This window comes from Ambystoma mexicanum, chromosome 11 (genome assembly GCF_040938575.1).
Source record: "Ambystoma mexicanum isolate Mex_15411 chromosome 11, UKY_AmexF1_1, whole genome shotgun sequence".
In the NCBI taxonomy this organism is placed as follows: Eukaryota; Metazoa; Chordata; class Amphibia; order Caudata; family Ambystomatidae; genus Ambystoma; species Ambystoma mexicanum.
The window spans coordinates 873830500-873974678 of record NC_090934.1 but is presented as its reverse complement, the minus strand read 5'-3'; the positions used below and the strand labels follow the sequence as shown (position 1 = coordinate 873974678).

At 47.3% G+C, this 144179-nt stretch overlaps 1 protein-coding gene and 1 non-coding gene across 3 annotated transcripts; both read left to right on the top strand.

Moving 5' to 3' along the window:
• Positions 1–32033: 32033 nt before the first annotated feature.
• On the top strand, positions 32034–32184 carry LOC138505250 (5.8S ribosomal RNA). Its single transcript, XR_011280077.1, has one exon. It is a non-coding gene; the product is annotated as a 5.8S ribosomal RNA (ribosomal RNA).
• A 24328-nt stretch (positions 32185–56512) lies between these two features.
• On the top strand, positions 56513–125705 carry TSSC4 (tumor suppressing subtransferable candidate 4). Of its 2 annotated transcripts, none has more exons than XM_069623933.1 (3): positions 56513–56891; positions 83864–83926; positions 124178–125705. In XM_069623933.1, exon 3 carries the CDS (start codon positions 124255–124257, stop codon positions 125248–125250), a length of 996 nt encoding a protein of 331 aa, XP_069480034.1. In that variant the 5' UTR covers positions 56513–56891; positions 83864–83926; positions 124178–124254; the 3' UTR covers positions 125251–125705. The 2 variants fall into 2 exon arrangements, with proteins under 2 accessions (XP_069480034.1, XP_069480035.1); XM_069623934.1 differs by lacking the exon at positions 56513–56891 and adding an exon at positions 56896–57286.
• The last annotated feature ends 18474 nt before the right edge of the window (positions 125706–144179 follow it).

Sequence of the window (144179 nt, the reverse complement as noted above, 5' to 3'; positions counted from 1 at the left end):
ACAAAGATCAGAGGCAGAGGGGGTACGGGCCATCATTAGCCGAGTTTGGCGACTTGAAGGTAGGGCTGGAAGAGCACTGAGGTAACATGCTCTGGAGGGCCTCTTCGGGTTGCTCCAGCAAGGGTTCCGTTGTCATCATTTCCTTGCCGGGCCCTGAGGCTTCCTTGCCTTCCCCTCCAGTATGCGTCCCAGTGATATCAATTGCTGTTTGAGGCAGCGGTACGGCGTTCTGATTCGCCTGGCTCAGCCCTTCCCCCCTCCCTTCAGTCAATCCAACTTTAGGTTGCAGGATGTTTTCGGATGATGCCGTTTTATAAATAATGGCCACTTCAGGATAAAAGTCACGGACCGGCCTGTCCGATTATTTTTGTGGGACAGGGTTTACCTCCATTACAATTGTTCCGTTTGCGATTGAAAGGACTCGGAACCCATGAAGGTAAGGCCTCCCTGGCTGGTACTTGTCACAAAGGGTCTAATAGGTAAGAACTACCCTTAAAGCAGCGGGTCAAAGAATATCCAAATGCACATGTAATACGTGGAGGGCGATTAAACCTTGATAGTTTTGAAAGGTTACCTTCCGTCCTCCGTCCTCTGTGCCTTGTTACCTGGGACTGCCTGAGACTGCACTTTGCCGCACTTCGCGAAGCGACGCGAAGGATGCCGGTTTTTAGGCAGTCACGTCTCGATGGGGAGGAGGAGCACCCGCTTGACGCTGGCTCCCTTAAAGCAACAGGGTGCTTATTCACTGGTGCACAAAGTCCTCACACGCTTCTGCTTCCAAACAGTTTCCAAACAAAGTTTTTCGTAGCAAGAGGCAGACAAGCAGTATTCATCCAAGGGGGACTGCCCGAGACTGCACTTTGCCGTACTTCGCCTTAATTATTGCTCATTAGTATGCACTGCCACCAGCCGAACTTGACAATAGGGAGGCCGATCAATGGGGCATTTGATATTTTAATAAGGCAGCCTATGGCCGGAGGAAGGGGTGCCTTCCCCCTTTTGAGGTGCTTTGATGTACCCGTGGTTGTCACATTCCAGCCGACCATGACGCCTGTAAGCTGTGTCCTGCCGATGTGACACGTAGATCCACCTGTTCTGGAGGGGCTGTAGCCCTGATCTTCCCGCAGGGGATTCCTGCCTGTGTCATTCCTATGCAGACCTACTCCTCTTTCGAATGCCTTGTCAGCAGGCTCCCTCTCTCTCTCCTGGCCACTCCCTTACCGTGTCTACCTTACCGTGGCTACTATCTTTCAGCCACCTGGTCAGATCACCTCCTTCCTCTCTGAGTGGGCAGACCTCTCCTTCTCCCTCCTGGCCTCAACCACTCAACTCCTCCTTCTTGGGTACCTGAACATCCATCTGGATGCTCCCTGTTCCTCCTCTGGACTCTTTTGCGACCTCTGCGATTCTCTCTCTCTTTGTATTCTCCCCTCTGGCCCGACTCACTCTGCAAGGCCCACGCTTGATGTTTTGATCTCCTCTGACCTCCCCCCTCTCCATCCCTCTGACCACTCCTCCCTCCTGGAGTGATCACTCCAACCTTTCCTCCCATCTCTCCCTCTCTACCCCCCAGGGCAAGCCAAATCCAACACTGCCACCTATCTTCTCGGTCATTCGGCCCATGAAGCGTGTGTCAGTTGAGGCTTTTGCCGCCACTTTCTCTCCCCCTCCTCTTCCACTGGCTGACTCACATACCGATGCAGCCCTTTCCATGCTCTACTCTTCTATTCTGATACACTTGAGGTTCTTGCCCATGTCCTGAGGATCCGCTTGAAGCCCAAAGCCAAGTGCAACTCTTCGTACAACCCCAACCTAGCTACCCTCAAATGTGAGTGTAGGGTGGCTGAGATGAAATGGCGGGCTTCTTGTACATCCTCTGACCTGCCGCCTGCTCCAAAGGAAATACAGGCTCCTCTGAACTAAGAGAGCCCACATCCAAGCCTGTGTCTCTACGGCATCTAACTACTCAGCCGAACTCTTTAAAATCTGCAAGGAGCTGGCCAACCCTGCTGCAGTCTCTATCTTTCCTGTCGCCTCATAGGTATTTTGCACGGCCCTTTCCTCTCAATCTCAAAAACCGAGGACATCCTGTCCACCCTCTAGTCCTCTCCTCCTCTTCCCCCTTCTCCATCCATTACCTCTGGCCCTCCTGCAGCCGCCCCCCCCCTTCTCTTCCTTTCCTCTGTTCTCCCCTGACAGGATTTCCAGACAAGTCTGATCTATGAAAGTCTCGTCAAAACAGGTTCTTCCCTGTTCGTCCAAAACCATCAAGGACCACATTCACACCATTGCTCCTGCTCTGGTCGACTTCTGCAACCTCTCCTTCACCTCTGGAGCTTTCCCCTCCCCTCTGAAGCACTCTCTTGTGCACCCTCTTCTCAAAAAACCCACAGCTGACACCTCATGCCCAGCTAACTATCGCCCAATCTCCATCAGTCCTTTCCTGGGCAAACTCCCGGAAAAGCTGGCCATCTCCCAGCTGAATCTCCACACTGATTCTGTTGGTTGTCTCCATGACCATCAGTTTGGCTTCAGAGCTGCCAGAAGCACATAAACTGCTCCCCTTAACCTCTGTTAAGACCTGCTCTCCAACCTCGACTCTAACATCCTTCTGTCCTCATCCTACTTGACCTTTCTTCTGCCTTTGACACAGTCAACCATGCCACCCTGCTCAACCGTCTCCGTGATAACCTGGGTATCACTGATCAGGCCCTGGCCTGGCTGACCTCTTTCCTTTCGGATCGACCCTCCCAGGTCCAACTTGGGTCCTTCCTTTCCTCCATCTCATTCTCTTCCTGTGGTGTTCCCCAGGGGTCTAACCTCTCTCCCTGGCTTTTCAACCAATACCCACCGCATTGCCGCTCTCTGCTCCAACTTTCAGTGCTATGCGGATGACACTCAGCTCATTTTCAGGCTTCCCTCTGCCACCTATTCTCCTTCTGTCATCTCTGACTGTCTGTCTGCCATACAGGAGTGGTGCGTCACCTGTTATCTCTGCCTTACTGCCAGTAAAACAGAGATTCTCCTCATCGGCACACCTGCACCATCCTTTCCTGTCACTCTCTGACCGGCCTCCCTTGGCCCTCTTCTTGCTCCCACCTGTGAGGCTAAGAACCTCAGGGTCGACTCCACACTCTACTTTTCTCCTCACAGCTCTGACATCTCTAAGAAGTCAAACTACCAACTGCACCTCCTCAGAGTTATTCTTCGTTGCCTCTCCCTCCCCCAGAAGCTCCCTGTCTCTAGAGCTTTGGTTCTCTCTAGGCGGGACTACTGCAACAGCCTCTTTCTAAATCTGCCTGCTTCTACTCTACGCCCGCTGCAACTCACCCAGAACAGGACTGTGAGACTTGTCCTTGGCCTCAAGCCCTGGAATTGTATCTCTCCAGCCCTGAAATCTCTTCATTGGCTTACAGTGGCTGCAAGGATTACATTCAAGACCTTTCTCATTGTCCACAAGGTTTTCTGTGGCCTGGGTCCTCTATAACTTCAACTCTCCTTCCGTAAATACCTTCCTACTTGAGCTCTTCGCTCCTCCACCTCCAACGCCCTCAGGGTCAGTCGCTTCTCCAAGCAACAAGTTGGCGGTAGATCTCTTTGCTCGGCCAGGGCCTCCCTCTGGAACAGTCTCCCTGCTTCTCAGAAACTTGAGAACCATCTTCGGTTCCAGATGCACCTCAAGACCTTCCTCTTTGCTTCTGCCTTTGCTCTTAATCTCCCATGCTGATCTGTCTGCTTGGGCATCAGGCACCTGGTTACACTCTGATTTTCGTGCCCACGTGCCTCCTGGCAACCCTTGCACTTGGGTCTGTATCTGTAACCCTCCAGTCCCCTTACCTGCACTTACCAGACACCCCTTGTCTGCGCTTTAACTTTGCACTTGCCAGCTTGCTGGCTGCACTACAGTTGTTTTTTTTATCCCTTGCTCAGCACTTTCCACTCCTCTTCTCTCCCTTGCACTTTCCCCCCTTCCCTATCCCCTGCACGTTCTCATTGTCACTGGGCCTAGTAAGATCGTTGTTTTGTCCTCCCTTGTCTCATCGTGTTCTGAAACACTTGTGTATGAGCACAATACAAAAAAATATCATATGTGTTTCGAGCGGTGAGCAGGAAAAATGTGTGCAGAATGGCCTGGTCTCCCCTTTCGGTCCAATTCCTGGTCCAGAAAACAATTTAAATTGCCTCCCCATATAAACAAGCTAGACCTTTATTGCCCTACCAATCTTAATACTGAGGGAAAATGATCCTTGCCATCTGTGTTAGGGGCATATGAATTTGTTATACAAATGTCCCTTCCCTCCAAGGTACCCACCACTGCTATAGTTCTACCATCCGTATAATTTATTTTATCAACATCAAGGGGCACGCCAGGGGGCCACCCAAATCCAAATCAAGACCCCTCTAGCAAAGGAGGAATATGAAGCACCAAGCAGCCCCCCCCCATCTACCCTCCAGCCTCTTTAATTCCACTCCCATCAAATGTGTGTCTCCTGGGAGTAACATTACCTGCACTTCCGGACGCTTCAGAAACCTTCCCACATGAAACCATTTCACACCCTTACTGAAACCACGCACATTCCATGTTCCTATCTGCAGATATCCACATCCCATTGATCTCATCAAGTAATTCCCGTTTCAGCATCCGCATATTACCAAGATGCTCAGAGTGCACAAACCATCCACCCTCCCATTATCTGGACCAGACATAACAACATCGACGACTTCCAAACTTCCCAACCAATGCACCAATCCCATCCTACCCAACAATACATCCCACCCCACGCCACCCTGATCCTTTCCTCCTCCCCACCCTCCCATCCAATCCCCCAATGTAACTGACCAACTGAGTCCTCCATCCCTCCACCTCTGGATATCGGACCTATGTCCCTAGGGTAAGAGGCCTGTCATTGCTCCCGACCCACCCAACACCTTCAGCCATACTCCCCCCTCTCCTATACCCAGAATACCACCAATATCGAAATAAAAAAACACCAGAGCGTCTCAGCCTTCCACTCAAGACATCCCTCCAAAACCCACATGGCGCACATCTTCAGTCTCCGTCTTTCCGTGCCTCAGAGTGTGGTAGTCTCTTTTCCGCTCAATTCCACGCCTCTTGCGGAGACAGAGCAAAATATGATTTTCCATCAAGTACTTTTAACTTAGCTGGAAAGATCATCATGTACTTTAGATTTTCCTTGTGCAGGCTACAGTGAATGGAATCAAACAACCTCCTCTACTACTGGACCTCCCGCGTAAAGTCTGGGAAAATGAGAAACCTGCCATTACACATTTCAAATGATAATGTTTGTTATGTCCTTGTGTTATAGTTAAGATAGGATGAAGCGACGTGAGCACACAACCATGCGGCGGTGTGCCGCAGGACGCGTAACCAGGAGAATAAATAATGACGTCCAGTCAATTAGCCACTAGCACTGTGTTGTGTCGGTTCATGCGTGCAATACTCCCCAAGACCTTGCGCCCCCAACACCCTGGAACCTGACTCATTTTGTGATGTCTTTTTCAGGGATATCTCTTCATACGCAAATTAGGGTGCCTGCGAATCCTAGGACCTGTCCAGGTAGTCAATTGTAAACTTTGCTGCTTGAGAAAGTAAAGAAAAAAATAGGGGATAATAAGAGACCCCTTTCTTGACATAGAATGTGCAGCATGTATCTGCCTTCTTTTATGACTCGTGGGATCAGAAACAAAAAAGATTGTTACCCAAAAATGCAATTCATAGCGCGTAAAAATGATTGTTTCTAAAGTTTTCCACGACATGGCACCCAGTTCTGCAACATTCAGAAAAGGAAGGCTGCCTTCTAGTTCTCTTTTTTTGTACCAGAAAACGTAGATTTGAACGTAAACGTAAAATGCCTTGTGGAAATAGAAGGTTGATACTAGTTCCCATCTGAGAACCGGACCTTTGGTTGCTAGGACCATTTCTCAGATGGGAAATAGCTGCTTCTTTGTGAGTAGGCTAGTTCCCATTGGAGAATTGGCCCCTTTTGGCCCTAGTGGTCAAGTCCTGCATAATAATGGGTTTTAGATTACCCTCACTGAGAAGGTTAGTTCCCATTAGAGAAAGGGCCCCTTTTGCCCCTTGTGGTCAAGTCCTGCATAATAACGGGTTTTAGATTACTCTCACTGAGAAGGCTAGTTCCCATTAGAGAAAGTGCCCTTTTTGCTACCCTAGTGGTCAGGTCTTGCATAATAATGGGTTTTAGATCACTCTTACTCAGCACGCTAGTTCCCATTAGAGAAATGGCCCTTTTTGCCCCTGGTGGTCAAGTCCTGCATACTAATGATTTTCAGATTATTCTGACTGAGAAGGCTAGTTCCCATTAGACGAGAGGACATTTGTGTCTCCTTGGGTTAGGGGTCTGTTTCTCTAATGCGAAATAGATGCTTTAGTGCAAGTAGGCTAGTTCCCATTAGACGAGAGGACCTTTTTGCCTCTCCAGGTTGGAGGGCCGTTTCTCTAATGGGAAATAGATGCTGCATTGTGAGTAGGCTAGTTCCCATTAGACGAGAGGACCTTTCTGTTTCGCCAGGTTGGAGGGACGTTTCTCTAATGGGGAAATAGATGCTTCAGCGTGAGGAGGCTAGTTCCCATTAGACGAGAATACCTTTCTGCTTTTCCAGGTTGGAGGGCCGTTTCTCTAATGGGAAATAGATGCTTCAGCGGGAGTAGGCTAGTTTCCATTAGATGAGAGGACCTTTCTGCTTCTCCAGGTTGGAGGGCCGTTTCTCTAATGGGAAATAGATGCTTCATTGTGAGTAGGCAAGTTCCCATTAGACGAGAAGACCTTTCTGCTTTTCCAGGTTGGAGGGCCGTTTCTCTAATGGGAAATAGATGCTTCAGTGTGAGTAGGCTAGTTCCCATTAAACAAGAGGACCTTTCTGCTTCTCCAGGGTGGCGGGCCATTTCCCCAATAGGAAATAGATGCTTAATTGTGAAAAGGCTAGTTCCCATTAGACAAGGGGACCTCTTGTTCTCCTGTTGATCAACTTGTCCCGAATGTACTCTTTATGATAATGTTCAAAACAACATTTTATAGTCAACCCTCTCAGTGCTGTAACAAACTCCTCAATGGTCTCACAATATTTCTGTTGTCCGATGGCAAATTGATAACAAGCCAAAATGTTATTCCCCCTTCACCTCGTATATCAAACTGAGTTGGTTGCCCATCTCGGTGCATTCAGTTAGTTTTAAGAAATGGTGGTCCAGCCCCACCTGAAAAATGAAACAGTGCCTCTTTCTTTTTACTCAAATAATTAGGACCATATACTGCCAGCATATACTTCCGGAATCTTTCATTCCACTTAATAACCTAGGAAAAAGACAGTGCCTGGTATGTTTGCCACAATCTTTGAATTAATTTCTGTTGCTTGCCTATTTTCGTGCCCTTGGTATTTGTCACCTTGTTCGCAGGGACAAATGTCTGTAATCTCACTTTTAAGTTCCAATGAAAAGAATCCTCTCAGAGTAACAGCCAACAGTGCTACGGCATGCTCCCTTCTATATGTGTGCAAGTGTTTCTTTCAGTCGCTACACTACATGTGCAAAGGGCACAGCACGGAGCGCAGTGCCCACAGTGAAGGACTTCGGTTTGTTACATAGCTAAGCAACAGACATGTCAACTCCTTCTCATGTCTCAAATCGCCATGGTAACAGGCAAAACCGGACAATACATCCTTGGATCACGTGTTCTGTTGCATGCATGCATGGCTATGCTGCTAGGCGGCTACCTGTGTCCTCATAGGCTCACGCACAGCCCAGGTACTGCCCAATACAGGCCTCGAGAGTCTTAATGAACCACCATTCGACTGCGCAACTAAACCTGTACCTGCTCAGCCAGGGCAACCACAATCAATGGCAAGTGCAGGGTCTTTGTCATTGCCGCAACTCATCACCTGTTAAGGAAGTGAACGAGGACACAGCCAGTATGTGTGACTCCATTTCATTTTCGTTCATCTTTATCTGGTAACAACTCTCTCTGTCCTCACCCTCACACTAACCACTGTACTACTAGCCTTGCATTCTCTTCTGGTGTTCTCTGTTCGCATTCCACACCCATAAGATTCCCTCTGCTGACATTCCTAACACCGTGAGGAGGCCCCCTTTCTTCTAGAGGACTTTATTCCAGAGTCCACTTTCTGTATTCTAATATTACTCAACTAGAGTTGTATTGGCGAGTGTGAATGGTTCAGTTAGACCCCCTCTAGTGCTCTATATGAGCATGGGTTGACCCTCCTAGATTAATGACACATTGGCCCTACTAGGCATAAAGATTTGTTTGCTCTCCCGGCCAGAAAGACCATTTGTCTGTCCTGGGCTTGAAGACAAAGGTAGGCCCTTTCAAGGGCCAGAAAATGATGTGGTGCACCGGCAGGTCCAGAAACCGAAGAGAGGCACCACTCCCCTTGGTGTTGAGAGTTAAACCACGGTCAAGTTGGTTTACCCAGGGTACTCCTCCTTGCCTTTCCACTACCCCGCTCTACTTTTGATGGGATAGTTATTAGGTTAAGATGTACAACCAGGCGCCAGCTAGCATACTTCTTAACGGACGCAGGCCTTCTTCCACAGTATTTTCCTTATATTCAGGGTCCACCTTCTGCACTTCTTCCTCAGTACCTCTCCCAAAAGGTTCCTCCATCAGTGGCCCTCATCTTCCTATACTGCTTTCTCTTGTGTCTCACCTTCCATCTCTCCCCTTTTCCCCCTTGCTAGTTTTCCCCTCTTCACGCTGCTCTTGCCCTTTCCCTTCTTTTCACCCATCGTCACCTTCCACTCCCATCACCGCTCTACCATCTACCTCTCTTTAAGTCTTACTCTGCTTCCACTCCCTTCATCTTTTATTCCGCTCTTTACTGCAACGCTTGTTTCCAAACTCCCATATTAGGCCTTCGACCCAAGCCTTCCTGTATAGTCCTGCCCCTTTTGAAACTGAAAAAGGAAGGGTGTTAATGAATGTACCCAAGTCCTTGTGTGCACGTGACAAAGGGATTAGCTCTTCTGGGTAACTCATCTTCAGATCTAGTGGTTTGTATCAGTTACACATGGTCAGCTGTCAACTTGAAGGCAAACAGCACTGCCATGGTAGCTAGCTGACCCCACCATGGTGCCTCCTGCAGGCAGCTGCACAACAACTCTGCCAACCTTGAACCTCATCTGTCAACTTCATTGCATACCCTCATGCTCAAGTATGTCTTTTTCACAGTCCATCCTGCAGACAGTGTATTTAAATGTACTTTTAGTTGGATACCCACAGACCTTTTGGCCGTCTAATGCAGAGTTGTTACCTGGCAAAGGAGAAGGTGGATAGGGTAGATACCTTGGGAATACCTTATATAATGGCTATTATCTTTCTGAAGGTAGCCCCCCCACCCCAAAGGCTCATAGCTCCATTCCCATGTGTCCACCTAGAAACATTGTCACAGTTCTCTCCTTTTTTATGCTTTCACTCAGTTCATTGTTGTACTATGTAATTATGTAATTTTTTTCATTGACTGTTTCATGGATGAAAGTATTTATATTGTTAATGTAGGCCTTTTTTCATTTATTATATTATGGAGTTATCAGTTCATGGTTCAAACATATTTATCATATTCAAGATTATAACCATTTAATTGGACCAAAGTATAACATATCTTAGCCATTGGCACAATTATTGATCTATGTGTTCTAATTGAACCTGAAGTAGTTGCATTTTTTCCCAAATGTTTTGTACCTACTTTTGGTGGCATAGAAAATGTAATGAAATTGAGGGGGTGGGGGAGGGGATATCAACCAGTTGGTGCGGGGGTTTCAACCAAAATACATAAACCTATACTTATACTGTTAACTGGTGTTTTCTTCACCAATATTCTTAATAAAATCTACACAACTTTAAAAAAGAATAACAAACATTAGCTTAAAGAAGACAATTGGGTGATGGAAGTGTTTTTATTTTGACAAGTGCTTACACTGTAAAGCAACAAATAGTACATATACGTTTACCATCATCGCTCTGGTCCTGTCCAGAGTGCCAATAGCCTATACCTGGGTATGCCTGAATGACTTCTGAAAAAAACTACAACGCGTACAAAATGCAGCAGCCAGACTGCTTCTCAAACTACCCAGAAGAGAACACAACACACCCTTGCTAAAAACTGTACATTGGCCACCAATGCACCAATAAAGCAAAACATAAAATTAAAATCAATGTGCATCACGCACAGAGCAATACACAACCAAGGCGCAGAATTCCGGAGAGATACATTACGCCTACACCAGCCGACAAGACTGCTCAGATCAAGCAACTACATCCGCCTGGACCCGAAACCCTACAACAGAAGAAAACTCGGAGGATCCTCTTTCTCTCACCAGGCACTGAAAACTTGGAATGACCTACCAAAGAATATACGGAACACAAGAAACCACTTAGTGTTCATGAAACTGCTCAAATCCTGGCTCTTCGCTGCATAACTAGAAGAACACCCACAAGAACGGCCACACCACTAAAACAACGATGAATAAAGATACTGACCCCGATTCCCACCAAACAACCGTACACAAACAGAATCCAAGGAACGCACTCCACGACATACAAGAATACATAATAAGAGATAGCCACAAGAGGAGGACACTTAAGACTGAACACATAGACAGACCGAGATGGAAGCACTTAGGCGACTCACCCATAGCATCCTGGCATGTACCACAAGTTCCAGCAGACAATTCACATAGATAGTAGGGAAAGAGGACACCACAACTCCTGCTCCAACACCCAGGGAGGAGCACTCCAACCTCACTACACATAGTTCATCAGAATACAATGCTATACATAGCTCATTAGAATACAACAGGGAGTGCCCCACGTTAAAACCTCAATTGTTCTGTTAGGCATAGCCCTCTCTCCCACTATGCAGGACTCTCAAATCTAGCAGTGTTTTTAGGATTGTACTGAGTTATTCAATTGTTTCTCAAATCCAGCTGTGTATGATACTATAAGCAATTGTTCTGTTAAGCGTGGCCCTCTCGCTCCACTATACAGGACTCTCAAATCTAGCTATTGTCACAACACGCAGGATTCCCAAAATCTAGGCATTCAGCCAAAACATATAACCCACTAACAAAAAAGCTCAAACTTTCTTCATACTTAAATCGCTCAAAAAAACCTCACACAACTACCTCTCACACTGCAAGCCGCATGCAATTCACCACACCTCAACAACACATAAGCCGCACAAACCGCACACGAGGTCTGACATCACTTCGATACTCGCACCAAAGCTCAATGCACAGTGTACACAGAGATGAAGCTGCCAACAGAACACCACTCCACGCACTATCCTACTCCCTCTTCACCCTACTAACCCACTCCGCCTTCTCGTTTGCAGATCCGCCAGAGCGCCTGGGGACCAACTCCGTTGGCGACGGTGTGCGATACAAATACCTTTAACATATACATGTTTAGACTGTATACATACTATACATCACACAGTATATTTGGCTTGCCTTTTTTAAAACCAAAGATCGAATTGGTGGAGCCATATGGAGTGAACCTGCTTTACCTGGGCGGATTGGAAGAAAATGAAGCCTAATCTAGAAACATGTGTGGAAAAACTATTCTCATAACTGCACATGAAAAGCTGCAAGAATTTGATAACAGAAAAAGTTAACTTTATTATTGCAAATGATCACAATCTTTTGTCACAATATTTTCTGTAAGGGATCAACAGATATCACAACTTCACACCTTCAGCAGAGGCACGCTGATACACAGTGCCGGAGGTTTGTGACGCAATTATCGATCTATACATTATTTGCTTTGAATAATGGTGCTGTAGTGTGAGCATGTACAGGTAAACTATAGAAAACCAAAGATCTCAGAAAGAACATTTCCAAGTTAAGAATTTCACTCAAAATATGGATTAATGACAGTGAGTTCAAATAACATGAAAAGCAACTCACATTGCCTAAAATTTAAAATGTGATTAGAGTAGAAGGAACTCAGTAAACACTTGATCTATTATACTCTGCACTCAAGTCAGGCATTTCCAATATTTACGATTTGCCTTGATGAAGTAATATGGTTCTGCATTGGCTGACAACGCATTTTGCACTCGGCACTTTTATATGGATGTATAATGGATTTGTAAGTACAAGGCAGTATTTAACATTCATTTATGTGTTTTGATTTGTATTCTTGTTTTTTTGATGAGCTCTTTGTTTATTTTTGCATATTTTTAAAGCGCTCACAAAGCCCAGGGGCATCAAGGCGCCGTTACCGGAATATGTCTCAGTTCCGTATTTATAACGTGCTTAATACCCACAGGTTTCTAAGCGCAGACTCAGGGATCGAACCTGTGGTGCTCCGTGTCTTCCAAGGCGAGCACGTTGCTGCTGAGCAATCCTCTGTTAGGTATGCAGTTAGTGTTTTGCAGCAAGTCATTGTGACCTAGGCAAAATGATTGGTACGTTTTTCTACATTAACGTGCACATGTATGTATATTTTGCTGCCATTACATGTATTATATGCATTACGCTTTTATTTTTGTTCACAAACAATTAACTTATTTATGCTCCATACTGTGTCTCACGTATTGAGGAAAATTGATATTGTTTAGCAGCATTCATTGTCGATTTCAATAAAGCTAGTAATGTTTATTCAGTCAAATAGTGAGCCTTTATACAGTTATTTGTGTATTAAGATTTGTTGCTGCACAGCAGACATGAGATTTTTCAGAAATTGGTAGTGCCATTTCTTCTTTGATGTGGAAGGCAAAATCCACCTTAGGTTGTAAATTGTGGTGAGTTCTGAGAACCACCTTTTCCCTGTAGAAGATAAAGAAGGCTGTTCTGCACGAAGCACTTGAAGCTCACTTATCCGGCAGGCCTGGGTGACAGCAACCAAAAAGTCCACCTTTAACAACAATCATTGACAATTGGCTGTTCAAACAGTTTTCACATGAGCGCCTACAGAACCACATTGGAGGTCCCACTGGCTCGACAGTATTTTCATTGGTAGGTAATCTATGTAGACCATTAACATGGCTCCAAATTATTTGATTTACAAATGACAACATCCACAGTCAGCTTTTCTAATATGCCCCGATCGCTGCCAAATAGGTTATATAAGAGACCACAGACACACCACTTTCCACTAATTGTGTGATGAAGGAGGTATCATCCAGTCTTGGCTGCAGTGTTTTTTTTCCCACTCCCTAAACACCAGTGGCAACAACACCTAGACGCCCTTCAGCCTTAGTTTGCACTATATTGAATAACACCTCCATTTACTTGCGTACTGTGACCTGGTGGAATCCTTCATAGTGGCCCTAATGCTCCCCATGTTCTTTTGAGAGTGTCCCAGCTGACTGTAACCTAGGTCCTGTAACAATCCTTCAGATGGTGTCACTTCTCCCCAGGGGGCAGACTCTTTCTTGGAGTTTAGGAAGGTGAGGCCACTAACGGATAGTCCCCCTAGAGGTGGTAACATGAGAGAGGACCTCGTAGGGAGGAACTGCCTGTCTGGGAATAAGGATGAGAGTTTGGGATACGGTGCCTTTAACTCCAATCACAAGGGGTAAAACACCCAACTCTTCCTTACACATGATAAAATCAGAGACATCGTATTACTGTGATGTGTCAGAGAGTCTCCCCGTGATAAGGACTGGGATGAAGAAGAAACCAAGAACATCACAGTCAAGCATGAAGTATTCATTTAGCTGCTCTCAATCGGACTGATGTTACTCTAGGGCAGTCCCTTCTACTTGGAACAAACAGTAAAGAAGGACTAGGAAAACCACCTCCGAAGAGAGAGCTACCTCTGCGAGGCGAGTCTGGCAAGCAAGGACGCTGACAAAAAGCACACGTTCTGAGGTTGTAGCATGTTGGAGTTGAACCAATGGACACAAGGGAACATCTCATCCATCAGTGGAGAGACAGCAAACTTGAAGTCGAAGGTTTGTTTGGTGGTGTCGTTACCTGTAGCGGGTGGATCATATGAGCCAAGAACACCACACTGACAATTAGAACCAGCCTAAGTACGAGAAACTGTGGTGATTGCGAGACCTGTAATGGGTGGACTGTTTGTCCGAAAACTTACATCCTGATCACCAGTCATAATGGACCACAAAGTCAAGCGTGCCGAAGACGAGTAATACAAGAGAGCGACAGACCACAAAGTCAAGCGGACAGAGGAAGAGAGGGACAGGTCGCAAAGTTTAGCCAGCCAAAAGGAGAGTGGAAGAAGAAAGTAGACGATCGAACCCACGACAAAAACAGTGAAGAATTCTCTAAGAGAAGGTAAACAGAACAGTGATACGTCCAGGAGGGGGCCGGGGCAACTTATGAATGGGCAACAGAGAAAAAAGAAGAATTAAAAGTAAACCATTTTGTGAAGCCATTATCTAGTTAGTTCCATAGGTCTGTGTTACCGAGTAGTTGGAAAAGACTCCAGGAGCCTCTCCCTGTGAGAGTTCTCCCCTCCCCCTTCCAAGATGCATACAGAGTACACTTTTTTCTTCCGAGTCAGCATAGCCCCAAGCTCAGAAGATTGGCTGTAATGTTTTCACATGATGTTCCCATTCATGGGGGGGGACGTAGGACTTTCAACTCAGACCATCCGCCCATACATTCTCCTCTTTTGTCACGTGGGACGCTATTGGGAAAACATTGCAGGCACCAGCCCCACAACTGGAGTGCGAACAAGCAGAGAGTTGCAGACCTCATGCTGACATAAAACTGAGTTGTTGTGTTGTCAGTGTAGATCAACACGCTGTGGTGACCTGCCAGATGGTGCAGAACGCCTTAAATGTCAGATTGCTTGGAGTGCTAGTCAATTTATATGGTGTGCCTGTTCCTCCGAGCTATAAAAGGTCATGGACCTCCCATTGCCGCTTTAGGCTCCTCAACCTGAAAAAAGATTGGAGTCCATCACAGGGTTCTTGCTAAGGTATGGGTAAAAGGCATGCGCAAAGTCTGGTTGCTCTCTATTCGACCGTGCAATTCCTGATGACCTATTCCCCTCCGTCAGCCTGTGAACAGAGGCTCACAAGGTTTAATTGTATATCCATCATGTGTTAGGTTATGTTACCAATACATGTAAAGCAGCGTACACCGAAAGGCATCTTAGTGCTAGCTAGCGGCATGAGGATAGAAAGAGCTAGAAAAGATACCAGAGATAGTTCTCAGTGGCACGTAAAGCATGGGGGAAATAGATGGGCGGTGGTGACCGGAAAGGATCAGTTCCCAATATGAGTGGCCTTGAATCGGGGGACCAAAACAAGACAGGCATTTGCCAGGCAGAGTGTCTGAGCAGGTATGTACAGACAGAATTTGGCCTGTAGATATTCTGCCCCAGTTTCATAAAAGGCATGATGAATTAGACATTAGGCCTTGACCTGAACGCGCTTGGGCACGGGTAGCCAATGAAGATGGTGCACAAATGGAGTAATGTGAGCACAACTAGGTGTGGAAGTGGCTACTCTGGCTACAGAGTTCTGCAGGACTTGAAGGTAGAGGTAGAAAGGTTGTGCCAGAAATAGGGCTTTGCAGTGGCCCATGAAGGACATAACAAATGAGGACACGATAGGGGCACGTAACTGAGGAAGGAGAAAACAAAGAACTTTACTAAGGGTTTTCAATTGAAGATATCCCCTTTGGCATACTGCACTTATCTGAGATTCCGCAGACAGAAACGCTAATATGTTCTTTTACTGTCTCCTCGGGAGGCCGTACCTCTCCTACCCAGCCTCTGGAATACGGAGTACCCCAAGGCTCGGTGCTTGGCCCTTTCCTATTCTCACTCTACACCTCCCTTCTTGCCCCCGTTATCTCCTCATTTGGCATCTCTCACCATTTCTATGCTGACGATACGCAGCTCATTCTATCTTTCTCTTCCGACCTCCACCTTAAACTCTTTTCCTGTCTTACTGCCATTAAAAACTGGATGTCTTCTCGCTTTCTTTCTCTCAACACTGATACAACTGAAGTACTTTTCTTCCCCTCCAACCCCCCTCCCCCTTTCATTAATTTTCCTCCTTCCAATCTTCCTTTCTCCGCCCACGCTCGCAACTTAGGCATTCACTTTGACTCCTCACGTTTTCCCCATCATATCTCCCTCACCTCTCGTGCCTGTCGCTACCACCTCTTCAATATACGCAAAGTCCACCCCTCTCTTACTTTCCATGCTACTTAACTTTTAATCTCCTCCCTTATCTTCTCTCGCCTCTTTTACTGCTCCTCCTTACTCTTTGGTCTACCTACTTCTCATCTTGCCCCCCTCAAATCTATCTACCATTCTGCCATCGGCACCCTCTGTCTCCTCACTTCCCGTGACTCCATCTCTGCTTCCCTTTCCTCCATTGGCTGACTTCCCTTTCACTCCCAACTTAAATTTAATTTTCTATGCTTAGTCTTCAAATCTCTCCATGGTCTAGCTCCTCCTTATTTCTCTTCCCTTCACTCTTTCTACACTCCCCTCGCTCAGCTGACCACTTCCTTCTCACTGTTCCTCCATCTCCTTGTGCCTCCTCCCGTTTCCGCTCCTTCCAACTCCTAGCCCTCCTGCACTGGAACTCCTTACCTCTCTCTCAATCTGTTCTATTCCTACCTTTTCCTCATTCCGCACATCCCTTAAATCTCTCCTTCTCCATTCCCCTCCTTGAAACCCCCCCTTCTCACTCCCCTTCCCCACCATCCCCCTTTCCCCATGATCACCTCCCTCCACCTCCCCATTCTTACCCATTTATCCATTCTGTTTTCCTCCCCCTCCTCCTACCTATCCCTCCCTCTTCCTCCCAGTTCTACTGCACTACTCTCCCTCTTCCCTTCTGTCTAATTGCTCTACATACGGTTTTGTTGGTCTGATTCAAAATTGTAATTTGCTTCTACTGTTACTGTTAACTTGTTATTGTTATATTTATACTGTTGTTAAAATGTGCCGCACTTTGGAGTAAAGCGCTATATAAAGTTAATAACTACAAATACAAAAAATATCTTTACCCATAAATCCTTCACTAGCGGAACAGGAGAAGGAAAAGGGCCCAGGGAAGATGGCCAAAAAGAAGGGGTTCAAAAGGCAGTAGCTGAAGGAGGACCCACCACCAACACCTCATTTTTTTCCTGGATTCAACTTGAGCCAGCCATTACACATCCATGCACTTACAGCTTCGAGGCAGGCCCTAAATCTGGTCGCTGTCTTGACGAGAGAGAGATCTAAACGTACCAGAATCTGTGTCATCTGTTAAGAGTAACATTGGAAGCCGTGAGAGCAGATAAGCTTGGTAAGAGGTTGCATGTAAATGTTAAACAAAACCTGGAAGATGGAGGAACCCTGGGGGACTCCACATGTCATGGCAGGGGGCACAGATTGAAAAGGGGGAGGGAAATTGACTGTTAGGTCAAAAGAGAAATGAAGAAAATCAGGAAATCAGGCAAGAACGCGCCAGAAAGGCCAGCCCGGATGGGCAAGACGGCATGGTAAATGGTATCAAAGGCAGCAGAAAAATCAAGTAACAAAGCACTGACACCGCCCGAGTCGTGCAGCCGAGCCACATCATCAACCTTGGAGACCAGCACCCCCTCTGTGCCACGTTCTGGACGAAAACCGGATTACAAAGTGTGCAAGAAGAAAGATTACTCAAAAAAGGAACTCACGAGAGGGCAGACTAATGCTTCAAAAAGCTTCATAAAGAAATTGAAGAAGCAAAATAGGCTGAAAATTAGCCAGGAAAAGAGGGTCTAAAGAAGGCTTTTTCAAAAGTGGAACAACCAATTCGTGTTTGAGAGAAGCTGGGATCTGACCTGTTAGAAAGTATTAACAGCATGTGTGACCAGAGGACCAATCAGGTGACACAGTCCTTCAAAATAGACTGCCCCCAGCAGATAAGTCTCTGCTGTGTCATTGCGTGGGGCAACCGGCCGGCCCACAGGGGCGGTGGGGGGTACTATCGTCATGGAACCCGGGTTGGGCAGCGAGAACCGAGTGGAGAGAGGTCCCTCACACCCTGTCTATAGTAATCTGGAGGAAGGGGACTAAGCTTTCTTGTAATCTGTGTACCAAGAGTGACAGGGGGGACCTGTTGGCAAAAGCGTCCAGGCTCCTTATTGAGCCAACTGGAAAAAAATGTCTAAATGACGCCCATCCAGACTTCCAGAGCAGCCCAGCCGTCTGGCTCTTGCATTCATTCCTAGGGCCAGCTACCAGATGGCAGGGCTCACAGAGAGGGTGGCCAACTGTCCCGTTTTGGAGGACTGTGTCCCGTACTGGACAGATATAGCATTAACCTGACTGAAAAGAGGTGGGACTTTTGTTTGTGGGGCTGTGGGAGCTCGTCTCCCACGTGTGTCCACCGACCCCAAGCCTAGCTGTGGTCGCGGGGAGCCCCATCCCTCCACGGAGGGAAAAGCCCTAAAGGGGCCCCCCTCTAGAGCTGTGGGGTGGCCGGAGGCCCCAGCCGTGGGCACCTGTCTCCCGTGTGGTTGTCCGTCCCAGAGCCCAGCAGCAGTCCTAGGGAGCGCTGGCAGGGGCCCGGTCCCTGACCAGAGGGAAACACTAAGGTCGAGGGGAAGCGAAGTCGGCCCGGCCAGAGCTCAAGGGCAGCCGGGGGTGCTGCCCCGGCCTCCTGCCTGGCATTTAGGTCGTCCGTCCCCAAGCCTATCGGTGGTCCCGGGGAGCCCAAGAAGGGTCCCCGTCCCTGCCCAGAGGGAAAAGGTCTAAATTCCCCCCCTCCAGAGCTATGGGACGGCGGGGTGGGGTGACGCTGCCCCCTGCGAGTGGGGAGGGGGCAAAGGCCCTTCCCGTACGGGCCCATTGGAAAGCATTGCATGACCAGATGGCTCTCTGAGTAGGGTGGCCAACTTTCTGAAATCATTTTACAGGACACTTGCCCACAAGGCGGGTGAGATTTTCCCTCCATGGAGGTACGGGGACTGCGCTGGGGCACCTCGCGACCGCTGCTGTGCTTGGGGAATTGGTCACACATGGGACTAACTGATGAATGCCATGGAACTCAGGGTCGGCCACTCTTAGCGGTTCTAGTCCCACAGAGGAAAGGGGCCTGCTTGGAGCGCCCCATGACACCAGCATTGCGTTTCGGACTTGGTCACACACGGGTGATATTACCCCAAGGATGGGAAAGGCGCCCCAGCTGCCCCAGAGCTTCAGCCGGGCCGCGTTGCCAGCCTCTACCTATGCAGATGTACAGGACCCCGCAGGGTCGCTAATTCCATTACTTGCATTTACCCTTGCGCCACTGAAATTTTTGACGGAAACAGGGGCCAGAATTTCCATTTCCGACGTCCATCTGTGCGTTCGGTGGATGTTCTGCACTCGGAAACAGTGTTGCTGGAGCCGGGACTTCAGGCAATGCCTCCGTGCACTAAGCCGCCACTGGCAAAAGTTCCAGACTCTCTTACCTGCATTGGTCCAGGTGCAGAGCAGGAGTCTACCGCCTGCACCACCCTGCGCGGAGTCACTTCCACACAGACTATTAAGCCCCCCATGTAGTGGGGGCTTACAGAACCCAACCGGAGACAAATGTAGGAGTCAGCCGGGCCATACTCCACTGGGGCCAGCCTCCAATGGAGCCACCTGGTCCGACTGTCCCAGCTCCCAATCAGATGGCCCGGCAGCCACCAGGCCATGCCCGCCCCAATGCCACTGTCCAGGGGCTGGGGCTTAAGCTGCCACACCTCTTCCCCCACCTGTCTCCCAAGGGCTGGGTCGCGGCACTCTGCCTGCCGGCGGCTGGGCCGGGTCATCTGGTCTGCCAGGCTGACCTGGAAGGGAGGAGAGTTCCCGCCACCCAGCCCGCACACCCCCACGGGTCTGTACCCAGGATGGACGGGAGTTTCATGTGCGCCCTGCGGCACAGCAGGAGGAGGGAGGACCTTGCAGCACCACCCTGACGCCTTTTGACAAAAGCTTGGCTCAGAGGACGACTGCTACTTACGAAAGCATGACCCAGAATCAGGTAATCTACGAATGATTTAGCACCAGGTTCCCCACAAACATGCGGTGCACTAAGCACAAAAGAGGTGGCCCCCCCTTCTGTACACACTCGAGTCCTGAGGCGAACGGCTCTACGCACCGGCCCAGAGGCCTGCTATCCTAGGCCAACAGAGGATCCACAGCACTGCGATACCGGTTAGGGGGGATTCTGACTTAGAGGTGTTAAGTCATAATCCTGCAGATGGTAGCTTCGCCCCATTGGCTCCTAAGCCAAGCACATACACCAGTTGTCTGAACCTGCAGTTCCTCTCATACTGAGAAGGATTACTATTGCAACAGCACATCATCAGTAGGGTAAAACTAACTGTCTCACGAGGGTCTAAACCCTGCTCATGTTCCCCATTAGTGAGTGAACAATCCAACGCTTGGTGAATTCTGCTTCACAATGATTGTAAGAGCCGACATCGAAGGATCAAAAAAGCGGCATCGCTATGAACGCTTGGCCGCCACAAGCCAGTTATCTCTGTGGTAACTTTTCTGACATCACCTGCTTGAAACCCAAAAAGTCTGAAGGATCCTGAGGCCCCGCTTTCACGGTCTGTATTCATACTGAAAATTGAGATCAAGCAAGCTTTTGCCCTTCTGCCCAGTGGGAGGTTTCTGTCTTCCCTAAGCTTGCCTTAGAACACCTGCGTTATGGTTTGCCAGGTGTACCGCCCCAGTCAAATTCCCCACCTGCCACTGTGCCTGGAGCAGGTTGCACCAGGCGCTTGGAGCCAGAAGCGATTGTCCCACGGGGCTCGCCCCCGCCTCATCAGGTAAGTGAAAAAAAGATAAAAGTAGTGGTATTTCAACAGACGCCGGAGGGCCTCCTACGTATCTTACAACTCTCAGGTCTCTTCACAGTGCCAGACTAGAGTGAATCTCATGGAGGTCTCCTGCCCCTGCTGATTCTGCTATGACCATTCCCTTGGCTGTGGTTTCGCCGATAATAGCCAGGGACATTGGGAATCTTGTTAATCCATGTCACTAATTGGATGACGAGGCATTTGGCTACCTTAAGAGAGTCAGTTACTCTTGCGGTTTACCTGCACGTCATTGAATTTCTTCACTTTGACATTCAGAGCGCTGGGCAGAAATCACATCAACACAAACCGTGGGTCTTACCCAATGCATTGTTTTAATTTAACAGTCGGATTCCCCTTTCCCACACCAGTTCTAAGTCAGCTGCTAGGCGTCGGCCGAGGCAGAATTCCGGCCCTCGATGTCTCCATCCCACCCACACCAGGATGCCCCATCCCACTCTCCAGACCAACAATGGTCCATACCTGTTTAGACCGACACCAATGTGCCCCTATCCCTCCCCCAGACCAATGTGCCTGTCCCACCCACCAAACCAATGTGCCTGCATACCCTCCCTCCAGACCCACACTGATGTCCCCATCCAACCCAAACAAGGATGCCCCATCCTTCCCTGCAGACCCACACCAATGTGCCCCGTCCCCCCCAGACCCACACCAATGTGCCCCCATCCCCTCCTTCCAGACCCACACCGATGTCCCCATCCAACCCAAACAAGGATGCCCCATCCTTCCCTGTAGACCCACACCAATGTGCCCCCGGGCCTCCCATCCAACCAATGTGCCTCCATCCAGTCCCGCCAGAGTTTTTATGGGGAAACGGATATGCCCTAAAAGACAGTCAGTAATGGGAGACTTTGTTTCCTTTAGTCCTTTCCAATGTTGAAACATGTTATAAGTGCACAATGTACCTCCCAGTACAGTGCGCTTGGGTCTTCCTTTCGTTTCCAAAGGCCCTAGACTCCCTCAAAGGACTTTTCAGGAGTGCAGATGTGGCTTGGACAAGGCTGGTGGCAGCTTATCTTTTCCCATATTTTTAACTCTTTCTTGCCATGCAAGCCGTGTTTACCGTTGTTGGCACAGGAAGGTGGTCTGGCTCCAAAATGGCCATGCCATGAGGTTCTTAATCCTGTCCTTTTGTAACGCTCACCTGAATCCCTCGGAGGCGCAGGTCCGGGCTTGGAGATTTCAGTGTCTTCTAGGGTCACGCGCAGGCCTCTGGTAACACCCTGGATAGACCCTCTCCTCACCGTAATTTTGACCTGGAGGGTGAGGTGTCTGCAAGCAGGAGAACAAGGGGTTAATGTATGTCTGGTTGGCCAATCTGACCTTCCCCTTTTCTGGACTCCCCACGTTACTCGTAGGCTGAATATGCTCACCTTATATAGGTGAAAGCGGAGCTCTCCATCCTGCGTCTGTGCAGGGGTGCTGATGCCAGTTGCTTCACTGGTTAATTGCCCAGCCTCTTGATTGCAGAGGATGAAGTCAGGGAGCAAGGCCGTCGTTAGCTGCACGAACGGTGATTGCTTGAATATGGAGTTTTATTTATATGACCCCTTAAATGTCTCTCGCCATTGCAGGTCCAGTATGTAGATAAGGTAAGCGAGAAGAATGCCGGAGCTCGTGAAGGCACGTAAGTAAAAGAATGTTATTCGAAGTTAAATGCACTTCTTAATGTCTCTTTTCCCTTTCGAAGTTAAATGCACTTCTTAATGTCTCTTTTCCCTTTTTCAGGTAGCCGTAGCAATCGGCGTGGAGATGGACGCCGAGGTACGTGCCGGAGAATGGGCAAGCCGATGACAGCTAGAAGGCACGTGAGTAGTGATGGCGTACTGTGCCCCTAATGATGTCCTTCTTGTTTTAGCAGGTGCGGACAAACAGCGCCTGACGAAGATCGAGGCACAGGTGAGTAGAATAATCACGGAGGTTCACTAACCAATGTCCTTTGTTTCCGCAGGATTGCCGGAGTATGAAGAGTGCGGCACGCGGCCTCAGGATGCTCCGATGGACGAGGTAGGTGCTGCGCTGGTTTTGTCTTGTCCTAACCTGGTGTCCTTGTTCACTTTCAGACGCTGCTGAAGACTGAAGACTGATCTTCCGGAAGGTAAGACTGAAGATTTCTTATTCACAGATGCAGAAGCTGAAGATTCTCTGGAGCTGACACGGTGAGCGTCCTGCTGCTAGTGCAGAATAACGCGAAGCACGTTGCACTGATCGGGTGTGGTTTAAATAGGCCACTGGAGTGCTTGGGTGTCTCCTTCCACAGCCTCGCCCAGACAAGAAAGAAGTTCCAGCTTCCAGAACAGTTCCAGTATCCAGTCCCAGGGAGTGGTGCTGGCCACACCCAGAAGGTAAAGTAGTTCCAGCCAGGAATGGATGAGGATATCATCCTACAAGTAAGTGAGCAGCATGGTCTGCAGCAGGTAGGTCCACCCAAGCACCATTCCTCTCAATATGAGCCCGGCGCTTCCTGTGCCAGGACTGGGTTCCCTTATGAGCCTGGCGCCACTGGCGCCAGGACAAGGTCCAAAAGGCCCCTGTGGGGACCGGCTGGTGCCTGGAATGGAAGTTGTGACCCTGCTTCCAAGGATGTTGGGCTGGGTCTGACTCCTTGGAGACAGCGGTCATGACACCTTTGGCCAATTTGCCCCTTTTCCTTCCGCAGGTCGAGCCGACCCGGTCGGTCCTTTTGGGCATGCATGCTCCCGCAAAACTCCAAGCTTTTGCGGGCTTCTGCATGCCTTGTGTGCGTGTGCTTTCAGGATGTGGGCTGGACTGTTTAGTTCGGGCACCCAGGATGTGTATTGGAGTCTGGTGTGCTGGGAATGACTGGGACCACAATGGTCCGTGATTGGTCCACGCCTGTTGTTACCTGTATGTGAGCAAATCTCCCATTGGGTCCTCTTCATTTTAGCACGAAGGAGATTCTGGGTAAGAGAAGGCCCCGAACACCAACACCAGGTTGAGCTATTGAGTTCTCACTGAACCTAGGATAGGATCCAAGTATCCTGAAACCGAGAAGCTGAGTCGAGGAACTGCTGGAAGGTTTGCCTCTCTGCATGTGATCGAACTAGAAGGTCTGCGAAGATGCTTTGACCCATTGGAATAGTGGGACCAACTATTCTTGGCACCTTCATCAAACCCTGCAAGTAAGCCTTCTCGGAAGTGTCCCTGGGCCAAACAGTGGGCTGACCAGCTTGTGCAGCACCTTTGCTCTGACACTGCTGCCGTTTCGAAGAGATTCTTGAAACTTGGTACATCGCAAGCTCTGTGTTCACAGCACTCTCACACCGAATTTTGTACACTTGGCATTTCCAGGTCTGGAATAAAGAGAGAGCGCCCGAACCGGAGTACACACCGTTACTGTGTCGCCCAGCCGAGGTGACGAACTTTGCAGGTGCCTTGCTGCTGTGCCCCTCTGTGCCCTGACGCCTGCTACAGTGAAACAAGCCTGATCCATCCACCAGGAGTTGAGAAATAGCCTCTGTCCCGTTTGGGAATCATCGCTGTAACTTTGCTGCTGAAAGCCGCAGAGCCGCACAACTGCTGCATTTGAAGCTGCAACCAAAGTGGACTCGACTGGCGAAGTTTGGTCCGGAGTGAGCCAGGGATCAGCGAGTACTTGCAACCTTTACCAGCGGCCCCTAGCACATCCATCCATTTTTACGCATGAGTGGCTGCCACTAACCTTTCCACAGGTAATCTGTGCAACCTGCCATTCCCAACTCCTGGAACCTGTTCTGCCCTTTTGGGAATAGCAAGAACTCCTCCTTCATCGCCACACCCACCTTCCTGAGCTGCTACAGCGCCTGCAAGAGACCCCATTTTTCGGCCTTCTGCACCATCGTGTGCACCTGCATTTAACAGTACATTTGTGTACTTGGCTCCACTCTTCGTTGGGACTGGACTGCCACTCAGTTAGGGATTGGTTGGTAAAGAACTGCCTAAAGACTATTTGCACTGCTTGCTTCCTCCCCTTTTAGATTGTAGACCCATGCTGTGCTTTTTAACCCTTTAAGCCATTTGGTATTGTATATATGTATTGTAGAATTGTATTGGTTTAAAAGAGGTATTACTGTTGATAATTACTGTGTGTTGAAACTCAAAGGCCTTGAATAAATGTATTTGTATGTTTAATATCTATACACCTGACTGGGAGTGATTTGTGGTTCCTTTACTCTCTGTGCTGTTTGAGGTCTTTCAGTCACCCTCCCTCACCCCTCCTGAGACCTAGTCATGACTGCCGCCAATGCTACCTTGATTGGTCTGGCTTGTCCAGAAGGTTACCCTGTTCCAAGAAACTAGGCTGGCCTTCTGAACCTCTGTCCACCATGTCAGAGTTCAGAAATCCATCTTAACAGTTCCTCCATCCACTCCCTCCAGAGCCACACCAAGATGCCCCATCCCACCCTCCAGATGCACACAGATGTCGCCATCCCACCCACACCAGGATGCCCCATCTCACCCTCCCAACCCACACCTAGATGACTCATGCCACCATCCAGACCAACATATGCCCCAAACCTGTTCCAGACCAACGCCAATGTGACCCCATCCATTGCAGACCCTTCCATGATGCCCACATACTGACCTCCAGACCCAGTGTCCCAATCCCTCTGTCCAGATCCACACCTCTGTGCCCCATCCCTCCAGACCCACACCAGGGTGCCCATATCCAACCATTCAGACCACACCAAGATGCCCTATACCTCCGTCTAGACCAATAACATAATGCCCCATCCTCCCTCCACATAGCAAGATGCCCCTCCTTCCCCCTTGCAGACCCACACCAATAAATCCATGTGCCTCTCCCAAACCACAAGCAGATAGCCCCAGCCGACCCCCTGTAACACCACCCATCCTACACACGGCCTCATCAAAAATTAAATTACTCCATTAGTCCCCTTTGATCAGTTAAACACCACCCTCCACTGTCCTATTGTTAGCCATCCATAACTTTCACGCGGAATAGCTGAACATGATTTTTAAAGTAAATGTAATTTTCCGCTCCCCTGTCTCAATCTGGTGTCCAATAGGAACCTTCCCGGTATCCCGAAGAAAATTCCCACCATAACGCTGCAAGCCCAAATCACGCAGATTCCGCTCGGTTGCACTTGCAGCCCGAGCCTTCCCACTACGGTAGCGACTAGTTCCCATCCGAGAAAAGGACCATAGCAACGGCCCGCCCACTCTTCAACACATGGTCTGTGATGTCATCCCTGCGATTTCCGTCGGAGCAATGAAGCGGTTCCGGGGCACTTTCTTGCTCGGGATGCAGCGGGATTCGGGATTCGGGAAGCGGGAAAGCTGTGGCTGCTGGTGCAAGGGCACTGAATGGTTTCGGCTTGTAGTGGGCATTTTATTTTGAATACCGGAACGTTTCTATGAGATCCTGGAGCGTCGGACTTCGTCTGGGCAAGGCTCAGGCTGCAGGAGCAGCTGCAATCCGTGTGCTGTTGGCTGGCTGCAAATACAATTAGCATTTTCTTTCGAGATACCATGAACGTTCCTGCAAACCACCAGATTTCCACAGGGAAGCGGGAAATTGCATTTATTTTAAAAATCACGTTCAGCTATTCACCATGGAAGGTATGGAGGGCTAAGGAAAGGAACAGGGAGACAGTGGATTGTGGTGTTTAACTAATCAAAGGGGACTAATAGAGTAATTTAATCTTTCATGAGGGTGTGTTTAGGATGGGTGGTTTTAGAGGGGTCGACTGCGGCTGAGCATCTGTTGTAAGGGGAAGGAGCATCTTGTTATGAAGGGAGGATGGGGCATTATGGTATTGGTCCAGACTAGAGGGAGGGATGGGGCATCTTGGTTGGGCCTGAATGGTTGGATAGGGCACGCTGGTGTAGGTCTGGTGGGATGGGGCACATTGTTGTGGTTCTGGAGGAAGGGGGCACATTGGTGTGTGTCTGGAGTGAGGGATAGGAACATAGTGGTGTGGATCTGGGGGGAGGGATAGGGACAGTGGTATCGGTTTGCAGGGAGGGTTGGGGTACATTGGTGTGTGTCTGAGGAGGGATGGGGGACATGGGTGTGGGTCTGGAGGGTGGTATGGGCCATCTAGGTGTGGGTTGGGAGGGTAGGATGGGGCATCTTGGTGTGGCTTTGGAGGGAGGTGGTGGGGCACATTCATGTGGGTTTGATGGGAGGGATGGAGCACATTGGTGTGGGTTTAGGGGGAGGCATGTGGCACATGGGTGTGTTTCCAGAGGGAGAGATGGGGCTCAGTGGGTCTTGAGGGTGGTATTGTTCATCTAGGTGTGGGTTGGGAGGGTGGCATGGGGCATCTTGGTGTGGCTCTAGAGGGAGGGGGTGGGGGAACATTGGTATGGGTTTGATGGGAGGGATTGAGCACATTGGTGTGGGTCTGGGGGTAGGGACTGGGCACCTGGGTGTGTTTCCGGAGGGAGAGATGGGGCACAGTGGGTCTGGAGGGTGGGATGGGTCATCTAGGTGTGGCTCTGGAGGGAGGGGGTGGGGCCACATTGGTGTGGGTTTGATGGGAGGGATGGGGCACATTGGTGTGGGCTAGGGGCAGGGATGGGGCACATGGGTATGTTTCCGAGGGAGAGATGGGGGACAGTGGATATGTTTCCGAGGGAGAGATGGGGCACAGTGGGTCTGGAGGGTGGCATGGGTCATCTAGGTGTGGGTTGGACGGGGCATCTTGGTGTGGCTTTGGATGGGGGCACATTGTGGGATTGGGGGGGTGGGTCATCTAGGTGTAGGTCTGGTGGGCAGGATGGGGGCATCTTGCTGTGTGAATGGAGGGATGGTGGCATCTTGGTGGGGTCTGCAATGCATAGGGACACGTTGGTGTTTGTCTTGTGGCACATTGGTGTGGGTTTGATGTGGGGGCTGGGCACATTTTTTTGGGTTTGATGGGAGGGACGGGGACATTGGTCTGGGGAGGGATGGCCGCATATTGGTGTGGGTCTGGAAGGAGAGGATGGGGCACATTGGTCTGGGGCATACTAGGATGGGTGGTTTTAGAGGGGGTTGGCTGGGGCTATCTGCGTGTGATTCAGTATCGGCACATGGGCATCTGTTGCAAGGGGAAGGGGCATCTTGCTATGTGTGGGGAGGATGGGGCATTATGGTATTGGTATAGAGGGAGGGATGGGGCATCTTGGGGTCTGGATGGATAGGGGCATGCTTGTGTGGGTCTGGCAGGAAGCGGCACATTGGTGTGGGTCTGGTGGAAGGGGCACATTGGTGTAGGGCTGGAGGGATAGGAACGTGTGGGTCTGAGCAGAGGGATAGGGACAGTAGTGTGGGTTTGGGGGACATGGGTGTGGGTCTGGAGGGAGAGATGGGGCTCAGTGTGTCTGGAGGGTGTCATGGTCATCTAGGGTTGGGAGGGTAGGATGGGGCATATTGGTGTGGCTCTGGAGGGAGTTGGTGGGGGGCACATTCGTATGGGTTTGATGGGAGGGATGAGGCACATTGGTGTGGGTCTGGGGGGATGGATGGGGCACATGGGCGGGTTTCAGAAGGGAGAGATGGGGCACAGTGGGTCTGGATGTGGCATGGGTAATCTAGGTGAGGGGAGGGTGGGATGGTGCATCTTGGTGTGGCTCTGGAGGGAGGTGGTGGGGGCACATTGGTGTGGCTCTGGAGGGAGGTGGTGGGGGCACATTGGTGTGGCTCTGGAGGGAGGTGGTGGGGCACATTGGTGTGGATCTTGGCGGAAGGATGGTGCACATGGGTGTGTTTCTGGAGGGATAGATGGGGCGCAGTGGGTCTGGTGGGTAGCATGGGTCATCTAGGTGTAGGTTAGGATGTTGGGCGGGGCATCTTGGTGTGGCTCTGGAGGGAGGTGGTGGGGCACATGGGTTTGTTTCTGGAGGGAGAGATGGGGCACAGTGTGTCTGGAGGATGGCATGGGTCATCTAGGTGTGGGTTGGGAAGTGGGACGGGGTATTTTGGTGTGGCTCTGGAGGGAGGTGATGGGGGCACATTGGTGTGGCTCTCGAGGGAGGTGGTCGGGCACATTGGTGTGGATCTTGGCGGAGGGATGATGCACATGGGTGTGTTTCTGGAGGGAGAGATGGGGCACAGTGTGTCTGGCGGGTGGCATGGGTCATCTAGGTGTGGGTTGGGAAGTGGGACGGGGTATTTTGGTGTGGCTCTGGAGGGAGGTGGTGGGGGCACATTGGTGTGGCTCTCGAGGGAGGTGGTCGGGCACATTGGTGTGGATCTTGGCGGAAGGATGGTGCACATGGGTGTGTTTCTGGAGGGAGAGATGGGGCACAGTGGGTCTGGTGGGTAGCATGGGTCATCTAGGTGTGGGTTAGGAAGTTGGACGGGGCACATTGGTGTGGCTCTGGAGGGAGGTGATGGGGCACATTGGTGTGGATCTTGGCGGAGGGATGGTGCACATGGGTGTGTTTCTGGAGGGAGAGATGGGGGAACAGTGTGTCTGGAGGGTGGCATGGGTCATCTAGGTGTGGGTTGGGAAGTGGAGCGGGGCATTTTGGTGTGGCTCTGGAGGGAGGTGGTGGGGGCACATTGGTGTGGCTCTGGAGGGAGGTGATGGGGCACATTGGTGTGGATCTTGGCGGAGGGATGGTGCACATGGGTGTGTTTCTGGAGGGAGAGATGGGGGGGAACAGTGTGTCTGGTGGGTAGCATGGGTCATCTAGGTGTGGGTTAGGAAGTTGGACGGGGCATCTTGGTGTGGCTCTGGAGGGAGGTAGTGGGGGCACATGGGTGTGTTTTTGGAGGGAGAGATGGGGCACAGCGGGTCTGGAGGGTGGCATGGGTCATCTAGGTGTGGGTTGCGAAGTTTGATGGGGCATCTTGGTGTGGCTCTGGGGGGAGGTGGTGGGGCACATTGGCGTGGATCTGGGCGGAGAGGGATGGTGCACATGCGTGTTTCTGGAGGGAGAGATGGGGCACAGTGGGTCTGGAGGGTGGCATGGGTCATCTAGGTGTGTGTTGGGAAGTAGGATGGGGCATCTTGGTGTGGCTCTGGAGGGAGGTGGTGGGGGCACATTGGTGTGGATCTGGGTGGAGGGATGGTACACATGGGTGTGTTTCTGGAGGGAGAGATGGGGCACAGTGGGTCTGGACGGTGGCATGGGTCATCTAGGTGTGGGTTGGGAAGTAGGACGGGCATCTTGGTGTGGGTCTGGAGGGAGGTGGTCGGGTCCCATTGGTGTGGCTCTGGAGGGAGGTGGTGGGGGCACATTGGTGTGTTTCTGGAGGGAGGTGGTGGGGCACATTGGTATGGCTCTGGAGGGAGGTGGATGGGGCACATGGGCGTTTTTCTGGAGGGAGAGATGGGGCACAGTGGGTCTGGAGGGTGGCATGGGTCATCTAGGTGTGGGTTGGGAAGTTGGACTGGGCATCTTGGTGTGGCTCTGTAGGGAGGTGTTGGGGGCACATTGGTGCGGGTTTGATGGGAGGGATGGGGACATTGGTCTGGGGAGGGATGACTGCATATTGGTGTGGGTCTGGAAGGAGGGGACGGGGCACATTGGTGTGGGTCTGGGCAGATGGGGGCATACTAGGATGGGTGGTTTTAGAGCGGTTTGGCTGGGGCTATCTGCATGTGATTCAGGATCGGCACATGGGCATCTGATGCAAGGGGCATCTTGCTATGTGGAGGGAGGATGGTGCATTATGGTATTGGTCTAGAGGGAGGGATGGGGCATCTTGGTGTGGTTCTGAGAGGAAGCGATGGTGCACATGGGTGTGGGTCTGTAGGGAGGGATGGGGACATTGCTTTGGGTATGAAGGGAGGCACAGGACACATTGATGTGCATCTGGAGGGAGGGATGGGGCACATTGGTGTGGGTCTGGAGGGAAGGATTGGGGCTCATTGGTCGGAGGACGGATAGGGGCATCTTTCTGTGTGGAGGGAGCACGGGCCATCATGGTATGGGTCTTGAGGAAGGGATTGTGCATCATGGAGTCTGGATCGGAGGGGGCATTGTTGATATGGAATGGGCATATGATGGGGGCATGCGAGGGAATGGTGGAGCATGTGGGCCAGGGCTGGAGCGCTCTGGTGGGAAGGAAGGGGGCATCTGGGTGTGAATGGAGGGATGGGGTATGTTTGTCTGGAGAGAAGGATGTTGGTTTATTGGAGTGGTGGGAGCATGTGTGTGTCGAAGGGATGGGGTAATCGGGTGTGGGTATAGAGAGAGGGCGAATGGCGCCATCTGAGTGTGGAGGTAGAGATGAAGCATATGGGTGTGGCTCTGAGGGGTGGAGCATCTTGGTGTAGGTATGGAGGGACGGATGTTGGTGTCTTTGTGTGGGTTCGGATGGAGGGATGGTGGCATGTAGGTCAGGAGGGAGGTGGCATTTGAATCTGGAACGTGTTTGGAAGGAGAAATGGGGCATTTGAGTGTGAATGGTTTCTGCTTGTGGGTGGGGGCATAAAGGATCATTAACAGCGGAGCAGCGGGAGGGAGAGCCGTGGGCCCGACCTCGGTTGCATCCCAGACGTGCACACCCACAGCCTGGGGCACCTCTCGCAGAGCGGTCCGGTGCGCGTGGTCAACCAGCCCCCTCTCCTCACTGAGCCCGCATCTGCGCTGGCCGGGGGGCGCACACTCCTCTCTCTGACCTGCCAGCGGCTGGGCATTGGTGGGCACACCCCGGTCACCAGGGAAGCCCTGACTGGGGGCAGCCGGGAGCCGAGGGAAACCTGACTGCTCTCGAGGGGTGCCTCCCCAGGCAGACAGGCACCCGGGCATGAGCCATGGTGCAGCTGGCTCACTTGACGGTGGGCGCCAAGGTTCCAACCGCCCACATCTGTGTGTGAGCAATGGCCAGGCCCGCTGGCACAGTGGGTGACCTTCCCTCTTGCCCAGGTACCTGGAGCTGGGTCCTATGCGGCCGGGCTGGGGTTTGAAGACTCTAGTGGTCCCACCCGACCCCCTGTCTGTGCTGTCTCTGGCCTGCCTCGTTGTCCATCTCCCAGCCCCCCTCCCAAAAGGGAAGGGGTCGGGGAAGGATGAGTGGATCGGGCCGTGTGGGCAGGTGGCGGAGCGGCCTACCTCCACCCCCCTGGGAAGCGCTGTGCTGCTGCAGCTGGCGGTCAGGCTGAGCACCTGGATTATTATTTTTTATTTTTTTGAAACCACAATGGTTTCGGCCGAGCTAGACAGGGAGCTGGGCTGTCCTGCCACAGCCAGCGCTGCCTCCCCCAACCTCTCCTGCACCGGCAGGGTCAGGCCGACGTCTAGGACAAAAAAAGTTGCCTGTGGCTCTTGGCGGTGGATCACTCGACTCGTGCATCGATGAAGAACGCAGCTAGCTGCGAGAATTAGTGTGAATTGCAGGACACATTGATCAACACTTCGAACGCACCATGTGGCCCTGGGTTTTTCCCGGGACTACGCCTGTCTGAGGGTCGCTTGTACATCAATCGCCCTGGGGTTCACTCCCAGGGGCGTGGCTGGGGCTGTCGCAGGGACCCCATTCCATTCATCCCCCTAAGGTCAGACCCCGATCAGCACCGTCGCTGGATCCTTGGATCTGGCGCGCAAGCTCATTGCCGACGCATCCTGGTTTCCCCAGTTTCCCCACCTCATGCTGGTTTCGGGAGGGCCGGGTGGCCGACGCGCCCCGGATGTGGTGGCAGCAGGCTTTAAAAAAGCCTGGTGCACCTTCACCCTACCCCGGGGCACCTGGTCGTGCTGTGTGTGGCTGTCTTTGGTGTCCCACGGCTGCCGGCGCAGGATGACCATGGAGCACGGACCTTGTGACCATGTGGGCTTCGGTCACAGATTGGGACAGAATACACTTGCCTGCGCCAAGGGCTGGGGCAACCCCCCATACGGGCCCGAGGCCAGCTGCCCTGAGCTTTGTGCTCCCCGACCACGGCCTCAGATCAGACATGGTGACCTGCTGAATTTAAGCATATTACTAAGCAGAGGAAAGGAACGAACCAAGATTCCCTCAGTAACGGCCAGTGAAAAGGGAAGAGCCCAGCGCCGAATCCCCATTCAGCAGCAGGCGTGGGAAATGTGGCTTACAGAAGACCGACTCCCCGGCATCACTCAGGGGGCTCAAGTCCTTCTGATCGTCTCCCCACGCAGATGGTGTTAGGCCGATAGCGGCCTCTTGCCCACCGGGATCAGGTCTTCTTGGAGTCAGGTTACTTGGGAATGCAGCCCAAAGCGTGTGGTAAACTCTGTCTAAGGCTAAATACGGGCGCGAGACTGGTGACCAGCAAGTACCGTAAGGGAAAGTTGAAGAGAGTTCAAGAGGGTGTGAAACGGTTGAGCGGTAAACTGGTGGGGTCTGTGCAGTCCACCCACAGGATTCAACACGGCAGGCAGGTTGGTCACCTGGAACGGTGGAGGCCCTTGTGGGTCTGCAGCGCGGGCACATCCAGCCCCAGCAGGGTGCATTTGGGAAGGCCCCAGGGGGCAGGTGGCTCTCTGCTCCAGCAGAGAGTGTTACAGCCCCCTGACAGCAGTTTTGCTGTGTCCACGGAGCTGAGGGAGATAGACCACCACCGGGCCCTTATCCGGCAACTGTCCTGGCCCCTCTTGGGGGTTGCTAGAGTGGCCACGGGAGACGGGGCTCCCGATGTGACTGTGGTGGACTGCCCTCAATACACCCCAACCACGTCGTGCTGCCGGGCGGGGAGGCCCACAAAGGGCGCCAGGGGTCGGTTAACCACCCGACCTGTCTGGAAACACTGACTAAGAATATAATGCCTGCCCGAGTCAGAGGGATGAATGAAACCCTGTGATGTAATGATGTTGAGGGCCGGTGCCCGGCGATTGTAGTGGCATCCTGTTGCGGTGGGCTCTCCACCGACCCGTCTCCCCCGCTCTGTCAGAGATGATGCATGAGCGTGTGTGATAGGACCCGAAAGATGGTGAACTCGGCCTGGTGGAGGTCCGTAGCGGTCCTGATGTGTAAATCGGTCATCCGACCTCGGTATAGGGGCAAAAGACTAATCGAATGATATAGTAGCTGGTTCTCTCCGAAGTTTCACTCAAGATAGCTGGCGCACAGAAACCCCAGTTTTATCTAGCAAAGCGAATGATTAGAGGTCTTGGGGCCAAAATTATCTCAACCTGCTCTCAAGCTTTAAAAGGGTATGAAGCCCGGCTTGCTGGCGTGGAGCCGGGTATTGTATGAATGTGCTCAGTGGGCAACTTTTGGTAAGCAGAACAGGCGCTGCGGGATGAACCGCACCCGGGGTTAAGGCGCATGATGCAGATGCTCATCAGTCCCCAGAAACGGTGTTGGTTGATCTAGACAGCAGGACGGTGGCCATGGTAGTCGGAATCCGCTAAGGAGTGTGTAACAACTCACCTGTCGAATCAACTAGCCCTGAAAATGGATGGCCCTGGAGCATCAGGCCCATACCAGGCCAGCGTTTAGAGAGCCGCGGGGGGCTAAGTCAGGCGAGTAGGAGGGCTGCTGCAGTACGCACAGAAGCCCGGGGCGAGGGCCCGAGTGGAGCCGCCGCAGGTGCAGATCTTGGTTGTAGTAGCAAATATTAAAACGGGAACTTTGAAGAATAAAGTGGAGAAGGGTTCCATGTGAACAGAAGTTGAACATGGGTCAGTCAGTCCTAAGGGATGGGCGAGCGCCGTTCGGAAGGGATGGGCTATGGCCTCCATTGCCCTCAGCCGATCGACAGGAAGTCGGGTTTAGATCCCCAAATCCAGAGTGGCAGGGACGGGCGCCCTTGCGGCGTCCAGTGCGGCAATGCAAATGATCCCAGAGAAGCAGGCGGGAGCCGCACAGTTTTTTTTTTTTTCTTTTTTTTGGGAAAAAACAATGTTTATTTTATATAACACACAATTCTTGGGTCTTCCATCATCAGATTCAGCGTCAGAGTGTTACAATCAGCATTGTCCAGTCCCATGAAACTCCCTCCCCCCTAACTTGAGCCAATATGTCCATGTCATCATCCTGTGATTTTTCAGGCGGGTTTATCGTCGTCTCTTTATCCGTTTTATCATCGCTCTGATCAGACTGGGGGGGCCACTCATTTGATCCTTCGATGTCGACTCTTCCTATCATTGTGAAACAGATTTCACCAAGCATCGGATTGTTTACCCACTAATAGGGAACGTGAGGTGGATTTAGACCGTTGTGAGACAGGTTAGTTTTACCCTACTGATGATGTGTTGTTGCAATAGTAATCCTGTTCAGTACGAGAGGAACCGCAGGTTCAGACATTTGGTGTGCATGCTTGGCTGAGGAGCCAATGGGGTGAAGCTACCATCTGTGGGATTATGACTGAACGCCTCTACGTCCAAAATCCCCCCCAGACCGTGATACTGCAGCGCTGTCGAGCATCAGTTAGCTTAGGACAGCTGGCCTTGGGGCTGGTGTGTAGAGCCGCTTGCCTCAGGACTTGAGTGTGGACAGAATGGGGGCCACCTCTCTCACCCATAGTGCACCGCATGTTTGTGGGAATCTGGTGCTAAATCATTAATCGACAACCTGATTCTGGTTCAGGATTTCGTAAGTAGCAGAGCAGCTACGTCGCTGCGATCTATTGGAAGTCATCCTCTGAGCCAAGCTTTTGTTGCAAGGCGGCAGCACCGCCAAGGTTCTCCATCCTTCCTCCTGGGGCATGCGGGGTACACAGGAAAATACCACCCACCACAGGGGCGCACCTGCGGGGGTGTGCGGGCTGGGCGGGGAGCACTCTTCTCACCTTTCCTGGTCAGCCTGGCAGACCAGATGGCCTTGGGCCCGGGCCTTCGAGGTGGTGCCTTAAGCCCCCGAACAGGGCAGGGGAAGAGAGCGTGCAGCTACCCCAGGGCGCGGGGTTGTAGCTAAAGCATGTGCCCCTGGAAAGTGGGGTTGGGGCAGGCCCGGCTGGCCACTGGACCACCTGGCCTGGTAGTAGGCCCAGATGGCCCAAGTTGTGGCTGGTGGACCAGATGCCCGAGTTGCGGCTGACTCCTGCATTTGTCTCCGGTCGGGTTCCGTAAGCTTAATAGTCGACGTGGAAGTGTCTCCTCGGCCCGAGAGCGCTGAGTTGGTGCCTTAAACCCAGGGCGGGGAAGAGATGCAGCAGCTTAAGCACCCACCCCAGAGCACGCGGGGTGGTACCTTAAGCCTGTGCCCCTGGGCGGTGGGGGCAGGTACGGCCGCTGGGCCATCTGGCCCGGGGAGTAGGCCCAGATGGCCCGAGTTGTGGTTGCCACGGCTGACTCCTGCATTTGTCTACGGTTGGCATGGAAGTGCCACCTTGCGGCCTTCAGGGCAGCCATGGCGCAATTACCGGCTTTAGTTCAATGGCGTTCGTGGGTTGCTCCCGGTCCTCTGGCAAGTATCAACCAGTTGTGGTCAGGTCCAAGAGGAGGTGCGTGTGTCAAGGGGCGCCCTGAGCGGGTCCCTTTCCTCCGCATGGGGGTAAATGCTCTCGCAGTGGCCGGCCCTGAGTTCCACAGTGTTTGTGGGTTAGTCCTGGAGGGAAAGGCTCTAATGTTGTGGGAGCAGCTCAGGTCAGAGCTCCAGGGTGAAAGCCCCCGGACCCAGTGGTAGTCGCATCGCTCCCCACAGGGAAAAGCTCTAAAGGGGCCCTGCTAAAGCTCCAGGGTGGCTGGCGGCGGGGGTGTCCTGGCCTTGGGTGCCTGTCTCACGTCTGGGTCGACTGTCCCCAAGCCTGGTGGTGATCGTGGGGAGCCCTGTCCCTCTCTGGAGGGTAAAGCTCTAATGTGGCGGGCGAAGCTCTAAGGCGGCCCGGGCCAGAGCTCCACGGTGACTGGGGCTGCTGCCCCCACTGGCCTTGGGTGCCAGCCTTGTGCGTGTGGGTGGAGTCCCCAAGCCTTGCGGTAGTTGCGGGGAGCCCTGGAAGGGGAAGCTCTAAATGGGCCCTGCTAAAGCTCCAGGATGGCTGGGGGGGTGCCGGTCCCCCCCCAAGCACCCAGCCTTGGGTACCTGTCTCACATGTGGGGCGACTGTCCCTCCCCAGAGGGATAAGCTCCAGGGTGGATCAAAAACCTCTTATGTGGAGGGGGGGAGAAAAACTCTAAGGTGGGCTTGTCAGAGCTCGAGGATGACGATTGGTGTTGGCCCATGCCTTTGGGCACCTGCCGGTGCCTTGTCTTTTGTCAGGTGGGGGGGGCCAAAGGCCCTTCCCATCCAGGCCCATTGGAATGCTTTGACCTACCAGATGGCCGCTCTCTGAGCCCGGCCATCTGATTATTGGCCAGAGGAATGTCTGCAAGGACCAGGCGGCTTGGCTGCTCTGGAAGTTCTGATGGGCGTCAGTTTAAAATGTTTCTCCAGTTGGGTCTCTAAGGAGCCAGAGGCTTTTGCCGAGAGGTCCCGCTCTGTCACTCTGGGTACACAGATGACGAAACTTAGTCTCCTTCCTCCGGATTACTATAGACTGGGTGAGAGGGACCTGTCTGCGCTCCTCTTGGTTCTCGTTGCCCAACCCGGGCTCTATGGTGAAAACCCGGGCCAGCCGGGGGGCGTGCCCCACGCAATGCCCCAGCAGAGACTGGCCTGCTGGGGGTGCTCTTCCGAGCACTCCATGGGATCGATTTGGTGCACTTGGTCTGTCTAGGGTTGGACTGCTTGGCCATCCTCGGCTGTTTCAAGCAATTTGCTTCCACCCGCCTTGGGACCGTGTCATGGGTTTGCTTCCCTCGGGGAGGGCCCCCTCGTTTGGGCAGCTCTAGAGCGAAGGCTAAGCAGCCCGGCAGCTCCCCAGTGGTCAGATCAGACGGGTTCCCTCGCAAGCCACGACGCGGCCCCTCCTCCACCAAGCACGTTTCTCCAGCAGTTTGGAACACACGTTGGCTGCTGACCCCCTCTGTCACCATACCAGTGGCAGCGTGCTGGCAAACCCCACTACCGGTTCAAGTTGTGCCTGGCCTCTCCCTCCCACCCACCCTGTGGCATGGCTGAGCAGGCCCGGGCGCCTGCGTGACCAACCTGTCCACCCGACACTAGGGATGCTCTTTGGCGCTCGGGTCCTGCAGACAGCCCAAGAGGGTGCGCAGGTTGGCTCTGAGGCAGTCGCGCAGCTCCTCCCGTTGCCACCCTCCATCAGGTGCGGCTACCTCATTGATCCTGCCAGTAGCATATGCGTGTCTGAAAGATTAAGCCATGCACGTGTAAGTACAAACGACTGGTACAGTGAAACTGCAAATGGCTCATTAAATCAGTTATGGTTCCATTGATCGTGCCATCTGTTACTTGGATAACTGGTAATTCTAGAGCTAATACATGCCGACGAGTGCGGACCTCCCGGGATGCATGCATTTATCAGACCAAGACCAATCCGGGCTCGCCCGGCCGCTTTGGTGACTCTAAATAACCTCAGGCCGATCGCACATCCATGTGACCGTGACGATGCATTCAGATCAACTTTCGATGGTTCTTTGGTGACCACGGGCAATGGGGAATCGGGGTTTGATTCTGGAGAGGGAGCCTGAGAAACGGCTAGAACATCAAGGAATGCAGCAGGCGCCGAAATTACCCAATCCCGACTCCGGGAGTTAGTGACGAAAAATAACAGTACAGGACTCTTTCGAGGCACTGTAATTGGAATGAGTACAATGTTTAAATCCTTTAACGAGTACCCATTGGAGGGCAAGTCTGGTGCCAGCAGCCACGGTAACTCCAGCTCCAATAGCATATATTAAAGTTGCTGCAGTTAAAAAGCTTGTAGTTGGATTTTGGGATTGAGCTGGCGGTCCGCCGTGAGGTGAGCTACCACTGCCTGTCCCAGCCCCTGCCTGAGCGTCCTGGGGGTCTGAAGCTTTTACTTTGAAAAAAGTACAGTGTTCAAAGCAGGCTGGTCACCTGAATACTTGAGCTAGGAATAATGTAATAGGACACTGGTTCTATTTTGTTGTTTTTCGGAACTGGGGCCATGATTAAGAGGGACAGCCGGGGGCATTCGTATTGTGCCGCTAGAGGTAACATTCTTGGACCAGCGCAAGATGAACCAAAGTGAAGGCATTAGCCAATAATGTTTTCATTAATCTACTGTTGTTTTTGGTTGTTGGTCTTCAGGTCTGCCACTCTGCCAAATTCCCCTAGGAGTGCGGTTAACTTCCCGAGGGAAGTGTCCATGTCTGTTAGCACGACTAGGAGGTCGTCGGCAAAGGCCATTGCCTTATGGTCTTCCCCACCGAATGTAATCTCCTTTATTCCCCTCTCCTGTCTAATTCTAGCTAGGAAGGGTTCGAGAAAGTTTGCGTACAGGAATGGTGACATGGGCAGCCCTGCTTAGTACCCCTAGTGATCCTTATCGCCTGGGAGACATGCCTATTGATAGCCAGCCTGATAAGTGGTGCCCCATAGTTGACTTTGACCAGGTGGACAAGTTCCGGGCCAAACCCCATAACCATCATCGTAGCAAACAAGAATGACCATTTGACTCGGCCAAATGCCTTCTCTGCATCTAGTGCTAACACTCCCTGCCCTCAGGACTGCCCTGTTTTGACTTCTCTATCAGGTGGGATATTCGCCTAATTTTGACAAACGTTTGTCGCCCCTTGACAAAGCCTGCTTGATCCGGGTGGATCAGGTCAGTGATTACTTTATCCATTCTAGATGTTAGAATTTTTTGTAAAGATTTTGGCATCAAGGTTTATTAGGGCGGTAGGCTACAGAGGGTTTGTTTCTTGTTTGGCTTAGGGAAGAGGATTACCTTGGCCTCCTCCATGGACTGGGAGATGCGGCCCGGATCGGAGAAGGAATTGAACAGGGATGCCATTAACGGGACTAATGTGGTATGGAATGCTTTATAGAATGTGGCGGGGTACCCGTCCTGGCCTAGGGCTTTATTTGGTTGTAGCGATTTGATCGCTGCACGCACCTCGTCTTAGGTAATCGTCCAATCTAAAGCGTCACGCTGGCTCTGTTCTAATCTTTTTAGCCAGCAAGATTTTAAGAAGACCTTTTGGAGGTCACTCTCCGGTGCCTCCGCAGAGTAGAGGCTTGTATAGAACTCTGTGAACGCCTGAAGGAACTCTTCTGTACGTGTGGTTTCCTGTCCCTCCACCATCTGAATGTGGCGTATTGTACGTGCCGCCTCCTTCTGCTTAACCTACCTGGCTAAGAGCCGGCCTGTCTTGTTTGCTGGAGGTAATACTTCTGCCTCAAGAATCGGAGCGATTTTACTGCTTGTTTAGCTAGAAGGATATTGATTTGCCCTTTGATATGCCTATACTCCCTCCTGATCATTACCCCCCTATCTGTCTCCGTTAACCCCTGTTCTAGGTCCACCTGGAGGGCCTTCTCCTGTTTGGCTCGAGATGCCTGCTTTGCTATGAGCACCCCCCGCATGGTTGCCTTAAAGGCGTCCCATACTACATGTTCCTGCACCTCCGGGGTCTTATTTTCCCCAAAGAAGTTGCGGATGGACTTGTGTATCTCGTCGCAAATTACTGCATCAACAGATGTCAGGGGAACCGCCACTTCCAGAGGCCCCCCCCTCCCATTGGATTTCTAGCTGCAGGGGAGTGTGGTCGGGCAGGGCTATGGTTTCCCTTTCTATGATCCGTACTTGGCAGAGCAGTGACTCCGAAATCAATATGTAATCAATTCTTGAGAATGTTCGGTGCACATGTGAGTAGTATACCCCTTGGAGTCCCCTTTTAGTTGATGCCATGTATCTGCTAATGCTATTCTGTTATGCTAGCCTGTAGTTTACTAGATGGGCCTTCAGATGTGGGTGTCCTGTCTGCGCTTCTGTCCGTGGATGGGTGCCATGCCAAGTTAAAATCCCGTCAGTATTAGCTGGCTCGTTGTTAACTGGTTTAGCTTCTCCAAAACCCCCTGCAAGTATTCTTCCTGCCCTGAGTTGGGGGCGTTCACTGTGGCGATTGTGAGAGGCCACCCCCCATTGTAGCTGGACGAAGAGGAATCTACCTTCCTTGTCGACTTTTGTGCCTATTATTTCGAAGTCAGGTAGGTGTCTAAATGCTATGAGGACCCCTCAAGCTTTGCTCTTGTCATTGGCCTGCAGAACCTGGGGTTATCCTCAGCTTCATTCTGTATCTGTCTTGCTTACGGATATCGGTCCCCTGGAGCGTCACAATGTCGGGTTTGGTATCCTGGAGGAGGTTCTCCAGTTTCTGTCTCTTTAGTCAGTGTGTTTAGTCCTCTAACATTGGGTTTTAGTATTTGGATCCCTACCCATACCCCGTTACGTTCTGAGAGTAACCATGTCGAAACGATCCCCCTCCGGCTGGACTCAGCTGAACTTCCCCAAGCCGTAACGTCGTCCTAGGTTGCTTGATCTCGTTCCCATCCCAGAGAATAACTGCAGGAAGAGCCATTCCTCTGCTCTCCCCTGTTTCCAAGATCCGTAACCCCCTAACCCCCCGTCTCCCGGAGCCGACCCTTAGGCTGACATTCCCTGTGTAACCCCACCGGGTCTTAACCCTTGTCTCGTGATTTCCCCCCCCCCCCCTTGCTGCTGTTAAGCGGACAGCCTATTCAGCCTGGGGCTTTGGTTGCTATCCCCCCCGGACCCTGCAATTCTTTTTGTCTCTGCTCTGACCCCTCTACTCTTCTCCACTCCCATGGCTTCTCTTGGTGGCTTTCATGTTCTGGCCTCCTATTAGGTCCTCCCCCTGCATCCCCTTCTTCTTCAATATTCAGGATCTTGGGTCCCTCATCCAACGTAGTGATGTGGTGTTGGCACCCTTCCCACTTGAAGACCATTCCAAAGGGGAATGTCCACCTGGATCTTATTTGGGCTTTGGTCACCGGGCCCATTTGCCTCCTCATTGATAGTATGGATTTGGCCAGGTCCTGGAAAAGTTCTGACGGCGCTGTTCACTTTTATCAGGGTTGCTTTCCTTGCCGCTTGGAGGATCCATTTGTTTCGGTCGTATCGCTGTAAAGCCATCGCCACTTCTCTTGGCCTGGCCCCGGGTCCTTCTAGCTGCGGACCTTCTATCTGAGAATTTCTCCCCCAGACATGCCCAGCAAATCTTTGAACACATGCTGCATTGTTTTCCTGAGGTCAGCATCGCTCACACTTACTGGCAGCCCCTTCACCCTGATGTTGGACCTTCCGAGCGGTTCTCCAAGTCCTTGGCTTGGAGCTCCAGGTTGTGTCGCTACCGCCTGCAGCTTCGCTAATACATCTATCTTCCGGGTGTTTTAAGTGAGTTCTTGAATTGCGTTTCATTTGTATCAATTCAACTGTCGCCTTTGATTTCCTTCAGGGATTGCGCAAGTTCTGTGTGTATTAGGCTTAATTGTGTCTGAAGGGTAGCAGTCATTTGGTCACTGAATGCCTTAAAGCACTGTTGCAGCCCCTTGCTCGTGACCTCTTGCCCCTGTGGTAGCGTCGGGGGCTCCTCCAACTGCTGCCTCTCTGTCACCCATGGATCCTCTTCCTCCGGGGCTTCCCCCTCATTTCTACATAGCTTTTGGAGGGTCCCTTCTGTTTTCTTGAGATCTTGGTCCTTGAGGGGCCTTTTTTGGCCTCCTTGGCCTTGTTGCGCAACATTGCCTGCTGATGGCGAGTGCCTGCCTGCACCTTACTGTAGGGGGCTTCTTCCCAGGCCTCTGAGGTTCCTCTTGACCCCGGGGTATTGGCCAGTTGTTCTGTAGGAAGGGGATGCTTTTCTCTCCCTCCTGTGCGCAGCGGGGGTCTAGCTCCCCTTTAGAGCCTGGGTTGGTTGCCCCCTGGGGGCTGTGGGGCTAATACGCTCAAAGGTGAAAGTGGTTATGGTCGCAGTGTCACACTGGCCTGGAGCCCAGGAGCTTCTTGAATTTCTTCCCGGGGGGCCCCCGTGCTCCCACCACTCCTGAGCCTCTAAGTATGCTCTTGAACCCATGGAGGTTCCTTCTCGGTTAATCTTGCATGGCAGGGTTAGTTTTCATAAGGGTGGGTGGTGGAGCGAAGCAGCGCTCTCCTGCAGAGTCAAATGCTGAGGGTTGGGGGCACGTGCCGTCCCCACCCCTCGCCCCGGGTTCCTTCCCTGGCCGTTAGCGGGGGGGATGCTGCAGGAGACTTAGTGCTGTCACCCTTCTATTACTGCAGTTTGCCTCTGATGTTGCTGAATGGTATGGGCATGGGCCTTTGCTGGGGTCCGGGTATGCTGCGGGTCTCCTGCCATAGGGGGGGTCTCCTTCCAAGTGTAGGTTATGGTGCGCTGGGTCAGATGCTTTCATAAACCTCCATGTCCGTTGTTTGGGAGAGGAGCGTCTTGTGTGCGCCTGCTTCATGGCTGCCAACTCCCTTAATTATGCCTACTTACCCTGCGCCAGCTGGGGCGCATCACAGCTCATGGGGGCCCTGTGCCGCGTGGTTCGTGGAGGCACTGCGCTGCGTGAAGCCGGGCTTGCTGTATGGGGCAGAGGCAGGCGCAGGATTTCAGGGGAATACTACCCGCTCCCTCTCATTTGTAGCTGGGTGTCCTGGCTGCGCCGGCTCTACTGTATTGCCAGTGGATCCGCGGTGGTCCGCTCGCACTCCCCAGTCTCGCCTATGTTGCCTTGGCTGAATGGGCACCCTGCGTCTTCTGCACCACCCGCGTGGGTTCTCTGATCTCCTCCGGCTTGACTGCCAGTCCCCACACAGTCATCGCTGCTGGCGGTCTCAGGTCCACTAACTCTGCCCCCAAACGCTGCAGTTGAAGTTTTCTTGGGGACCGCTCGCTTCACGGGTCGTCCCCTTTGCTTTTGCTGCCCTGGGGTCTTGTAACGCCGCTTATTGCTCCTTTTTCGGATGGCCGGGGAGGAGCGCGCTCCTCACGGTGGGGTGGTCGCGGGGGCCCTTTTGGAATGTTCTTATGAAGCTTTTTGAACCTTTGTCTGCCCTTTCTTGAGTAATCTTTCTTCCACACTTCTCAATCCATTTTTCGTCCAGGATGTGGCACAGAGGGGGTGCTGGTCTCCAACGCTGATGATGCGGCTTGGATGCACAACTCTGGCAGCGTCGGTGCTTATTACTAGACTTATCTGCCGCCTTTGATACCGTTGACCATGCCGCCTTGCTCGTCTGGGCCGGCCTTTCTGGTGCCGTACTTTCCTGGTTTTCTTTGCTTTCCTCTTACCGAACAGTCAATTTCCACCCCCCCCCTTTCCACTCTGTACCATCTGCCTTGAGATGTGGATTCCCTCAGGTTTCCTCCATCTTCTAGGTTTTGTTTAACATGTACATGTAACCTCTTACCAAGCTTATCTGCTCTGACGGCTTCCACTGTTATTCTTAACAGATCACACAGATCCTGGTCCGTTTAGATCCCTCTCTTGTCGAGACAGCGACCAGATTTAGGTCCTGTCTCGAAGCTGTGGGTGCATGGATGTGTAATAGCTGCTTCAAGGGGAAAAAATGAGGAGTTGGTGGTGGGCGCTCCTTCCTCTACTGCCTTTTGGACCCCCTCTTTTTGGCCATCTTTAGGGGGTAAATATGACATCTGAGATTCCGCAGACAGAAAAGCTAAGTCTAGTATGTCAAAGGGGCCATCTTCAACTGAAAACCCCATAGCAAGGTTGTTTGTTTACTCCTTTCTCAGTTACGTGCCTCTGTGGTGTCCTTACTTGTTATGTCCTCCATGGAACACTGCAACGCCCCATTTCTGGCACAAACTGGCTACTTCTTATGGCACCTTCAGGTCCTGCAGAACTCTGCAGCCAGAGTAGCCACTTTCACACCTAGTTGTGCTCACATTACTCCATGTGTGCACCATCTTCATTGGCTACCCATGGCCAAGCCCATTCAGGTCAAGGGCTAATGTCTAGTACATCATGCCTTTTATGGAACTGGGGCAGAATGTCTACAGGCTAAATTCTGTTTGTACATTCGTGCTCGGCCACTCCGCTTGGAATGCCTGATATTAAATACTGACAAAATGCCTTGTACATATAAATCCATTATACATCCATATAAAAGTGCTGTGTGCAAATGCGTCATAAAGTCAAAGCAGAACCATATTACTTCAAGGCAAATCGTAACTATTGCAAATGCCTGACTAAAGTGCCAAGAGTATAACGGATTCAAAAAGTGCCAGGTGCGCTTGAGAAACGTGTCAAGTGTTTCTGAGTTCCTTCCACTCTAATCGCATTTTTAATTTTAGGCAGTGTGAGTTGCTTTTCATGTTATTTTAACTCACTGGGCCGCATTACGAGTTTGGAGGTAGCCATGGTGCTATTAGCGCCATGGCTGCCTCCAAACTCTGGTCCGGGTTCCTTGAATGAGGAATTACCAGGCCATTCCAACCTTGGAGGATCCGGTAATTCCTCATTCAAAAAACCCATCCCCATTTCCATTTGAGCCCCCACAGGGCTCAATGGGAATGGTCCCCGTGCGGGACCCGCAAAGGACGTCTGGTCTGACCAGACGTTCCGAGGGGGGTCCCGCAAGGGAACCTCGTAATAGGGTGGATTGGGTTTACCGGCGCTGTTAAACCCATTCCGCCCACCTTGTAATGAGGCCCACTGTCCTATAAATCCATATTTCGAGTGACATTTTTTACTTGCAAATATTCTGAGACCTTTAGTTGTCTATAGTTTACCTGTACTTATTCACACTACAGCACCATTATGAAAAGCAAATAATGTATAGATTGATAATTGCATCACAAACCTCCGGCACTGTGTATCATCGTTCCCCTGCTGAAGGTGTGAAGTCGTAATATCTGTTGAGCCCTTACAGGAAATATTGTGACAAAAGATTGTGAACATTTGCAATAATAAAGTTTACTTTTTCTTTTATCCAATTCTTGCAGCGACTCATGTGCAGTTATGAGAACTGTTTTTCCATAAATGTTTCACTATTCGGCTTCTTTTTCCTTCCAATCCCCCAGGTAAAGCAGGTTCACTCCATATGGCTCCACCAATTTGATCTTTGGATTACACATGTATATGTATTATTTGTTGCTTTACAGTGTAAGCACTTGTCATAATAAAAACACTTCAGTTACCCAATTGTCTATTTCTTTAAGCTAATGTGTTATTTGTTTTTAACCCCTTAACTGCCAATGCCTCCCACCCCCCCGCGCGCCAAGCCCTTTTTTGGTGGTTTCGGTATGTCGCCATTCAATCCCTTGTAATGCTTTATTTACATGTGATATCTCCCTCAAATTTGGCCCCCTTTCTTCCCACATGTAGGTGATCCTAACGCCACCTAGGAATCCTAGTTTGCTGTATGGGGGTGAGAGAAAATAACCGAAAACGGAGCACATTTCGTGTTTTTTCAGACAATGCCAATAAAATTATGCACAAAGAAGCCTGTGGGTGTTTCCTTGTAAGAGCTAGGAACAAATGATTTGCTGTGCTAAATTTGCCATTTTCCAGGCTTTCAAGAACAGGTTGAGTGAAAACCAAAAAAATAAGGTTACCATCAATTTTGGTTTACCCCCCCAAACCCCCCCCCCCCAATAGTCCATGCGGGGCCGGAATGGAAGAGGAGGGTAGGAAAGCTGAAAGGGAAGACCAAGGCATACATTTCTGAAAAGTAGACAAAATTCCAAGTTTAGGAAAGGGTGATTTGTGCAGGTGAGGCAACATCTATGTAGGGAAAATGCCCATAGTTTGGGGAAAGATTTGAAAAATGACAGTTAAAAAAGGTATGTGCTGGACATGGTTGGACCTGTAAGGTAATGGCTTCTATGAATATTTAGAAAAGCAGTGCCCCGCTACATTCCCCTGACTTTTCCAGTTAGGAAATCGCATGTACCATAAGCCAAAAATGGAGCCATAGTACACAGGAATTTTATGCTGACGGCCTAAACAGACATACTTAGTATGTGTAAATAAGGAAAATAAATGTGAGGAATGGCAAGCATACCATTTTTGAAAGAGCACAGGCAGCCCTTTTGAAGGGTAGGTGACTTGAGCAGGTTACAAAAGCATACCGTGCTTAAATCGGCAACTACATGTAGTTCACATTTGGGAAATTAAAGGGTTGTGTAACAAAGTGCAATAGCAAATGTATGAAAATGTTAAACCAAGAGAAAACAACAAATGTCCTACTATCCTACATACCCACACATGTCCTGACGAAAACTGTACCTCATGTGTCGGTGCAAGTACCTCGGTGCAAATGGAAAGGGCTAAACCACTGGTAACCCAAGTGTTTCAGGAGAGCAGACTCCCGTAGGAACCCACAGAGGTCTGACTTGTGCCAATTGCCCTAGAATTTATTACCCAAAAGCCCGGCAAAGTCTGAAATTTAGGGAAAATAAACACAATTTTCAGACATTTCCAACCTGGAAACTACTGAAACATACCGCCAACACATGGCCTACCTTCCCAAAGGTGTCTGGATGAAAACAGTACCTCGTGCGGGTGTACCTACCTGGGTGAAAAAGTGTTAACCATCACCAAGTCCAACGGCACTCCCAAGGAGCACCAGCAGGGTCTCCATCCGTTCCCTGAGGGGAAATTCTGTAATGCTGCCTACCCAGAGCTCCAGGATGGTCTGCGGTGATTTCACCGGCCTTGGATGACTCTACCATGTGGGTCCACCATCCCCAAGTGCAGCAGGACTCCCAGGGAGCCCCGGCAGGTTCCCCGACCTTTCTCAGAGGGAGAAGCTGTAACACAGGCCAGCCAGAACTCCAGGATAGTTTGTTCCTGGCCTTGGGCAGCTGTCTCCCATATGGAGTGACCATCTCCAAGTGCAGCGGCTGTCCCAGGGAGCACTGATAGGGTCACCTACCCTGAGGGAGTGGCACCCTTCTGGTGCTTCCTGGAACCGCTGCTGGGCTGCGGGATGGTCAACCCACATGGGAGATAGCCGCCCAAGGCTGGGCACTTTACCTGCAACCATCTTGGAGCTCTGGCTGGCCTATGTTACAGCTTTCCCCCACCAGGGAGCCCCGGCAGTGTGCCAAAACCTCCACGAAGGGAAAAGCTGTAATGTAGCCCAGCCAAAACTCAAGGACGGCTGGAGGTGATGTCCCCGGCCTTCGGCATCTGTCTCCCATGTGAGTCCACCATCCTCAAGTGCAGTGAGAGCGACCTACCCCAAAATCTGATATTTAAAAAAATGGGTACAAAACATTTGGAAAAAATGCAACTACTTCAGGTTCAATTTAAACACATAGACCCATAATTATGCCAACGGCTAAGATATTTCACACTTTGGTCCAATTAAATGGTTATAATAAATCTTGAATATGATAAATATGTAAGAGCCATGAACTGATAACTCGAGTAATAAAATAAATGAAAATAAGGCCTACTTTAACAATATACTTTCATGGAATATAAACGACTTAAAATATGAAACTGTCAATGAAAAGAATTACATATTAAGTACAACAATGAACTGAGTGACAGCATAAAAAAGGAGAGAACTTTGACCATGTTTCTAGGTGGACATATGGGAATGAAGCTACGAGACTCTGGAGGGGCCTGTACTTTGAGAAAGATAATAGCCAGTATATAAGGTATTCCCAAGGCGTATACCCTATACACTTTATCCTTTGCCAGGTACCAGTCTGTAATTCAAGACCTGGTAGAGTTTTGAAGAATGAACAACTCTGCATTAGAAGGTCAAAAGTTTTGTGGGTATCGTCTTTGATCCCACTAAAAGTACATTTGAATACACTCTGCAGGATGGACTGTGGAAAAGACCTGCTTGGGTATGCAATGAAGTTGGCATATGAGGAGGTTCAAGGTTGGCAGAGTTATTGCGCAGCTGCCTGCAGGAGGCACCATGGTGGGGTCAGGCAGCTACCATGACAGCGCTGCTTGACTTCAAGTTGGCAGCTGACAATTTATAACTGATAAGAATCACTAGATCTGAAGATGGCGAGTTACTCAGAAGAGCCAATCACTTTGTCACGTACACACAAGGAGTTGGGCACATGAATTAACACCTTTCCTTTTCCAGTATAAAAAGGGGCAGGACTATACAGGGAGGCTTTGGTAGAAGGCCTAGTATGGGAGTTTAGAAACAAGCTTTGCAGTAAAGAGCGGAGTAAAAGAGGAAGAAGGAAGGCGAAGGGAGTTGAAGGAGAGTAAGACTTGAGGTGGATGGGAGAGGAAGGTGAAGATGCGACAAAAGAAGGGAAAGTGGAGAGCAGCGTAAAAAGGGGAAAACTACCAATGGGGGAAAAGCAGAGATGGAAGGTGAGACACAAGAGAAAGGAAGAAATTACTTGGAGAACAGTTTAAAAGGTACAGACAAAATCGGTGTAGGAAGAGGGCCACCGATGGAGGAACATTTTTGGAAAGGTACTGAGGAAGAAAAGGAAGGTGGAGGAAGGAAGAAGTGCAGAAGGTGGACTCTGAAAATAGGGTAAATGCTGTGAACGAAAGCCTGTGTCCATTAAGTATTATGCTAGCTGGTGCCTGGTTGTACATCTTAACCTAATACCTAGCCCATCAAAAGTAGAGAGGGGTATTGGAAAGATGAGGAGGAGTGCAGTACCCTGGGTAAACCAACTTGACCATGGTTTAACTCTCAACACCAAGCTGAGTGGGCCTGTCTTCGGTTTTTGGCCCTGCCGATGCATCACATCATCAGTTTCTGGCCCCTGGAAGGGCCTATATTTGTCTTCAAGCCCAGGAGTGCCAGCGCATCTTCAAGCCCGGGACAAACAAATGGTCTTTCTGGCCAGGAGAGCAAACAAATCTTCATGCCCAATAGGGCCAATTCGTCGTCAATCCGAGGCGGATCAACCCATGCTCATATAGAGCACTAGAGGGGGACTAACTGAAGCATTCCCACTTGGCAATACAACTCTAGTTAAGTAATATTAGAATACGGAAAGTGGCCATGGGATTAAAGTCCTCTAGAAGAAAGGGGGACTCCTTACAGTGTTAGGAATGTCAGCAGACGGAATCTTATGGGTGTGGAATGTGAACAGAGAACACTAAAAGAGAATGCAAGGCAAGTTGTATGGTGGTTGGTGTAAGGGGGAGGACAGAGAGAGTTGTTACAGCATAAAAATGAACTTAAAAGAAATTAAGTCACACATACTGGCTGTGTTCTGGTTCACTTCCTTAACAGGTGATGAGTTGCGGCAATGACAAAGAGCCTGCACTTGCCATTGAGTGTGGTTGCCCTGGCTGAACAGGTACAGGGTTAGTTGCACAGTCAAAATGGTAGCTCAGTGGGACTCTCCAGGCATGTATTGGGGATTATCTGGGCTGTGCGTGAGCCTATGAGGACACAGGAAGCACCCTAGCAGCATAGCCGTGCATGCAGACGACAGAACACGTGATCCAAGGACGCATTGTCCGGTGTTGCAAGTTGTTACCTGACAATTTTAGACATGATAAGGAGTTGACATGTCTGTTGCTTAGCTATGTAACAAGCTGAAGGCCTTCACTGCAGACACTGCGCTCCGTGCCGTGCCTGTCCCACGTGCACTGTAGCGACCGAAAGAAACACTTGCACACATAAAGAAGGGAGCATGCCGTAGCACAATTGGCTGTTACTCTTGAGAGGTGTTTTTTCATTGCACTTTAAAAGGGAGATTACAGACATGTGTCCCTGTGAACAAGGTGACAAATACCAAGAGCACAAAAATAGGGAAGCAACAGAAATGAATTCAAAGATTATGGGAAATATACCAGGCACTGGGTTATTCCTAGGTTATTAAATCGAAAGATAGATTCTAGAAGCATATGTTAGCAGTATATGGTCCTAATTATTTGAGTAAAAAGAAAGAGGCACTGTTTCTTTGTCGAGGTCGGGCTGGACAACAATTTCTTAAAACTAGCTGAATGCATCAAGATGGGCAACCAGCTTGATGTATGCATAGCCAAGATGGACAAGCATTACGAGGTGAAGGGGAATAACATTTTGGCTTGTTATCAATTTTCCATCAGACAACAGAAATGTTGTGAGACCATTGAGGAGTTTGTTACAGCACTGTGAGGGTTGGCTATAAAGTGTTGTTTTGAACATTATCAGAAAGAGGACATTCGGGACAAGTTGATGATCAACAGGAGATCAATTGGTCCCCTCGTCTAATGGGAACTAGCCCACTCACACTGAAGTAGCTATTTCCCATTAGAGAAACGGCCCTCTGACCTGGAGAGGCAGAAAAGTCGTAGGGCCATTTCTCTAATGGGAAATAGCTGCTTCAGTGTGAGTGGGCTAGTTCCCATTAGCCGAGAGGACCTTTCTACCTTTCCAGGTCGGAGGGCCGCTTCTCTAATGGGAAATAGCTGCTTCAGTGTGAGTGGCCTAGTTCCCATTAGACGAGAGGACCTTTCTGCCTCTGCAGGTCGGAGGGCCGCTTCTCTAATGGGAAATAGCTGCTTCAGTGTGAGTGGCCTAGTTCCCATTAGACGAGAGGACCTTTCTGCCTCTGCAGGTCGGAGGGCCGCTTCTCTAATGGGAAATAGCTGCTTCAGTGTGAGTGGGCTAGTTCCCATTAGCCGAGAGGACCTTTTTGCCTTTCCAGGTCGGAGGGCCCTTTCTCTAATGGGAAATAGCTGCTTCAGTGTGAGTGGGCTTGTTCCCATTAGACGAGAGGACCTTTCTGCCTTTCCAGGTCGGAGGGCCGTTTCTCTAATGGGAAATAGCTGCTTCAGTGTGAGTGGGCTAGTTCCCATTAGCCGAGAGGACCTTTCTACCTTTCCAGGTCGGAGGGCCCTTTCTCTAATGGGAAATAGCTGCTTCAGTCTGAGGGGGCTAGTTCCCATTAGACGAGAGGACCTTTCTGCCTCTGCAGGTCGGAGGGCCGCTTCTCTAATGGGAAATAGCTGCTTCAGTGTGAATGGGCTGGTTCCCATTAGACGAGAGGACCTTTTTGCCTTTCCAGGTCGGAGGGCCGTTACTCTAATGGGAAATAGCTGCTTCAGTGTGAATGGGCTAGTTCCCATTAGACGAGAGGACCTTTTTGCCTTTCCAGGTCGGAGGGCCGTTTCTCTAATGGGAAATAGCTGCTTCAGTGTGAGTGGGCTAGTTCCCATTAGCCGAGAGGACCTTTCTGCCTTTCCAGGTCGGAGGGCCGTTTCTCTAATGGGAAATAGCTGCTTCAGTGTGAGTGGGCTAGTTCCCATTAGCCGAGAGGACCTTTCTACCTTTCCAGGTCGGAGGGCCCTTTCTCTAATGGGAAATAGCTGTTTCAGTGTGAGTGGGCTAGTTCCCATTAGACGAGAGGACCTTTTTGCCTTTTCAGGTCAGAGGGCCGTTTCTCTAATGGGAAATAGCTGCTTCAGTCTGAGGGGGCTAGTTCCCATTAGACGAGAGGACCTTTTTGCCTTTTCAGGTCAGAGGGCCGTTTCTCTAATGGGAAATAGCTGCTTCAGTCTGAGGGGGCTAGTTCCCATTAGACGAGAGGACCTTTCTGCCTCTGCAGGTCGGAGGGCCGCTTCTCTAATGGGAAATAGCTGCTTCAGTGTGAGTGGGCTAGTTCCCATTAGCCGAGAGGACCTTTTTGCCTTTCCAGGTCGGAGGGCCGCTTCTCTAATGGGAAATAGCTGCTTCAGTGTGAGTGGGCTAGTTCCCATTAGCCGAGAGGACCTTTCTGCCTTTCCAGGTCGGAGGGCCCTTTCTCTAATGGGAAATAGCTGCTTCAGTCTGAGTGGGCTAGTTCCCATTAGACGAGAGGACCTTTCTGCCTCTGCAGGTCGGAGGGCCGCTTCTCTAATGGGAAATAGCTGCTTCAGTGTGAGTGGGCTTGTTCCCATTAGACGAGAGGACCTTTCTGCCTCTGCAGGTCCGAGGGCCGCTTCTCTAATGGGAAATAGCTGCTTCAGTGTGAATGGGCTAGTTCCCATTAGCCGAGAGGACCTTTCTGCCTTTCCAGGTCGGAGGGCCGCTTCTCTAATGGGAAATAGCTGCTTCAGTGTGAGTGGGCTAGTTCCCATTAGCCGAGAGGACCTTTCTGCCTTTCCAGGTCGGAGGGCCGTTTCTCTAATGGGAAATATCTGCTTCAGTGTGAGTGGGCTAGTTCCCATTAGCCGAGAGGACCTTTTTGCCTTTCCAGGTCGGAGGGCCGTTTCTCTAATGGGAAATATCTGCTTCAGTGTGAGTGGGCTAGTTCCCATTAGCCGAGAGGACCTTTCTGCCTTTCCAGGTCGGAGGGCCGTTTCTCTAATGGGAAATAGCTGCTTCAGTCTGAGTGGGCTAGTTCCCATTATACGAGAGGACCTTTCTGCCTCTGCAGGTCGGAGGGACGCTTCTCTAATGGGAAATAGCTGCTTCAGTGTGAATGGGCTAGTTCCCATTAGCCGAGAGGACCTTTCTGCCTTTCCAGGTCGGAGGGCCGTTTCTCTAATGGGAAATAGCTGCTTCAGTGTGAGTGGGCTAGTTCCCATTAGACGAGAGGACCTTTCTGCCTCTGCAGGTCGGAGGGACGCTTCTCTAATGGGAAATAGCTGCTTCAGTGTGAATGGGCTAGTTCCCATTAGCCGAGAGGACCTTTCTGCCTTTCCAGGTCGGAGGGCCGTTTCTCTAATGGGAAATAGCTGCTTCAGTGTGAGTGGGCTAGTTCCCATTAGCCGAGAGGACCTTTCTGCCTTTCCAGGTCGGAGGGCCGTTTCTCTAATGGGAAATAGCTGCTTCAGTGTGAGTGGGCTAGTTCCCATTAGCCGAGAGGACCTTTCTGCCTTTCCAGGTCGGAGGGCCCTTTCTCTAATGGGAAATAGCTGCTTCAGTGTGAGTGGGCTAGTTCCCATTAGACGAGAGGACCTTTTTGCCTTTCCAGGTCGGAGGGCCCTTTCTCTAATGGGAAATAGCTGCTTCAGTGTGAGTGGGCTAGTTCCCATTAGCCGAGAGGACCTTTCTGCCTTTCCAGGTCGGAGGGCCCTTTCTCTAATGGGAAATAGCTGCTTCAGTCTGAGGGGGCTAGTTCCCATTAGACGAGAGGACCTTTCTGCCTCTGCAGGTCGGAGGGCCGCTTCTCTAATGGGAAATAGCTGCTTCAGTGTGAATGGGCTAGTTCCCATTAGACGAGAGGACCTTTTTGCCTTTCCAGGTCGGAGGGCCGTTACTCTAATGGGAAATAGCTGCTTCAGTCTGAGTGGGCTAGTTCCCATTAGACAAGAGGACCTTTTTGCCTTTCCAGGTCGGAGGGCCGTTTCTCCAATGGGAAATAGCTGCTTCAGTCTGAGTGGGCTAGTTCCCATTAGCCGAGAGGACCTTTCTGCCTCTGCAGGTCGGAGGGCCGCTTCTCTAATGGGAAATAGCTGCTTCAGTGTGAGTGGCCTAGTTCCCATTAGACGAGAGGACCTTTCTGCCTCTGCAGGTCGGAGGGCCGCTTCTCTAATGGGAAATAGCTGCTTCAGTGTGAGTGGGCTAGTTCCCATTAGCCGAGAGGACCTTTTTGCCTTTCCAGGTCGGAGGGCCATTTCTCTAATGGGAAATAGCTGCTTCAGTGTGAGTGGGCTAGTTCCCATTAGCCGAGAGGACCTTTCTGCCTTTCCAGGTCGGAGGGCCCTTTCTCTAATGGGAAATAGCTGCTTCAGTATGAGTGGGCTAGTTCCCATTAGACGAGAGGACCTTTCTGCCTCTGCAGGTCGGAGGGCCGCTTCTCTAATGGGAAATAGCTGCTTCAGTGTGAGTGGGCTAGTTCCCATTAGCCGAGAGGACCTTTCTGCCTTTCCAGGTCGGAGGGCCCTTTCTCTAATGGGAAATAGCTGCTTCAGTCTGAGTGGGCTAGTTCCCATTAGACGAGAGGACCTTTCTGCCTCTGCAGGTCAGAGGGCCGCTTCTCTAATGGGAAATAGCTGCTTCAGTGTGAGTGGGCTAGTTCCCATTAGACGAGAGGACCTTTTTGCCTTTCCAGGTTGGAGGGCCCTTTCTCTAATGGGAAATAGCTGCTTCAGTCTGAGTGGGCTAGTTCCCATTAGACGAGAGGACCTTTCTGCCTCTGCAGGTCGGAGGGCCGCTTCTGTAATGGGGAAATAGCTGCTTCAGTGTGAATGGGCTAGTTCCCATTAGACGAGAGGACCTTTTTGCCTTTCCAGGTCGGAGGGCCCTTTCTCTAATGGGAAATAGCTGCTTCAGTCTGAGTGGGCTAGTTCCCATTAGACGAGAGGACCTTTCTGCCTCTGCAGGTCGGAGGGCCGCTTCTCTAATGGGAAATAGCTGCTTCAGTGTGAGTGGGCTAGTTCCCATTAGCCGAGAGGACCTTTCTGCCTTTCCAGGTCGGAGGGCCCTTTCTCTAATGGGAAATAGCTGCTTCAGTCTGAGTGGGCTAGTTCCCATTAGCCGAGAGGACCTTTCTGCCTCTGCAGGTCGGAGGGCCGCTTCTCTAATGGGAAATAGCTGCTTCAGTGTGAGTGGCCTAGTTCCCATTAGACAAGAGGACCTTTCTGCCTCTGCAGGTCGGAGGGCCGGTTCTCTAATGGGAAATAGCTGCTTCAGTGTGAGTGGGCTAGTTCCCATTAGCCGAGAGGACCTTTTTGCCTTTCCAGGTCGGAGGGCCCTTTCTCTAATGGGAAATAGCTGCTTCAGTGTGAGTGGGCTTGTTCCCATTAGACGAGAGGACCTTTCTGCCTTTCCAGGTCGGAGGGCCGTTTCTCTAATGGGAAATAGCTGCTTCAGTCTGAGTGGGCTAGTTCCCATTAGCCGAGAGGACCTTTCTGCCTTTCCAGGTCGGAGGGCCGTTTCTCTAATGGGAAATAGCTGCTTCAGTCTGAGTGGGCTAGTTCCCATTAGACGAGAGGACCTTTCTGCCTCTGCAGGTCGGAGGGCCGCTTCTCTAATGGGAAATAGCTGCTTCAGTGTGAATGGGCTAGTTCCCATTAGCCGAGAGGACCTTTCTGCCTTTCCAGGTCGGAGGGCCGTTTCTCTAATGGGAAATAGCTGCTTCAGTGTGAGTGGGCTAATTCCCATTAGCCGAGAGGACCTTTCTGCCTTTCCAGGTCGGAGGGCCCTTTCTCTAATGGGAAATAGCTGCTTCAGTGTGAGTGGGCTAGTTCCCATTAGACGAGAGGACCTTTCTGCCTTTCCAGGTCGGAGGGCACTTTCTCTAATGGGAAATAGCTGCTTCAGTGTGAGTGGGCTAGTTCCCACTATTATGCAGGACTTGGCCACTAGGGGCAAAAAGGGCCATTTTTCTAATGGGAACTAGCCTTCTCAGTGTGAGTAGGTTAGTTTCCATTATTATGCAGGACTTGGCCACTAGGGCCAAAAAGGGCCACTTCTCTAATGGGAAATAGCAGGACTTGGCCACTAGGGGCAAAAAGGGCCATTTCTCTAATGGGAACTAGCCTTCTCTGTGTGAGTGGGCTAGTTCCCATTATTATGCAGGACTTGGCCACTAGGGGAGCAAAAAGGGCCATTTGTCTAATGGGAACTAGCTTTCTCTGTGTGAGTGGGCTAGTTCCCATTATTATGCAGAACTTGGCCACTAGGGGCAAAAAGGGCCATTTCTCTAATGGGAACTAGCCTTCTCAGTGTGAGTAGGCTAGTTCGCATTAGTATGCAGGACTTGGCCACTAGGGGAGCAAAAAGGGCCATTTCTCTAATGGGAACTAGCTTTCTCTGTGTGAGTGGGCTAGTTCCCATTATTATGCAGGACGTGGCCACTAGGGGAGCAAAAAGGGCCATTTGTCTAATGGGAACTAGCCTTCTCTGTGTGAGTGGGCTAGTTCCCATTATTATGCAGGACTTAGCCACTAGGGGGCAAAAAAGGGCCATTTCTCTAACGGGAACTAGCTCACTCACACTGAAGCAGCTATTTCCCATCTGAGAAATGGCCCTAACAACCGATGGTCCGTTTCTCGGATGGGAACTAGTATCAACCTTCCCACTACCCGCTCTCTAAAATTGCTCCGGAAAATCACAATGATGACGTCTGACTCCGAACTCGGAAGTCACGTGAAGATGAGTAGGCGGGCCGTTGCTACGGGCCGTTTCTCGGATAGGAACTAGACACTACCCTAAAATTGCTCCCGAAAATCACACTGATGACGTCGGAAGTCACACGAAGAAGAGTAGGCGGGCTGTTGCTATGGTCCATTACTCGAATGGAAACTAGACACTACCCATACAAAATGACACTTTAACACAAGCAGGACTCTGCTAGACCTTGAATCGATCACCCCGCCTCTGCTGGCTGGGAACAGAGATGTCATTGCACTGCTTGAGTCGCTTCTCTGTGTTGTCGACTCAATCTTTGGTGCACCGTACAGTTCCCCCGCACAGAAAACTACAACACCCATAATACGCGCGTGTCTTCAGTACCCGGGAAAAGAAATCGCGATTCAAGATGGAGGCGTTCTGACCGTCAGGTGATTTTTTTTTTTCTCCAAACAGAGTGCACGCGTTAATGTAGTGATGCGGGGGCGGAAGGGAGACGGATAGGCTATACTTCTAAAAAGAGAAAAGAAAAACATAAATTGGGGGATGGGGAGAAAGTAGAAATGGTTGGACAATGCTTCTTACAGTCAGAGAGAAGAAAACGAGGGGACGAAGTGAGAACTGTCCTCATGTGCACCCTTGACGGTTTACGCTCGGCGTCCACCAGTCCCCGCTAATAGAAGTTCTGCACACTCAGCCGTAGAGCTGCGTACCGACCCAGGCCAGTGTATTTGATTAATGTGACATACTGGGGCGGGCCTGCTTGTCCCTGGCTTTGGTTTTGCAGACCGACACATCTCCGTGTTTTGTGTGACCCGATGCAAAGGTATAATATATTGGTCGCACGTACTCCGATTCTTTTTTATTTTAACCTCTGCATATATTTCACCTCTCCTTTTAAAGAGGCCTTAAGGTGTCCCTGGCAGCTGATCCATCTGTGACACAGTGATGGAGGCATGTCTACAACTCTAATTTTAGTACGCCTGTCTGCTAGTTGTGTTACATCGGGGACAGGCATGCCACTGTTCCTGTGATTGACTGTTGAGGAGAACTGGAAGCAATGACAACAGTCTGCCGTAGGGTTATGCACACCACAATTGTTTGTTTTAACATTGTATTTTTGGTATGTGACTGTTTTTCTTGTGTTAAAAGTACATTTATACCAAAAGACACAATACATTAAATAACTATGCACACCACAATGTTTCGCTGTCATAACGATGGCTGAGGCGTTATACAAATGTGATGTATGAACCTGCACAACTTGTGGGATTGGCCTGGAGTTTTACGGGCTTCCTGCTGTTCTCAAGGGTGTACAGTGAAAGGATCGAATACAATAGTTTCGAGTCAAAAGGACCAAGAAAAAAAGTTTGAATGCCTTTTTTAAAATGATTTTTTTTTCGGCTTCCGTATCGGGGAAAAAGTGTTTTTTACATCAAAAACAGGGGTTTCGGGGGACCCCCCAAAAAGAATTCGACCCTTTTTTCCCTGTCCTTTTAACTCTCAACTATTGTATTCGATCCTTTTTGTTTTCGATCCCTTCACCTACAACCGTTCTCAAGATCTCTGAGGAAAAGCTTGACAACTCTGGTATTGTTGGGGTGTGCAGTACACAATATTACAGTGGGCTGCTGGTGCAGCAGCCTTCCCTCACCACCAGAGCATCAGTGATCGATAGAAAGGTTACATGAAATACTTCTCTGCCTGTACGTCCCCCCCCTATTTTGTTTCCAAAAGCCCGAATAAAACGGGAGACATCCATATGTAAGCCCATTTTTTTGTTGTTGTATTGTTTGGTTGTTCATAATCAACTTTACACATAGTAAAACAAACAATTTTACACCATAAATAATTGTCAAAACATTCAATAAAGGAATTCCGTAGAATATAAAAATATAGCAAACATCAATTACACATTCTAAGCAATCACAAACTTGATCACCATGAGTATTTGTACCAGACAGAAATAGCCCATGAATATTACAGAAAGGTAATCTTTCTCCAAAAGAATCACAACAGCTTTTATGACAACTGAAACTGGAGATGCATGAAATAAAATAAATTGCAAGCCAATGCATGTGTGCTTATTTAACATACAGAAAGAATGGCTTGCATTTCTGTGGAATTTAGCATGTTCTTCGTGAGATATATAAATTGAGGGTGTTGCAACATTTAAGGGCCATAAAAAATTCGGACCCAGCCTACCCAATGGCCAAGCATTTTAAAGAGAAACATGATAATGACTTTCGGTTGCTCACTTTCTTTGCAGTGGAACATGTGACCAAGAACCCTAGAGGTGGTGACCGTGTCCTAAAATTACAGCAGCTCAAAACCAAATATATATTCAAACTGTACGTATCAGATGCTGGCCAGGTCATTGAAACAGCTGCCTTTGTGCCACCTACAGTTGAGGGAACAAAGGTATCCTTGTCTGCCTAAGTGGACGATTTTATGCTGTTTGATCACACCCCGCGGGGACTGCAACACTTGCTAACAAAATTTAGAGAGTATACTATTGCCAATTCCCTCCTGATAAAAGCAAAGAAAACTGATCTTACGGCTGCACTGCAGTGCTACAAGGGGCAATCCTGTTTGGATTTTGAACAACGAAAAATTGTGTGCGAAATCACACATGCAGTATTTGGGTTACACAATTTTTGAAATTAAAAGAAAAGAAAATTATCAGCAATTTCTAGACAAAAAGGCACAGGTACAAATCATCCATTTAAAAAAAATTGATGCTAAATATGGGAAATTTTCATTTATACCGACCCTGCATTACTATAAATCTAAGGTGATTCCACAATTCTGTTATGGTTTGGAATTGTTCCCTAGGTGGGCAATTGACGAGTTGGATAAATATGAGGCTAAGATTTTAAGATCAGTCTTTACATGCTTGCCCAATTGTGTGCCAGTTGGAAGTGTTGCAGTATGAACTTGGTTTATCCTCCATAAGAAGCATGGTTATGTGGCGCCGAGTATGTTTATTTAGAAAACTAGTTGTGAGCTCCAAAGACACTGTATGATCTGCTGGGAAACGGGATCCGTACTGGTACACGTGTCTCAGAATACTTAAACGAGCTAGCAAGGGAAATCCTGGTGTACCTAACCTCCTTTGGTGCAACGTGTGAGTTGCTTATATTCAAGCTAAATAAGGCAAAAAAATATGCGGAACCACTGTATTGGAATATTACCTGTGCTAAGATAGCTGGAACCAAATTATAAAAGCATCTGGTGTCCGGCTACATAATTGGGAGTGGTCTGGAGTCATACTTGACTAAGTTTCTTGATAGAGGTTGGCGTAATGAATTTATGCGCTTTAAATGCAATGTGTTGCTTACATGGGAAATCACAGACCATCGGGAAGGAAGGAATGGAACATCATCTTTGTGCAGATTTTGTGGTATATTTAGGCTATCTGAAACCTTGCAACACGTCCTAATTTATTGTACAGCATTGCGAAGTGAACGTATACATAACTAAAATTTGTGTATATGGACAATGTGGATCTTGTAAGATTATGGCTCGAAATGCTACATGGAAGTAATTTTTCTCTTCGTCTTGCGGTAGTAAGGTTTCTGAGAATCAGTCAAACAATATGATTGAAATAAAAGAATTGCAATTTCTTGAAAGTGGACGTTCTAGTTAGCTGCTGTGTTAAAGATATCAATACTGAATGTACATGTAATACACGTTCTTTTTTCTGTTTCTTTTTTTTCTCTCTGTGAATATATTAAGTATGTATTAATGGATTTTTATATGGTAAGATGATTTGTAAATATGTATTTAATTGTGTTTTTTATGTTTTTGTAAAGGTTATGAATAACCAAAACAAATAAATAATAAATATTGGATTTTGACACCAAGACACCTGATGGTCACAACATTGACGAGGAGTTATTTACCTTCCTGGGAGTTTACATTGATAATTATAGAGGATTTTTCTGCGTATTAGTGTTTCTTCTTATTCAGTGTCATTCCCTGTGGCATCATATATGTTTCTTTGGATTTTTACGCACTGGACATATGCCGTTGTTGTCCAGTGGCAGTGTTTGTTTGAGTTATTTATTTTTTGCTCACTGTTTTCTGGCACTTGTATCAGACCTTAGATTGCCAGTATGAGGTTTCTTTTTTCTCATTTACAATCTTTGTTCTTATACATTGATTTGCTGTTTTGTTTCTGTGTCAATGGGGGACTCTTTGATGGTTCATGGTCATTATTTCTAGGTTTTCTTTGGTACATTGAGTGTTCTTTCCTTTTTTGGTCTGAATGTTATGCTCGTTTATTTTGTCTTGGCTTAACATCCTCTTTGATGTCAAGCAATACCTACAACCTTATATGACATATTTTCATGTTTTCTTGCTTGACAAGTATTTGAATTTTGATTTTGGGTTTGCCCGTCATTTCCTTTGTCACATGTTTTCCAGTTGCTGCAGTGCACTTGCAATTACGCTTTCTGAGCTTTTAAATCTTGCATTGACATTTGCACTTTTTGAGCCTCTGGAACTTTTTACCATTTATTATTGTTATTGTTTACTGCATTGTGATTAAGCACTTGCACTTTAGCTGTTGCTTTATGCTGCTATTTTGACTGATGTATTTTTTTCAGTCATTACTATGCACTTGCACTTTATGGCTACTATTATGCTGCTATCAAAACTTTGCACTTTGCTAATACTATGCTTTTATTAAGCGTTTGCACTTTGCCTCTACCTTTTGATGCTAGTATTGTGATCGATACAGTTAGATGGTAATATTGGCTCATTTACAAAACATTTTTTTTTTAATTATGCTACCATGAAGCTGTTGCACTTTGCCACTTCTATACTGCTACTTAGCATCCGCACGGTGTGGTTTTATTTTGTGCTACTAGTTTTGTTATCTATGCAACTGGATGAAATCATTGACTCTTTTATCCATTTTATCTCGGGTGATTAATATTATTGCCCCTGTCTGGTTGGGATCGTGTTGTGTCCTATAATTATGCATCTGTTTTAGGATCTGAGCAGTTTGCAACTATGTTACAAGATGTCTGCCATTGTTTTCCCTTTGCATGCATGCATCTGTTGAGCTGTAGAAACTATGAAGGGACATACACTGTTACTTAACTATGTTGCCCCCCCCCCCCTTATTGGTGAACAAGCGCTGTGTAGAGCGCGAAACACGTCCATACAGGACTGCTCTCTGGTTGTCCTGCCTCTGTTGTTGGATCTATGGCGTTTTTTTTTAAACATATAACTTTTTTGTATTCAATAAACTTGTAAGTAATCTACTTCAAGTTTCTGGCTGATTTCTTTTATGGACGGTACCCTTTGGCTCATGTCCATAACTTGGAGTGCAGGCTAAACTGTCCATTCTCATGGCGGTTTTCCTCTTTTTTTTTTGTTTGTTATATAAATATACAGACCAATTAGCAGGAAATATGGTAAGTGTTTTTTTTCTGTGTATCATTGGTTCTCGAAACTACGTTTGCAAAACCTAAAGGGCATGCTTGGGTTGATCATGTTAGATTTGATGCGGTAAACTGGCTGCAATATAGTTGCTCAGGCCAACATTTTAAATGTGCATATTAAAGAAGGGAATAACACGAACAAGAAACCCAAATCCTAAAATGATGTAACTCCCTTTACATAATGCACCCTATAAACGGAGCGTACACCCCCCTGTTAGGCAAGATTGTATGCAGTACCATTTGGGTGCACTACAATAACCTTGACCCCCTGGCAATAGGGACCCTACCTTTTGGTATAAGTCTGAACTACACAAGTTGGTAGTGTTGCTGAGCAGCCAGGCTTATCTCAAGAGGGGCCAATGTGAGCAGTAATGTTGTGACACAGAGTTTCACAATAGCAGTTATTCAAATAAACACTTTATTTCACAGTTGTATAAGCATTCTTCAGAAGGGAGCAATCTATCTAACAATTATAATACACTTCAAAACAAACCTGTTTCTCTAAATCAGATGATACCCATTGGGGATGGCACACAGACACTTCCTACACCCTCAGGTGACTTAAATAGCTACGATACTGTGGGCATTGATTTAGCACTGTTACATTTAGAGCAATACTGAGTTTTGTGTAAAAGATATAATAGAGGAATAAAACAAAGGTTAACAAACAATTCACAAACAGGTAAGTACTTTTAAAACTTTCCAATGAAGATTAAATGAATCCTTTCTTGGGGGAAATGCCAACGCACAAAGTCAGAGTTAAAGAGGAGTCTCTCAGGGCCACAAGCTGGGAGGATTGTGAGGGGCAGAGCTTTAGCAACTCTGCAAGGTAAGTCTCAACTGAGAGCAAGTAAGGCCACACAACAAGAGGTAAATTCTCTTAGACTTTACAGTACCTCTGGTTAAAAGGAATGGTTTCAGCTGGCTTCTGTTCCTGTACAGCTCTGCAGATCATGCTTTTCCTGAGCCTCAGTCGTGGGGACAAGACGGAGGACATCTGGGGACTCTTGCTCTGCAATGGAAAGGTCAGTGGCAGCAATGGGCAAACTTCAATTCAGCGGTTCTTCAGTGTTTTAGCTCCTGGTGTCTGACAGCAAATAGCAACACTGCGGTTCTCGGATACCACTTCAGACTTTCCTCGCATCTGGGGTCCGGCACTCTGTTGAGGTGGCTCAGGCTTGGTCAGTCCTGCATAAGGGAAGTCCTGAGGATTTTCCTGGTGCTCGGGTCTGACTTAAAAGCAATGCACACAATCTGATGTTCCTCTCCTTGGCGCTTCAGTTCCAGCAGCAGCGCAGTGGAAGTACAGCCAGCTCCGAGACAATGTCCAGACCGGCTTACTTTTGAGTTGATTGGTCCCACCAACTCAAAGGGAGAATTCGTCCTTGCAGGGCTTCACCGGGCAAACCAACGGCCCAGTAGTTGCAGCAGGCGTCTCTTTCAAGTTCTTCTTCGGATTCCTTTGTCCAGACGTCGACTCTGCCTTCCAAGCCAAAAAGCCTCGCCTTTCATGCAGGTTTCTACCATTCATTCCAGCCTAGCTGTCAATCACACAGCAGGGTGGCTGTCCTTGCCGGACAGCCAGCCAGCCAATCACTTTTGGGTGAATTCCTGTAACCAAGGGGATCAAGCACAGGGAGTTTCAGGCACCTCCCTCACTTCCAGCACCTGCCAAACATACTGGAGCCAGAGGCGGGTTTCACTCTTGAATCCCGCAAAAGACGACAAACCTGGTTTGACGTGCAGAGTAAATCTCAAGAAGGACCTTTCCAACATGAAATGGTGAAAAAAGACGACCAGGGCCATTTTGACGAAATGGGCACCCATGGGTGCTTTACTGTGGCTGCGGACGCAGCCCACAGTAAAAACACACAATGGTAGAAAAAGTAAACCACTGCCATCAGCCATTAATTTTAGAAAGGGTAACATAAAAATGTTACATGAGAAACTAGACAAAGAGGATAATAAGTAAACCCTCCAGCACCCTATGGTAAGACAGTGTGTGCTGGGTCTAGAAAGTTACAAAATGTAAGTAGGTCAATTTCAATTACCTTCTCTTGGAAACAGTAGTTTAACGAAGAGAAGGTATTTACAACATTGGGAAATCTAAGAGACCGCTGTGCCATTGCACTCAAGGTGCTGTGTCACAATGTAAAGATGATGCCTATGGAGTTTGTCAGACTCAAGTCTTGCAATCTATTTAACCCAATGTATCATCAATGTAATCCACCTGTAAATGTCCTGTTTTTTTTTTTTTTTTGGATCACTGTATCAATGCCATGTTCTAACTAAGTCTAAAGCACTTTTATCTGCTGCGCCACGAAGAAACATAGAATAAATCACATTAAAATTACATGAGAGATAAGAAGTCCTAAAGTCAAGCAAAAGAGCTGGGGGTCCGTAAGGTAGAAGGCAATTAGCACATTTTTGAGAATTCTCCCTAACACTCGCTTTTCCCTCACTTATCTGCTTGCTCTCCTCTACTTCCCTTGCAACACTTTATTTATTTATTAATCCCCAACAATACTTAACATGGGGAGCAGGGGACACCCCTGCAACCCCTGCTCTGTGTTCAGTATTTTGAAAAGTATGCAGGCAAAGTGAACAGAAGGTAAATTCAAGCATGTAAAAAACGATCAAATGGAACATTTTCGTACAAATTGGCTAATTCCACATATTTTAGTCTCGCTGCAATTTTTATACCCATTTAAATGTATGGGGGGGGGGGTCCTACACAGAGTTGTGTATTTGTCAATCTGTTTTGTTCAAAGTTTTATTTTTTTGGAATCCTTCATTCTCGGAAATGTTAATTTCGCATGAGTGTTTGTGGGTACACTTATTTAACTAATTTCCTTTTTTTTGGTTCATCTGAGGTGGGGCAGTGGCATAGTTTAGAGTACTTAGTAGAGCTGGGAGGGCCAGGGAACTCTGGGTTAGGGTCGAGCCTGGGGTCCTGGCCTGCCTCTAGGGGCCCAATGCGGATCGAGCTGAAGTTGCATGGTTGCTGGATTTGGGGAAGGGGGATGCATCAATGGTGGCATGTTGGGGCAGCACCAGTCCAGGGACCTTTCCCTTTGGGACAGGGGAAGGGGATTGTGGCGCTGGTGGAGATGGGGAGGGGGTGTTTGATGTGGGAGGGGCTGGGACATGGAACAAATGGGTGGGTGGTGGTGTGTGGGGATGGCGGCGCGCAGAGGGTGTGCAGTGCCAGTCCAGTGGGGTTTGTTTGGGACAGGGGAAGGAGATTGTGACGCTGGAGATAAGGATAGGGACAGTACAAGTGTTGTGTTTTTTTTATGGTAAGGGAGGCTGAGGCAGAGAAGTGGATGGTGGCGCTGGGGCTGGCAGCACGGCCATTTTGGGGATAGGTGGGTAGAGAGAACAAGGCCATGGTGGCCCGGGGGCAATGGGGTACAGCAATGCTTTTTTGGGCAGTGGAGGATGGGGCATGAAAAAGAGGATGTGAGGCTTGGTGACTGGGACAGTGCTACTGTTTTGGGGATGGTAGGGGGCAGAGGACAAGGGGATGGTGGTGTTTGGGGGCAGTGCTGCTATTTTGGAAATGGTGGAAGGGCAGGGAAAAGAAGAAGGTGCTGTTTGGGGAGGTGCAGGGACAGCGTTGCTGTTTTACGAATGGAAGGGGCAGGGAAAAGAGGATGGGGCAGGGACAGTGCTATTGTTTTGTGGATAGTAAAAGAGTAGAGAACAAGCAGTGCTGCTGTTTTGGGAATGGCGGGAGGGCAAGGAAAAGAAGGTGACTTTTGGGGAGGGGCAGGGACAGCACTGCTGTTTTGCGAATGGGAGTCGGCAGGAAAAAGGGGATGGTGGCGCTTTGGTGGAGGCAGGGACAACGTGGGTATTGTTTGGATGGGTGGGGGAGTATAGGAGACGGCGAGGGGGACAAACGCTGTAGGGGCAAGGCAGGCACTTGCCTTTAAAGTCACCCCCAGCCGCTTCAGCGTCATGAAGTGCCACAGCCCCTTTCCAGCCTATCAAGTGGCTGGGGTTGAACCAGAAGTCAAGCGGCCAGACCAGGAAGTCAGTGCCGGCTCCTGTAAGCATTTGTTAAAAAAAAAAAAAGATTGTGTTAACGGGGAGCATGTGGGACTCGTGGTCGGCTCAAGATGAGGGTCAGGCCAGAGCCCCGACCTGAGTCCCACAGGGCTCGTCCAGGTATAGTACTTGGCCGTCTCAGGAGTTTCTAATTTTCAAACATCAGGTTTGACTCAAGTCACATATTCTAACACCAACTGATTGCAAGACAGATGGACAAAACTTCACAAAATATCACATAGATCTTTTGGCAAGTGTTGTATTGGAGTGGATGGAACAGAAGGAATGGATGGAACAGAAGGAATGGATGGAGCTGAACGAAAAGTTGGAATGGATAGAACGGTTGGAGCAGATGGAACGAATGGAGTGGATGGAACAGAAGTAGTAGATTGAGTAGATGGATCAGGTGAAGTAGATGGAACGGATAGAACAGATGGACCTTCTGTACAGGTGTGTTTATAAATAACATCATGTATCCTATTTGTCCAATGTTTCATGCTGTTCTCCAAGCAGAATCACATGTCAGTTAGATTAGTCCGTAAAGAGGCAGTTTTGCAGATGGAAGATTTTTCGGAAAGAATTCTTGGAGCTCGTCGGATTTCCTGATCTATAGCAGATTTAGCTTTTGTAAAATCAATTTTATATTATTCAATAAAACACAAGCCTCTCCTTCCCCTATTGTCTGGAAAGTGAAGTGGAGGGCACACAAAGAATCTTTGCCTTCAAATGTAATACTTCAGCTGGAGCGCACCTCCTATATACCCACCCACTTTCCACCTACTTTGTCAGACTGTGCTCTGTTTTGTTTGAGTAAGAATGGGTCTCCCTAAATGCAGATTTGTGTCAGACAATCTAGCGCTGTGTTATGGGTACTTACATTGATGTATTAAAAGCGATCCAATAGGCTTGGTGGCTGAGGGGGGGGGGGAAGGCATGGCTTGGCCACCTCATGTGCTAACTGGGCATGTTGGACCTGCTTGCTCTCAACCTTCTTTAACCACCAGTTAGGCCCACTGTCCCCTTTGACTGGAGGCATGGCTTTTAGCCCTGCCCTGAGTTGGTCCACCCACAAAGCACCTATGGTGGGCTCTGTTGGTGGCCAGCTACATCCACTGGACATGTCCTTTGTCCCAACTCTGAGCATTGGCACCTTTTTTATTTAACTTTTACATAGCAGACCTAAATGATTTGTTGTCAACTGCTATTGTTTGTCCGCCTCGTCTTGGCTCGGTATTCATCCAATATGTGTCTTGTGCCGATGATCTAGCATTGTTTTATCAACACCCTTTGGTCTTCAAAGATCATTTAATGCCCAGGCAAATTATTTGGAAGCTTTGGATTTGGAGATCAATGTGTCTAAAACAAAAATTCAGATCTTGAAACCGGATATGCGGGTGAAAAAAATCACTTTAACTGTTACCTGGTGGAGCACACAATGGAAGTAGTGGATCAGTTTAAATATCTGAGCGTTTAGTTGTATTCCAAACCTGGCGACAATCAATTGTTAAAATTGTTACGTCTGGAAATAAATGCTTATGCGGCCCAAATGAAAGTAGTAGATCTTAGTTTTGGTCGCTTTTCTATGCTTCATCTAATCAGACTGTATAAATCTAAAATACAGCCTAGTTTACTCTTTGGGGCAGAAACATTACAGCTAAACTTGAATTGGGGGGAAATTAGAGGCTAAACTGTGGCAGCGATGCTTAGCACTCCCAAATGGGGTCCCTAAGAGTGTTACTAGGCAGGAGCTCTCCTATCGTTACAATCCGTAGTGGACTGGAAAAGGATGACATTATTTGATTGATTCGTTCCCCTGCTCAATTTCTTGTTTGTTTGTTCTTCACGCCTTGTATTTAAACAAATCATGTAAGGCTTTGAGTCAATGGGTGGAGTTTTACTCTAATAGATTACCTGCTGTAGAATCAAACTTAGAAGAGCTAGTATTGAATACGGGGAAAGTGAAATTGAAAATATGTACACAGAATTGGATAAATAATAGGGAATGTCTTATGAATTATCACCCGTTTTATCCCTCGTGGATCGAAGTCTGACCTCTTAATGAGTTTCCTTTTATCTACTTCAATATCATCTAGATTGTTCAGGAATAATTTTATACGTGTAAAAATGTATTTATTCCCAACAAATGAAATAATAGGCGCAAGGAGTAATATCCCACCATCTGAGAAAGTGTCTATTTGTAAATCTGATATTGAAACCCTAAAGCAAACTGTCATCCAAACAGGCGCACCCGCTCCTCCCGAACCATTAAGGACCACATTGACACCCTCGCTCCAGCCTTTGCCGATTTCTGCAATCACTCTGTTGCCACTCGATCTGGATCTTCAAGCACCCCCTCCTTTAAAATCCTTCTGCCAATCCCACCTGTCTGGCAAACTATTGGCTTCACAGCAGCCAAGAGGCACTGAAACTGCTCTCGTGAACACCTGTGAAGATCCGCTCTCTAATCTTGACTCCAGCCTTCTCTCTGTCCTCATCCTCCTTGACCTTTCCTCTGCTTTTGATACGGTCAATCACGCCATCCTGACCAATTGACTCTGTGAGAACCTGGGTATCACAGATCAGGCCCAAGAGTGGTTGACCACCTTCCTCCTGGACCGACCCTCCCCAATCCAACTTGGATCCTTTCTCTCCACCACCTCTCTCTCCACATGTCCCCCAGGGCTCTAGCCTCTCACACTGGCTTTTCAATGTCTACCTGGCCCCTTTGGCCCACCTGATCTCTACCTTCTGCTCTAACTTGCTGTGTTATGCAGGTGGCACTCGGCTCTCTTTCAGGCTCCCCTCATCATCCTCCTCTCTTGCTCATTCCTGACTGTCTTATCTGCAATTCAGGATTGGTGTGCTTCCAAGGATCTCTGCCTTGATACCAGTAAAAGGGAGATCCTTCTCATTGGGACCCCTGCTTTCCCTCTTACTCTGGCCGCCCTCCTTTGGCCCTCTTCCTCGGCCTTCCTGTGAGGCAAAAAACATTGGTGTCCTCTTCGACTCCACTCTCTCCTCACACTCCGGACCTTGCCAAGAAGGCCCACTACCAACTGCAGTCCTCAGAGGGATTCTTCCTTTTCTCACTTCCCCCAGAACATCTGTCCCCAGAGCCCCAGTTCTCTCTAGGCTGCTAGGCTGGACTATCGCAACAGCCTCTTTCTCAATCTGCCTTCCTCTACTCTCCGCCCTCTGCAACTAATCCAGAACAGCATTGCAAGACTTATCCTTGGTCTCGAGCACAGGGACCGTATTTCTCCAGCCCTGAAATCTCTCCGTCTCCCAGTGGCTGCAAGGATCAAGTTCAAGACCCCCTGCATCGTCCACAAGGCATTCTGGGGCCGGGACAGCACTACATTCAACTCTCTCCTTTCTTCTCAAGCACTTTGCTCAGCTTCCTCCAACCCTTGAGCGTCAGATGCTTCTCCAGGCAGGGAGTGGGGGCTAGATCTCTCTCCTCTGCAGGTGCCTCTCTATGGAATGGCGTCCCTGCCCCTCTCAAATATGAGCTGAAAGCAGCTCAATACCTTCCTTTTTATTATACCTGTATGTCGTTTCTGAATGTTTTGGAACTTGTCCCAAGTTCATGCGCCCAGTTACCCCAGGGCTAGGTGCGCTTTACAAATAAATAAAACCAACAGAACTTTTCTCCTCTGGGTTCTCTCTCTCCCTCCCCTGCTGACCTGTCTACAGTGCCAACTGGTTGGTTGCCTACCCTCGGAGTCTCACTGGGTACCAGGCTCTTCCATGATCAGTCTCCCCTGCACTGCCTCCGGGCCTACCGCGCACTTAGGGGCTGCAACATTAACCTCTACAGACTTCTTCCTCCTTGCACTTACCCAGAGCCGCGCTGCTCTGGCTGCCCTTTGAGCAATGCTGTCCTGATTGCACTTCCCCCTTCGCTTTCCCTGGCACTTCTCCCTCCCCCTGCACTTTTGCGTTGTCGCACTTGCACGATCTGAATGACACAAGGCGAAATAATATTGCCTGTCTTGTCTTCCCTCTCTTGTCTGTGTGCGCTTAGAAACACTTGTCTACATGTGTGTTATTAACATAATCCAATGTTTCATGTTGTTTCATGCTGTCTTCCAAGAAGAATCAATTGTCATAAAGAGGCAAGTTTGAAGAAGGAAGACTTTTGGGAAAGAATTCTTATGAGCTTGCCCGCTTTCCTGATCTATAGCAGATTTAGCTTTTGTAAAATCAATGTTGTATTATTAATTCAATAATACACAAGCCTCTCCTTCCCCTGCTATTGTAATGTACTATGAATTAGGATCTAAATTGTTACTAATTGTTTTTTAACCTTTGTTTTGTAAATTGTATTTTATTGTCTGTTCTATGTTTGTATAATTGTGAAAGGTTTTTATAATAAACAAAAGCACAATACAAAATAAAAGAACGGCATGCATACCCCTTTGTAGCCCCTGTTTTCCTGACCGTGTCAGGTCAAGGGTGTATCATTTCCCCTCACCCCAGACCAGAGACCCACCCCACCTGGATAGGGAGGTGCACTACAGCTGCAAAATAAAATCGATGTTAGACAGGAGATGGACTGCACCCTAGGTACCTGTGGTGCATCTTCAATAGAGAGACACACACACCCACACACACCCCCCCCCTTTATAAAAAAACACTTGCACCATGTAATTATATGATGTAGTTTATTTATATAGCGCATATACACAATGTGTTTCAAGGCAAGGGAGGGAACAAGGTAAGATGCAATGACGTTCTTACAGGCCATGAACAATAAGGATGCGAAATTAACTATCTTACTCGGCCTGACGACATTTCAGATAGCGCAAGAGTTAACACATAGGTAAGGAAGGTAGGGGGTGAGTGTGAAAGAAATGGAGACAGACAGGCGACTACCATACTGGGCCTGGTGACATTTCTGGTAGAGCCGGAGAAAAACACTGGTGCAGAAAGGGAGGGGAGGAACAAAACAAGCGACTAATGTACTAGGCCTGAAGACATTTCAGATAGTGCTGGAGGGAGTGGGGGGGAATAAATAAGGGGAGGAGGGAGGATACAGCCGAGGTTGCTTTCATACTAGGTCCAGGGACAATTCTGATAAGTAAGGGGAGGAGAAGAGAACAGAGAGTAAGGAGTCAAAAAGAGTGTAGAAGCAAGAGGGAAGAGCAAATACAATTGCAGACGTCAGTAGTAACGCATAATGCTGCAAGCTAGGATGCAAGTTGAAGATGGGAACAGCATGATTCAGGGCCACCATGAGTACAAGATACAAAGGAAGTTCAGCATGAGAGTTGAGAAAGGGTGATGCACCGTGAATCAATGAAGTCCATAAAAGTCAAATACAGCATTGGTCACAAGACTGTGATGGTGAAACCAGAATGTATCGGAACAGCCTCCTGCAGAAGTAGCCTGGAGGGGAGGGGGGGGGAAGATCTAATATTTCTATTATTCTTAGTACTATCCTTCTAAACACCCCCCACCCCGGCGTTCTTCTCAATAGGGATCTGCCCCATCAGCCAACCCTTCCTTAGCAGGTGTCACAGGGAGACCCATAGGGTGATACTGACGGAACAGACCCCTGCCCTATCCCTGGTACCACCCATCGAGGGGGAGGCCTGAAGTTGGCCTCTGTGGCTGTTCCCACCCCCTAGGTGGCCTCAGGCAGGCCGCCACTTCCATCACTTACCTCATGCCAGCTATTTAGCTCCTGCTTGTTGCCATGGTGAGCTTGGCACCAATAGTTACTAGGATCTCATTTCGGCTCCCCAGACCAACTGGTGCAGAACAAACTTTAGATGAGTTTAACTCTGTGCCCGTCTGGATATTATATAAATAAACATTAGGACACACCTTTACAACAATTAAATCATTGGCGGTCCTAAACAAGGATATTTTTGCATGTTGTGAACGTTAGATTTGCAGAATGCTACGTACTAACTCCTTGTCTACCTGTGGTAGCTCATGGTCACTTGTTCACGTTGAACACCTAGGAGCTGCTTTTAGCTTGTGCTAATCCAATTTTGATTTCGATCGCTGCAATACGTTAAATAATATAGGGGTGACTTCTGCAGTTAGCCACTCCTTTTCAGTACTGTCCTGGGCTGTCTGTGTTGGGTGTCAGGTCTGCCTATTGATGATATTTGGGGCATTTTCCCCTCAGTTATTTTCTGGGTGGCCCTGTCCACCACGTGGGGCCACCGGACTACACTGTGCACTTCCCGAGCCCTGAAGGAGTCTCTGGGCAGCCTCCTGCCCATGGTCAACACTGCACCCTGCTGGTTACTTCAGGGTTGGCCCCATAGCCTGGTGGCCACCCCCCAAGCCCCCTGATGCTAATCACCACTCCGCACCACAAACTGGGTTTTTTGGGTCTCCCTTGCCCTGGGTGAGCTGCTTGACATCACTATCGCAACCTGCAACCATTCTTCATCTTTAGGCTGTCCCGTGGCCTGGGAAGCCACCACCGTGCTCCAGGCAGTTCTCCTGTTGCTATGGCGATGCCACCTTTCTTCACCACCCCACCCATGGCACACTCGCGGGCTCACCCCCTCTGTATTGCGCCATAAGGATGCAGGGGGTGGACTGTGAGTCACTGTCTTCCTCCTGGCCGTGATGGTGTCCGGGACTTCGCATGACCTGGGCTGCTCCGACAGCCATGGCCTTCACTTCCCCTGGGCCACTCGGGCAGGTGGGGTGGACTTTCTCCGCCTCTCACTTCACCTCTGCGACCCAGGCTGGGCAAATCCTGCTTCGCCCTGGGCATCACTGCGCATGCTGGCAGGAACCTGTGTACCAATGCGCCCTTCCAGTATGGCCGGTGGACCGGCAGCCACCATGGCCCTATGGATTCCCAGGGTGCTCCAGGCACACAGCCCGGGCCGGCCCACGGTTCCAACGCTGAGCCGCCATTCACGCCTGGCGCAACTTTTTCTTCAGACCCTAGTGGGCCCCTCGAGGCCATTGACCCCCTCCCCCCATAACCCCCACCATCAGGGAGTTTTGTTTTTCTTGTTCTTTAACTTTTTTCCTTCTCTTCTTATCCTTTCTCTATTGTTTTTGAAAAATCTCAAACTGTTTTTTTTCTTCTCTAGAATTCTCCCTTGCCCAATCCACTCTAGGGCAGAGGAACACTTGCATTTTCTTTATTTTTTTCTTTTCTTCCATCATTCAATACCTATAATGGGCTGGATGGATTAGTCCAATACAATACACCTACGCTACATGAAATAAAATATAGTTTCCCTTGGGGGACATGCATGTAGCCTTATCTGGCTGGTCTATATCTATCTGCACTGGGTGCACACAGTGCTGGTAGTAGAATACAGTGATGCCACCTAGAATGTTATGGGACCTGAGGGTTCCTAAAGCTACAGTTGAGAGACAGGATGGGAGAACCTTACTGAAAGGATGTCATCTATTTAGCTCCCTGCCTTTCTAACCAACTAGCCCTGTAACTACAAATAAACATACTCCCTTTTATACACTCAGTGCCTTACCTGATTCCTGATGTCTTCTCACCATCCTCCAACACTACACATGTCTTCATACCCAGAGTGCCTCCTTTCAAACAAAGTCTCAAGTTCTGTGCAATTCATTAGTGGTGGGTTGTGTGGCTAATCAGAAGGACGCAGACAATCTGAGGACATGTTTCACATGGTTTTATTAAAGGAAATGTATAAGGCTTAACTTTCCCTACCTATGTTACTGACTAAGATGCTTGTCAGTCATTCGTGAATGTCACCTAACTGACCCTACCACTATGATAACCAACTTGGGTCAGGAGAATGACTCCCTTCTCCTGAGGATACTTCTGGCACCAGTTTTAGGATTCCTTATTAATATATAATCTTCAAATAGTCTCTCGTTCTTTCTTGTTTCAGTCTCTGTAACTCTTCAAGTGGGCTATTGGCAATTTTTTCTCTCCTCCTTGCAAATGGACTTAGTGGAGCTTTTATAAGACCTGTATTCCTGGTTACTAGATTCCAAGTATTCTTGAAAAATATAATTTTTGTGGCAGTTCTTCTCTCTGGTACAATTATGGTTCACCTTGTTCTGGTCTATTTGATTTTGTATAATCCTCAGTGTTTCAATTGCTCTCAGCTGCTGCTCATAATGTTCTTGTTCTCTTTATTTATTTATTTATTTGTTTATTTATTTATTTATATTTATATAGCGCGCAAGCAGCCCAGGGGCGTTGAGACGCTGTTACTTGCAATAACTTGGTTACAGGGTACAGGCATGATAAACACATTATGAATACTACAAAACTTCATACTGTTGTTACAGATATAGCATTTGGTCATATATTACAAATAATATGATAGGTATTCGTGCTGGTGTGTCGGGCCTTATGTGAATAGGATAGTTTTCAGAGTTTTGCGGAAGGTGGTGAGGGAGGCCTCACCTCTGATGGTGGGAGGTAGGGCGTTCCAGTGAGTGGGTGCGAGATGAGGGAAGCTGGATCCACCCGCTCTGACTCTTTTTAATAGTGGCTTATGTTATCCTCTTCTCGTAAAGAATGCCGGGGTACTTTACCCGTTTCCCAGGCTTTTGTTATGCACTTTTATTACTTTTACGTCCAACCTTTCCTCATGAATTATACTGGAATGGGTTTCTTGCATGGTATGATTACCTCTGGGTCCCCCGTTATTTGTGCTCTCCCCGTTACCTTCTACCGTGAAGGAGAACGTCTTTGGGATTCTGGTTTCTCTAGGAGCCTCCCTCTTGCTCCATACTACCATCGGCTTGCTTTCACTGTTGTTTCCTTACTTGTCTTTGTGAGATCCCAGTATTCTGCTGAGTTACTTTGTGCTTGCAGTGGTATTTGCCAAAGTTCGTGGGTCGGCTGTCCATCATGTATACTTCATGGCCACGCCACCACCTCCCTTGAGGCTCCTGCTTGTTCAGCTTCTCATGGTGCGAACTTGAAACTAGTGGGCTTCACGACTCAGGCCTCCGCCACCTCCTCCAGGTGTTATGCAGCTCAGGCCATCCCTTGCTTGCATATGTGCTCCTCTCTCTCTGTTGCTCGTCGGGTACTCGCTATTCAAAGTACTCATCCCAGTGGATTGGATACTTCCATTCAAAAGGACTTGTTCTCTTTCTGGGTGATAATGATATCTATTACTTTTTAACAGCAAGACTGTGATGAAGAAAAACGTATCTGGTGTTTTAGAGCATCCCATGTAGGCCACATTGTGCGCACAGCCTTAGGGAGTTCCTCACAGGAACATGAGTCTTTGTCCCCTAAGGGGGAGTTTCTCCTGTTGAGGTCCTGTTTGCTTCGACCCCTAGGGAAGGTGTTGCGAGCAAGCTCACCTACCTAGCCTCACAGGAGGAGGGCGCTTCCTTGGGGAGAAGGGCCGATTTCCCTCGCTTCATCACAGTTGGTAGTCTTATATTTTTATAGAACCTTGATTGGATATTTCCTTCATTTTGGCATCACTGTATAGTTGTTTGAATGCTTCTTAGCTGGTTCACATCTCACTTGAAGAGTGTACGCTGCTCGGCCAATGCTACCTTGAAGAGGCGAAGGAGGTGTACCTTGGTTGTGTCCGTTTCACACTTGATTCGGATCACTGCTGGTTAGTAGTAGTGTGGGGCCGAGTAAGAATTTTTAAACCACCACTTCTCCCCCTACGTGTTGGTTTTGTACACTCTTCCCAGGGACTCTGCACAATCCCAATGCGATTATTACAGGGGTTGTAGGGAGAGCCAGGTACCTGGCTCAAGGCAATAAAGTTTTATTTTTTAAAATGTATGTGCTGCTTCATGCAGAATTCTACATTTTAAGATCTGTCACAATTGCAATTACCATATTTAAAGTTACTCCATTCATCATCTTTGATGGAAGAAGGACTGATTCCATCCTTCCCGGATACATTTGTGCATAGTGCAGGCTAGCCCTATGTCGTAGGCGAGTACTGAACTTGTGGTGTGTTGCATGACAGGATTGCCTTAAGGTGGCAGGTTCTAGTACGTCTCTGGGTCCAGTCTGTAGAAGCTTTTAGGAAATGCTTGCAATGTGTGCCATCGGAACCTTCTGGGATTCACAGGAGAGTAGATTGGTTGGTATGCAATAGACAAGGTCTGTAGTCGGGCATCGCTTGGTGCACTAGTATTTCCTGAGCTGAAGGAGTCTCTAGGTTCCTGATGCGATCTGTGCAGTAGTTTTGATTGGGCCAATGTGGTACCAATTGTCCTCAAGGCTTATGTGAGCAATTTGGCCAGTTAATGGGTTATTGCTACAGGGGGCGGGGGAATTCAGACTGTGAGGCATCTTCTTTTCCTTGGCTGCTCTTTGCCTCAGAGTGAAGGGGAGGGAGGCTGATCTGGGACTTGTGGTAGTCGACAATTGGGGCTGGAGGCCTCAGTTCCCAGCAGTATTTACTTATTCATGGAAGGAGAGCAAAGAATGTAAGTGGTTCTCCATATAAAGCTGGTTCCAACTGCTCTGTTATTATTTTTCGGAAGGCAATGATTGGGTATGCCGTGAATGTCTCCTTAAGCTTTCAGACAAACTAAATTACAAACACCATCCAGTGATATCAAGGTACCACTTGAAGTCGAACCTAAAAAGGAAATAAATCCTAGGAACGGATACAAGTCTTTGTTTTTTAAAGAACAAACAAAAGTCAGTTTGAAAGGGCTGGAGATACAAATAACCTTAAGCAATAAGATACTGTATGAATTTGGGTATTGGGATTTATGGTGCACGCCACATAGACAGTCTCCATGCTCTCTGGCAGACCTGAATGTGAGGTTGGTGGGTTAGGTTAGTAGGGAGAGCGGGAAATTGCAAGATAGCTTTTCTGTTCTACTGATGCTTCCAGACCAGAAGTACCTTGAGCTGTAAATGCAGTTCTTTTTCTGTGTTGCGAGCATGTATGCATGCAGGAATTGCATCTAGAGAATAGCCGGTCTACCCGTGGTGCTAGGATTCATTGGCCTGGATTGTGACACTAAGTTCATTGTAGCGGTATAGCATTGTGCTGTTTGATGTGTGAGATGGGTTATTTAATTTCCATGTGCAAATTGCTTAGTTGGTTGAAAGGGTTAGTGCAGGGAGGTTGGAGGTGGACCCGGTTGCAACTTGGAGCTTACATCCAGTTTGGTCATTACTGCGTCTCAGTGGGGGTGCCCCTGAGGTTAAGGAACTTGTGAGGAGATGTCCTGAGGCACTCTGGAGTAGGCTGGTATCTCTGGCAGTGGACCGTGTATAGCAACTGGTTATTTGAACACAGGAATTCGTTGTATGGTATAGGGTGCATGCAGCAGTGGCTACTAAGTCGACTGTGTGAGAATAGTTTCTGAGGAACATTCTAGCATGCTTTGAGGTTAAAATGCAATAACTAGGAGGCAGATGCATCAATTGCACGAGGCATTATAGAGCAAAAACACAGTAGGGCATTGGGACACCAGGGACCAAAATCTGAGGAGCCAAATTACAGGGGCACACATCAGAGAAAATCCCAGAAGGCAGAAACACAGTGGGGCACCAGGGAGCAGTATGAAATGGTGAGCGTGCGGCACGGACAATCTAGCCACATGTAGCCAGGCATAACATGACCTAGCAAGGCTTAACATTATAAGTCATAGCAAAGCATGAACAGGCCTAATTAAGGAAAGCAGCCTGGTCTCCTCCCGTAGTCTGGAGGCTTCACCCATTACCAGAGTGCTATGTATTATGTGAGCCATGAGCCAACACCTTCATTAGTGTGTTGGTTTGCAGGTTGAGAACCGTCTCAAACCTCACTCTAGTTTGCTCAGTGGGCTCTGCTGGGATTCTTGTCTGTCTGGCATAGCTCATCACGGGACAGATGGCGTTTGTCAGCTGATTGGGCCAGATAGTGTTGGTAGGCTGGGCCCAGTAGAGTACACGTGCACTATATACATTTCAGCATGGAGCATTTGAAAGTGGCATCTGTTTAGCAAAGAGCACACAGAGAGCCAGAAAAGGGAAGAGAAACCCAGCGGTCTGCTGGCGGTTAAAAAACCCAGACACTGGCAGAGGCCAGACAAAGGAGAGCGAGAACAGAGCCTGCTGGGGGCTAGATCCCAGGGAGTTGGACTCGGGGAGGGAGTGAGAGAGAAAATAACACCCCATCCAAACGGAGAGCCTGCGCTGACTATAGCCCAGATACTGGTGCAAAACAGACCAAGGCATGTGAAGGATGGGTGAAGTTGAGCAGAATGTTTATTGGGCAGGGGTAAACCTTTCAAGTTGCAAGCTACTAACAAGCCAATAAGAAACTTGCCTGCCTCAATTCTACACATGCACACACCACGCCATTTCATAATTCAAGGGTCAGTTATACCAGCTAGAAGCGTGTGTGCACAATTTGTGCCCTTGGTTAGGGATTCCTCCACTGACCAGGGATCCATAATTTAGGTTTGTTTACGTCCTTTGCTCTTAGTTGTCCACCCTGACTGCTTTCATGATCACTTTGTTTCGTAAGTAGACTATCCCAAAGTCAAGGAAACCTAAGGGGGAGGGGGATGAGGGAAGTGAGGGAAGTTGCTGTTTAGTTGAGCTCATCCCAAGCCCTGAGTTGGCAATTCTGACACTTTTGAGAATAACTATTCCCATTTGGTGAAAACCCTAGGCACCCCAGTTTAGATGGTGAACTCTTGGGTTCTCTGTTGGTCACTGTGAAAAACCAGAGGGTGTTTCACAACGTAGTCCCTGGGGATCCCGTACTCAGGGGGTCACGGAAAGGCCATCTCTTTTGGATCCCGACGCTGGGGGTGGACACGCAAGGGAGGATCACCTGGGTAGGGGGGTCCTCGAGGAGTGGGGGAGAAGCACCCAATGGTGTGAGACATGGTATTCCCCCCTTTTCGCCACCCATCTAAACCAGATCCCTGCATATTTTATGGGAAACTACAACTCCCATAATTGCTCCCCACTTTACTTTGACAAATGTACTGCACCAAGGAAGATGAGGAATGAGGCTAGAAGGGTTACCTCCCCTGACGTGCATGGGTCCTGTCCCTCTAATGAGGCCAGGCAGAGTCACGCACATAGCCCTAACAATGTACACCCCCTGTGAAAATAAAAGGTGGTGTGCACAGGCAAACTTTGAGCGAGGCTGGGTACGGGAAAGAACAGCTCTTCGAGGCTGATGCGAACCAGGCTGTGGAAGGTGGAAAGCTAGCAGACTGATCGATAGTTGAGAGGATCAAGAGAAAGCCAGGCAAGATTTCCATGCTTTAGGGGAGGCCGTGAGCGTTCGAAAAGGAAAGCCAAGCGAGTGAAGGAAAGAAACCTTTAAGTTGCGATATATCGGCCCGGAACCCTCCTGGGTGAACGATAGAGTTCGGGAGGAGCAGAAGAGGTGTCGGTAACGGCCTTGAACTCCAAGAAAGAGATTAAAGAAATCCGATTAACCTAGCCGGTGAGTTATCGAGGGGAACAAAAGTCTGGTTGATGTTAAAGGAAAAGCGACTGCAATTTGAAGTTGAAGGTTGCGTGTGTGCCAATAAAACAGGGATGAAACAAATCATTGTTGTAAGACGATGATACAAAGTAGCAGAATGGTTCTGCGAGAAGAAGTCACACATTCGAAAGTTTCCGTGAAATGTTCAGATGTTTTGAAAGATATTACAAGTGGAGATCAAAGTAAACCGTGAGACTGAAAGAAAGTTGAATAAGAGAAAAGTGACATTTTTGAAATATGCCAAGAAGGCAAAAGTGAACTACAAGAACTTTTGGGAAAAGATCAAGCAGGCAATTGAAAGAAAATAAGAACTACAAGTACCAAGTGTCATTGGTGCTACATAAAAAGATTGTGAATTGAAAGTGGGTTGAAAGAAACGTCGAAGTGGTCAGGCAGATGTCTATGTAAATTCCTTGCAGTTTTGAAAGCCTTCGACAGTGGTAAGATATTAGGTAAAACATGGGGAAGGGAACCCACACAAAGGAAAGACTGGCTTGAGCTTGGCAGAGGGAAGCCTGTGACGAACTATAAGTAATTGTGTGGTGAATTGAAACAAGACCGGTTCGAGCCCGGCAGAGGGAAGCCTGTGCAGAATTTGAAAGTATATGAACTGAGTATTGATGACAAGGCGGACGAAGCCTAAGGAAGTGATTGAACTATCAGACGTTAAGTGCCTGAGATTGAAATGTTGAATTATACCAGTAAGCCAAAGTGTGCAAGACTGACAGAACTGTGCCATCCACATATCCTATGTTTTTTTGAGAGACACTCTAGATCCTGTGGGATTGTCCCTGGGGAAGGGAGTTAGTGCTAAAGCCATTCTGACATTTCCTTTTGAGACACTATTTCCATTTTGTATTCCCTTAACACATTTGTTCTAAGACTGAGGGCAAGGTTTGTTTATTTAGTATAGGCCTTTTTAGTTTGACCAGACTGACTTGGACGTATTTGGTTTTGTTTAATGGTCGAGATTACTCCAATTTTAGAGTTGGGGCCAGTTAGGAATTCTACCATCCCAATTAAAAGTGTAAATAAAGGTTTTCAAAATTTGAATCCATTGTGTCTGCCTGCTGCTCGATACCATGCCTTTTTCACAGTCACTTACTTACATGTAAAACACCATTTCAAGCTGGTATGAGGCATATATGAGAGATGTTGGCTCTGCAGCATACTTCAGAGCATTTTTACATCCATGTTACCATGATATTTTACTTATGCATGCAAGCTGCGTCAACAGATGGACACGATTTCAGTGTCGCAAGTTAGAAATTATTCTTTTGTAACATTTTATCTTTGTAAAAATGTTGCATCTGTTATCCTGGTATGAACAAACAGTCACTCGCCCCTTCTATATGAACACATCACCCAATTTCTATGTCACCAATACATTTCCCCTCTCCATTGGCTAGTGCAAATCATGAGGCCTAGTTTAATGTCAGGTCACTTGCAAAGGTATCGCTGCCAGTATCTTTTTCCAGACCAAGCTGTGGCAATACACCTTTTTTTAGTTGTTGGGGTGGAAAAATGTAGTTGTAGAATATTTGTTAATAAGAAATGGCGCAGGAAACTATTTCCCCTTTTGTGATGCATGATTTGCTTTTCTTTAGATATCCAATTTTTATTTATAAAATGTTCCTAACCTGATATTGAGGGCTGCACAATGGAATTATAAACACAAAATTTGAACATAGCAACAACCATAACACATTGTTTATAAATGGTCGTATACAGCAACAAATAAAACCAGAAAAGAGGTAGTTCTAAAACAAAACCTGCAGGTTGGGACCCTTATGGATAAGCAAGGGAAAACCAATGAGTTTTAACAGCTTTAAAAAAACATGAAAGTTGGGAGAATTCAAAGAAAGGGGTGCAGGGCATTCCGTGTATTGACTGGATAGAATAGTGGGCATCTTTTATGTAGGAAAAGGTTGGTATTAAAATGTATGTATTATGAGTGGACCTTGATCTGCTTCAGATGTGGAGTTTAGCGGCCAAATATGCGGGCTATCCCATTACCGCCATCTTGTAGGTTATGCAGCAGATCTTGAGAAGTGCTTGTAAGTAAATTGGGAGCCAGTGAAAACAAATTTGAAATTGGGGTGATCTGCTCCAATTTTCGAGAGTCGGAAATTAGACCAGCCGCCTAATGTTTTACTGCCGTAAGAGGAATACAGTATGAAGCTGGCCTCCCCGTGCAGATGGCCTTGCCACCGTCCAGGCGAGATAATAGATAAGTCTGAACAACAATATGAAAATCGGAGGGAGGCACCAAAGATCTGATCTTAATGGTAAAGAATGGTCGGCACCACATGCCGTGGGTAATAAGCAGCGCTCAGATGCCTGAGGGTTTGTAGCGCTATATAAATGTAAATTATTATTATTATTAATCAACTGAACAAAAGCAGAATGACAAAAGTGGGAGATATGAGTCTTAACTTTAAGATTTGAATTGAGAGTAAAACAAAGAGACTACACAGGACAGCAGGGGTGATCTAAGCAGAGAGAGTGGTGAGAGCCACTCTTTGGAAAGGGCTGTTGAGGACACCAGGGACCAGAAGACACTCTTTCTTGGAGGCGTTCATTTTTAAGGATGATATACAGTCTCCGATTTGAAATTAAGATCCCATGAGCGGTTGCTAAAACCAGCTCCTGGGTGTTGAGCATCAGCTAGTAGGCATTAGCAACCTCTGGCGAACTGGGAGCAAGTACACAGTGGACTGCAAATCTAACTTCTACAGGAGAGCCAGACTTTGAACTTTTGCCTGATCATTTTTCTAAATGTGTACTAGATGTGTCCTAATTTGTCTTTATTGGTGTTCTCAAATACTCCAATTTATGTCAGATATGTAGGTTTGTAAGGCAGCAGTTATCTTGGGGAGCCAAAAGTAGCTCAAGGTAGTTAAGCTAAATAGTCCCAGCTCTCCTCAATTTCAAACCTTGCAGTTCCTCATGCAAATGACCCCAGCAGGGAGAGCACCTTAAGTTAGATCTGGGTGTCATTGGCATACTGGTGCACCTCTAGGCCTATGCAGCACACCAGACTTCCCAGAGGTTCCATGTTAAGTGTTAAACAGAAAGTTACAGGATCAGCTGGCGGAGAACTATGCATCTTGTAGGTAGGGAGCCTAATTTGGCCAAGCCCACCCACACAAAACACCTCCTTTCTGCAAAATCGGTAGCAGGCCCAGCCACACCCATGTGAGAGGATCAGATGGTAAGCAACTTTTGTCATGGTTTAACATGTTGAATGCTGTCTGAGTTTAGGAGCATGAATAGACCTGCCCCTCCAGTATGCGCAAAGCATCATCTACCACCTGTCGGGCAGCAGTCTTGTTGGTATGCCAGGGCCAGAATCCATACTGATAGTTCTGCTAGAACTCTTGATACCATACTCTTAGTTTGAGCCTCAGACTAGCAAAATTCACACTCTGGCAGATAATGTTCCTGGAACACAGTCCACCCCCTTGAGATATGTTTAGAATTATCAGCCCAAGTTAACTTGAAAAGGTAGTTGTACTGCCATTAGAAGCTATTGAAACATTAAAGTGGTGCTCTTTAAAGAGCCCTAATATAATTGAATGGGGGCTGTCTATGTGAGATGTGTTAAGCCAGGCTTGACTGTTAGGATAATGTGACACATTGGGACCAGTCTGCTTTCTTAGTGAAACCTGCAAAGAAGAGCCTGTCTGAGTCTTGTTTTCCATACTCAACGAGGTTCATCTGTGTGCTTTGTGCGACATTGGGACTGACCCATGAGTGCACCTTCGGCCAAAATCAGTTGATTAAGAATTCTCTGTAGTGCACTTTGAAGTGGCTATGTCTAAAGCACTCGGCCAGCGGTCAACCACTGATCCTTACATGATCTCCTGCTATCAGGCAGGTTTTGAGACATGCAGCTAGGCGGATGGTGGGTGGGAGAGCTGGGCAGCCTGCATGGATGCGTGATTTGTCCTGGGGTGAGAGGACTTGAAGCGTTTTTATAGTGAACTGCAACGTGAACGCCTTTGTATATATTGTGATGGTCCTCAAAATCCTGCCTTACTGCATGAATTCAGATCCTATATTTTGTTTGAATAAACTATATGAATTTAAACTTAGATTGTATAGCTTAACCATTTGCTTTGGCCCCTTTGCCTGCTTTCCATGGGGGTTGCTGTCTTCATTACACTCACTTTAAATTTTTTTATTTTAATTTTTTATACAAAATATAGTTGCCTTGGTTGCTGCCGTTAATGAAGTTAAATGTGGTGGTGCAAGGAGCTCATAGGTCCATTATGAAATGTGTACACCTCATATCAGTTCTTTTGACATTTAATTTGAATTTGAAAATTTACATAATTAGCATTTAAAATGTTCATTTTTAACATCCCTAGCCTGAAGTCCCTTGTATAGATTTTGATACATTCAAGACATACTTGCTGTGACCTAAAGGCTTTTGTGATCTCTGATAAGTAAATTCAGTGCTTTATTTTTCAGGGTGAAAGAGGTCCGATCTTTGCAGACCCTGAAAAGGGACCATTGGTTCAAGCTCAAAATAAAGTAAGTGATCCCTCTTCAGTCTTCTCCTTCCCATGTTCCGTAGTTCTTTTTTTATTTACCTTTTTTCTATCCCTGCTCAAGAGTTCTATGATATTGCTTTTATCTTGCTGCTGGAATCTAAATAAATGGTTTACCAGATAAAAATGGCCGCTAGGCATGCGGTGTCCCCAGCGAGCAGACGCTGTTTCCTTCTGGGGCACAGGGAGCTCAGCTAGAGTGTGTGAGCATGTGTGTGTGTGTGTGTGTGTGTGTATATATATATATATATATATATATATATATATATTTCCGAGGCTTGTGGAATCTGCTTAGATCACATGCTGTGCATAGGCCGACATCTAGTGGAAGCTGCAGAGTATTACAGTTTGTTTTTCGAAACTCGAAAATTGGGCGTCGACACAGGGCGTGCCAGTAATACTATCCCTAGTGTGACGTCCACTGTACCCATGATCCCTCGCGCGTCTAGGACCCTCAGATTGTTTTTTTCCGCCATGCTGGTCGGAAGCACTGAGCGGAGTTCCCTGACTTAGTCAGACTTAGTCAGATTTTGCCAATATTGTTATATATTTCCCCGTTTATTCCACCTCTACGTCGAGTCTCCGAACATCGACACTCGACGCCGGATCGGAGAAAATTCAACCGTCCTCTGGACTCGGCCCTGCAAGTAGGGAGAGTGGGGGGTGGCACATATCCTACACTCTGTTTAATATAGGTGCATTACTTATATTCCTACACTCCCAGCCTGCTGCCATAGGGTGCGTATGGAGGGTACCCCCTTTCAATTTTGCCCCAAGTGCAACCGCAAGTATCCTTGGGTTGACAGACACGCCACGTGTAACCTCTGCTTGCCGAGGGACCACCCTGAGGCGAATTGCAGAGCGTTCAGTCGGTTTAAACCGAAGACCCTTAAGGACCGTTCGACAAAGCGTTGGGCCCACCACGCCAGGCGACAAGAGGCCATGGCTGCGGAGGGTGCCTTAAGCGATGGCAGCGACGCCGTACTTTCGGACGGCGAGGGCAATGTGGCGTCGATGGACAGCCAAGCGCAAGTCCCCGACCTCGGAAGGTTATCCGGCAGGGCAGCTATGGGGAAGACCCCCGGCGACACGAGCGCTACCCACACCACTTCCAATAAACAGAAGTCCAACCGAGACTCGACGCGCACGTCGAGTTCTCGGCAAGAGGCACGTAGAGAACGGTCCACCGAGTCGGTGTCCTCTGGGCGTTCGCGTTCGAGATCGCCTCATGACACCAAGCAACCCTCCACTGTTGCTAAAAGTGCCTCGCTCGCCTTAGTGACTGAGGTTCGGTCGTCAGAGGACGACGCCGACCTCTACCCCCAAGCCGCACTCCAGGAGTCGGCGCCTGCAGGCAGCGGCAAGGCTGCTACCGAAACCCTTGCACTCTCCAGAGACGGGGACTCTACCCCCGAATTTCGACGCCAGGCATCGAAAAGCTCTGATAGGGCCCAAAAGTCGGGGAAGCACTCTTCCACCCACGGGGAGGGGGGAAAACAACTAAGTAAGCAGTCCCAGCCTACTTCCACTCCTAAACTACATTCTACTCCACCTAAACAGACGGACAAGTCTCAGACCCCTGTCCTTAAGGCCCCTGTTCAGGCCAGTAGGTCTAGCCAGGACAAATCTCAATCTGTTGTCCCTAAGACCCCTGTTCAAACCAGTAGGTCTAGTCAGGATAAAACAGGGAAAGCACTCCAGGAAAGAGTTATTCCCAGTTCAAAGGAATGGTCCAGTGAGGACATAGACAGAGTAATGTCAAGCATGTCATCATTGGCAGATTTCTATGCCAAGAACCCGGAACACTTTCTCTCTTATACACCAGAAGGGTCAACTCCCTCAGGCTCGAAGGATCCAATACCCCCAAGTAGGAAGTCCCGGGGTGAAGCACCAACTCTATCTTCAAACCCCTTCTATATACAGCCCTATTCTCAATACCAGGAAGATCCATCCTTTGTTGAGGATCCAGACGTGGGCATGTTCGAAGAACAAACTGGGACAGGCTATTACGGGGATGATGAGGACCAAGAGGAGGAGTAGGAGGAGTAGGAGGAGGAGTAGGAGGAGTAGGAGGAGTAGGAGGAGTAGGAGGAGTAGGAGGAGGAGGAGGAGTAGGAGGAGGAGGAGGAGGAGGAGGAGGAGGAGGAGTAGGAGGAGGAGGAGGAGGAGGAGGAGGAGGAGGAGGAGGAGGAGGAGGAGTAGGAGGAGGAGGAGGAAGAGGAGGAAGAGGACGACCCAGATACATACAGGGTAGATTCCCCAGTAGAGAAAGAGCCCGCGGTTACCGACTCCCCCGGTCGACAACCAACCTCTCCTGAATGAGGTCCTGTCCAGAGCGGCACAGCACTTCCACGTTGACACCCAAGGTGCTCAGGAAGAGAGGGACTTTGCAGAGGAACTGGTGGGAGAAAGGAGACCTGTTGCTCAGGCCATCCCTATCCTTAAGTCAATACAAAGGAAGATAGACCCTCCCCTTGTTAACCCCAATCTCACTAGGGCAGTAAACCCCAGAATTGAAAAGCTTTTCAGGGCAGCCCAATCTGACCCACTATACATAAGGGGACATCTCAAACCGGACTCCCTGGTTGTTACAAACACCCGTAAGAGGGCGGGAACACCCATGTCATAGTCCGAAGCTCCCCCCGACAAGGAGAGCAAGAAGATTTATGGCTAGGGCAGGAAAGTAGCCTCCACTTCCGCCTACCAGGCAAGGATTGCAAACCCCACCACCCTGCTGGCTAGTTACAACAGCCATCAATGGGAAGAAGTCGCGGCTCTCATAGACTCCGCCCCAGAACCCTTAAAAAGCCAATTGGTGCGAGTTTCGGCCGAGGGGAGAGCCGTATCAGGTTGCATTTTAAAATCAACCTTTGATGCCGCGGATAACGCCGGCAGATTAATTGCTGAAAGCACGGTCATCAAGAGGCATGCTTGGCTACGGCAGTCTGGTTTCAAGGCCGAGACCCAAGCATCATTGATAGATAAGCTGGTGGAGCCGGATCTATTGTTTGGAAAGGCGGTCGAGGACGCGCTGAAGAATGCCAAGGACGAGTACGAGACACTCAAGTCCCTAGGGCAACTAACCAACAAACCCCCTAACCAGAGAGGGAATGGCAATTTTCGTCGGCCTCGCGGACAAAACTCCCAAAGAGGCTCTAACTATTCCCAAGGCCAGGGTACTACATGGAACACTAACCAGTAGTCTACCCAGAGTTATGGCAGGGGTAACAAAAGAGGTCGTGGTAGGGGTAGAGGCAGTCCCAATAAAGGAGGGGGCACGCCTCCACCAAAACAGTGACACTCCGTTCAGGGTCCCTTCTCACGCATCCCCAGTAGGGGGACGCATTTCCATCTTCACCCAAGCTTGGGAAGGGATCACATCAGACAGATGGGTGCTGTCCACAGTGTCTGCAGGATACTGCATAGAACTCCTAGAGCGTCCCCGAAACCACCCTCCACGACAAAGAATACACTCCTTAGACCACCAGAAAATCCTACTTGAAGAGATCGAAATTCTTCTCGCAAAGGACGCGATAGAACTCGTCCCGGGACACCAGGTAAACAAGGGTATTTATTCAACTTACTTCCTTGTGCCAAAAAAAGATTTGACAATGCGCCCAGTATTGGACTTATGGCCTGCAAAAAAGTATGTCAAGCCCCAAAAATTTCGCATGACTACTCTCCAAGAGGTAATTCCCCTCCTAAAAAAGGGGGATTACGTGGCAACATTGGATATGAAAGATGCCTATTTACATATTTCCATGTTCCCAGCGCACAGAAAATATCTGCGCTTCAAGGTGGACAGTCAGCACTACCAGTTCAAGGTACTGCCCTTCGGGATAGCCTCGGCTCCAAGGGTATTCACCAAGGTACTGGCGGTGGCGGCGGCACACCTACGCAGGCAGGCAATCCCAGCGTACCCTTATCTGGACGACTGGCTCATCACGGGGGAGACCCCAGTAATTTGCAGGACAAACATTCAAAGAACTATCGACCTCCTCTTCGAATTGGGCTTCTCCATAAACGAGAAAAAATCAAGTCTGGTGCCCAGCACCTCCAAGCAGTTCTTAGGAGCTGTTCTAAATACTCAAGAGGGGTTGACTTTTCCTTCAGAGGAAAGAATTCGGAATATACTACTGCAAATTCCGCAATATCAAACCGGTCGCCAGATAACAGTACGCAAAGCAATGCGTTTGCTGGGCATGATGGCGTCATGTATTTACCTGGTCCCCCACGCGCGCCTGCGCATGCGTCCCATGCAAGAATAGTTGGCGAAACTGTGGTCTCAGGCAAGTGGTCAGTGGGACGATCTAGTCGTCGTTTCGCCAACACTTGTACAAAGCCTCCACTGGTGGACAAGAGACAATCTATCCAAGGGGGAACCCTTTTACGATCCCGAGATACAGGCGGTAGTCACGACGGACGCATGCCTGACAGGATGGGGAGCTCACCATCTCCACCACACAGCTCAGGGTCTCTGGTCTCACACAGTGGCCAAGAATCACATCAACCTGTTAGAGCTTCTGCCAGTTTTCAGAGCACTTCAAGCGTTCGAGCCCCACCTATTGAACCTGTCGGTGCAGATCTGGACGGACAGCACGACAGCCATGTTCTACCTGAACAAGCAAGGAGGGACTTGTTCGCCAAATCTGTCCAGACTTGCCCAGAAAATTTGGATATGGGCACTGAGACGGAACATCTTTCTGTCATCTCAACATGTTCCAGGGGAATCTCAAATCTCTAGCGGACGCTTTGAGCAGAGATCCCCTTCCGGAGGAACACGAATGGTGTCTACACAGAGATATCGTAGAAGATCTCTTCTCTCAGTGGGGTTTCCCCACTATAGACCTATTCGCCACAAGCAAAAACAGACAGTGCCCAGGATTTGCATCCAGGTTTCCCCAACCAGACTCCCTGGGGAACGCCCTGTGGATGAACTGGTCAGGGATGTTTGCGTACGTTTTTCCACCAACTCCTCATCAGGAAGGTGGTGAACAAGAAGAACAGAGAGTCGATGACGCTCATACTAGTTGCTCCTATGTGGGCGAGACAACCGTGGTTTCCACACCTACGCAGACTCTCGGTGTGCGATCCCATCAAACTCCCGGGCTGGTACAACCTTTTGTCCCAGCACCAAGGTCAGAAGGTGCATCCTCAACCCAACTCCATGAACCTAGCAGCATGGCTCCTGAGGTCATAGAGTTTGGACATCTCAATTTACCACAGAGGTGTATGGACATCCTAAAAGAGTCTAGGAAACCGAACACGAGGTATTGCTACTTCGACAAATGGAAGAGATTCGTTATCTGGTGCCAGTATAAACAAATCAACCCAGTTGATTGTACTCCTTCCACAATCGTGACATACATGCTCCACTTGCTGGACGCAGGGTTGGTTTTCAACTCACTAAAGGTACACCTGGCAGCAGTGTCAGCGTACACCACCTCACATAGCAAGGTGACGTGGTGGAAGGTACCCGTGGTTAAAGCCTTCATGGAGGAAGTAAAGAGACTTCACCCTCCTATATCTAACCCACCACCAGTATGGGACCTGAACGTGGTGCTATCTAAACTCATGGGCCCCCCATTCGAGTCCATGCATAAGACAAGTCTCAAACACCTGACCTATAAGAATGCCTTCTTAGTAGCCATTACATCCATAAGAAGGGTCAGTGGAATTCGGGCTCTGTCATTGCAGGATCCTTTCTTTACTATTCATAAGGATAAGCTGGTTTTACGGACACACCCTAGGTTCTCACCTAAGTTTATTTCTAAATTCCATGTAAACCAGTCCATCAAGCTTCCGGCTTTCTTCCAAAACCCACAAAGCTCGGCTGAGGTTAAACTGCACACCCTAGATGTGCGTAGGGCGGTCCTTTACTATGTAAACAAGACCAGAACGCTTAGGAAAACAAGACCAACTGTTTTTCTCCATAGCCACAGGCAAAGAGGGAGATCGCGTCTCTAAGGGTGCCATCTCCAAGTGGATTGTCAACTGTATCCAGTTGTGTTACTCTCTTTCTGACAAAACTTTGCCTTTTACGCCCAGAGCCCACTCGACAAGAGGCATTGGGGCCACTCTGGCTTTCATTGCAAATGTTCCCCTTGACTTCATTTGCAAAGCAGCTACTTGGAGCTCTATTCACACTTTTACTCCGCACTACTGCATTGACACCCATTCCAAGACAGATACTCAAGTGGGACAAGCGGTTCTAAGACATTTATTTGCTCATGACCCTTCTCAAATCCCACCTCCTTCTAACACTGCTTGCTAATCTATGCACAGCATGTGATCTAAGCAGATTCCACAAGCCCCAGAAGGGATAACATTACTCACCGTAATCGTATTTCTGATGCTTGTATCTGCTTAGATTCACATGCGACCCACTCTTCCTCCCCTCTGAGAGAAGGCGCATGGATGCTTGAAGTCTTATCTTATCTATCTTCTTGGATCATCTGTGCTCCCGCTACTCCTCATGGTACCTCATATCAGAAAAAATAAATCCTCTCCCTATCGGTGCAAGTCAAGAAGGAAGCCATCACAATGGATGCAGAGCTTACCCTGGGCTCAGAAATCAGGGCAGTAGCCAGACAAGCTCTCGGGCATTTCTGGTATTTCCACCGAAATGTACAGCCAGTATTGAATGCTTCATCACCTTGGATTCATAGAACACATTTCTACAGCCGTTCTTTCTCTACTTTGGCTTCCAGTAGCAAGTAGAATTACAGTCCAACACCTCAGTATTAAGTTCGGAGCTGTTCACGGGCCAGGACCACAAGAAACTGAGCACACAATCCCACCCATGCTCTTAAGTAATCCACAGCTGACATTGCTAGTTCTGCACTACTCAAAAAAGAAACTGGGAAGCTCTCGGTTTTCCCATTCTAGCTTCCAAACTATGCAGTCGATCTCCCAATTGACATCAGATCTACCACAACGTATTTAGGAATTTTTTTAAACTTTGAAAACGCAGCTCTTTACCTATGAGTGACACACATTTCTTTTCAAACGGGTCGGAGTCTTATGAAGCAATCCACATCATCAAAACACCCCTTCAGTGAGTATTAATAACCTTCACATACCATCAAATTTAATTCCCTTGACCGTTACCCCAGAAATTGCACCTTCTCCTCCACTAAATGTTAAACTGTGTATTATGCTTTGTACCAAAACCATAACTGTATATTCTCCAGCATTGGATCTTTCATAGATTCACATGCTGTGAATATTTCCCCGTCGTCCGGCTGGGAAACCTCAGTAACTTGAACTTAGCGTTTTCCTATGGAAAACTTTGACACTTCAGTGTTTGGTGATTTAGGCACCACCAATAGGACGTCTGGTATAAATAGCCCTGCCTCAGCAGTTTCACTTCAGATTTCAACCGCCTCCAAACTGTTGGGATCACCTTGTGTTTCTTCATGTTTTTGCACGTGCGCTTGGTTCGTGGGCTAGGATGTCATCGGTAGCCCAGAAGAAGTCTCTTTTTCGGCCATGTGCTACTTGCGCAATGAAAAGGGTGTACGAAGGCGATGGTCATATGGACTTTTTTACTGTCTCTACGCCCCCCTCACTCGGTGGATGCCTGCGAGATATGTCGCGGTTTCGCAGAAGCCCTTGAAGGACCGTAATCGACGGCTCATATGTTGGCTTAATGAGGTCAAGTCCCCGGCTTCGGAGGTCGGTTCGGACCGAGGGAGACAGTCTTCGGGGAGAGCAGAGAAATCCGCACAGCATCGCCGAGCGGCTTCGGCGGAACCCCCTGCGAAGAAGAATCGGCCAGCGTTGCCTGCGTCAGAGGTGGGGAAAGGCGGCAAGTCTTTGTCTAGGCCTCATCATTCAAAGACGTGTGGCTCCTCGTTCAACCATGGTCGGCCGGACAAGTCCAAGGGGTCTGGTGGTAGGCCCGAGAAGTCTTCGGTGTTGGAGAAAGACCTGGCGAAACCAGAGTCTTTGTCGAAGCACTCGTCGTCCAGGGACCATCACAAGTCTTCGTCCAGCCGGGAGTCTTCAAAGCACTGGTCCGGTTCTTCCCAAAAATCTGGGTCTCTGGTGAAGTTGAAGCCAGGGGACGTGGTTCAGACGACGAGCTCGTCAACGGTTGTTCCGTCGTCTACGGTAGTGCTGCAATCTATGGTGCCGTCATCAACGGTGGTGTCGTCCACGACTCTGACGACCGTGGTCCGCTGCTGTTGTCGCAGATGGAATCGGAAGGGTTGTCGTCGACGGGTGGGGCGTGGCAGTCCGCCGCCTTCGAGTCCATTCTTCCTAAGGACATTTTGCAGCAAGATCCAGCTATGTTTTCTTTTTCTTCGGGAATGGAGGAGGAACAGGAGCCGGTGTTTGACCCATTGGCTCTGGGTCTGCAGAGTGTGAGGCCTTTGAAGTTGAGGGGGGTGGGGGTTGGGCCGCCCCTTTACCTGTTGGTTAACCCACAATCTTTGCTGTCATTGCAAGTGCTATCTATATCTACGCTTTAGTCTTTATTGGGGCAACTGGATGCGAGGTTGCCGTCTCCTGCCAGTCCGGCGGTGACTAGGAAGTCTCCTCCGGCACGGTTGCCATTGCCGGTGGGGTTCGGCCGTCCGTGGCCTCATTCTGAAGAAGGCGAGCTACCTGAATCGGACCCGGAGAGTGTTCCGTGGGACACTTTGTCGTCGCCGACGAGGGATGACACGTGGGACACGGAGGTGGAGCAGCCCCGTAGTCCGACACAATCATCGCCTCTGGATGATATTGGGGCGTTCCACGCCATGATGTCGAAAGCGTGTCTGGAGTTTGGGCTGGCGCCTGAAGAGGAATGTAAGGACTGCTTCCTCTTTGACCATATGGGCAAGCGGAGGAAGGCTGTCTTCTTGGTGCCGATTCTCGACCACGTGTGGCAGGAGGACCTGCGCACGATGCACCACCCGTTTTCAGAGCCGGCCATGAAAGGTCTCCTTGAAAAGAAATGTAAGGCTCCTGAGTCTACCCCTAGATGCCAGGTGTCGCAGCCCACGCCATAGTCCGTGGTGTCGGCGGCGGCCAGTCGTAAGGCCAGGAATCAACATAAATGCGTTACGCCTCCGGACAGTGAGTCTAGGAAGCAGGACGCCTTTGGAAAGAAGGTCTTGACGGTAGGGGCTACGACTGTAAAGGCTACAAATTCCTTGGCGATTATGGCCAGATATGATCGTGAAATGTGGCATCGGCTGTCCCCGGTTCTTGAACATCTGCCGAAAGGAAGCAATGCTGTTGGTTCTGGAGGGGGAGGAGGCCTCCAACCACAGCATCAATATTGCTGTGGGCCTGGTGGAGTCAGGTTTTAAACAGATTAATAATGGGGTGGTGCTCCGACGGCAGGTCTGGTTGAAGCGCACAAACTTTTGCCCGGAGGTCCAATAAGGTCATCAACGTGCCCTGCGAGGGCAAACACTTGTTCGGCAAGAAAATTGAGGCCCTAAAAGGGATGAAAGCGGATACGGAAACCGCAAAATCCTTGGGTTCCTTGAAAAGTGGTCGCTCTTCGCACCTTTCGAGCCTTTTGTGGAGCCTCTGGGAATGCCCGATTCGCTTCCGCCAGAGATCGAGGATACAGGCGCTCCAGCTACTCGTCTCCAGGGTTATCGGCAATCGGTTCCGTCGGCTCAGAAGGGCCGGGACTTCCACGCTCGGCGAAAGAAAGGTTTGCAGCCCTCAGTGACAAAGGGACAGCAAACAAAACCTCAACAATGACTGCCATATGGACAATCTGCTGGAGGGCAGGATCGCCATCCATGTCCACGAGTGGCGAAAGATAACATCAGATCGCTGGGTGCTGGACACAGTGCGTCTTGGGCACTCATTGGAGTTCTGGCGTCCTCCGGTCCCTATTCCGCCGGTGCAGGTGCTGCAGCCGCATCTTCCAATCCTGTGGCAGGAGGTAGTTCTCATGCTAGAGAAAGGGGCGATACAACCAGTTCCGGTTGCACAGCTGGGCCAGTGGGTTTACTTTGTCGTAAAGAAGCCCAACGGCAAGTGGAGGCCTATTCTAGATCTTCGGGCGTTGAACAAGTTTGCAACGCATCAAGTTCAAGATGCTCACCCTTCAAGATGTCATCCGTTCGGTGCAGCCGGGCGAGTTCCTGACGTCGTTGGATCTGCAGGATGCCTATTTTCACAACCTTACGAGGCGGAAGCACCGCAAGTTCCTGCGTTTTGTGGTCGGAGACGAACACTATCAGTTTCGGTTCCTCCCGTTTGGCCTGAAGTCATCCCACAGGACATTCATGAAGTATCTTGCCCCGGTGGCGTTCTTCCTCTGGATGGAGGGTCGTCATGTGTACCCCTACCTGGACGATTGGTTGATAAGGGGTTCGTTGCAAGAAAGGGCACGAGAGTCTCATGGCGACAATGCGCTTTTGCAATGGCTGGGATTTGCCATCAAACTTCGACAAATCATATTTGACGCCGTCCAGAGAGCTGGTGTTTCTTGGGGCACAGTTTCTTACCCGGAACAATCTGGTAAAGCCTTCCAACGAGCCTGTGGAAAAGTTGCGGGCCAAGGCAAGCGAGTGGAAAGAGGGCGCAGTGGAAACTGTCTGAGGTTACATGTCACTGTTGGGGGGCCATGGCGTTGTGTATCCCTCTTATTCCCAATTGCTGCCTATTCATGAGGCCGGTGCAGTAGTTCCTAGCGGACATATGGTCGCAAAGTTGAGGAGTGTGGTCGGACAAAATGATGGTCGATGAAGGCTTGGTGGACACCCGTCGCTGGTTGACGTGCACGACCAATCTTATAAGGGGCATGCCCTTGCTGGAACCGGAGTTCCAGTTTACGATCGTAGCAGATGCTTCCCAGTTAGGGTGGGGGGGCACACCTCGACCAGTCGCAGGGGCTGTGGTCTCGGGGTGGAGACTTTGTTACATATCAATGTGCTTGAGTTGAGGCGGTGCACTGGGCCCTGAAGTCGTTTCTTCTACGCATCCGTTGTTCAGTGGTGTTAACGGACAATACACATTTCAGAGTCCTGTCGAAGGAGGCGCAGGACGTTTGGCATTGGTCTCTAGCTCAAGGAATCCGCATTGTCGCTTTCCACCTGCCCGGAGTTCTGAATATTCAAGCAGATGCACTCAGCAGGGACGCCAGTCAGCTGCACAAGTGGAGGCTGAAGGAGCAGCAAATGTCAAGAATCTTCCAGCCATGGGGGCATCCTCCGTCGGATCTGTTTGCTACCAGGGGAAAACTAGCAGTTTCTGGAGTTTGCCAGCAGAGGGGCTCATCCCGAGTCATTGGGGGATGCATTTTCATTCCCGTGGACGGGCCTCTTTGCGTATGTGTTTCCCCCGTTCCCGCTTGTTCGGAGGACCATCCAGTGGATTCAGAAGTACCAGTGCCGGGTGATTCTAGTGGCCCCGTTCTGGCCCAGGTAGACGCGGTTTTCAGATCTCCTTCATCTCTCGGTGGAAGAGCCGGTTCGGTTGGGAGCGGATCCGGATGTCCTGTCTCAGGACGATGGCAGGATGTGGCATCACGATCCAGCATCTCTCCGCCTGGCGGCGTGGCTCCTCACCACTCCTGAGTTCGGTCGTCTAGGAATATCCAGAGAGTGTCGACGGATCTTGGAGGCAGCAAGGGCGCCTTCGACGGATGTCTCGTATCGTCATAAATGGACGAGATTCTGTGAATAGTGTAAGAGTCATCCAGAGGTTGAGCCTTTGGACGTTTCCCCGGCTCAGGTTCTCCCGTACTTGTTACACCTGGCGGAACGGGCTTGGCGTTGTCATCCATTAAGGTGCATTTGGCTGCGATTTCTAGGTTCACGAGAAAGCGCCATTCTGCTCCTCTATGTAGTGATCGCTTGGTGAAACATTTTCTGAAGGGGTTGTTTTGGACATTTCCTCCAGTGAAGAAGTTTGCACCAGTGTGGAGCCTTAATGTGGTCCTTTCGGCTTTGATGAAACCTCCTTTTGAACCCATGTCGACGGTTCCTCTCATGGAAGGTGGCATTTCTAGTGGCGAGTACCTCAGCCAGGCGGGTGTCAAAGTTGCAAGCACTGGTCATTGACTCGCCTTACCTTAGGTTTATGAAGGACAAGGTTCTCCTGGCCACTAACCCGCACTTTATCCCGAAAGTGCCGTCAGCATTTCACAAACTTGTCTTTTTTGATTTACCCTCGTTCTTTGCTAATGCATCCACGCCAGCGGAAAGGGCCCTGCATTCTCTGGACGTAAAGAGGGCCCTAAAGTTTTATCTGAATTGCACACAGGACAGATCACAGCAACTGTTTGTGGTATATGGGCCATCCAACAAAGGGCAGGCCATCTCCAAGCAAGGACTTTCCCGCTGGGTTTCCCCCTACAATTTCGTTTTGTCACACAAAAGCTGGCAAGCCTTTGAGGGGTGTTCCAAAGGCTCAATCTACGCGGTCCACGGCTTCGTCAGCGGCGTTGTGGTCTGGGATGCCACTGGTGGACATTTGCCAGGCAGCCTCCTGGGCGGTGCTGCATACCTTCACCAGGCATTACTGTCTGGGGCAGCAACATGTGCAGGTGGGGCGTGCGGTCCTCCAACGCCTGTTTCAATAAGGTAGGCCCTGCAGCTTCGGAGTGTTTTCTATTTACTATATCACTTGCTGGGTTTGTTGTCGCAGGTATGTGATTTAATTCTGAATGCCTGTGTCACACCGCCACGTATTGGTTGTAAGATATAATCTATTTACAGCATGTGAATCCATGAAAGCTCCAATGCTGGAGAAGGGAGTAGTTTCTTACCTGTAACTCCATTTCTCCAGCGTTGGTATCTTTTATGGATTCACATGCGCCCGCCGGGCGCCCCTGCAGGCAAACCTGGGTTCTGGTTCTCTACTTTGGAGGTTAAAATCTGAAAGGAAGCCACGTGGGCGTGGCTATTTATACCAGGCGTCCTATTGGTGGGGCCTAAACGCCCAAAAAGGACGGGATAGGACACTAAAGTGTTGAAGTTTTCCATAGGAAAATGCTAAGTTAAAGTTACTGAGTTTTCACAGCATGTGAATCCATGAAAGATACAAAGACTGAAGAAACGGTGTTACAGGTAAGAAACTACTCCCTTGTATTCTTTCTTATGGGAATTATTTGTTCCTCTACAAGCTTATTGTTCTGTTTGTTCAAATCACCATTTTCAATTTTTACAATAGCGTGCTATTTACTTTTCAGCCGTTTATTCTTCAGGATAATAAATGTGACGACAAACTGTCTACTTTCAAAGTCCAAACAATACCAGATTCCAGCGCCTCGATGTCCCCGGGCTGTGTGAGCGCTTTAAAAATGCAAATAAAATAAATAAAACAATGTTTTTGGTGTTCCACTGTTTATCACTAACTTGTCCAGCCCTGGACTTATTTTCCTTCCAACATCATCCACTTTTATTCTCAACCTTCAAAGCATGGAATGCATATGCATGCACCATATCAATCTTCCGCTTTTTAGTCTATGCCTAGTATTTCATTCATTCACAAGCCTACCTTGTCAAGTGAACATTATATTACCTTTTGATTTATGGATAATCTCCTTACCACTCAGGACCCAACAAACGTTCCGACCTTAATGCAAATCCCACTTCATCAGGACACTACAATCTATCTCTATATAGATCTACCGAATACGTTTTGTTTTGTTGAACAAATTTATTATTTTCACACAAATATAGTACAAATTCATCCAAAACATTAATTCATTGAACCAAAACATTATAATCAATAAAATATATCCAATTAATTTAAGATGAAGAAAGGAAAGATAGAAAGAAAAACACAAAAAAAAAGAAAGTAATACTCCCCTTCTCCTTCTCAGTCAGTTTATAGTGTCCAAGATATTCAACAGCACGAGGATTCAACATTACAAGTATTCATACAGTCTAAATATCAAAAAAGTATGAATAAACTACTTATTTGTCTTGCAGTCTGTACAGTGCATCTTCTATCACAGGTTTAAGTCCAAAAATGACCCGCAGACCTTCCGAAAACATGAAGCTGCCTTTTGCAGCATAGAATTCACTCACTCAATATTACAAACTTTATACATTTCTTCTAACCAGATGCACCAATCCAAATAGTTATTGTTTTCCCACTCCCGTAATAAGACTACTTATTTGTCTTGCATGACCACAACATATGTTCTAATGTGCCTTGACCTTGAACACATCGCCAACAAATGTCTGAATCCAATAAACCATGCTTGAAAAGTCGTGCTGGAGTCCAGAATTTTTGGTTAAGTATCTTTACTTGACGGTCTTGATCACCAATGTTCAGGGAAACCTTTTTAATATCGGCACACAAATTTTCCCAGTGTTGTGGGGTAATTTCTTCTTTCAAATTTGACGACCATGACAACAAGATTTTAGGGTCTGGCTCAGAAAAGTCACTTAACCAATTGTACATCTTGGAATCCAAGTGTTCCTTCCCACTGGCATTTTTAATACTGGGCATCAACGGAGAATCCTTCATTGAAGGTAAATTCTCTGCCCTTCTCAATTTCCTATAACCACCATATGTACTAAGAAGTTAGTGACTTAAGGAGCTTATTTTTCATTGTGTTGCCTCTTCTCCACTCTTAACGTCTACCTCAGGTTTTTCCACGCATTAATCTATACAGGTCCAACTCTTGGCATCAGCACAGTTGCAGACCGGCCTGGCAAACAGTTGTCTCCCTGATACAGGGAGTGTTTCTGACAAACTAATCTGGTGAAAGCCTTTACGATTCAAGGGCACACTTTCTCACTTATCAAGTCCATCATGCAACCACACACTAACTACCTCTAGTACCATTCTTTAATTGGTCTAGATCTTGCTGTCACTTCACATTTCTCCTAAACTGAGCTGTAAATTACTGACATTTTCTCACACTTAATTATAGCTAGCCTATATTTAAGAATGTGCATCCCTGCTACCAGAACCAAGTACTAACACGAGCCAAACCTTTCCCAGTAGCCCAACCCAGCAGGTTGTTTTTAGCTTCTCTGTATTCCTTCTAGCCCATCTTTGCCTATTTTCACATCATTACCCCTTTACACTTTTTCAGTATCTTCTCTCCTGATTTATACACTATCCTTTTCTTACATTCGAGACTTCTCGAATACTAAATAAGAGCTTCCACCATTTCCTGACCGGCAGTTGCTCTTGCGATGTAGGCAGTTGAGAGGGGGTTGATGTTCAATTCCGAGTGCTCATCTCACCGGCCTCCTAAGACCTGCTTGGAGCATGCACACTGGGCCTTTTTGTGAAATGCAGCCAGTTATTACAATGTGTCCGGTTTTAAACGTTCCAGCGAAATACTGTTATCAGTTTCTCTACTGATGTCAAGTCCCAAAATCCAGAGGATCCACTGCTTGTGTGATCTTCCATGCAGGGCGAGATGGTTATTGAAAGTGCCAATACTGAAAAGCAGGTATTGGCAACTAAAATCTGTTTTCGTCGCAATTTCGTTTCACCGGTCTTCATTTGAGTACATTTAAGAGCCACACAAATTCTAGCAAAAGCATGACCATGGCATAGCAATTTGAGAATTGAGGACAACCTTAATGATGATATTATTTATAAAGCGCATAATACAGCAAATTTTGTTTCAAGGCGCTTAGGCTGGTCCCACGATTCAATCTGCACCTTATCTGCAATAGTATCCAATAATACCACAATGAACGTTGATAGAGGACATGACTAATACCTCGCAATCTAACTTTTAGCCACACTAACTTCTTGTCAATAGAAAAAGAGTGGGTTCACGATCTAAACAATTGCAGTCAACCGAGTGAAATGTTAAGAAGCGTCCACAATTCAGACCATGAAAAAGATAACGTGCATTACACTGGATATAATTCACAGCGACAAGAAGAGTTATGGATATTAACGCTATATTCTTGTCGTCAGTTAAAGGTCAGGGGGCTAATTTAGAGTGATAAGTTGAGTTGCATGGAGCTGCAGTGTAAAACTATCGAGCAAAACATGAAAGAAAATTAATATTTTTTCATGCTGTGGCTTACAGTTATTATTGTTGAAATTGCTGCTGAGAAATTAGTCCTGTTTTAAAGCGTTTTAAGTCGGGCACATTTTTCTCATTTAGTACTGCTCAAAAGTAAATTTGGTAATCCTGCATGCACGTAGCCACTTTGATATTTGTATTTGTATTGGGCCTTCATATCCCGTGAAGCTCCACTCCCGGAAGTAAAGTAGGAAGGGCTTATGTTTGCCCAACAGCACTAGTAAGGCAACTGGTTAGTGCTAGTTCGTTTCTGGGTTGTGCTGTGATTTCCGCAGCATGGTTTTGCCAGGTACCTTGACTAGCTAATCGTATATCTTGTGTTATTATATACTTACGTTTTCACATAGACATGCTGCACAACCTTTTCACATGCGCCTCACACATTATGTGCAGGATTAACTTGCGCACAGCCTCCATCCTTAAGCGCTATCAGGAAATGGATTCTCGCACTCATTTATCCTGTCTGATTACTCCTGTTAATAATTTGGATACATAGCAGTCTAACTCCTCTAATTTAATTGATACTCAATATGTCACTAACCCCATAAACACATATTGCCATTATACTATTGCGCTATTTGCTCCTATCTCGACTATTGTCAATGTAGAAAAAGGCAGAGGTGGTGGGGTGAAGTCAAATGCAATCGACTATGGTAATGATGGGGGAAAGATCTAATTGCAGGGCATCGTTTCCAGAAGAGGGTCGGACTACCAAACCTGGATCTACTTCTTTCAGTTTATCCTCCTGTGCATCTGACGGGACACTTCTCCGATCCATTTTGATGTCCTTGATGACTCTGGACCAAGTCAGAATGGCAGGATCATCCAATTCATGCTACCCTGGTTGAGCCTACATTGAATATATTTTTAGCTGAGGCATCTGAATTGGAACTTGGCAGTGCTTCTGGCATTTCCATTGTCCCTAAGATTAAAGTGGCACTTCTAAATACTAGATCGCTCGTTCAATTGTCTGACCTAATAGAGGACTCCAAGTTGGATGTTTTGTTCCTCACTGAGACTTGGCTTTATGCTACCAATGCAGCTATCCTATCCGTCGGTTATTGATGGGTGTGAGACGCTTTTAGTTAAATAGAATCTTGACCATACCACTTCTATCAGCACATGCCTTTGCTATAGTCCTCTGCCTGTTACGCAGGACTTCAAAGAACAACTGCTGTCCCTCCTCTCTGAAAATAGGAAAGCCAATTCCCAGTTTTACAGGGGGGATTTTAATCACTGGCTTTACAAACCAGCTGGCCCTCAAGCTGCATCACTTTCTTTTTTTTTTTTTTTACTTTTGTTTATTGGCAGAAAGTTGAGACGGGTATAGCACATAGTACACAGAGATACACAGAAGCCATAACATCACATTTATGCATTACATCATGCATTTTCCAGGACAGCACAGAGTGGGGGGGGGAATTGACAACACAGGGGAGCGCGAGGTGCTCCATACTTATGAGTCAGGCGGGTTCGAGGGGTGGAAGGGGGGTGGAGCTCCACTCAACCCCGTCTCTATTGTTCAGATAACTGCTGAATTCGGTCCACACATTTTTGGGGCGGGATGATATAGGTAGGGATCCAATATACTCTTCTTCACACCTTTGTACCCAGGTGAGGGCTTTCAGCCACTTCTCCAGGTTGGGGGGGGGGGGAGCGGCGCTTCCAACATCATAATATAATTATTTTTGCGTTCATTGCACTTACATTAAAAAATGTTGATATTTTCTTTGCATTTTCTCCAGCCCATATCCCGAACAGCAGGGCCAGTGGATCAAGGTCTAGCGGGGACCCAATTATCTCTGAAAGCACTTTCGTTACCTCCCTCCAAAACTCACTCAGCGCAGTACAGGACCAAAACATATGTATATGGTCTGCCTCTTCAGATTTTAATTTCGGGCATGTGAGAGTCGGGGTGTGTGTGAATTTCGCCACTCTGTTTGGTGTATAATAAAGTCTGTTGAGGAGCTTATACTGTATGCAGCGGAATCTGGCGCTGAAGGAGACTTTGCGCGTGTGTGCACACATTTTGTTCCACAGTCCTTCAGTGATTTCCATTTCCAGCTCCCTAGCCCATGCCTCCTGTGGTTTGAGGGATGCATTTTCTATTTTTGTCAGCTGCATTCTACACAGAGAGGATATTATGCCCCTGCCACCTGTAGAGTTTGCTATGTATTGGAGTTCGGGAGAGTCTGGGGGCTCGTCTGGGTAGGAGGGCCACATTGCACGGACCACCGCTCTTGGCCTGAAGTATTGTAGTAACTCAAGCGCTTTGTTGGAGTGTGCAGGCCGCCACTTTTGAGGGGGTGATAAATTTACGGTCGGGGTATAGATCAGTTAGTGCTCGATAGCCTAGGTTCTCCCAGTGTCGCAGGAAATGCTGGTCGTGCGTGGGGGAGAGTCCTGGGAATTGCCGTATGGGGAGCCACTTATAATATGGGCAATGCTCTTGTTTCGAATTCAGAATCCTATTCCATGCTCTGATCGTGGTTGCCACAGGGTCTGAGGGGGGCGTCTGTCGAACGTGCGGTGTAGTAACTGGGTCATGATGTTGGTCCCGTCACCTGCCAGTTTTTTTAATTTGACGTGAGGGGGCGGATTCTAGTGTGCATACCAATGTGTGGCATGTTGGGCCTGTGCCGTGATCCAGTACAGTGTTAGGTCTGGGGCTGTGAATCCCCCTTTTTCGTAGGGTGGGGTCATATGCCACTTCTTGCGGACATCACCAGAATGCCAGAGGAATTGAGCACACGCCGAGTGGAGCCTACTGAAGTATTGCTTACCGGGCCACACTGGTACGTTGGCAAAGATATAGAGGAGCTTAGGGACCGCGATCATTTTAACTATGTACAGTCTGCCTGCCAGGGACATTGGTAGGTTGCGCCATTTGAGCATCTTGGATTCAGTGAGCTGTGCTCTTGTCTCGTAGTTATCTGCCAGTAAGGAGGCTTTGGTTAGTGACACTTGCACCCCTAGGTATATGATGCCACCTGGGGACCAGCGTAGGGGGAATTCACATGGCAGCTGTTGGGTTGCCGCCGTGAGGGGGAATATTTCAGATTTAGAATAGTTGATGGTAAAGCCAGAGTACGTGCCTATTTTTGTTATGTCACAAATGATCGGGTCTAGGTGTGTGGAGAGTTTCTGACATATAGGAGTACGTCATCGGCATACAGTGAGATGATTTCTGGTGTATCTTGTAAGCGAATACCTTTGCGGGTCTGGCGATCCCTGATGTGGTCTGCCATGGGTTCAATGGCGAGCGCAAAAAGCATGGGGGAGAACGGACATCCCTGGTGGGTACCCCTGTGGAGAGCGAAGGGAGAAGAGACAATGGAGTTGACAAGCACCCTGGCCATTGGACCTGTATATAGCAGTTTTATATAAGAGATCATATTAAGTCCTACTCCCCTTTTTCCGAGCACGGCCAATAGGTATTGCCATGAAACCATGTCGAATGCCTTCTGGGCGTCTAACGTGACCGCCACTGTTTCTGTCTTCGGGTCAATTCTGGACATAACATTAAATAAACGGCAGATATTGAGTGCAGTAGTCCGGCCAGGGACGAATCCACTTTGGTCTGCGTGGACCAGCTTGGGCATAAATGGAAGGAACCTGTTCGCTATTATTTTGGTGAAGATTTTCATGTCCGTGTTGATAAGCAATAAGGGCCTATGGGAACCACATTCGTCTGGGGGTTTCCCTGGCTTGGGGAGTACGGTGATTAGGGCTTCCCTTAGGGAGGGGGGGCGAGGGCGGCTAATCGGAGTGATTCAGTCCAGACCCTGTACAGTATGGGAGCTAGGATGGCAACATGTTCCTGGTAGAACTCTATGTGAGCCCTTCGGGACCCGGGGCCTTGTTCTTTGGAAGATCTGAAATTACCTGGACTATCTCATCCAAGGTGAACGGGGCATCAAGTTGTTCCTTAGTGTTTTGGGAGATGAGGGTTAAAGGGATGCGTTCTAGGGTTACAGGTCATTTGGTTGAAAATAAATGGTTGACAGGACAAATGGTCGACGCAATTTGGTCGAAAGACAAATGGTTGAATTTTTTTTTTTTTAGTATTTTCACAATGTTTTTTTTTTTTTTTTTTTTGGGGGGGGGGCGGGTCCCCCCGCCCCCTTTTTTTGCTAAAAAACCCTTTTTTTTCCTAAACGAAAACCTGAAAAATATATATATAAATAAAAAATAAATTCAACCAAATTGCGTCGACCATTTGTCTGTCGACCAATTGACTGGACAGCGCGTTCTAGCAGGTCGTCTAAGTCATGGGCTGTGTGTTCTGGCTGGTGGCCATATAGCCCTGCATAAAAACTAGCGAAGGTGTCGATGATGGCTTGGTCCGACCAGTGTCGTAGACCTTATTCATCTATCATGCTAACTATTCGGGTCCTGCCACCCTCTGCGCGCACTAGCTTGGCCAGAGTTCTCCAAGGTCTGTCCCCCCTCCCCATACCTACGGGCAGCCACGGGGCGAGCGTAGTACCGCACCTCGCTCAGGGCATGGGATTCAAAAAGTTCCAGTTCTGTTCCAAATTTGGCTAGGGTTGCCAGAGCAGGCGTGGAAACATGTTCTTGTTCTAGAGTTTTAAGCTTCGTTTCAGAGCTATTTAGGGCCTGCCTTATGGCTTTGAGGACCCCCGCCTCCCTTGAGATGCACATCCCCCTTATGTATACTTTGAATGCCTCCCAGCGGGTTCCCTCGGGTGTGTCTTGCGAGTTGTTACTCTCGAAAAATATGTTTATATCCGATAGGATCACGGCTTTAAAAACAATGTCAGATAGAGCCTCCGATTTAAAGCGCAGGTCGGGCGGGCGGCCAGAGTATTGCTCAATTGGATCTGCAGTAACACGGGGGAGTGGTCAGAAAGTGTGCGTGCTAGGATCTTGACATCTGTCACCCTGCTCACCCGGCACCCCGACAGTAGGAACATGTCTGTTCTTGAAGAGCTGTCGTGCACTGACGAGTAGAAAGTGTAGTCCCTATCATGGGGATGGAGCGTTCTCTACACATTAGGGAGTTCATATGTGTAAGGAGACGTTTGGCGGCTCGAGACGTGACCCTGCGGGTTGTGGTTGTTCTGTCCAGGACATTGTCAAGAATGAGGTTCATGTCTGCGCCCCATAAAATGGGGACTTCCACATATCTCATAAGGATGGCGGTCATGGCATCTATAAATTCGGGGGAGTCGGTGTTGGGACCGTATGAGTTCACGAGCAAGCATTCGCCGTTAGCCAGAGTGCAGTGGAGGATCACATATCTACCCTCTGTGTCAATGTGAGATGTGTGGAGTGTGAACTTCACCGATTTGTGGATGAGAGTCAGGACTCCCTGGATTGAGTGGAGAATTGGGTGTAGAATCTGTTGGGGCCTCAGGACTGTGCCAAGTTAGATGACAGGTTTTTCAGAGCGTGTGTCTTCTGCAACAGGAGTACTTTGATCCCATGTCTTTGTGCATATGCTGTGATCCTACGGGACTTTGTGTAATTTTTCAATCCCCGGACATTCAACGTCAGCATTTTAATAGCCATAATAACACTTTATGGGACATCCCAATGGAGGACTTGTCTCTGTCCAGAACCATGTGTGCTATGGTGATGTGGAGACATGCTGGCAATTCATGGAACATCCCAATCGAAGAACCCATCTCTGATTACTATCTTGTGTGCTGCGGAGGCTTAACCATGCCCCCTTTCCAAACCAGTCATCACCTTTCTGCCGGTTTTTGTAAAGATTTCCCCAACTACGACACCCCCCACCCTCACCGCCCGGTACAAGCTAGCAGTGTGAAAACACCCTCCCATGGAGCGACCAACTGCATGACGTCCCCAACTTGGCGACGCTCGGTTTACCCCCACCCCCGTAACAGGAATGTAAGGGTGCCGTATCAAACCCGGCCACTCCGACCAGTTTGCCCAACAGGGCCAAACCTGAAAACAAAGCAGAAAAACTGGTATTGCAATTGCAGTGGGGGTCACCAATACCGTGTACCCAATTAAGCAAGTAGTGCAGCACGAAAGGCGCCTCTAGGGCAGCATTAGGATTACAGTGTATTGTGTTACATTGAAAACATAATGACGGATGGTAGCAAATGAGGAGAGATTTGGTCTCACTTAATACATTGGAGGTGTAAGGGACCTCAATCATTGACCATCAAGTCGTTGACAGGTTCTTTTAGTGGGATCTGTGATTCAATGAATTTGACTGCCTCATCCGGGACCGTGTAAAAGTATAGCTTATTATGGTAGGTGAATTTCAGACGTGTCGGAAATAGCATTGCATATTCGATTTTCCTCTCTCGAAGCATCTTCTTCACCCCGTTAAATTGTCTGCGCTCTGCTTGGACTCCCACAGAGAAGTCTGGGAAAATTCGAATGATTTGCGAGTCCATTCTTAGTTCGCCCTTCTCATGTGCAAGGCGCAGTATATAGTCTATCTCTATAGCTAAGGACCTTTGCTATTATTGGCCTAGGAAAGTTGCCTGGCTTGGGGCGGGGAGCGAGTGAGCGGTGCGCCCGCTCGATTGTGAAGAATGGTGAGAGCGAAGGGTCGCCAAGGAGCTCTTTGAGGAGGGTCTCGAGACCTCCAGTTCGTTGCGGCCCTTGAGCGCAGACTCTGGTACCCCCACAATGCGGATATTGGTTCTGCGTGACCTTGATTCTAGATCGTCGCACTTGGCCTTGACACTTTCATGTTGCGCACTAAACCTGACACTGTATTTTGGAGGGTGAGTACATTGTCTTCGTTTGCCCCAATTCTGGTCTCCGCCTCGGTAATCCTGGTGCTGTGTTAGTCTAGCTTTGATCTAAGTGAGGCCACATTTGCGTTTATATCATCTAGCTTTTCCTGAAAGGAGGCGAAGTTCTTTGCCATGGACTCCATCATTACGTTAGGTCGGGCTGGGGCGGGGGGGTCCAGTGGGGTCTCCATGTCAGCGTCGCTCGAAGAGGTGGGACCCCGCTCCAAACTGGGTGTCGGCTTGGTAAACTTGTCCATGCCCCCCCCTCCCCCCCCCTCCTTGGCCGCCCCGCAAGACTTGTTGGGCATCGCGAGGGTAGATGGAATTTTGTGTAGATATAATGGATGAGCGGGCGCTACTTGCGCAGTTCGGGAGAAGGTCTGATGGGCCTCGTGGGTAGCAGACCTAGGTGGTGCCAGGAGTGGACACTGTGCAGGCGAGCAAGGGTGTTGGAGCACTTTCTGTAGGATCTATTTTCCAAGCACCCGGTGGATGCACAAAGTCGGGGGAAGGACACTGGGCAAGGCCCCACTGGTCAGCAAGAGGGTGCAGGGGGACCGGCCAGTCAGCCTGCAAAAGGCGTGGTGATTCACAGCAACTAGGGGGAAGAGCGTGTGGCCTGGGCCCTAGCCCCCTCCAGGCCGATGATGGTGCAGTCTGGGTGGTGATAGGTGCCCTCGCCACGACCAGGGCAGCGCCAGGGCCCCCCCCCCCCTCAGAAATGTGCAGAGTATTGCGTGCTTGATGGTTCCAGCCACATGGGCTGAAATTTATAATAGTGGCCCCGCAGGAAGCGCCGGCCCCGTTGTGTATTGGGTTGGCTCCAGGTATCCAGGAGTGGATTCCACGGCACACGGTGGCGCAGCGCGGCCCAGATGCAGCCCCACCATCCAGGTGCAGGGGGCCGCGTGTTCAAGTAGCATACAGTTGCAGCCGTATTACGGCGCCCCCCGGCTCCTCACCTCAGGCTCTGGCGGTCCATATGATGTGTATGCAGGGCTCACAGGCAGGCAGGGCGGCCACGGCGCCTACGGCAGCCCGAGGTACGGCGCGGTCGCGGCACACCGCCGCCGGCTGCTCGCAATGTCAGGCCGAGCCCAAGCCCCACAGGGGGGTGCGGGAGCCGGCGCCAGCCAGGAGCCCACAGAAGCGCACGGGCTAGCAGAGCGCGCACCAGGTACTCCTGCAGGGCAGGGGCGCAGCCCGGCGTCCCGCAGAGTTCCCAGGGCCGGAGGAAAGAGGAGAGGGCTCACGGCCGACTCCACAGCAGGGGCCTCTCTATAGGGGGCGGATGGTCGCGCCGCCTGGCATCAACCATGCAGGGCTCAAAAGCCCGGTTATATCCCGGCCCAGGGTAGGCGCCGCACTGCTCCCACGGTCCGGATGTCAGGGCGCCGCGACTCAGCTCCAGTAGCCTGATTTTCCCCGAAAATGGCTGTGGGTGTAGCGCAATGTCCATGCTACAGCTGACTAGTATTTCCCTTGCAGGATGTGATCTTTTGCCGCTGATGCAGTTCGATACAGGATTGCTGGGCACAGAGCTCCACTCCTACGCAGCCATTTAACGGCTGCTCAACAGCACCCCCCCAAGCTGCATCACTTTCTAATGCCTTGGAAGCAATCGGATTTCAGCACTATGTTAAAGTTGCAACCTATTTAGATGGTAACATTCTAGATTGGATATATAATTAGAATATACACACCATAAATATGACTGCTTGCCCTTGGTCTGACCATCAATTAATTACCTTTTGAGATGCTATTAAAATCTATAGTGCTTCGAGTTGACACCAACCTGAGAATTGTAAAATAAGTGAGTAATCTGTAAAAAGCTCACTCCATCAGCTATAGAATCATTATTTTCTCAAAGTCTAGAGAAATTCTGCACTTTAAGACACTCTTATGAACTTGTTTAGGGCTTCCAGCAAGCTTTACATGGAGCGATTGATACGCCTATCTGTTCAAAATTAATCAAAACAGAAGCCAATAAAAATACATAGTTCAGGGATGTCTTAATTACTAGGAGGAATAAAAGGCTCCTGGAAAGAGTTTGGAGCAAGAATCATAGTACTGAGAATTTACGGGTGTATAGGAAATCTGCTGAAGATTATAAACGATTGTAGCCGCCAAACAATTAACTTCTAACCACAGAATATCGAACACAAAATATAGTTCCAAGGAATAATTAGCTATCCTCAAGAAACTTGAGGGAAAGGCAGATTAGAAGGCTCCTTTTGTCACCAACGTATGGTGGCAAGATATTCAGAATTCATTCTTTGAAAAAATTGCTAAACATCAACAGACGATTTCCTCTCCGAAACATTTTGTTTGATACCACCCTACCTGATTAGACAGAGCTTCCAGTGACACATTTGGGACCTAGGGATTACTCCTGTTTCTCTTTTCACCAAATTACCGAAGATGAAGTGCCTGTTTAGAAGATGTATGCCCGGCTCAGATCTTTAACGACTGGATTTCCTACTTCCGGCAGTCACCCAAATAGTTAATGCCTCTTTTGCTGATTGCTATGTTCCTGCCTCCCCGAAACAAGCCTGTATCGCTTATTTACTTAAAAAGGAAAATTGGGATCCGGCAGTGGCAAGCAATTATAGACAACAACTAATGTCCCGTTACTCATGAAGATTATCGATGGACGTGCTTGTCTTCAATTACATGAACATATTGAAGAACACAATATCTTGGGTGTTCGGTAGTATGGTTTCAGGGCTAGGTACCGATCTAAAGGCCACCTCTCGCCCTCCGCATTGCTGCTCTGTGCTCCAACCTTTAGTGCTATGCGGATGACACCCAGCTTGCCTTCAGGCTTCACTCTGCCACCTCTTCTCCTTCTCTCACCCCTGACTGTCTGCAATCCAGGAGTGGTGCGCCACCAATGATCGCTGCCTGAATGCCAGTAAGGCAGAGATCCTCCTCATCGACACACCTGCCCTTCCCCTTTCCCACAACTATCTGGCCGGCCTCCCTTGGCCCTCTTCCTGCTCCCATCTGTGAGGTTAAGAACCTCTGGGTTATCTTCGACTCCACACTTTCCTTCTCCCCTCACATTCCCGACATCTCTAAGAAATCAAACTACCAACTGCACCTCCTCAGAGATCATTCTTCCTTTCCTCTTGTTCCCCCAGAAGCTCACTGTTGCTCCAGAGCTCTGGTTCTCTTTAGGCTTGACTACTGTAACTGCCTCTTTTTATATCTAACCTCCTCTACTCTCCGTCCTCTGCAGCTCATCCAGAACAGGACTGCAAGACTTGTCCTTGGCCTCAAGCCCAGGGATCGTATCCCTCCAGCACTGAAATCTCTCCATTGGCTCTGAGTGGCTGCAAGGATCAAATTCAAGACCCTTTCCATTTTCCACAATGCCTTCTGGGGCCTGGGACCAAAATACCTCCAGCTTTCTTTTCAGAAGTATCTTCCTTCTCAAGCTCTTCGCTCTTCCACCTCCAACTGCCTGAGGGTCAGTCGCTTTTCTAAGCAACGAGTTGGGGGGCAGATCTCTCTCTTCGGCCGGCGCCTCCCTCTGGAACAGCCTCCCTGCCTCTCTGAAACTTGAGCAGAACCATCTCCGGTTCTGGAAGCAGCTCAAGACTTTCCTCTTTGCTTCTGCCTCCTTTCTTCCACTTCCCTGCTGATCCCCTGTCTGAGAATGCATTGGTTACCTGGCTACCCTCTGAATCACGGACCCAGTTCCCTGCCCTCCCAGTTGCACACCTGCACTGTTTCCTGGCAACCCTGCACTTGGCGACTGTGCCTGCATCCGTGCAGTCCCCCTACTTGCTCTTATCCAACATTTATTGTCTGCACTGAACCCCTGCACCGCCACCTCTTGGCTGCACTCTTTTCCTTTGTCTTGATCCTATGTCTTGCACTTCTCCTCCCCTTCCCGTTGCACTTTTCCCCTTCCCTCTCCCCCACACTTGCGCAATCTCAATGTCACTTGGCCTAGTAAGATCGTTGTCTTGTTCCCCCCCCTTGCCTCGTCGCGCCTTGAAACACTTGTGTATAGGTGCGCTATAAATTAAATATCATATACTTATGACTAAGATCATTGATAAAGGGCACATGGCCACACTTGGGTTGCTTGACATATCTGCAGCCTCCGATCTGGTCAATCACTCCTTATTGGTAAAGAGGTTGGGCGAAGTGCCCAACTGTTCTCATAGTTCAGCAGCCTGGATTTCGTCCTTTCTGTGGCCTCGGGACATTGAGAGGTGCAGTGGGTGATGCATTTGCTAGCCCTGTGGACCTGGAGTGTGGTGTCCCACAGGGCTCACGTCTGTCACCCACACATTTTAATATATACACAAGCCCCCCATTTGATTTGTTGGATAGCATCAGCATTATGTACACCAATTATGCTAACGATTCACACATCTTATTGAAGCTATCCAATGATTATGACCAGGTCTCCCAGGCTTTGAATTAGATTTTCTCCCTCATTCAAGCCTGGATGGCGTCCAACTTCCTTCCATTTAACAATAACAAAACAGAACTACTTATCGTTGGCTAGGAGCCTCGACTGAGCAAACTGAATTCTAACTATGAGCACTGTGTGCTTGTTGGATGTCAAATCAAGGTTGGATCTTGTGTGAACAGGTTGAGGGTTTATTTTGACTCCGACCTACTTTTTCAGACCATGTGACACATCTTGGCTCCTCGTGTGGCTATATTAACAAATTACCCTGCCAAATACGGCCGTATCTCACATTGGAAAATAGAGTTCTTCTAGCCACAGCTCTAATCTATTCCAGGCTCGACTATTGTAATAGTCTGCTCACTGGAATTTCGAAGAAGAACCTTAATAAATTGCATGCTCTCCAGAATTGAGCTGTCAGAGCCACATACGGCCTAAGGAAAGCTGAGCATGTAACTCCTTTCAGATGTTCCCTTCATTGGCTCCCAGTCAAACATCAAATTCAACATAGTTATGTTATTGGCATGTATTTGTGGACTTGCCCTGCAATACCTCATGGACCGCCTACAAGTTAAACCAGTCACCAGAAACCTTTGCTCCAAGAAAAGTATTTTGCTTTGTCAACCTGGTTTTGAACTGGTCAAATATGGTCGCACACGTTTTGATACAACCTTCCTCTCTGAAATTCGGAATCTTTTCTGCCCTGTGAAATTCAAAAATGTAAACTGTTTTTAATAAAGGCATGGATTATTTACATCACCCTGGTTGTTTTCTCTTCGTGTTCTTATCTGTTTGTCTGTCTCGGTGCCCTGAGACCTTTGTATGTGTGTGTGGCCCATATATAAAAATAAATAAGAGCTTTACAGACTAGCGAATTATGCTCATTGCCTGATTTAAGAAAAAAATATTTTTCAGTGTATACCACTAATAGGGTTTCATGCCGCCAAATGGTGCTTCGTTAAGCATCAATAAAGAAGACACGCACAGGGCCTAACACTTAACACATTATTGAAGTGCTGGTGAGAAATGCTTCGTATTGCACAAACGTGACCTCCACAGATACCGGCAAAACAAGGGCTCAATTCAGTTGTGACCTGACTGGAGAGTAAGGTGAACATGCCAAAGGTGCCCATGATGTATTGAAAGTAGCTCCTCCACAGGAACAAAAATAAAACTATCATGCTCAGTCTATGCATTTAAATGCGTAAACCCCAAATGGTAGCTAATCTGAGACCACCTTTGCGCTGTGTTTAAAAGCGAAGCTCACCATCTCCCCCGCATAGTCTTCACGCACGCTGCAGCAAGCCCATCCTTACGTTTTTTTTAAAGATTATAGTGACTCGTCAATGGGCTTATTGTAGTGGCAAGGCAAAAATCCAAGCTTACTAAACCTCACAAAAGCTGCCATTCACGATATGGAGTTTAAATGAATCCGTTCTCGATACAGGGAAAACTGCACTTTCAGTGATAGCTTGCATTCGTTCATATGGAAAAATCTAATCCTCTATGATGACGTGTTTTCCTTCGTGCAGGACAAGTTGGTCTCTCTTAGTGAGATTGGTATGCTTGGGGTTCGGGCCAGAGCTTGCTGCGCCTTAGGACACAAGCTGCGCTTAACTGTTTCAATATTTCAGGGGTTGTTTGTGTTACCACCCAAAGAGGATGGGGTCTTTCAGTTCTGATTGGACTGCTCTCTTTGGAACAAAGTCCTGGCTGATTTGAATTTGGGTGATCCATTTCTGCACAGATCATACAATGTAATGCTCCCCAGCGGTTTCTGCACAGATCATACAATGTAATGCTCCCCAGTGGAACACTCTTGTATGTAGTCACAAATGTTTGCTTTTCTGAATGTCAATTGTCTGAATTGGGTTTGTGTCATCTCATGCGCCATCTGTGGCCCAGTCGGGTGTTATGGGGTGTTTTGCAAGCCAGTAGTGGTGGGGGATGTCAACCTTTTTGTCTCAGTCAATCTTAAATCGTGTCAAAATATTCTTGCTGAATAAACTAACATGGGCAAATCTGTGTTCCTACCTTCTGATCTGGTCTTCCCGCCAACAAACATGAAACAACCACCTGGGATCCTCTTATTATGGGGGGGTTGAGGGGGCAGGAGGAGGGGCAGTGACCTCATCCTAGATCTACCCACGCTGTTTCTCATTGGAACAATTTCTGTTTTCTGAACCCTCTTTTACCAGATTTCTGCTCCCAATCTTTGCATGACCCGAAAGAGCCTTGCCTCTTTTTCAGAAGTCTTGCTGTGTAATTGTGAATTTAATGCTGAGTCGTCTTCAAGAGAAGTGGCTGGGTTCTGCTACCCTATTCCACTCTAATAAAAGTGTAATTGCAAGTCAGCAGTCTAATGGGAATCACAGACCCCCCCACTGCCCCATCTCACTACTGAGTACCATGTGTAGACATCCACAGTGAGCTCTCTGTAAGACTACAGAAAGTGGGAAATCCCTGAAAGCTGCAGGACTGATGGGCCCTTTTTAATGCAGATAGGGTGTATGGTAAAGGGGTGTGAGAAAACGTCTTATACTGTATAAACACTTATCATCCAGAAACATTTTTCCATATTCTTGTTCTTTTCCGACTAATGCAAAAGTAGATCCATAGATGGAAACGAGCAATTCTGCTACTGATATTCAAGAAAGGAGAGCGCACAAACCCAAAAACTTGATGTAGTGGGTAAACCTTTTGCCTCACTAATTCTTAAACCACTGAACGTATTGGCAACATAATCGGAACACTGGATGTCCGTCAGACTGGCTTTAAGGGCTTTAGGTGTAATTTGAAATCTCTTCCTCTTGAACATCTTGAAAACTCGATCCATACAAAACAAGAAACCCTTGTTTGTGGCATTTATCGATTTCCAACAAGCTTTTGATGGTGTTGATCGAACTCGCTTATGGAACAAAATGGGAAAATTGCAATATCCACGCGACTTGCTCTCCACAGTAATGGCCTTACATGAAGAAACCACCATCCGTATACGTCTGAATACTGCTGGGTTATTGACTCGAGATCGACACCTCAAGAGGACTCAAGCAGGGATGCCCATTGACGTCAGCCCTGTTCAGCCTCTTTCCGACTTGAAACCCTCATATGTATTCCATCGAGAGCAAATCCACCTAAAAATAACTGCACTCCTCTGGGTTGGATGATCTACAGTGACAATCTTGTAATCATGGACCAAACGCCAAAAGGATTACAGCGAAGCCTCAACTGCCTACAAACCTATGTTGAACGAAACGTCCTGAAAATCAATGTCAAGAAAATCAGAAGTTTTGATTTTACGACACTTGCGCGGCCGGAAATAAAAAAAAAAAAATTACAAATGGATCGTGGCCAACAAACCGATTCAAGTAGCAGGTGCAAGCAAAATATCTAGGTCTCTGCATCAATGCAAGTATGAATGATGACCCGCGAATAACAGATCTCAAATGGAAAACCTTAGAAGACAAGGTCTAATCGTACATAGAAAATATGGGAAATGTTCTCTAATTCCTCTTATTACAGTCTATAAGTAGGAAGTAACTCCTACTTTGACATACGGTGCTTGAGTCCACATTATCGACCCAGTGGGAAAAATGGGACGTGCTGGAAGGGCTGTTCTGCAATTAAATACTGAACCTACCAAACTGTTGCCTATAGCTGCGATAAGATTTGAACTGGGTCTAACATCATTATACACACAAGTAGTTTGGAACAAATTGATGTTCTTTCGAAAAATAATCATGCGCAATAGCCCTATACAATTTGACATACTGAAAAAGAAAAACCATTGAAATGACCAACTGGCACCTGCAACAATGGTCAACACCATGTAAAGAGGCAATATTTTAATTATTAATAGTCAACATCAACGCAGACAAATGGTCCTTGGTTAACAACCCAGACGCAGTTAAGAGGAAACTGTGGTGTCCTGATTGGGACGAAACAGAAAGATGGGCAGACCAATATAATCTTAACCTTCAATTTAAAACATCTCTCGGGTTCCTAAACATGGTGCCAAAATACCTTGCACAATTCCCAAGTGTTCACCATAGAAATATGTTCTTAAGAGTCAGACTAAATATCATTCCGACAAAAGAACTTCTATTCGAAAGACACAATGTGGACATTCCGAACAACCAATGTAGATTCTGTAATGATCATAAAGAATCCATATATCATCTTGACACTCCTCTGTTGTAACCTAAGGGCAGAAAGGACCGAACCCATGGGTGACTTAATATCTATGAATGACCATCTGTCGGATGAGAAATGGTGGATTCGCTGTCATGAGGGATATGATTTTAAATACATTTTTGCCATAACCATCTTTTTACAAGAAGTACTACAAATTGTCTCCTGCAAAGGTGCTAGGATTTCCCGTTGATCAGTTAATGTCTTCACGGAATCCTGGACAATCGATTTATTCAGCAAGGCTTTTATGTTTCCCTTGTAATTCAACCTATAATTTAAACTGTAATCTACATTTTATCTGAAATATCAGCAAGTAAAAGTTTGTAATAAATTAAATACTTTTAATTGAAACAAAATAATGTTTTGTGCACTCTGCAAATCTTACTGGTTTGAAGAAGACATTTTATAATTCTTCCTGCAAGGGATTCACCTTCCCATCCCATCCCATCCCATCCCATGCCTGTTGTCTAAATCACGGCTAGTGGCAGTGCTTCTGTAATTTGCTGTCACAACCACTTTTTCAGAGTGAATGGCGATCCTATCAAGGGAAAACCTATAGGATATTGAGGTTCATTTGATTTATGAATTGATTTCCCATTCCTGATGGTAAGGTGATACTCTGTGCCTGTCCACAAACCCCATCACAAGTAGCTGGAAATCGTAGTTGGAGCAACTCAGTGACTCTACATTTTCCTGAAATATGAATCTATTCTAAAATGTTGGCTGGCTGGCCTCCCTTCCTTTGGACCGTCACATTGTGATCTTTGACATACACTGTTGAACTACCGAGCACACTCTTGTTGGTGTGGGTTGGTGACTTGACTTTGTGACTGTGGGAGTTTGAATGCCTCCTTTAACTCCTACATGCTTTGTCTCTAACTGTACTTAGTTGCTGAGCGTAATACTTCCAGGGGAGGAGGGATTATCTCTGCATCTTTCCTTAATACCTGATATCTCTTCCCTGAGGACTGTTAGCTTGCCTCCTATGCTAACTTGAGGAGACCTGTGTGCTTGTTCTTACTATTTGAATAGTTGTTTTGCCGGATGCTCTTACATCGCAGGTTTCACTGAGAGCCAGGCACACACGAGGCAACAAAAAAAAAGTGGGCCCCACAAAAAAAAGACAAGTACCTGTTGTCCTACTCTATGCTGGAACCCTTCTACCTTCCCCTCTAGCTCATGTGAGTTGCCATCTGGTCTTGTGGAAGAATGCTGTAATAGCGGTCGGTGCCTTTGCAGACATGCAAGTCCAGAATGTGAAGAACTGCAGCACCTAAACCAAGTTGTGTACAGGCATCTGTAGTTGTAGTTTAGTATACGGATTCCAGAGAGCTGAGCCTGCACACACGGCATCTGCAGAAATAATCAAACGCAACATTACCTATTGAGAGATAACCACATTTTTTATTCTCATTAGGTATTTTATTTCCCATCATTTCATGGTAATCCTGCGCACCCACAGAAAAACAGACCTTCTGCTTGCCAAAATGGCACCAAAGCGCTGTTCCTTTTCCATTACTTATTTTAACTGGGCTAGTTGCCTTGTTTATAAATGATGACTTGTGACTGGAAATTGTGTTATCCTATTAATGGTGTTGCTTTGGTCTATTGTGTTTTCATTGCACCCCCCAACACTCTAAAGAGCTGGTTGAGATCGTGCACACTCCTACCAATGGTGACGTCTGGTAGTGGATCATAGCTTCACATATAATTGGCCCATAACTCTTTCAGGATTTGAGTGCGGTAAGGCATCTTGTACATGCCGCCCTGGTGTACTGCTTCTGCCCTCAACCGACCATAATATCAAAATTAACATGACAAGCTTAGAAAAAGTGACTTGTGTGCTGAGTGATTGGCGTCTCGTTGTGGACATGGTTGTGCAGCCTCAGGAACCTTTTGATAGTGGTACATGGTACATGTGGGGGTAAAGGTCTTCTGAGAATTCCATTCAACAGAATTATGAATAGTCTGACTAGGACCCCTTGATCCAAAACCCTCAAAAATGTTGCATTAAACCATGTAACAACAGTAGGCCACCATAATTGACTTAAGTAACACTATAAGTGTGATAGAATGTCATCTGGTCAGATGGTACGAAAATGTTTTGATTTTTATTTAATAAAATGATGCAGGAAATTTTGTTCTGAAAGGAAGGTTTGCTGATGACACCCTCTCCTGAATGCGCCATCCGAAAAGCATAGTGCACTCAGTTGCTTTGTGCTGTGCCAGTCTGCTAACATATACAGCAAATGCTTTGCTGTATCTTGGGGTCAGGGTTCCCAGACTGCACTGAAAATGGAGAACTGCTACATGCTCTAACTTGGAGTCAAGGTTCCAAGAGCACATTGTGTATGGGAATATAAGAAGAAACATGGTTTACTTGAACTTGAGTCTGATGAAAAAAGTAAGAATGTGATTACAAACACAGCAGTTCAACACTGGGACTTGGGGTCCGAGGTACATTGAGTGAGTTTCAGATCCAACAGAACAATAGATCTCTTGGTACTCAGAGTCCCAAAAGGCATGTTGGCTGAGAACCATTCAACGTGCGCTGTTTACCTTACAAGTCCTTGAACTCTTACCTTGACTTGCTTCATAATTATCTTCGATTTTGAAACACTAATTCAACTGCTTGAGATAATGTCTGTTGGGTTTGTGAATGTTATGTATGGGATACTGATGAGCCCATTCCGTTTTTAATTGACATCGTTCCAATATGACCGCACCGTTATACCAATGTTAACTCCGAAAAAAGAGTAGATGATGGAGGCACGATGACTGGTTTAAGTATAACAAAGGGACCATCCCTATTGCGTAAGCGGTCAAACTCTATTAAATGCTCGGGGCATTGACTAAACTCATCTGCATCAACGCGGTATCACGTGACAGTAGCCACGGGACCTTAAATTCAAATAAAATGGCGCCTTTGCGCACAACGAGACGGATCATATTTTGGTAACTGAGCCCAAATATGTAGGTGAGTGCAGACTTCTGGGGCAATTTTGGAATTAATGTGTACTATTTATTACTCCCGATAGTAGGTTACAATGATGGCTCCCCCTTCCTTTCACAGTATGAGCATGAGAGGCATTGCATACTACGCAATGCATGAAGAAATTATCCTCAAACTAGCTGGATGTCTAGGATTGCCTGACAACGGCACAACTAGTATGATCTCCAGTAGGTGAGCCATTTTATATTATGATCCAGGAATCCAATTGATGCTGGCATATATATATGCGATCGCGCACTATTAGACTATAGTTTTGAAATGTGTGGAGAGGCATTGCATTTTTCGTTCTATTAGAGGAACCGCTCTCATTTGAGCAGATATTCTGGTTTGGCCAATGGAGGCACAAGGAGGGTGACTTTTTTATTATCTGGGAGAATGTAAGCGGCATACTTTTTGAGCGTAGCAGGTAAGGTATGGGATCTAACCGTTAACTATATTTGGGTTTGCAGAGTTATGCTCGAACAAACAAATGGGAGTTAGAGGAAAACTACTAAGGTAACCGAGGGTTACTATAACTCGGCAGGGTCCATTACATATACTACAAGACATGGCATACATATTCTGTTAACCTTTTGTTAATTAATAATGCTGTGGAAGGAGGTAATTCAGAAAAGTCCGTTTTGAGTAGACCAGTTCAAACTATGCACTAGAAGAATGGGTCTTAACCCCCCTGGTTGCTTGGTAACATTGCAAAGGTGAATTGTCAACCTTGACTAATTTTTTTTATTTTACTCTCTTCTTCCCTTTCCCTCTTTTCTCTCCTTTGTCACATATAACATTTTCATTTTTTTCGTGATTGTAATTACTATGATTACGTAAACACAATGCACATTTTCTTTCGTTCACCATTAAAATGTGCATGGTCTTTTTGGATGTTATGTGATTATCGCGAATACCCCATTTATATATACTTGTGATTGTCCTAAATGGACCACTATGGATGTCGAATTTCGGTTCCCATTATACCTTAATTGTATGTATGTATTTTGGGTTTTGGCCTTAAGCAACTGTTGTTCTGCCTAGAAAAAAACCCATAAGTGGGTGAAACTGTTGGCCAGGCAGTTGGCAATATTGATATATTATAGCATATGCTCATTACTATAAGAATTGTGGTATAGTGCAATGGTTGCACATTGAGTGACCGATTTTAACTTTTGAAGGGGCAGTCCTTGCCAATTATTTAAGCAATATGCATCGAGCGGCAGGGGCATTACCGACTCAGGTAATGCCACGGGGCCCAGTAGTGAGGGCCTTAACGTAGGCCCCGGGGCATTACCAGAGTCGCTAATGCCCCCACCGCAAGGGGCATATAGCTATTAGTACCCTGGGCCGCAAAAACTGTGTGACCGGGGCACTAAAAGCTTTATTTTTTTTCCCGAAACGCTCCAGCGTTTTGGGGGGAAAAAAAAGACGTCAAAGAAATTGGCCCCCATGGAAATGGAAAACGGAGTCTGTTTTCCCTTTCCATGGTGGCCATCGGGAGCGGACGCGCTGGGAACGGAATCGTTTCCAGCGCGTCCGCTCCCGAAAAAAAGTGTGGTTGGGAGGGGAAAGGGAAAAAAGAAAAAGGAAAAAAAAACGTACCTGGGTCCCCGGCGGGGGATGATGGAAGTCTCCAGCCGTGTGTAGGCTCGGAGCGGGGATGGCCCCGCTCCGAGTCTTCACACGGCTGGAGGCTTTCATCGTCCCCTTCCGGGGACCAAGGCATAGAAGGTAAGTGGGGTGGGGAGGACAGGGAGGTGCGAGGAGGGAGGGAAGGAGAAAAAAAAAAGCCTTACCTCTGTCTCCGGCGGGGGGCGAAAGTAGCCTCTCAGCCTTGGGGAGGCTCGGAGCAGGGATGGCCCTGCTTCGAGCCTCCTCATTGGCTGAGGGGCTGCCACGCCCCCCGCTGGGGACCAAGGCCGTGGAATCCCGATGGAGGGATTCCCGGCCTAGTAACGACTCAGCGAGGGCCAATCAGAATGGCTCTTTCATTCCGATTGCGCCCTCGCCGGGTACTAATATTTGATACTATGTAATTTCTAGAGTCCCCTTAGTAACCATCATGCCCAAAGGGTGCTTATGTCATGATTAACGTAACAATATCTTTTCTTGTCATTCTGTGGATTTGTGTAATATGAAACTTTAAAAAAACTCAATTTGAAAATAGCAGGGTTGAATAAAATCACTTTAAAAACTGAGATTATTTGATTTTCATTTAGAGGAGCGCCAACCTGTTTGGAATTCTGTTAATCGGTTTGCAAATAGGTTGAATTACTATGTCTTTAAATAGTATTATGCTTTCTTCTTTTATGCAGTATATCCTGTTATTCCCATTCCCTGCCTCACTCTTGTCAGAAATGTTAGTATGATTTCTCCAGCATTGGATCTTTTATGGATTCTCATGCTCTTGAATATTCCCCTTTGTCAGGCTGGGAATCCTCTGCAACATTAAAACAGTTTACTTTTACATTTTTAAACTGCTTGTAAAGTGGTCTGTCATTTTGGGTCATACTGCCCACAGCCAATTCGACCGGTCTGCTTAGCTCCAGATCTGGTGGTCATCTTCAGATTTTTCACTGCACGTTAGTGTTGGGAGTCCTTGAGAAATCTCTCTTCTACATTTTCTGATGATTTTATCTATTTTTCATTTTCCTATCATATTAGGAAAGTAAATGGTCACAAACTGCAATAAATTATGAACTTTCCCATCTACATCACACGTTTAAATATTTAAATCTGTAAAACTGTGATCATATGTGAATGTACTCCTGTGCACTTGCAAATAATTCCATTTGCCAAAATGTAGGAGTCCTTTTAAATAACAAATGCGGGGGCAAAAGTTCAATTTACAATCCAGCCATAAGTCACACGCCACCTCCATTCTATACATACACACAGCACACCATTTCTTACTTGCCAAGAGTCAAATATCAGTAGCCAGTGGCTAGTGCAAATTGTGCACCCGAACGAAAGTTGCCGTTGAAGTTATACATGTGCTTTTTTAGTTGTAAATTATATGTTCAAATCATTTTACGATAAATCTTTGCTTTTTCATTACTTCAAAGAATATTTTAAGATGGTTACATTTCACCATAGAATATTATATATTGCCTGTAATAAATGAATGGAACTAGTAAGAGTTGTGCATCTTTGCGTGTTTCATGTAGTCACCTTTTCATTAGCAATCGATTATTCTGCACATTTGTTTATCATTTTTATATAGTGGATACCAAGATGGGTCCATCAAGACAGCCAGAAGCTGGTGAATGGTCTCATCTTGGTATACGCCATATAAAAATGGTAAACAAATGTGCAGAATAATTGATGAAGAGGTGAACATGCAGAGATGCACAACTCTACTGGTTCTATTAATTATTTATGGGCAATATATAATTGATTATATGGTGTAATGTAACCATGGAATTGCTGGATTAAAGTATAAGCCAAAAAGAAACTTGTAGGACAATTGCATCTTGATGAAGCACAAATTAAGCTGTACAGAATTTCTGCTGTGTGAGAACTTATTTTTCATTGAAGTAATACAATAGGCTATTTTTTAACATGATTGATTTCACAACGATAAAGGTACTCCAATTCTTGAAGCAGATCTAAGCGAATTGACTAGAGATACAAGATAGATAGATTGGCTTGTCTTTTTGCTGCACCGTTGACTGGCGGGGATACATGGTTTTGTGCAAAAAAATGAGGTCGATGAACTGGATCAAGAAACAGTGCATCATTTGCACAGGTTTATGTTTGGAGGGTGGTTCTACCCTAATTTATTTGTAAAGGGCTTTTCAGAGCAGATGTAAGTATTGTGGTATTAGAAAACATCTATTAGCTTCCTAAAGATAAATAACATATTCGGCAAGGTTTGCAGACATAAAAACATGTTCTGCAAAGAGACGCCTTGTCTAGGAAATAGGCCACTGGCGAGTTTGCATTGCTAATCGTGGGTAAAGGGCACTACTTGTCAATCAATGACATGACAAATAAAATTGCGTAATTGATTTGGAGGGAGGCAATATATTCATTAAGCTTTTGTAGTACACAACAAAACTTTGTATACTCGAGTAACTCGTTTTTGCACAGATGAAGTAAAAATGAATCTGCCTAGAGGGTGATTCATTAAAATGTGAAATACCCCTGAGAGCCCATTTACTGTTTAGGAAATTGTTGCCCTCATGGAGTCCCGCTATTCTGGTAAAGTTCCTGTTCCAAAGGCTTTCAATGCTACTTTTCAGAAATGTTATGAAGAATTGTCATCTAAAGTATTGAAATCCTGTGTGGAGCACCCTGTTAAGTGATACACTCACTCTTATTGAAGGAGGCGAGAGTAACTGAGTTGTAAAAATACAATAGACCTCAAAGTGGCTGTTACTACTCGCTGTGGCTTGATTAACAAGGCAAATAAAATGTTACAAATATCATATTGCTGAAGCGGACCCACCTATAACTTTTAGTCCACTACATTTGGACACGATTAGTTCCTAAGATTAACATTTGAAGCTTATGATAGTGCTTATAAAGCTTAATCCCCAATGCCAATGAAGGCAAATGGCATGTTTTTACCAAAATGTGACTTGGAGGCGAAACATCCGTCAACCGTTTGATTATGCATGCTGGCTGTGGTGCCACTTGTAGATCATATAGTGATCATGTTTTAAAGTTAGGGAGGCTGGAAGACACTTCCAACAGGTTCAGACACCTTCAAACACTGCTGATTAGAATATGGCCACTGTATAGGGTACCCTTTGCTACCAAAACCTAGGTGTTATTTTTGGACAGAGCGGACCATGCAGGGAGCTCCTATTTGCTTAGGCACAACTACTATTAAATAAGTATTTACCACTTAAAACAAGATAACATGGAGTGCAAGGAAGGCCTTGCTGGTGAGCGTGAGGATAAGGATATGACCTTTTGGTATCCCCCCACACCCCTGTTTACTTCACCCAGAAAACTTTCTTAGCACGCACTTTGTCTACATTCCTGTTGCCAGACATTTCGTTTCTCACGCAATTATTTCTTTATTCCTTACATTTGTCTGTAGCTTCACATATTGAAAGTGACAATGAGTGTGGTTATGGTTAGCTTAAGGTCCTTCTCCTGCTATGCCCCATCCCTCTGGAATTCACTCCCCACTGGTGGCGCGCACTGCCTCCTCCATCATGCAGTTCCGCAAAATCATGAAGAACTGGCTCTTTCATCGCTTCCTCCCCATGGACTGAAACCCAGACAATCCCCTACAGTACTGCGTTGCTGTTAAAAATGCTATCTCGATGCTAGCCTCTGGCTTTTCCTGATCCCTGTAAAGCGCTCTGCTGCCTGTGTGCCAGGTTTGCACTATAAACCATCAAATAGAATAAGGTCAGGGGGTGAGGGGGGTCAAGGGATAGCAGGGGGAAAGAATATGGTGGTAGAAAAGAAGGGGGTTGCAAGGGGTCTCCCCCTGTAATGACAAAATGAATCCTAGTAGTACTTGGACAGGAGAAGTAAAGGTATGTAGAAGTGTCGAATGTATGGTGGAGTGAAGGCAGGTGAAGTGAGGCCATACATCCAACCTTTTGAGTGATTGGGCAAATAATACAGTTCTCTAGGTCTAAGACTTTGCCATTGGCAAATATCTCTAGTTTATGTCGCCAAAGATGATCGGGAGTAAGGCCAAGGTGTTTGTGAAGGTGTCTTTTAATGGAGAGCAGGAAATCTGGGTCTGGGGTGAAGTATGTTTGTGTGATCAGTTTATGAACCACTTGCTCCTTTACTTCCATATATATTGGCATGTGTGTTGATTGTTTCTCCTCGTTTAAGTAGGCACATTCTTTTAATAACCACCCTGCTATTATATGTATGCCTTCTTATTTTGTTTCACTTTGAGTTAACCTTTTTCTTTCTCCATCCTCTAGGCCTTAAAATTCTTAGACATCTGGAAGGCCCTGTTTGCAGCTGCTTGCTAAGGGGCTGACCCCATTGGCGAGTGAAGATGGACGAAAAGGGAGATGGGGACTCTGTGGAGGATATCGTAGCAGGCAGAGCCACCGATTATGTGACCACCCTTTCAACAGATGCAGCTTCTCTCAGTGACTCGGACCCTGAGGATCCTGTCTTTCCTCTGGATGCAGAGGTGGACACACACTTCCCTGCGGAGGAAGTGGATAAGACACTTTTGCTAGATGGCATCAAGCCGCCAAGTCTTTTTACTAGCAGGCAGGTGAACCCAGTTCAACCATTCCACCTGAAGGGCATGAGCTCCACATTCAGTGTGCGCAGCCAAAGCATATTTGATAGCTTGGAAGGAGCTACCAATCGAGCTGTAACATGTCCGGTCATAGTTCCTGAGTGGAACTTCAAGCGTCCACTGCCTCCCGGCCCACTGATCCGAAGCATAGGAGAAGCCTCTCCACAGCAGAGACGGCTGGCAAGCTCCGTCCCAGATTATGTAGCACACCCAGAGCGATGGACCAAGTATAGCTTGGAAGAAGTGGCTGAGCTTAGCGACAAGACCAACACCATGGTGGCAGAGAACTTCCTAGAGGACATGAAGAGAAGGAAGATGGCAGAGAAGGTACCCAATACCCTAAATGACTTCATCCCAGCTTTCAATCAGGATACCTCCAGCAGCGGCCTGGGGAGAATCCTTTTTTCCAAGCCTAGTAAAAGTGAGCTCCAGAGAAAAGGAAAGGAAGATGGTCAAAAAGAACAGAAGAATGTCAAATCTGTCTTGGGGATGGATGGAAGTAAGATAGCTGCTGAGTGGGGAGTGGAAGAAGAGGCTGCGCAGGGAGAAGAGGTAGAAAATGTGGACCATGCTGAATTGAAAAAGGAAGAGGAACCAGGACTTGAAGAAACAGATGCAGCCCATGTCCTGGATAAAGGGTCCAGCCAGGAATTGGGATTCCACAGCAACAAAAAGAGGATCAGGAAGAACATCAGAGCCAGAGTCCACAATGCTGATGCTGAGGATGAGGACACGGCCTGAATGACTTTGGGATGTCCAGCAATTGTGTGTACTTAAACTTAAGCAACCCATTTGCCCTCTGTCCAAGGAGCTGGCGTCTTCATTATCTTCTCAGATTGACCCTGCTCTGCGTTTGCACAGTCTGGTCATGCAGAAACAGGGTGATGGGTTTTGGCATTTAGCAAATGAATGCCTCCAGTAAACGTAAAATCGCTGTTCATCTGCTCTTGACTTGTTTTACTCAAGACAATTATGAAGGTTATTGTTTTTGTGGTTGAAAACTGACATCTGATTCTCTTAGCGTGTGAGATGCAAGGGTAGTTAGTGTGTGTGAGAGATGTGAGGGTAGTCCCTGTAACCTGGCTGGAATTGGGGAAGCAAACTGATGTGCTTGCAATACCTTTTTGTTTTTTTGGTTTTAAAAAAAGGCTGTATATTAACAGAAATAAATGTGCAGTGTGTGCAGCCAAAATGTATTTATACTCTTTTGAATGCCTCGGTTGTTTCTGCGTGAAGAAGAGAAAATGTCACGAGGCGACTTGTTTACAGCTGATGAGGTTTCAACAGAAAATGTGGATCCTGTGGCGCTGCTTCTTTACCCTGAGATCCTTTGGAAGGATATGCTTGTCAGGATATTGAGGAGCACCTCAATTGTTTAACTTGTCACCGCAGCAGAATGGTACTTTTATTAACTCCTTCTATGGCATTTTAGATCGCTTGCTCTTGAAGAAAATGTTTTGGACTAGTGAAAAGCCACTTTCTTAATGTACATCATCATGCAAAGATGATCCCTTTATTAGGATAAACTGTCTTAGATTCTAACTTTTAAGTAGGGCTCTTCCACAAACAAAGTCTCTTACAAACAATTTAGCTCTCTGGCTGGTTTATGCTCCTGGCTCCTCTACTTTTCGTTCTGTGTTTCACAATGTTTTTGGAGATTCTGTTTAGTTTGAACTACATTAACTTTAAAGTGTTGACTAAGTTAACGATTTGTATTTATTTGTGACATATATAGCTCTTTACATCAAAGCGCTGAACAGAGAACACACTTTACAGTACAATAACATGCACGGTCAAAAACCACAAAAAAGTATTCATAATTCTAAATTCGGTCTTAAAAGTAGTTCGAAGTAGAGAGTAAGAGGTAATGGAACAAAGAGTTGGAGTAAGAACATTCCAATGAAATAGAGCTAGCAAAGTAAAAGAGCAAAACGGTGACTTGGCACAGGGAGGGTGAGGAACTGATACTAGAAATTGAGACTGTGAGCGAAGAACACATGGAGAATAGAAAGAGACAGAGGAAAGATAAGAGGGCGCAAGGCCATAGAGAGATTTGAAAACAAGACAGAGAAAGTAAAATTTGAGGCGAGAGTGAAAAGAAAACCAGCCAAGAGAAGACAATGGCCGAGAAATTGAATAACAAGGGAAAAGAAGGTTTAGGAGATGAATGGAAGCATTGAAAACAGACTTTAGAGTAGCCAAGCGAAAGACTGGGAGTCTAAAGAGTGTAGCAGAGCAATAGAATAAACGGGAAAAGATAAGTGAGGAAAGCTTAGTGGCTCCAAACGTGAGAAGAGGGCAAGATACACAGTTGTTAGCGAAACGCACATGAGGAAATAGAAATGCGATGAGAAAAGGATAAGTCGGTATCAAGCTAAATACCAAGATTACGAACAGAAGATGAAATGGGTAGTTCCGAAGGGGGGATAGGGGAGTGAAACAAAAGGAGCAGGGGAAGCAGAGGGAATAGTATTGGCAGGAAAAAAGAGAAATTCCGTTTTATTAGCATTCAAGACGAGAGACTGATCAGACATCCAGGATTTAAAAGCTAGAAGACAAGGGGTAAGGTTATTATGAATAGCAGATGAAAAGGAAGAGAAAGACGGTAAGAGCTGGGTATGATCCGCATAGAAATGATGGAATTTTCACAAAGTCGAAATGATGGCAGCAAGGGAGATGAGTGGAGGCCGAAGAGAAAAGGTCCTAAGACAGAACCTTGAGGAACACTATGAAGAAGAGGTAGTGTGTCGGAAGAGGACCCAGCCCAAGATACTGAATATGATAGATAGCAAAACCAAGATGAAACTGAACCCGAAAACCTAAAATGAGAAAGACAAGACAGAATAAGAGTATGATCCAGTGTCAAGGTAGTGATAAATCCACTAGAATGAAAAGAGAAGAGTGTTTAGAGTAACAAACAGAAAAGCAAAGAATCACAAACAGAAAGAGCACCTTCAGTAGCGTGGAGAGGGCAAAAACCATACTCTGACCAAGAGAGCATAGCGTGCTCCGTGACGAAAGTAGAGACCTGGGAATAGACAAGGCGCTCAAGAAGCTTAGATAGGGAAGAAGATGAATGGGTCAGAAATTGGCAGGAAGTGAGGTGTCTGGAAGATTTCTTTAGAATGGGAAGAATGGAAGCGTGCTTAAATGAAGAGGGAAAGGTTGAAGTTAGGAGATAAGTATTAAAGAGAGAGGTAAGAAAAGAGACCAGCGAGGGATGAACCTCAGGAATGAGTAAAGAAGGAAATGGTTCTGAGGGAGAAAGCAGTAGGGTGGGCACGAGCAAGTAAAGAAAGTCTCCGAATTAGAGATCTGAGAGAAAGATGAGATACCCGAGGTGGGGCAGGAGATTGGGGAAGAAGAGTATACGGTAGAGGAAGGAACGATGGCTGCTCGAAGAGTGGCTACCTTTTGAAGAAAAATCAGATGCTGTTAAAATAGTTAAGCGAGTAATCGAGGGAAGGGGTAGAAAGATGACGAGATAGCGATTGAAACAGATGCATAGGATGAGTAGATTGAGATTGCAGAAGATCAGAATAGTATGAGCGTTTAGCTAAAAGAAGATCATTATCATATAGTGTATGATGCAAAGAAAAAGACAGTTGATCTGCGCCAGGAAAGGAACTACGTTAGCGTCGCTCGATAGGGTGAAGAACTCGTTGCATAGATTAAGCCATGATTGAGATGCTTTCTGAGAAGGGCAGAAAGAAGTTGTGGGATAAAGACAATCGAGGGAAGTAGACCATGTAGCAACCACATCAGCCGAGAGGGCAGCAAACGGAGAATGCGTAGGAAGATTTGAAATGCAAGAGGAAACAGGATTATTAGCATATGTCAGAACCAGGAGAAGTAGGTAAGAGGAAAGAAGGAAGAATTGAAAAAAATAGAAGATGATGATCAGAAGAGTAAACTGGGTTTACAGAAATGGATGTTATGGATAAAGACAAAATGAAAATGAGATCAAGACGGACCAGATACATGAGTGGGGATTAGGGAGGGTATAGAGGGGATAGGAGTCAAGAATGGAAAGAAACCGAATGATGAGTGAGTAGTGGAAACAATGCATTAAGAATGTATTCGATTCTGGGCCCCCAAGGCAATACACAAACAATGGAGACTCCCCGTGAGACTTGAATACCCACCGGCAGTATCTCAGGTATGCTTGGTTAGAGACCCTCTCTGGCCTGTTCCTCTCTTCCATCTGGCATCCGGGCCCCCTCAACTCAAGGGAACCTTCCCAGCAATACACCCTACTGCCTGTTTGAACCACCAGGCCAGATGGCTTGATTGCTTGGAAGTGCATGAGAACCCGATTCCCTGTGTTTCCACAGCAAGCTGCGTAAACAAGCGGAAGTCGGGTTAGGAGAACATAGTGCAATACTTAAAGCTCAATACAGGAATGAGTGGAAGACCAGAGGCATGAGGGGACCAAGATCTGGAATAACTTCTGCACACACTCCCCACACTTTCTGGCCCTGGAGAAAAGCACAGTAACCAGAACATAGTCAAGGGAACCCCCAGGGAGGCAGAAACGCAAGTAAGGACTGAAAATCAATAGGACTATGTTGGAGAAAATGGCATGCCAGGCTGTGTGGTTGTTTCAGAGTAAAGGTTGTCAATATGCCAGGAGGGAAGCAGGAAAAAACGAAAAAGGAGGGAAGGTTAGTATAGGGGCTACCCCGGGCGTCCAATAGTTATGTGCCAGTCTCTTTAGGGTAAGAGGAAGTGAGGTCGGGAAAAGAGTTTTATATTAGATTGAGCTGTATGCAGAAGGTGAGGCAAGTATGGAATGGCTAAGTACAGGAGTTACGTGAGGGAGAATAGGAAGGGACAGACAACAGCTGTCCAGTAACCTGAGGCAGTCCTTGGTCGGTGCACGGTTGGGCTGAGACTGGGATGCTATGATAGGCGAAGGCAATCCAAACAGACCGAGTCGAGTATCCGTGAGGGCGCAGATAATACCAGAATGTAATCCATGGTTAATCCAGTCACAGGTAAACATTGATAACAGCGTGGGCAAGGCGGACAAGTTCGTGAAGCGTAGGTATGGTCAAGAAAGCAGGCCGAGGTCAAGGATCCAGGAGTCAATCAAGGTAAGTAATGGCGTGGTACAAGGAATGCACAATACGGGCTCCAAGGAAAGGAAACAATCGGAAGCACCGACATGGAAGTGTGGAGGCCTTTTATTGGCCCAATGGAACAGTGCTTTGCATCATACGCTTGAAGCCAGCATCACGTGATCGTGAGTTCTGGCCAATCGCGAGGGGGGGCAAGCCGTGTGAATGCAAGGTGTACCATGACCATGGCAACCGTCCAGACGCCTTCCAAGCTCTAAAAAGAGCATATGCTGCGACCTGGAAACTGGACAAGCGCGGAGCCCGTGAAGCAGCCGGCATGTATGTAGAGGGGAGAAAACGCGTTGGCATCATGACAGAATTCATATTCAAAAAAACTGCATGAAAGTGGAAAAAACAAGATATTTAGATACTTAGTACAACACAGTTTGTGTTGGTCAGTGTCCATGGGACAGCTCATATAGCATTAAAATGTTGATGCGAATCACTACACCTCTCTCTGCCTGATCTTAGAAAGATATAGCCACAAGGATTTAGGTACATCTCCTCCAGAAAATACGCAGCATCTGCTATGCATCCATCTCGAGGTGTTATGGTCTGGCACCTCCACATGTCCTTCAGGAAGCTCTGTGCCACCATGGGGGGGGGGGAGGGGACTCCCTTATCCTGGACAGGTTTGCTCACCCTTAGTAAGCTATCTTTTTAAATGGCTTTTTGTGATGTCTTGAATCAGTTATTTTTGTTTTTCTGGGGGACTTTTTCACTTCCGTGTTGTCCCCTTTTCGTCCTATACAAAACTTGCTTAGTTTATCTAATGAAGGTTCTGACCCTTCCCCCCCCACCCCCCTTTTTGGCAACTTGCAGTTTCTTTCTCGCTCCCTTTATTAAGACTTGCTTGTTCTGTGGATTCTTTATTCACTTGTTTCCTTTATTTTATATTGCTATACAAATAGACTGGTTCCCGAAGCACTCTTGACTGATTTTTCTACTGGGACGAGTAGGTTGTGTCCCCATTTATTCTTCACTTATTCTTGTACTGCGACGAGTAAGCTGTGTTCTCAAGTATAGTATTTTTGACGTATTCTTCTACTATCCGATTGATTGCCCCCACCTTCACTGGTACAGAGATAACTATTCTTGTTCTCTTTGTTGACATTTCATAATTCCTTATCATTGGAATTTCAGCCTTCGGGCCAGCAATAGTTTACTCTTGAATTCCAATCGTCCTATTTACAGAGTAGTATTACGATTTGCACGTTTGTGAATTCCGACATTCCGCCGTCCCCATTACCTTCCCTCCGGGGGTTTGGCATCACCGGGCCTGTTCTTGGGACGGGAATACTTCTAGTTAGGATGGCTTTGAGGACCTTCTTGCTCTATCGACACTCATTCCGCATATTCCAGGTCATGGAGGTCTTGGTGCTGTTCAGCCGGCACTATCCACCCTTCTTGGCACAAGCACCACTCAGGTTCTCTTAGTTCCAGCTCTCTCAATTCTTTGTGCATGCACCAGCTGGTTGCCTGCACGGGGCACAGGACTTCATTGCTTCATTCCGCTATCCCTGAAACACAGGTTTGAAAATCCTGTGCTTCTGCTTCCCAGTGCTGTCTCCCTGATAAGAGTCCTTCTCTTTTTAAGCTGCTTAGGTGGGTCCTCCCCAGCAGAGGATCATATCAAAGTCCTCTTTCACTGACCATGAAGTATTCTTAATCGCTCTTCGATTCTTACTCTTCATAGCATTAGCATTGCCTGTGTTTTTATAAAAATGTCTTTATTGTGAGTTTTATTGCAGAACAATACAAGAGTATTGCCCTCCGCACGAGCGACTACAATTTTAACTGCGCTAACATATTTTGAAAAACATTTTCTCTGTGGATGTCACTTAACATGGGAAAAATATTTGCATCAGCAACTCAATAGATGCCCAATATATATCGTGGTAGCAGGGCCTCCCTGGATCTCTGCATACAGGCGAAAGCACTCCCTTGTGGGAATCTGAGGTATGCGGGTACTTTTACTGTTTTCTGTGCATCCAGCCTCAAAAAACCCTCATTCTGTGCCTCCGACGACCCACCTGCATATAGAAAACAATACAAACATGCAACACCCATTCCAGTTAAGAGTAGGAGTAGTGAGTATAGGGCAGTGCACCTTCCATGGGTTAGGTAGTATCTGATTGCAAAAAAAAAAAGTAGCAGATCTGGGCAGAGACTGATAACTGATCAGTCAGATTTTTTAAAAAAAATGTTTAAAACTTTCTTTATTGCCAAGATATAGCAGCAGGCACACAACACAGTACATAAGCAATTGGTGTTACACGAATAAATTAAGTGGTACATTTGGGGATTTCACCCAAGGGGGCAGGCTAGCACCTCATTAGTCGTTCCTTAGGCAACACCACAGTTCGATCTATATATCAGGTAGGGGAGAAGCGAGCAGTACTATGTTATCTTTACTGTTCAGGTAACTACAAAAGTCCGTCCACACATTTTTGGGGCGAGAGTTCAAGGGGAGGGAATTAATGTAGTCTTCCTCACATTTGAGTCCAAGTGAGGGACTTTAGCCACATCTCGAAGGAGGGGGGATGTCAGTCAGATTTAAGACGTTTTCAGAGGGTTGTGCTAAATTCAGTTCATGCCCCTAGGTTTTCGTATATTTTAGAGAAAATAATGTGCATGAGTTTGTATATTTAATTTTTGATTCAGTGCTAGTCTAATATTTTCTTAGAATGTACATAGTTCCTACAATCTCCTTTTCTGAGGCACATGCATGTGTTTCGCCCTTACCTGGGCTTCCTCAAGGCACAGTAAGTTAGCTTTAGAATTACCCAATTTGGGTTAGTGTAAACATTATGCAATAATTATCTGTGGATCACATTTGATATCTTTACATTCAGATGAGTGACTTTCATTGTATTCTGCTTTTTTTAGTGATTGGCTTCATTGTTGTTATACATTCTATTCATGCATAAAAATGTATACATTCACATTCTTCAGTGTGTTTCACTGATTTGTTTCTACAAGTAGGTAACAGTGTGAAAGGGCAGGAAGGGTTGGGAGGAAGGAAGAGTAGAAAAAAGTGTTAGTTCCTAATTGTATTAATTAGTTCAATTTCACCATACTTCAGTCAGACCCACAGAGCGTGTCTTACCTAATAGTTAAGGTCTTTTGCAAGCAGTCCTTGTGTTACATGGTTTATAGTGATATTATCGAAAAAATATTACCGAAAAATAATGTCGAAAAAAATGTCGAATGTAAATATGTCGAAATTACATACTTAAAATGGCCATAGTCATTTGTTCGAAAAAAAAATTTGAAAAAGATTTCGATAACGCAATGCCAAAATATCAATGGTACTTGTCCAAAATAAACGGAACCCTCGCACCCTCCGCGAAAATTAGGCATATATTACACATTATGAATGACAAAAAGCACATAAAGTACGATTACTAAGGGTTAAACGAATGAGTGAAAGCCAAGAGTAAAGAACCTTAAATGAACGCTGGCGAACAGATGACGGTTGCGACAAACTGTCATTACCTGACAGAACCTGAGGTCCGAGCAAACGGAAAAAGTACACTGCAGCTACTTGACGTAAATACAGGTAATATTACATAAAAATATAGAAATTAATATAGGCTATAATAATCTATACATAATATAGAACAAATAGTGAAACGTTGTTTTTGTTCAGATATAAAATGAGCGAGAAAGTGGAAAATGTTACATCTCAAAGGAGGAGAACAGCTGATTCATGAGGGATACGTATACAATAAAGAATTTAAAAAAAAACGAAAACATATTGGAAGTGCACAGAATATACAAAAACAAAGTGTACAGAAAGCGTGATAACGGAAAATACAATGGTAAAAACAAAGGGGGAACACAACAATCTACCTGACAGAACCACTATAGTGGTTAAAAAAACAATGAACGAATGAACTGAAAAGAAGAGCAATGGAAAACCCGACTGAGGCCAGCGGGTCTGTGATTGCTCGAAACTGCAACAAAATTCCATTGCACGTATTGGCACAAATGCCAGCGGAAAAACATATACAGCGTACAATAGATAGAAAAAACCAACAAAAAGAAAATCTAGCGCCACCACCCAGAAATTACGAAGAAATAAGCATAGTGGAAATATTTTAAAAAAAAAACAGAAAAAGGAGAACATTTTCATTACACAGCAATACAAGTAAAGGATGAAAAAGTTATAATGTTCACAACAAACAGTAATTTAAGGCAGCTTGGTAAATGTGACATTTGGCAAAGCGACGTCACATTCAAATCGTGCCCACAACCGTTCCAGCAATTTTATAGTGTACATGGTTCGATAAATAACCATCTAATTCCACTAATCTTCGTTTTGATGCCCAAAAAAACAGGAAATGTACAAAATATAGTGTTTGAAAAAATTAAAGAGGCCATACCTGAGAAAAACCTACCACTATCATTATGGACTACGAACTGGCACAAATCAAGGCATTCACCTGAATATATAAAGAAACCAGTATACAAGGATGTTTTTTCCATTTTACCCAGGCAATATTGAAGAAACTGCAAAAACTAGGGCTCCACACCAAATACATCGAAGATGGCGCTTTCCAACATAATGTAAAAAAATTGTTTGCATTAGCCTTTGCAAAAGAAGACAAAGTAATTACATTTTACGAACATTTGATCGACACAAATTACTTCATAAACAATGAGGAACAGAACACAGAATTAATGGATTACATGGAAAGCACATGGTTAGGACAACTAACGCAAAATGGCACAAGGAGACCTAAATATCAGGTGGTATGGTGGAACTGCTACAATGCAGTGATTGAAGGAAGGGCAAAAACCAACAATATGTTAGAAGGGTGGCACAACAGGGTTAACAGAAACTTTAATACCAACAACCCAACATTGTGGCATTTCATGAAAGACTTAATATCGGAACAATCTGCACAGGAATTTAAAGGCATACTCTAGTAAAAAAATGTATTTCAAAAATAGATAGGCCACATTAAAAAAAAAAAAATCGCATCCTCCGTTTTAAAACTTCCTATGTAAAATGTTGGGCTATTCAAGCTCAAAATTCGAAAAAGCAAGCACAGGGGGGCCGCCATTTTGTGAAATGGAGGCCCTCCTGTGCTGGCTTTTGCTTTTGCGGCACTAATGAAGGAAAAGCCAGCCAGCTGTAGTAAACAAAGTCTACCGCTGGGTGGCTTTCCCTTCATTAGTGCCGGGACTCGGACGACGCGGACCGGAGACCAGAGCAGGAAAGCTGCAGCTGAATCTCGGTAAGTGCTATTTTTTTTTACAAAAAATAAGCACTAGCTGCGGTTTTTTTTCTAAGTTTTCCGGGCTGGAGGAGCCCGGAAAACTTAGAAATAAAACCGCAGCTTTAAAAACGTATTTATGTTTGCGGTCGCTTTTGAAGCGACCGCAAACATAAATACAACGTTATTGTGGTGGAAAACGCTGCAGTTTTTCGTTCCAAGTTTCTCAGGCTCCTCCGGCTCGGAGGAGCCTGAGAAACTTGGAAAGAAAAACCGCAGCGTTTTCCAACACAACCGCGTGTGTTTCTGCCTGCTGTGGCTATCACTTTGGGTCTCCGGTGCTCCCATGGGAGCACCGGAGACCCAAAGTGAAAGCCACAGCAGGCAGAAACACACGCGGTTATGCTTACATGACGCGTAGTGTTTCTACCTGCAGCTGATTTCCCATTTGGGGCTCTCGGGCTCCCCCTGGGGAGCCCGAGAGCCCCAAATGGGAAATGCTACGTTGTCTGCCTGAATCTGCTTTTCCAATCTGCTCTTTCCCCGTGGGGAGCCCGAGAGCCCCAAATGGAAAAGCAGATTCAGTCAGACACAACGCGGTTGTTTTCCGCCATGCCGCGTTGTGTCTGCCTGAATCTGCTTTTCCATTTGGGGCTCTCGGGCTTCCCGTGGGGAGCCCGAGAGCCCCAAATGGAAAAGCAGATTCAGGCAGACACAACACGGTTGTGTTGGAAAACGCTGCGGTTTTAAAACCGCAGCGTTTTCCAACACAATAACTTTGTATTTATGTTTGCGGTCGCTTCAAAAGCGACCGCAAACATAAATACGTTTTTAAAGCTGCGGTTTTATTTCTAAGTTTTCCGGGCTCCTCCAGCCCGGAAAACTTAGAAAAAAAAACGCAGCTAGTGCTTATTTTTTGTAAAAAAAATAGCACTTACCGAGATTCAGCTCCAGCTTTCCTGCTCTGGTCTCCGGTCCGCGTCCTCCGAGTCCCGGCACTAATGAAGGGAAAGCCACCCAGCGGTAGACTTTGTTTACTACAGCTGGCTGGCTTTTCCTTCATTAGTGCCGCAAAAGCAAAAGCCAGCTTAGGAGGGCCTCCATTTCACAAAATGGCGGCCCCCCTGTGCTTGCTTTTTCGAATTTTGAGCTTGAATAGCTCAAAATTTTACATAGGAAGTTTTAAAACGGAGGATGCGATTTATTTTTTTTTTTAATGTGGCCTATCTATTTTTGAAATAAACTTTTTTTACTAGAGTATCCCTTTAAATTATCCCAGAGCATTTCCCTTGAAAACACACAATTGAGAAAAAAGAAATATCGCGGCTATGAACAAAGGATTAAAAATATAGTAAAACAGTTTGAAACAGAAGAAACATTCAACTATTTAGAATCAATTGCTTATAATTTAAAATGTTAACATACTCAGTTTGGAAAATCCTCGATCCTCCATGGAAAATGGAACGTACCCAACAATGCCAATCTGTCCCAAACAAAAGTAAACCTAATCCACTGAGCATCCTATTAAAAATCCATAGTGCGATCCAGTCAAAGAAAATCATAATCCATAATCCAATCCATGATCGAGAAGTGAAATCCAGCCAAAAAAAAATCACAATCCATAATCCAATCCATGGTTGAAAAGTAAAATCCGGATGTTGAAAAGCCAAAAATCCAAGTAAAAAAACCATAGTCCGTTCCATGAATCCGACGATAAAAAAAAAAGTCAATAGGAAATCTGTCCGTTCCAGGAATCCCACGATGGAAATACAAAAATGATCCAAAAATAAAAAATCCAGGAAACAGCAACGAGTACACCCGACCGGAACGGAAGAGCGGAACTAATGGACTTAAAAAATGGCGCTTATGTAGACGTAACACATACGTACAGTTACGTAAAGAATTTAAGAACTTACAATATTATGTTAAAATATGTTTTGTTATACAATGGCACCATCTAGTGGTGATAATAAATAGCAGTTAAAACTCAGTTACAACTCACCTATACTAGTGTTATTATTTAATAAAATATTTAATTTAGCACTGTTACAATTTAATAAAATATTTTATACCACTTACCTTGTATATACTACTGTTACTATTTATTAAAATATATATTTAATAAACCACTGTTACTATTTACCACTTTTACTATTTAATAAAATATTTAATATATCACTTACTCTTTAATAAAATATTTAATATACCACTTACCTATTATTTTGAATGATTAATTATTCGACATAAACATTTTCGAAATAATATTTTCGACATTTTGACTTTTGAAATTATTACCTTCGAAAATATAACTGGATACCGTGTTACATGATTTCTTCAGTAAGTTCCTATGTGGAACCTGTAAGAGGTTGAATATTTTCATTCTGGTCATTGTTTAGCTAAAGGGTTAATTTGTTTCACCATTGTCAGTAATTTATTTTTATTCAATTTATAGTATTTAGTTAGTCGACTTTTAGTACTTAGTCAGTTATGTGGGTGTTAACCGTATCAAATTATTACCTCCTTTCATTGTTTTCAATTTGTCATTTCATCGTATTAGATATCTATTTTTAGGAAGGTACTTTTTATGGCCCATGTTTTAACAAAGAACTCATTAAGTGGATGGATTTGTAAAAATATGAATTCCTGCTGACTTGTGTGAATATGGTATTCCTAAGTAAATCCTATGGGCTGCGTAAATAATTAGACATATGCCTTGTTTCTCTCATGCAAACATCTCTATAACAGTGTTAATCTCCATTGTGTTAGTTGATAGGTCAGTGTGTATAAAACACGTTACTTTCGTAATAGCTTAATGCTTTTTAAGTATTATTCCTGTTTGGGTCCTCTTACCTAGTTAGAAGCTGGTCTCCTCTTTTCTCACGTTCTTTCAGGATGGTGGCGTTCCGTGTTGTCACACGATCCCCACCATTCTGAAAGTGATTATTTATGCCGGTCTCGGGTTGGATGTGTCATCTGGATTGCGTGATGATATCATCCGCGCTGCTACGCATTTGTTATGCTCAAAAGTTGGGTTTAAATGCTGGGCTGCTCATGTTAATTAGCCTGTATGTGAATCATAATTAGTAGTTAGACATTCTAAACATTTGAGTGTTTATTTACCACACAATGTCTCAGTAGTCTTACCAGAAAGTGTTAATATATTAGTTTTGAGCATTTGGAAATCTATTCATTGGTGTGCATCCTGAATGTGTTAGACTCATGCTTAATTATATTACAAAGGACTTGTGCTCATTTAGTAGGTGTGCATATATATTAGCAATTATACGTTAAAATGCGGGTACAGTGTTATTTTCAATGCGCCTGGACATTATTCTTTGTCAGCCTTATAATTAACGTGACTGATGGCCAATCCAATGTGGTAGTCGGAAGGAAATCGAAGGCGACCCTGCGTATATCTCCTATTGCTAAGCATCAATACTGTCTGTTCTAGTTTCATCTCTTGTTTGGCATTTGTATGATCCTATTTTCATTGCTGCCCTGTCGACTTAGATTAGTTCATGGCGAGGTTCAATATATCCAGTTGTTCATTGGAAAAAAATTGTAATCGGTAAGTAGATACTAATTTCTACTAATAGTAGTCCCTTTAATTAACGACTGGCTCAGTTCTCTACCTTTTGCATCGTATTATCATCTTAAGTGGTTTAAGGAATGTCTTGTTCACATTGTATCCAGTTCGGCCCTTAAGTGATCTGTCACTTCGATTCAGTGCAGGGTATAACATAAATTAAATGTCTTCAGTTATTTTGTACTCCAGTGATCCCTTTTAGCAGAAAGGTGGTTACATTTCAGAGGATTTTTGAAGTTCAAAGGTAATAGTGACAGTAAGTATGGTGCATTTTGTTATCAGTGTTCAGCCCTTCCGTGATTGTTCTCAGGTTGTATATAATTCTGGCTTCCTGTTGTCGCAGGGTCTTATCTTGGTCGCCCATCCTTGGGTCTGGTCTGATGTGTTTTATTCTGAAGAATTGTAGATCTCCCCCCCACTCCCCCCTTTCTTGATACAGGGATGCTCCTTTTGGCAATGTTCTGCTAGGCACTCTTACATTCTGGCCATGTTAGGTTTCCCAGGTGTTCTCTGATCACTGCTCTTAACTCGTGAATTGTACTGCCCACATATATTTTATAACATGCACATATACACATACAATTATATGTATCACATAGGTAGTTTTACAGGTGATGAACTCAGTATCATCAATACTTTTCCATTGGTTGCAGTCTAATTTCACGTTATTCAGATTATATTTGAACATATTGCACATGCTGCATTTGCAGGATCCCCTTATCGTGTTCCCGGTTAGTAAGCTAGTTTGTTGTTTGTGTTTGCTAGTGTCCATGAAGCTTGGGATTAGCTTGCTCCCTACGGTGGCGGCTTTAGTGTAGGTTATTGCAGTGGGTGCCAGTTTCTTTGAACAATATTCCACACCATTGTGTGATTAATCTTACTTTGTCCCTATCAGTTATTTTTTTTGGGGGGGGTGATTTGGTGTTAGAAATTCGGTTTTGTTTCTGGTGTTGACCTCATTAGCTTTAGTAACACAGTTTCTGGGGTACCTCCTGTCATAAAGCTGTCTTCGATGCTTTTGCATTCTAGGTCATATGTCTGATCTTTGCTGCAGTTTTTCCGTGCTCTGGTGAACTCATCTATTGGTAAGTTTTCAAGGGTGCTTTTCAAGTGGCAGCTATTTGCGTGTAAGGTTGCATTGACCTCTGTTTTTTATGCGAAAGGTCCTAGTTCTATTGCTCCATTTTCTATGTAGATGTATAGGTACAGGAAGGTCGTCCCTGTGCTGCTCTCGTCTAGTTTGTATTGTAAGTTAGACTCATACAAAATTGAGATTAAAGTCTCAAATGTCTCCTCATCTCCTGTCCTCCACTGTTTTATCAGGTATTCACTTTAATAGTGCTTCGGCTCGATCAGTTTCTCAAAAAATGTATTCCCTCTCCTTAAATGTAACCTTCAATTTCGCAGGTCTGAGCATTCCTGCCTTTATGCCCCAGGCGAGAAATGCTTTCTTAAGCACAATTAACTTCTTCCTCCTTTTCTCTGTCACTGGCGCCAGGTCTGGAAAGATGTGAATTCTTTGGTCCTGATATTTAAGGGTGACTCTCATCGTAGCAGCGTTCAGGATTTTCTCCTTGTGTCTCATATCAGACAATTTAACAATGAGTGTCGAACCCACTGAGGAGTCGAGGGCTTCGTTAGGGGGTATTGTCCATTTTCAATGGTGGAGTAATCGGCATTACTTCTCCTTCACAGTATGGTTGATTTTCATTTGAGTGTTGGAAGTAGTGTCACAATAGCAAGCAATGGTTTGTTCAAGTTGAACTTCCTGAGGCCCTAGTGGTAAGAGGGGCTCGTGGGTTAGGGAGTTCCTTGACAGAAGGGGAGTCCTTGTCCCCAGGAGGGGAGTACCTCCGTGTTAGGTCCTGTTTGCCGCCACCCCTAAAGGGAATATTGCGTGGCGGGCTCACCTTCCTTGCTTCACAAGGAGGGCTGCCCTCTTGGAAGAAGTGACAAAATCCTATGATTCTCGGGGCTCTCAAATCTAGCTGTGTTTAGTCTTGTACTCAAATTGCACTGTTAGGTGTAGGCGCCTCTCCCACTATACAGGACTCTTTAATCTAAGTGTAGCCTCCATCCCTGCTTAATATATGTGGATACCTGCTAACTTTATGAAAGCTAGGTCCACTGGTATAGGTCCCTCATTTCTAGACCTGGGCATACATTGCCCCAGCTGAGAAATCTTGCAGCCTACGGTACGTATATCTCGCACCACTAGCGTGGACACAGGCCGCAGGCACGGCCAAGCATCCATGCACGATAGAATACGCCTACGGCTAAGCACATCCGCTCTAGTGCACACATAGCCATCCAGACTGAAACACCTGACGTACCTCAACACCTCTACCACTAGCATGCAGCGACCACCACCCAAAAGGAATTAGGTATAGCTGGCTTCACATAGACTCTCTTAACAATAGCAATCTATCTCTAACCCTCAACAGCACCCATCCATGTGTCTGACCTCTCTTGGGCTGCTTAGTTGAGCCTTGCCAGCCACCCAAGTACTAGAACGGCAACATGCACACACGCATCTCCTAAACTAAACCCCCTAGAACTTTCCTACCACATAGACTACGGTCACTAAGGGCATTCAACCAAGAAAAAAGCGCATTGAGGCAACACGAGTGGGGAAAGAGCGCTATATAAATAACCAAATAGAATACAATACAATATTCACCAGCCAACTCTGGAATCTTAATATTTGGGGCATGCAAGTCTGTCCTAATCAGACTCTACATATAGACATCCATCTGTTGATCAGTCCCTACTACAGCTTGTTCAATAAAAACGAAAAGATGGGCATCCGCATGGGTGTTATTGAAATGTTACCCTGCACTATGTGCACAGACTAACTCCCTCAGATTGCCTGTGTCCCTTCCTTTTATTGGTTCAATCTTGGAGTAGCCGAATGGAAGACTGGTACTGGTGACAGTGGTGTTGCGGCTTTCTATACGCTGCACTGAAATGTTAACTTCAACAAATATAAGACTATTATAGTTAACACTGGTGAGTATTGCTGGTTTCAGCTCTGCAAACAATACCTAACCTAGCACCCTAACACTTTTGGGTGCAGGGGGGAATTTCTTTGCAAGCTGTAAGTAACTGAGATCATCCCTCTTGCCAGTTTATTTGAGGTGCATTCAATGTATTCATGTATGGTAGCGTCATTCTCATGAGGATTGCAGTTTTTCCGACCATCTGCCTCAACCTTTTTCTCTAGAGAATCTTCTATCACCAGCTCACCTATTAAACATCTACACAATCGCCCCAGTCACTCTGTCCAGTCTCTTGACTCTGCATTTTCTGTCGCAGCTGAGCTTTTGCCCGTTTGGGACTCTGTGGGCTACTGTCTGTGATAACGTGGCTATTGCCTTCTCCGAACACTTTTGGCATTTTAGCCACAGCAGTGGGACTAACCATGGTATTATGTTAAAATGTTTGCTTTGGAATGATACCTACAATTCACACCACCAATGTCCACTTCTTTTTGTATTCTCAATGTTGTACCTCCCTTGCCCCTAGCCTCTGCAGTATTGTATGGAATGCTGCATTTGGCATTGAAATGCTGGGTTTTGGACCGACTAATCTAACTGGTTCTCACAGTGGACTGCTCTTCTAGCTCTATTACAAGGATCTGGTTCAGTGTGAGGGGAAAACACTTGTCAATCATCCTCTTTTAAAACCACAAACTGAAGTAATGGGAAAAATGTTTGCATTGCAGGTATATGCGCCAGGCAGCCAAGTTGCCACTGCAGGTATGTGTTGTGTCACATAAGGGGGGTAGCCGCCTAACTAAATTACACCATACTCCAACTTATGTATATGGTGAACATTATGAAGAAAAAAGGTGGTCTATGCAGAAATAAACCTATGATTCATCCTAGTGATGTAATCAAACATCCCCTGGGGGTTGAATACAAGACAATATGCTTTGTATTGTATAGGCAAGTTCTGTAGCAAACAACCAGTTATATACGGTGCCGTTTATTTTTGATGCACTCAGTATGTTAATAGAACAACAAAAACAGAAATGCAGTGTTCTCAAAAAAACCAAAGAATTTTTCAAGGTGATGTTGGAGCATCAGTCTCAAACAAAAAAGAAGAGCAATGGTAAGGTTCTTTTTACCAGCAACAGCAGAGTAACACTTGTTTTAGTTACACATACAGTTTGACAAGTTGTTCAGCAAAACATTTTTTCAATTTGGGAAACTAAGTAGCACCAAATTAAGCAGGACAGAGAAGTGAGTGTTAGTAAGGTTGTGTACATTTACATATAGGGGGACAACAATTTGCCTCACAATATTATTAGTGAAACCTCTATAGTTGTACACTGTTGTGTAGATCTATAAGTGACCAATCCTCATTCGGTCTACGTCAGGAAATAAAAAATTCCTAAAGATGTAGGTTGGGTTTAAAGTGATGTTTCTGGACCCTTGGACGTTTCGGCTTCCAGTGTGGGTGCCTTCATCTGGGCCAGAAGAGGATTGTATCTTCCTATAGGTGATAAACAAGAGCAGGGGGGGTGTTGAGAGACTCACAAAGAAAAACTGTACCTTCAATCGGTAACAGTCTACTACATGTATGGCTAAAAGAGAGAGGCTCTCATTAAAAGCAAGGAAAAAGGGGTAGCCAACCTGAAGCCTGGATCCGGACAGGGAGAAACTGTGAAGATGTGGACGGGGGGAGGGAGACGTGCAGCAGTCCCGTCTCGAAAGCCGTGATGATTAAACAGCTGCAAAGTGGTAGGGTCCGAAGATCCTAGGGGGGGTCCCCACCTAGTAACAAAAAAGTACCAGAGTGTAAATGAGGAGTGGTGAGACCCATGGGAGGGAGCAAATCCCACCGAAACTCGAACAGGGTGTGGAAAAAGGCAAGGGGAAATAGTGGAAAAAGAAAAATCTTTCCTACCTGAAACCGTGTAAACTGGGCACCTTCCAGTCTGGGCCAGAACAAATGGAGGCCCAAATGGGACCCTGGGCAGGCAGGGGGCTGTAAAGCTGGGGCCCAACCCTGATGAGTTGGGGGCAGTTACAGAGAGGAGCCCTTGTAACAGTGGGCAGTTTGAATTTCTAAAATGGAGGGCAAAACAAAGGAGACAAAAGCAAAAAAAAATTGCCATCAGATTGGACAAGCTTAAGGACTAGGCTGGTGTAAAGTAAGGGAAACGAACCCTAAAAAGTAGCATAGAGGTGGGGATATCAAGTGCCCTCTGCTGCTTACCTTCTGCGTTAAGGGCAGCAATGCGAAATAAAGCTGAGGGGTTAACGGGCGGCAAAGACGCTGCCTTATAAGTGTTGCGGGTGCACGAAACAGCCGCTTCTCGAGTGCGCATGCGCGGTGGAGAGCAAGAGGAAGGACACTGCTCCCCCGCGCATGCGTATTGGTATGGCTGCAGGAGGTGCCACTAGTCCCGTGCACATGCGTGGTGAAACGAGGAAGGAGCCGAAAGATGCACTGCTCCTAAGCGCATGCGTGGGTGGCAGCTGAATCGGAACCAATCGAGAGAAAACAGCCTAGCCTTCCCCGAGCGCAGCGAAGGGGAAAGGCGAGGCCCAGCTAACCTGGGTCTGTCGGCACCCTTAGTGGAGCTTATTGCAGTAGTAAAAAAGCCTGTGGAGGGCGAGAGTAATCCGCCAAGGGAGCGGGTGGGAGTGAGGGGTGGGGGTGGAGGGGAAGGGGGAGGGGGGGTGGAGGGGGAATGAAGAGCAATGTCAAGCTCTGGAAGGTACAAATATT

Coding starts and splice junctions, on each gene's coding strand:
- TSSC4 (XM_069623933.1), top strand. CDS start 124,255: ATGGACGAAAAGGGAGATGGGGACTCTGTGGAGGATATCGTAGCAGGC.